Source organism: Bos indicus x Bos taurus, chromosome 29 (assembly GCF_003369695.1).
Source record: "Bos indicus x Bos taurus breed Angus x Brahman F1 hybrid chromosome 29, Bos_hybrid_MaternalHap_v2.0, whole genome shotgun sequence".
Taxonomy (NCBI): Eukaryota; Metazoa; Chordata; class Mammalia; order Artiodactyla; family Bovidae; genus Bos; species Bos indicus x Bos taurus.
The window spans coordinates 992,756-1,114,651 of record NC_040104.1 but is presented as its reverse complement, the minus strand read 5'-3'; the positions used below and the strand labels follow the sequence as shown (position 1 = coordinate 1,114,651).

At 58.8% G+C, this 121,896-nt stretch overlaps 2 protein-coding genes and 1 long non-coding RNA gene across 22 annotated transcripts in view; 2 read left to right on the top strand and 1 right to left on the bottom strand.

Annotated features, from left to right (window-relative positions):
- Nucleotides 1–206: 206 nt before the first annotated feature.
- On the bottom strand, nucleotides 207–49,061 carry BRSK2 (BR serine/threonine kinase 2). Of its 19 annotated transcripts, none has more exons than XR_003509306.1 (23): nucleotides 48,705–49,059; nucleotides 19,604–19,698; nucleotides 19,253–19,338; nucleotides 16,785–16,925; nucleotides 15,816–15,932; nucleotides 15,350–15,383; nucleotides 15,095–15,163; nucleotides 14,843–14,989; nucleotides 14,202–14,233; nucleotides 13,748–13,912; nucleotides 13,566–13,663; nucleotides 13,348–13,498; nucleotides 11,848–11,913; nucleotides 10,820–10,843; nucleotides 10,012–10,072; nucleotides 9,123–9,330; nucleotides 8,770–8,818; nucleotides 5,304–5,427; nucleotides 4,570–4,750; nucleotides 4,382–4,471; nucleotides 4,106–4,200; nucleotides 2,047–2,094; nucleotides 490–533 (listed from the first exon to the last, which is right to left on the bottom strand). XR_003509306.1 is itself a non-coding variant. In XM_027531172.1 (22 exons), exons 1-22 carry the CDS (start codon nucleotides 48,796–48,798, stop codon nucleotides 764–766), a joined length of 2,304 nt encoding a protein of 767 aa, XP_027386973.1. In that variant the 5' UTR covers nucleotides 48,799–49,061; the 3' UTR covers nucleotides 231–763. The 19 variants fall into 19 exon arrangements, 14 of the variants coding, with proteins under 14 accessions (XP_027386983.1, XP_027386985.1, XP_027386987.1 ...); XR_003509307.1 differs by lacking the exon at nucleotides 490–533 and adding an exon at nucleotides 896–939; XR_003509308.1 differs by lacking the exon at nucleotides 490–533 and adding an exon at nucleotides 943–987.
- On the top strand, nucleotides 47,599–65,406 carry LOC113885686. The gene is made up of 4 exons (XR_003509311.1): nucleotides 47,599–47,901; nucleotides 60,613–60,677; nucleotides 60,779–60,831; nucleotides 65,252–65,406. It is a non-coding gene; the product is annotated as an uncharacterized LOC113885686 (long non-coding RNA).
- Nucleotides 65,407–118,860: 53,454 nt separating this feature from the next.
- The window catches only part of TOLLIP (toll interacting protein), a 15,726-nt gene continuing 12,690 nt past the window's right edge, over nucleotides 118,861–121,896 (top strand). The window contains exon 1 of one of the 2 annotated variants that reach the window (XM_027531418.1): nucleotides 118,861–119,001. In XM_027531418.1, the coding sequence (XP_027387219.1) occupies nucleotides 118,969–119,001 (33 nt within the window). In that variant the 5' untranslated portion in view covers nucleotides 118,861–118,968. The remainder of the gene's footprint in view (nucleotides 119,002–121,896) is intronic. The other variant, XM_027531419.1, reaches the window with a different exon arrangement.

Here is a 121,896-nt window from a genome sequence, read left to right as displayed (position 1 = left end):
CAGACGGCAGGACGGCGCTGCTGCTGCCCCTTCCCTGAACAGAGAAGAAACTCAATAAGTTAAAACAGCAAATAAATAATACTGATCTCGGCCAGCCTCGGGGCAGCGGGCACGCTGGGCCCTGGGTCTCTTTCCACCTGCGGCCCCCAGGGAGCTGGGGGTGGGACACGGCGGGTCAGGTGGGCGGCGCTGAGGTGCATGGACGAGGAGCGGCGGGGTGGGGGGGGGGGCGCGCCAGGGAGAGGCCGAGGCGGCAGGGCGAGACGACTGCTTCGCCCCCTCGGGCCCGCCCCGGAGGCCGGCTGGACCCGCCGAGGGCGCTGGTCAGCGCGCGTCCAGTTGGGGGCCTGGGTCCTCCTCCCCATGGCCATGCGGAGCTGAAACTGGGCAGAGCTGCCGCGCGGGCAGGCGGGCGGGCAGGCGGCGGGAGGAGAGGGCGGGTCTGCGGCAGCTGCCTTCGGTCAGCCGGAGTCCGGCGGAGAGCACGGAGGGCGGCCTCGTGGAGGTGACATGTTAACTTTTCGGGATAATTCCTGGTATCAGAGTGGAGACAGTGGCGTTGTCAGAGACAGGCAGAGAGAGAGAGCAAGAGAAAGAGAGAGCGGGCCCGGTCGGCCCGGCCTGGGCTGCGAACCCCGGGGCCCCCTTTCCTTTCCTCCCCGGCTTCACGACAGTCTAGACGGACAGACGGGCGTGGCCCTGGGTCCACCCCGGCGGGTGGGCGGGCAGCGGGCTGCACGAGGGGAGGGGGCTATGTGTCTGTCTAAGGCTGCTCCCGGCGGGCGGCGGGCAGCCCCGTCCTGGCCGTGTCCTTGCCCGCTGGGTACTCGGCGTCCCCTCCAGGGCCGGGGCCAGCGGCCGCGGAGTCCCCGAGTGGGCCGTGGGCACTCCGCTTGGCGGGCGTGCTGGGGGCCTGGGCCGCCTGCCCGTTCTTCTCGTCTGAAAAAAGTTGTTTAATTACGTCAAAGAAGTTACTCAATGGGCTGCCTGGGTGCACAGAACAGAAGACAAAAGAAAAAAAGAAAAGAGAGAAAAGGAGGGAGGGAGGGAAGAGAGAGAACAATAGACGAATGAGCCAGGGGCCCACTAGGGCGTCTGCGCGGGCGCGGGGCCGCGGCAGCAAGCGGGGCTGGCGGCCGGGGGCTCGAGGCCTCCGGGCGGTGGGCTGGGGCCCAGGCCGGCGGGGACCCTCCTCCTCCACCAGGCCTCCCGTCACCCTGAGTCCTCAGCGGCTGGAAGGCCAGGGCTGGGCGGGACCCGGGGACTGGAGGCCGGAGCCAGTGTGCCCGTCACACTCCTCCTGGGAGGCCTGGAGCCCCGCCCCTGGCCAACCCGGGTGGCACAGCGTGGACACAGAGGTCAGCAGCAGACAGACAGACGGATGGATCAGTGGACAGGCATGGAGCTTGGGTGTGGTGAGGGCTGGGGCAGGCAGCCAGAGTGGGGGCCCTGGTCCCGGAGAGACCGTCCCGAGGGAAAAGGAAGGGGCAGCCGTGGGGGCCCAGCCCCACAGGGGCCCTGTGGTCCTGGCCCTGGGGCACCTCAGGCCCTCCTCCTAACCCAGGCCCCCACCTGGGCAAGAACAGGCAGGACCCCCATCTCTGCTCCAAAGATGGAACAGCAGGAGCCCTGTCCCGCCCCGTCCAGTGGCAGAGGGCCTGACCCAAGCCTGCAGCCCAGGGGGCGCCCTGACCTGGGGCCGGAGCCCGCAGCTGGGAGCCTTGCTGGCCTTGGGGCCGAGGCGCCCCTTCCTACCCTAAGTCTTGGAGTCCCTCCCTGGCCTGCCCTGATCTTGGGCCGGGCCTGCGACCGCTGTGGGAGCTGAGTGAGGGAGGCGGCTGGTGGCAGAGCGGGGGGGCTGGGCACAGCCGGGCGCCTTGGGGGCAAGCGCGGCCACGTGTGCGTGTCCAGGCCCCTCAGGTACACAGGGACCCCAGGACAGCCAGGGGTGGGGGCAGCACCCGCCAGGAGCAGGCTGCAGGGGGTGCGGGGGTGAGCAATGGGGTGACAGGCTGGGGGGCCCAGGTGCGCGTGAGGGGTTCTTACCACATTTGGAAAGCCTCCCCGTCATCATTTCCATACAGTTAGTGGTGTCTGGAGCACAGAACGGAGAGAGGAGGGGAGACGTGTGAACACAGCTTCCAGCTCAGACCTCGAGCTGGGGGGCAGCCTCAGGCCGGGCCCTGGGAGGGGGCGGGGCCCCGGGAGGGGCGGGGGCATAGGGCGTGGCCAAGGGTGGGCGGGCTGTGGCCAAGGGGTGGAGCCAACGCAGGCGGGCTAAGAGGGCGGGTGCTCAGAGAGGCGCCAGAACATGGAATCCGGGGCTCAGCGAGGAGATTCCTGCCGGAGCTGCACAGGGCTCGGCAGAGGGCAGCGGAGAGTGGGACCCCTCTCCTGGGCACTGAGGGGTCATGCCTGGCCCTCCGTCCCCTCTGACTCTGGGTCCAGGGCACTCGCTTAGAAGCTGAGAGGTCCAGGCCTCTGGCTAGGGTCTGTGCAGGCCACCTTTGGGTCCTCAGCCTACCACTCACACTCTTTGACGTGGTGGCTACAAGGTGCCCCTTAGCCCCAGACTCAGGGAGGCACCCCGTTCCCGACTCTCTCCACCCTCTGCTGGGCCAGGCCGGGTGCGCTGGGGGTGGGGAAGGCAGCCAGGCCCTCTAAGGGCCCCTCCCTGGGCTGCAGTGGGGCCCTGCTGGAGTGGATACCAGGTCTCAGCCTCGTGCCCCAGAGGGACCCCAGCTTCTGCCCCCTCCCCACATCCAGTGGCTTTAGGAATGAGCTCTCTGGATGAGCGAGTCCAGTATGAGAGGGAGGGACCAGGTAAGGGCCCTGGGGGAGGGGCTGGGGTCCCAGCCTGGGCTCCCCAGGTCCAGGGCTCCCTGAAGGAAGGCAGGGCAGACGGGCTTGGCCCAGAGCTGGCACCCAGCAGTCTCCAGGGAGGCGGTTCAGACCCAGAGCTGGCGCGGGGGTGGGGCCCTGCAAAAAGGGTCGGTCCACCAGGTTTGTTCCTGGGCCGGCGCCTAGCATGGGGGACACTGGCTGGCGGGAGGGGGCCCCCTAGGGCGGGACTCTGCCTGGCCAGGAGCGCAGAGAGCCCGTGTCCCTGTCCTCCAGGCAGTTCGCCAGGCCCCTGCTCGCTTCCCCGGACAAGCTGTCCTGCCTCAGCTTCGGCCTCCCCCTGGGAGCGCTGCCTCCTCTGAGGTAGGGGCATTAAAGGCACAGCCCCCAGGCCAGCCAGCTCCCAGGGCCGGGGGAGTGGGCCCCCTCCGTGGGTCAGAGCCCTCCATCCAGCCCCAGCCCCCCCACCAGAGGGGCACACGTGACAAGGAGGCGAAGGTGGAACACAGACGATGAAATGAGCATGGTGGGGCGGGATGGACGGGGGCCGCTCGGCCTCTAGGACCCCACACACAAGCACAGACAGCTGGCCACGGGGGCCCTGAGAAGGGGGCTCTGGGCTGGACCCTGCGCTCCCCAGGCCCCACACGGCCTCGCGGTCAGCTGGCATCTCCTGCCGCAAACCCGCGCCGCATGCCCTCCCTGACACGCTGCTCACCGATCATGCACGAGCCCCAGGGCTCACCCGCACCCACGCAGCCACAGCCCCCTCCCCACCAGGGCCCAGCCCTGCTGACCCGCAGGCTCCCGGGCCTCCAGCGCTGCAGGCCTGGGCAACGCCAGCCCCTGTGTGCCCCCTCTAGGACCACTGGGCGACCCCTGCTTCGCCTGGACCTCAGGCCCCCATGTCCTGCCCGTCTAGGGGAGGGTGGGTGGCAGACAGCCCCTCACATCAGCCAGAGAGGGTACCAGAGTGGGTACCACCCCCCGCCCTGGAGGATGCTCTCTGGGGGACCCCAAGGGCGCAGGGCCCCGGCAGGACCTCGGTCACTCCAGAGGAGCCCGCTCTCGCTGGCCAGGGGCCGGGCTGCCCCGTGTCCAGCTGCTCAGCTGGGTGCTGGGCCCGCATGGCCTGTCCAGGGCCGGGAGGCAGCTGCTGGATGTATGGGTGGGCGCAGGGCGCCCTCCTCGGGCCGGCCTGGCTCTCGCAGAGGACCTGCCCACAGCCCCCTCCCTGCCCCGGCGGTGAGGCCGGACACCTTACCTGCCAGCGTCAGAGGCTACTCTCGTAGCTGGTGGCCACCTTCTGGCCCTTAAGCCCAGCACCCCAGCTTAGTCCTGGAGCTGGCGGGGGGGGTTCTACAGTGGACAAGAGGCGCCTTTCAGTGTGGCGTGCGGCCCTACCTCCCTGGTGTGCAGAGACGCCGCTATGCGGGAGCGCCCTGCTCCCTGGGGGCGCGTGGCTGCGGGCCAGGCGGCTCGCAGAGGGGCCGCACCCCGTCCCCAGCCCTCGGGCCGCCGAGCCGGGCCCCTCCCTCACCTGACAAGTGCTGGGCAGAGGGTTGCTCGTGTGTGCTCAGCAGCTGGGCCTGAATGGTCTCCACGACCCTCTTGAAGCGGCGGCTTGGGCCTGGGGGAGACAGGGCGGGTGAGGGGCAGGGCCAGCGGGGACCCCCACGCTGCAGCCCCGCGCCCAGGGGGCAGCCCCGGGCCTCCCCAGCGGCTCACCAGACAGGAGCGTGAACGTGACCGAGTAGATGCCGTTCTCCTTCTGCGCGGCCCCGCCCTCTGTGTACGTGATGTCCACCTGGAACTTGACCGGCTTCTGGAACACAGCCGGGCCCCCCGTCGCCTTGTACTCGGCCCGGAAGCTCGTCTGGGAGATGACGCTGTGGCTGAGGCTGGGGATCTGTGGGCGCAGGCCGCGTGAGTGCGACCTCCCCTCGTGGAGCCGCCCGCCCCCCGGCCCCCAGGCCCCAGCAGCGGGGGCTTTCTGCCTCAGGCAGGTGGACCCCGACACAGGGCAGAAAGCAGGGCTCAAGCGGTGGGAGGGGAGAGGCCAGGCCAGAGCTTGGGCCGCGTGTAGGGGACACGACCCCCAGGGTCAAGGCCCGGCTCTGCTGGACGCAGGCCTGTGGCTCTGGTCAGGCTGAGCAGCCTCTGCACGGAGGGGCACGGGGCTGCAGGAGGCAGGCAGCGGGCACACAGGACAGGGTGCCAGGCTCCCGGGGACAGTCTCGAGGCCCCAGGCGAATCCCCCAGACCTGCAGAGCCCCCCGCCCCACGACGAGGCCGCAGGCCCCTCCTCAGAGTGGCTGTGCATCACCCCACCTCAGTGAGGGGTCCCTGGAGGCACCCCCACACCTGGCCTGGGCCCTCCCCAGGGGACACCCGTCTCCCGCCCCCCTGGCCCTGCCCAGGCCGGGGTCCCAGGGTCAGGGACCTCGTGGCGAGAGGCTCACCGACAGGAAGGCGTGGACGATGTCGGCTTTGATGGAGCTCAGCGGCTTGTCCTTGATGACCACGAAAATCTGCTCCTCCTTCTCCAGGCTGATGAAGTTCCCGAACCAGGACTTCTTGGCGAGCCTGGGTGCGGGCAGACGGCTGGTCAGCTCAGGGCATGCCAGCCAAGCTGAGCGCTGGCCTGTCCACCCCCCGGGCTGCAGGCAGCTCGCTGTCATAACTGGACCCCTTCCCTGGCCCCACCATCCTGACCCTCAGCCCACAGCCCTGACCCCCACCATCCTGACCCTCACCCCACAGCCCTGAACCCCACCATCCTCTGACCTCTGACCCCATCATCCTGATCCTCAGCCCACAGCTCCAGCTTTGACCTCATCACGGTGACCGTGACCCCACAGCCCTGACCCCATCCTGACCCTGACCCCTACCCCAGCCGTGACTGTGACCCCACAGTCCTGACCCCCCCATCCTGATCCTGATCTCTGACTCCATTATCGTGACCCTCACCCCACAGCCCGTGCCTTGACCCCATCACAGTGACCATGACCACACAGCTCTGACCCCCCATCCTGACCCTGACCTCTGACCCCATCCTGACCCTCATCCCACAGCCCGTGCCTTGACCCCATCATGATGACTGTGACCCCACAGCTCTGACCCCACCCATCCTGACCCCCATCCCAGCCGTGACCGTGACCCCATCTGGACTCCACTATCCTGAGTGACTCCCCACCCTAACCGTCCCTCCATCCTGACCCTGACCAGCCCCGCCCCGAGGCCCGCAGCCCTCAAGGTGGTCCTGCGGCCACCCCCTCCCGCCTGGGTGTGGGCAGCACCCGCTGACACCCCGTCAGGAGGGGAGGAGGGGAGAGTGGGGGGCGCCCTGCCCTTGAGCACACCTCGACCCTAGCCTTGCGTTACGCTGCTATTTGAGGGTGACTTGTGGAGCGGCCTCCCTGCAGCTCCCAGGGAGAGGTGCCCATCGGGGGCTGTGTGGGTGGGGCAGGCGGGGGACCCTGTGCATATCTGCCTGGGGTGGGGGACAGGGACGGGGGCAGAGATGGGGGCTGGGGCCCGGATGCCACCTGCCCTCCCTCTGTGCCCGGGGGCTGGTGCCTGCCGCCCCACCCAGATCACTCCTGGAACACGGAGCTCGCTCAGACCCCAGGGGGCTGAGCTGCTGCGTGGGGCAGGGCAGGGGCCACCCCAGGGACCCAGGGCGGCAGCACCCTCTCGCACGAGAGCCTGCACCTCACGGGCACCCAGCCTGCCCTGCCCATCGTCCCCTGTCCCTCTGCCGCGTCCGAGGCCCCCCTCTGGGCTGGGCCGCCCCCTCAGTGCACACGTCCTGCCTCCCACATTCAGCCCATGCGGGCCTCTCCCACGGTGGACGAGGCTGGGACTCGCTTCTGAGCAGGAGGGCAGCGGGCCTCTCCCCCGAGATCAGGCTCTGAAAGGCCGGCCTCCCCCTGGCCAGGGGCCTCCACCTTGTGTGGACAAACTGACACGGTTAGACACAGCAGGACAGATGGACGGGATGGGGAGGCCTGTGCAGTCAGGAGCCTGAATCCTGCTGGTGACCAGCTGAGCTTGGAGGTGGACGGAGCCCTGGATGGGCCTTGAGATGACCATCACTGACCAACGCTGTGGAGCGGGGCCTGACCCCGAGGCTGGCGGGTGGACGAGAGCTGGTGGGAGCGCCTGCCCGACGCCAGGAGCTCAGCCGCGGACACAGCCAGGGCTCCACAAGCAGGGGCCCCGCCCAGGCCAGTACTGCTCGGGTGGCGCTGGCAGCGTGAGCAGGTCTGCAGCTCGCAGGGCGTCCTCCTGTGCGTCTCCCCTTTCTCTTGCCCGTTTCCGGAGCTGGCTCTGGGGCCCGTGGCAACGCTGTGGCGGCAGGCAGCCTGCCCACAAAGGCCGTGTCCACTTGTGGGGCCGGAGCCGGCCTCTGGGTGTGGCCTCCGAGGCAGAGACCTGCCCTTCCCGGCCCCAGGCGATCGCCGGCCACTTTCGCCTCCTTTCGCACACCCTGCTGGCTCTGCAGCTGTCGGCACGTCCAGAGTCCCGTGGGCCTCAAGTTCAGACAAGGGCCAGGAGGTGGCTCTGGAGCCCGCGGTGGGGGCCAGCGCCCCGTCTCCCTCGATGACAAGACTGAGTAACGGGAGCGCTCAGCTGTGCACTCAGCGCCGGGTCTGACAGCAGCCTGAGGGGCTGGGAAGGCCTGTGTGGTTCAGTTCGGGCCCGGCTGGGCCTGTTGGTGAAGGCGTGTTGTCTGATAGCAGCTCTTACACGTGCTGACACGGACTCAGCCTCACCCGCTGGGGGAAGGCGCTGAGAGCAAAGGCTGGGCCTCCCGGAGGAGACAGAGCTCCCGGCCCGAGATGAGGTGCCGGCCTGGTTCCCGCCCCTGGAGCTGAGAGCCTGGGCCATCGTGCAGGCCGGGTGTGAATGCTGCGTACACACGACGGACCGAGGCTGCGACCACGTGGAGGCGATGTCTCCCGGCCGGAGACCGCAACCTCATGAGGAGCGGGTGCCGGGGACGCCCCTGACCCCAGGGCCACCCGTCTGCTCCCCCGTCAGCCACACCCACTGGGTGGGGGGCAGGTGCCAGCCAGGGCCCTTGAGGGGGGACCAGGCCTCCAGGTCTTGAGAGTGGGCGCGAGGCTGTGGGCCGCCTGCACGGTGCTGTCTGCTGCTCTGCGTAGACTTTTTTTTAAGCTTTTCTAGAAAACCTAACAAGTTACAAACGTGGTTGCCAGAGCTGCTGATGACGGCAGGAAATCCTGACCGAAGGGACACCAACGGGGGGTCCCAGAGGCCCCGAGGCCCTGCATCTGGGGCTGGTGGCCCTCCGGCTCCACCCCGGCACTGTGTCCACAGGCCCACGTGGGTCTCGATGCTGTGGTGACAAAGCTTCTCCTGCAGTGAGGTCACGGCGACCCTGCCCATGGCCACGCCACAGGTCTCGTTCACACAGTGAAGGGAGAAGAGGCTGGGGCCTCTTGGGGGTCTGGGCCCCAGACACAGGGACTTGTGTCCAGACGTCCAGCGCAGCACTGCCTCCCTGTCGCCTCAAGGCCGCGCTTCCGCCTCTCGTGGGACCGTGGGCGGAGGCCCTTCCTACAGGCACCTCACAGCTGGCCCCCAGGGGCTCGGGGCCCGCCAGCCTCCCCGCGTGGAGCCCGTGGCTCGCAGCAGGAGCGGATGGTCACTCTGAAGCGCGGCTGTGCCGTCCCTGCCACCCACACTCCCTGTCCCCTGAGCTGCGGCTTCGGAGCAGACCTGGGCAAGGCCGTGTCACCGCCCTGGCCCCGCACCTGCCCTGGCACTCAAAGGTGGAGACACAGGCGGCCCCAGCACCCTAGTGACCCTGGCCTGACACCCAGGATGCCCACACACTCCACGTCCAGGCAGCGGGAAGGAGCCAGCAGCGCACACTCGAGCTTGAGCAGGGCCACTTACTCTGGGGACGACTCCGGGGTCAGGTTGGACATCTCCTCGGGCGTCGGAACTGCACACGAGACAGGGAGAGAGCGCGGTGACCGCCCCGCCCCGCCCCCAGCAAGGCCGCGGGCACAGGGAGCTGTCCGGTCTCCTGGTGCTGAAACCAGGCTTTGCCTTCTCTGGCCTCCAAAGGGCCCTGCTGTCTCCAGGAGGTGGCCACGCCCCCCATGCCCTGCCCGTTGACACGGTGCGGCTGGTGTGCTCTGCTGGCCAGGATGGACAGGGCCTCCGCCCCCCCCACTCTCCCGAGCCCCCCCCCCTCCCTCCTGAGCTCCCCCCACCGGCCCCCTGCTGTGTCTGGCCACTCTCACCTTGCAGTTTCCGGCGGTGGAAGCGGGGCGACCCCAGGAAGCTGTTCTTGATGGAGTTGAGCCGCGTCCTCCAGGGCACCCCTCCCACGCTGGGGCTGGACGGCGGCGTGGGGTTGGGCGTGCCCGCCGGGCTCTCCTTGGGCGTGTGCACAGGCGTCCCCTTGGGGGTAGGGAGGGGACTGCCCCTCGGAGAGGGGTGAGGGGTCACCTGTATAGTGGGGACAGATTTGGTGTTCGGTTCAGTCCCGGGGGTTGGGAGCCGGGCAGGCGATGGCAGGGTGGGTGGGCCCGGGGGCAGGGCCGGCTCGGGGCTGAGGCCCCCTGGGACAAGGGGCTGGGCCTGGGTGCCAGCCGGGAGTGGGTTGGACTTGGTGCCCTGCAGCGGCTTGTCGGTCAGCTTGGCCTTGCTCGGCAAGGTCTGGGTCTTGGGGTTGGGCCGCGGGGCGGCCTGTGGAGGGAGGAGGTGTCCGGGCCGGGAGGCGCTCCGGCAAGCTTCAGGCTCCGCGGAGGTGGCCGAGGGGCAGGCCACAAAGGGGAGCTCGGGGGGCGGGGGAGGCAGGACGAACTTTCTAATAGGCTACAGGGCAGGCAGGAGCCACAGGGGAGAGCAGGGGGCCCCCCAGAGCCCAGCGCATGCCCCGCCCCCGCAGGCCCCGCCCCCGCAGGCCCCGCCCCCGGCAAGTACACACAGCAGGAGGAGGACCCCAGGCAGGAGAAGGGGGCAGGCGGGTGGGGGAGCATTCGCCACAAAAGAAACCGACAAACGAGAAAACAAAACAGAAAACGTGCCGTTAGCAGAGCAGCCGGAGCCCCCAGAGCAGCAGGCAGGATGGGGGTCCACCCGACCGCCCCCCGCCCTGGGGGCGCCCTGCTGGGCGGGGTCACTCACCCGGGGGCTGCTGAGCGGGCTGGTGGACAGGCCCGAGGAGGCCCCACTGATGGACCTGGACCTGGGGACACAGGCGCGCAGGCGGCTCAGACGGGGTGCTCCCAGCGCCTCACCCCTCAGGCGGCCCCGGCCCAGCGCAGGCCTGGCAGTGCCCAGGGCGGGCCTGCCGTGCCCCCCGCCTCGCACCAGGCCCAGGAGGGCCCGGGCCCCTGGGGGTCATCAGAGCCCCATGGTGCAGCCGGCGGCCTGGGGGCTCCTCTTCCCCCCACGCAAAAGCTGCCCCACATCCGAGGCCCAAAGCCCCAGGCCCAGAGGGCAGAGAGGGGCCCTCAGCACGGCTCTCGAGCCTGATGAGCAGAGGGATGTGGGAGGCGAGGCTCCCAGGGCCCCCTCTCCACACACCCACTGACCCGAGCCCAGCTGAACCTCCAGGCTGAGCTGTCGCAGACCCAGAGTCCTGCACTCTGCCGAGCGCCTCACCCCCTGGCGCCTGGGCACCAGCCCAGCCCCTCCATGCCCACAGCCCACCCGTGTGGCCAAGAGCCGCCCACCGCCCCCTCCTCGTTTGCACGGCGCCTGTGACAGCCGTCAGCAGGGACGTGGACTCTGTCCACCCCAGCCCCGTGTGGCCTGCAGACTAGGCCTGGGCACGACCACAGAGAGGTCACTGGCCAGCACACCCGGCAGAGACCACTGCGGCCACTGCCCCCTCAGGGCAGGAACTGGACACCTCTCGGGTTAGGGCCGGGCCTGACGGGCCTTGCTCCACCACCCACGTGGCCTTGAGGGAAAGGAGACGCCCGCTCACCCCTGGGCGCCGGCACCGGCCATCCTTAGAGGAAGGAAACCGGAGGGGTCGAGACAGCCACAGGAGAGAAGAGGACAGAACAGAGTGAAGGGCGGCCACACCGCCCGCCCGGCCACACCGCCCTCGCCGCAGCCAGCCCCTGGGCCTCAGGGAAGAGCCGGGCCCCGCTGGCCAGGCCCCCGGCACCCATGGGCTGGAGCCCCACGGCGACGACCCTCCGACCCGACACAGCCACGGAGCCGGCACCTTGCCCTCGGCAGCCCCAACCCAGTCCGCCCATGTCCGCTGGGCAGGGCCCGAAGCCCTCAGACATGAGAATGGAGCGCGCACTGGCGGTCCCAGCGGGGGCCCACCCTGCACCACGGCCGGCAGGGGCAGCAGCTGCGAGCTTGCCGCTCAGCATGAAGGAAGCAGAGAAGCAGCGGCAGAGAGACGGGGCCGCGTCCACGCCCTGCTGTCTAAGCCTGGAAGCTGAGCTGCGGGAAGGACACGCCAGTGCAGAGCAGCCGGGGTGGGAGGGGGCACGGAGGGGGAGCCGGGGGGCCCGGGGCCAAGCGAGGCCCCGCCATGGGCGCTGCCGGGCAGCGGGCCCTGCAGGCGGGGCGCCGGGGGCCTGGATGGCTGGGTGGCGTGCAGGGCCTCCTGGGACCCGCACAGTCCCTGCTCCTTCCTGGGGAGCTTGCAGCGCCCGGGGCCACCACCTCCACTCTGGTCCGTGTGGACAGCCGGGCGGCCCCCGGACACAGGCCAGTGTGGAGTGGGGAAGGGGAGCCAAACAGGCCCAGAGGCCCGCTGACCACAGCCGAGGACAGCCCAGGGCCTGGGGTGGGCAGAGCCCGGGTCTTCTGGCCCTCCTAGGGGGCCGCGTTCCTCCTCCTGGGCGTCAGCCTCAGCTGACCAGCCCTCCCCCCGGCTCACGGGAAGGCTCCCTCGCCAGAGGCGGGTGGCCACCCGAGGCCCAGCCCTGCCCCCAGGCCCGCCGCTGTCTGTGGGGCTGGGGCGGGGGATGGGGGGGGCAGGGTGTATACCTGTCTTCTTTGCTGAATTGGGGGTGGGCTTCAGCGATATCCAGGCTTTTACTGAACATTGCTTTACTACAGCAGGAACAAAGTGAGAAAACAGAGTTACTGCCGCGGCCCCGCCAGGCGGCCCAGGAGGCCGGCCCTCCACACCTCCGAGCTGGGCACAGCCCGCCGGCCGAGGCCAGGCGCACAGGAGGGCCGGCCAGGCAGGCGCAGCACAGCCGGCGGCCTGATGGGCAGGGCGGCCTTAGGGGACACCTGGTGCCGCCCCAGGGGTGCGGCCTGTCACCTCAACAAGGGCCCAAGCCAGGGGGGGCAGCCTCTGAGATGGAGCAGAAAGTGCGGGGGGTGAGGAGGGTCGGCTTTCCAGGGAGTGACCCCTGGGATGGCTGACCCCTGACCCTGCCCCAGCCCCCCGCGCCCCTGAGGCACGCGGGCCTGAAAAGCAGAGTGGAAGCCAGGACGGCCGAAGGTGGGGTGTACAGGGCGGGGGGAGGCTGGCGAGCCCCCAGCCTGCCCGCAGCTGTGGAGCCAGAAGCCAGTGCAAGGCTCAGGAAGGACGGCGCCTCCAGGAGAGGTGCCCCGCCAAGCAGGACCTTCCTCCTGCTCCTCCCCGCCCCCCACCCTGGGGCAGGAGGCCGCGAGCAGTGGACCACGGTGGCTGGCAGACCTGGAGAGGGCCCCAGAGGCTGGGACGCCAGAGGCTGGGGGCTGGGACCGCCGGGGGTGGGGCCGTGGCTGATGGGTCGATGGCCTGTTTAATCCTGACGGCGGCCCGCAGCCTGCAGTTCCTCAGAGGCCCGGCTGGCCCCAGCGCCGAGCACCCAGCTGACCGGTGTGGCCGGGGCTCCAGAGGTGACACCTCCCGCGAAGCCTCCGCCCCGGGGCCTCCCCGAGGGCTGAAGGCCCTACCTGGGCAGGGAGGCTTGGTCTCGCCCAGCATCCCGGGAACAGCAGAGGCTCTGCAGGGCCCTGATGCTCACCCCTCCTCGGGGGGCCCAGACTCCCCACCCCAAGATTCCACATCCCTGACCCCTGCCTGGCCACAGCTGACCCAAACACGGGCTCAGCATCAATCGGGGTTAAGCCTCCTGGGCTGCGGCTCTGAACACAGCTGACCTCCGCCCAGCCCTGCCCGGCCCTGCCCAGTCTAATCCACTCCAGCCCAGCTCTGTCCAGGATGGCCTCACCCAACCCAGCCTGACCCAGGCCAACCAAGCAAAGCCCTGCCCCTCTCAGCCCAACCCAGCCCAGTCTGCCGGGGCGCAGAGTTCAGCCCAGATCACCTTATTCCAGCTCAGCCAGCCCAGTCCAGCTCAGCTCAGCCAGCCAGCCCAGCCCAGTGCAGCCAGTGCAGCCCATGCAGGCCCCCCCTACCCCGACACCTCCCCAGGCACAGCTCAGCGCAGTGCCACGCAGCAGCCTCAGCCCAGCCCCAGGGCGGGGTGCAGAGAGGAGCCAGGCCCGGCCCCGCGCCGCCGGGCCGGGGCGGCAGGAGGCACGCACCTCTGGCCGTGCTGGGCCATCTCCAGGGCCCGCCGTGCAGGGACGGGGGAGCCGCCGTCCGTGACGCTCAGCACCTCCATGGACTTCCGCTCGGGCCGCCGCTTGCCGTGCCGGTTGAGCATCGGGGAGTCCACACGCTTCCGGGGCGGGTCTGCGTGCAGAGCGGGGTCAGGGCCGGCAGTCCGCAGGGGCGGGCGGGCGGCCCCGGGACCCCGTACCTATCTCGTTCCTGGGCGGCAGGTCCTCATCCTCGTGGCTCGGGTACCTCTCTTTCCGGTCCAGGAGGAGGAAGTAGATCATCTTCTCCTGATTCTCCCTGCAGAGGGTGAGAGGCGCCGGGAGGCTGGATGGGGTCCCCGCAGGCTGGCGCCCCCGCCCCCGGGCAGGCCCCCGGACGCACTCCTCGGACAGCAGGTCCTGCAGCAACTTGTTGCGGTCCCGGAAGCAGCCGAGCGAGTGCATGCTGTCCAGCACGTCGGGGTCGATGTCCTCCAGGCTGGGCAGGGAGCGGATCTGCACCTTGCGAGGGACAGGCTGCTCCGGCTCCGGCTCGTTCTTGCCTCCTCTGCGGGGACAGGGCCCGGTCACTCCCTCCGGCAGCACCCGAGGCTCCTCGCCCGCTCCCCGGCCCTGGGCCTGAGTCCTGCTGCTCTCCCTGCGCCCGGCCCCTGCACATCTCCTGCGTCCTGCCTGTGCCCAGCACGGGCTGGCCAGGGTCCCCGAGAGCTGGCCCGGGGGCCCGAGGCTGGAGGCAGGCCTGCGCTGGGCCGGGCCCTCCCCCCGCCGTCCCTAGCGGGCCCTTCGGGCCACAGAGGCAGGCAAAGCGGGCGATGAGGGCAGGAAAAGCTACTTACATATACCATATGTGTTTCTGAATGTGCTCTAGCTACAAGGAAAGAGAAACAGGGAGTTAGTACGAGGAAGGAGCGGAGGCCGCGTTAGGAGGCCAGAGGAGCAGGAGCAGAGGGGCGGGGCTGGAGGCTGAGCGAGCAGTGAGACAGACAGCGGGGAAGGAGCGGGCGGGCGGGGGGCGGGGGGGGGCGGAGACAGGTGTGGAGCCGGGGGCGGGAGGGAGCGCGGGGCCGGCGGGGGCTCCCGGGCTCACGGAAAGGGGCCATCCCAGACGCCTGGCTAGTGCCCTGACCCTACCTACCCACGGGGGAGAGGACAGGCCTCCCGGAGACGGCGGGGAGCTAGGGGCAGCGGGGCTGCAAGCAGGGGTAAGGCGCTGCGGGGTGGGCAGCAGGAGCCCCCCGGGGCTCAGGGAGGGGCGGAGGGAGGGGAGCAGCGGGCAGCGGGGCGCGGGCAGAGCTGGGGGGAGCTGGGCGAAGGGAGAGCAGGAGGCGCTCCGCCCCGACGGGGGCGCGCTGGACCTCTTTCAGAGCGGGGGGGGCCCCCAAACCCTGGTCCCCCCCAGACCCTGACTCCCCGCCCGCCCCCGCCCCGGAGCGGGCCCTGAAGGACCGCGCACGGGGCCCTGCCCGGGCGCACGCACCGTGAGGCGCCGCGCCGCGTCCACCTCGATCATGCCGCGCAGCAGGCTCTGGCAGTCGGGCGGGATGAAGTGCGGCATGTGGAAGACGCCGCGCTTCACCTTCTCCAGCAGCTGCCGCAGGTTGTCGTCGTCGAATGGCAGCGCCCCCTGCAGGCGGTGCGGGGTCAGGGCGGGCGGACCCACGGGGCAGGGTGTCGGGGGTGTGGGGGCAGAGGGGCGGGGGGTGGGCCGACGGGGCGCGGGGAGCCTCACCACCAGCAGCGCGAACAGAATCACGCCGCAGCTCCACACGTCTGCCTTGCGGCCGTCGTATTTCTCCCCCTGCGGACAGTCCTGGGGTTGGTGGGGGCGCAGGGCCGGAATTCTTGCGGGGACAGAGGGTCCGGGAGGCTATGGGCCCGGGGCCGGCGCCTCAGACAGGCAGCCAGGCCCCGACCTGGGGGTCTGCAATCACCGGGGCAGGGAGGCCCCTTGTCTGGACAGGGGCTGGGGTGGGTGGCTACTTACCCGGATCACCTCCGGACAGGCATAGTGGGGCGACCTAAAGGCAAAAGCCGAAGTCAGGGCAGGAGGCTCAGGACGCACCGTACCCTGGCCATCCCACCCCCTGGACTTCTGGGCTGCCCCCCAGAACGGCAGCAGGTGGAGACCGAGGGTGGGGTGACCCCCGCTCCATGCCTCCAGACTCTGCCTGGCATGGATGCCCTACTGGGGAGTTCCAGGGATTTGGTGCCAGTTCTCCCACAACCTCATAGCCTCTGCATGCTCCTGGGAGCCAGGGACCCAAGGAGCCAGCGGGCAGAGGCAGGACCACGGGGCACGCCTTATCCCTGCCCCGGCAGCCCCACGGGGGCGCCGGGCCCCTGCCTCCAGCCCAGGCCGCTGGGCCGCCTGCCGGGGCAGCCATGGGGCCAGGCTGCGGCCACCGTCCTGGCCCGTGTAGGACCGGAGGCCGGCTCGGGGCTCAGCTCACCCGCAGCTGGTCTCCAGCAGGCTGTCGCCAACCTGCAGCGACGCCATGCCGAAGTCTGCGATCCGGATGTTATTCTTCTCGTCCAGCAGAAGGTTTTCTGGTTTCAGATCCCTGTGGCTGGAAAGAAGGCAGGATTGAGGCTGATCGCAGCGGCCCCCCTAAAACCCCGCCTCACAGCAGGAGGCCAATGGCAGCGCAGCCCGCTGATGTCACCAGCGGTCAATCGGAGGTCTCCCTCAGGCCGATGGCTGCAGGGTGGCAGGATGGGCGGACAGGACTGCCAGCGATGGGCACGCTCTGCTTTACTCCTTGGAGTCTCTCCCCTTTCCTGCTTCCCCCACCACACCTCATACCTGCTCTGGGCCAGCACCAACCTGGGGCCCCCAGACCAAGGATACCCTGGCCCCCGGGCCTCTGAAAGCACCAAGGACATTTGGGTGGGCACCTGGCAGAAAGCTTTCTGATGCCCCGAGGGGGTCAGTAGGGATATGCTGCCTGATCCAGTGAGGGGCTGGGGGATGCAAGAGCTGGGGGAGGCACACGTGCAGGGATGGGGGCTGCTTGGTGGGGAATGGGGTGCCTGGGTGCCTGCACAGAGATCCAACCAGTCCATCCTAAAGGAAATCAGTCCTGAAAATTCATTGGAAAGATACATGATGAAGCTGATGCTCCAATACTTTGGCCACCTGATGCAGAGTTGACTCACTGGAAAAGACCCTGATGCTGGGAAAGATTGAAGGCAGGAGGAGAAGGGGGTGACAGAGGATGAGATGGTTGGATGGCATCACTGACTCAATGGATATGAGTTTGAATAAGCTCTGGGGGTTGTGATGGACAGGGAGGCCTGGTGTGCTGTAGTCTATGGGGTCACAAAGAGTCGGACACGACTGAGCGACTGAACTGAACTGGGGTTCCTGGAGGGGCGGGGGGCACGTGGTGGGGCGGGGCACCTGGTGGGCGGGGACACACCATATGGAGTGGCTGTGGCAGAAGTCCAGCGCAGAGATGATCTGGCGGAAGAACTTCCGGGCCTCTTTGGGGGTCAGCCTCCCCTTCTTGACCAGGTAGTCAAAGAGCTCTCCACCAGACACATGTTCTAGCACCAGGTATCTGCAGGGGGCAGGCAGGCGTTGGGTGGGCGCACCCAGCCAGGGCACCGCTGCTCCTCAGCAGGTGGGCGCCCGCCACTCCCCTCCTGGCAGGCCCAGGCAACAGACCCACACTGAGCCTCAAGACCAGGGGGCACTGAGGTAGCTGACCCTCTCCTGAGCCTGAGGTTTGGTCCTTCCAGGCCCTTCCTGGGCTCCTGAATGAGCGAGGACATGTCAGATGCTCAGGCCCTGAGGGAGCCGGGCACCAGCAGGGCGGACCTCAAAAGGGATGGGTTGGGGCAGGGCACAGCTGGTCTGGGAAGAGGCGAGGCAGGGTCCGGGGGAGGACCCGGGTGGGGAAGGGGCCTGGGCGGGAGGAGGGGGCCCGGGGAAGGGGAGGGGCCTAGATGGGAGGAGGGGCCTGGACAGGGGAGGGGCCTGGGCGGGGGAGGGGCCTAGGTGGGAGGAGGGGCCGGGGAGGGGAGGGGCCTAGGTGGGAGGAGGGGCCTGGGCGGGGGAGGGGCCTGGGGGGGGGAGGTCTGGGGGTGTCCAGATAGCAGGTAGTGACTGCCCCCAACTTGGCTCAACACAGCTCGATGGTGTAGGGGGTGAACCCCATGGCCCTCTGAACCGAGAAGGGGGCTGTGTCCGAGCTGAGCCTCCCTGGAGTCGAGCCTGAGGGGCTGGTTTCTGGGGTGAGGTGGGCGGCGGTCCTCAGGGGAGCTGGGACTCAGGCTGAGCACAGACCCTGAGGAATCCCCGGTGGGAGCTGGACAGGGGTGGTTCTGCTGGTCTGAGGGGGCTTGGGGACGGGAGGGGGTGACAGGAGCCATGCGGTGGGACCACGGCAGGCAGGGACGGGAGTGTGGGCCTGGAGCTGGTCTTACAGAAATGGAGGGGCCAGTGGGGGGGCAGCCTGTCTGTGGCGAGGAGCTGGGGGAGGAAGGGGCTGGGACACAGGGTGGGGACACGCTGGGGTGTCAGCGAGGAAAGGGGCGGTTCCCGGGGCCCGCCCTGTTCCTGAGAGGGGGTTCAGGCGGCACCCCAGCTCAGGGGCAGAGGCCCTGCCTGAGCTCCCACATCCAGGCTCCCGGCCCTCCCTGGCACCTTGGGAGGGCGCTGGGCCCAGCAGCAGCCAGGCCGGCCTGTGTCCTCCCAGCATCCTGTCCCATCACCCAGCCTGTCTTGACTGTGTCCTCCACCTAGCCTGCCATCCCCAGTCCCTCCCTGCTTCTAGCCCATCCCGGGGGGGCCCCTAGGAGCCCCACTCTCTGCCCATCAGCCCCATAAGTATCAGAACAGGACAAGTGACTGTCTCCTGTGTGCAGACGTGGGCAAGACCTGCCCAAGACCTGCCCAGCACCCACCCGCACCCCAGGCTCACGGGCCGGCATCGAGACACAAGCAGGTGGGAACCCAGTCAGGCCAACGGGGGTGATGTGGACAGGAGGGGAGACCCATGGGTCGTGCCCCTCATCGTGGTTCTGATGGCAGCTCCAGCTCATCAGTATCGGGGGCCCAGGACCACCCCTGCCTCCCTCAGCCCCCAGGCCTCTAATGCGAGGACCCTGTTTTTCCCGGGGCCCCACGGGGGCGGCTTGTCACACCGTCTGCCACTAAACACTCGGAAGGGGCTGCTGGTGGGGCGCTGGGCCCCCTGCTCCCCAAGAGCTGCCCAGGACAGAGCCACTCAGGCTGGCCGGCCTGTGTGCATCAGGGCGCAGTCAGGGCCGGGCTGGAGGCCCCGAGGAGCCCCTGGAGCAGCGGGCCTGCGGGAGCGGTGCCAGATGGACCTCCTGCCCGCACCCCCTCCCTCCGCCGCTGTCCCAAGAAGGACGTGGGCCCTTGCCTCCAGCCACGCCCGCGGCAGCAGCAGAGCCGACGCCCCCTTTGGGTCCACCCTGGGTGCGGTCGCTGAGGTCACGCGCGGGAGGGGGCACGTGCGCGGACTGCCCACGCGGAAAGATGTCCGCCGGCCTCGGTGGTGACGGAAGGTCAGCCACGCTCAGGCAGCCGGACAGCAGGCCGTGGCCACAGTGCAGCCAGCCAGCCTGGGGTCCCCACGCCCGTGAGGAGCACGTAGGGGCTGCTGGGGCTGCGCGAGGGTCACGGGGCAGGAGAAAGGGCCTGAGTGGCTCCTGCCCCTTGACCCCTGCCCCCGGCCCCGCCCCCGGAGCCCTGCCCCCAGGAGGCCCTGCCCCTGGAGGCCCCGCCCCCGGAGCCCTGCCCCCCAGGAGCCCCGCCCCCGGATGCCCCGCCCCAGAGCACTTCCCCCCGGAGGCCCCGCCCCCTGAGCCCTGCCCCCCAGGAGGCCCCGCCCCGCTCTCCGCACCCAGCAATACCTACAAATATTTTTTGTTTTCATAGACGTCGTGCAGTTTGAGGACGTGGGGGTGCTCGATCAGCTTCAGGATCGCGATCTCCCGCTCCACCTGCAGGGGGCCGCCGTCACTGGGGACTCCCCCGCGGGGGTCTCCCTGCTCCCTGGCTCTGCCCTGTTCCTGCCCCCCAGCTATGCTCTGTCCCTGGCCACACACCCCCCCCCTGCCCCCAGTTGTGCCCCGTCCCTGCCAGCCCACCCCCGGGTCCCCTTCCCTGAGCTCCCAGCTCCCCACCCGGGTATCTTGGAGCATCTTGAACTTCGTGCCCCTGACCCACACAGTCACCAGCGGCAGGGCTCCCGCCCGCCCTCCTCACCTTCATCAGTACAGACTCGCTGAGCTTCTCCCGGTTGACGATCTTGACGGCCACCTTCTGGCACGTGACACAGTGGATCCCCAGCTTCACCAGGCCTGGGGGGACAGCAGGCCTCAGACCCCATCCAGCCGGGCCACGGCTCGCACCCTGCCCTTGGGACCCCTCACTCAGCCCCTGGGGCCCTGGGCTCCTGCCCTGCCTGGCGAGTCCTGAGCCAGACCCCAGGAACTCTCTGCCCCTACTCCTCAGGCACCGGCCAGAGGCTGCCCCCAGCATGGTCCCTGCCCCACGCCACACGGCGGTCTCGGCCTCCTCCAGCCTGGCCTCAGCATGGCCCTCACTCCCTCGCTAGTGACACCTGGAGTCGCCCCCCAGACCTCAGCGGAAACCCAGCCCCTCAGTGGGGAGCCAGGGTGACACCCGTCCCACCCCACCCACCCATGCTGGGCCTCACCGACCCTGCACCACTACCCATCACCCTCCTTCTGGCCTGAGGACCTCTGGACAGAGGGGCCTCGGGCACCCGCTCACCCCAGGACACCGGTGCAGGGCCCCTCCTGGGCAGGACGCCATCAACACACCTCTGCTGTGGCTGCAGGGACCCTCGGTCCTGCTCGCTGCCTCTCGGCCACGTGGGCACAGCTGGGCACCTGCCCCCCTCCCAATCCCGCAGAGATTCACTGACAGAGCCCCTGGCAGCCTCTCTCCCTCCCCAGCCTGGTTCCTGTCCTCCTGTGCCCTCTGTGGCCTCAGACCCAAACACCCTCTGCCCTCCCCGCCCCAGCCTGGGCCCCGCCTGGACATTCCCCGATGGGCACGGAGGTGACCACCACAGTTGGAGCCCCCTCCAGCACGTGGGAGCCCAGCGGCAGCCCCGGGGGAGACGCCGGGCTCCGCAGCTCTGCAGCCTGTGCTTGGCCTGGGCGGACGCCCGTCTCATTCATGCTGTGCTGCTCTAACTGTGACCTCGACGCGGCTCGCAGCTCCGACCAGCGGGGTGTGCACTTGCCCCTTTGGATGCTGCTGCGGGGCAGCTCTCAGAAAACTGCAAAGCCCTTTGCTTGAGAAACAAATCTTGCCACATGCAGCTTCCCCTAAGGGGCATGCGTCTCTTTATCTGACCGTTGGTGTCGTTTCATGAACGCTCACACCTTCCCAGCAGCTCGCGTCCTCCTCCTTGCCCCCTGCCCCGCAGCCTCGCCCATGGGCAGCAAGCTCGCGGGTGGCTGGGAGGTGATCCGTGCTCCCCAGAGGCAGGTGGGCCGGACGAGGGCGGGGGACCTGGCCTGGTGGAAGCCCTGAGCCCTGAGCCTGCCCTTCCTCAGCTCAGGGGAGGACAGAGGCCCCGCAGGGGGGCCCGCTGAGCCCCAGCTCCTGCCGGCGAAGGGCTGCGGCTCCTGGGGCTCACCAGCTGCCTTTGATCTGAGCCTGTGATTCAGGTCAGGAGACAGCAGAGCAAGAGGGCCCCAGGGACCAGGCGCAGCAGCGGTGTCTGCAACTCAGAGCTGAGGCCCAGGGCCTCCACACCTCCAGGACGGCACCCAGGCCTGGCACAGACCCCTCGCCCAGACAAGGTGGACAGGCCTCAAGGAGCCACAGTCACGGTGGCCCGGCTGCTCCCGGGGACATGAGCCCCTCTGAGGCCCAGGGCAGACGCGGGACAAACTGCAAACAGAACAGGCGAGGGTTCCTGGGGAGTCGCCGGCGGCCCTACCGCCGAGCCTCACAGCCTGCACAGGGGCTTGGCACACCAGTGCACACACATACCCCAACACGCGTGTCCTCAGGAGGCAGGACTCAGAGACACGTGGGGAATGAAGGAGCATGAGCTTCACCTCAGTAGCGACCTGGAGGGTGACATAGGCGGCCCCAGAAGTGGGGCGTGAGGTGGCCACCCCGCCTCCCTGATAATCACGGCAGGCAATCTGCTGACGGCGCACGGGGTTTGTGAGACACCAACACGCAGAGAGGCCAGGAGGACCAAGAACCCAGTGGACAAGGTGCCCGGGACACACCCCAGGCAGGTGGGGAGCTGCTCTGGGCCTGGGCACAGCGGGCTGCCCTGGGCTGTGTCCTAGAACTCTGGTGGCTTCCTCCCTGCCTTCATTTCTCCCACTTGTTGCCTCTGTCCACAGAAGTCCACTGTGCACGGATTCCTACACACCCTGCAAAGCCCAGCATAGAGGTGCCCCTGTCAGGTGGAGCTTCTGGGCCCCCCTGGGTGTGCCGGTCTCCTGCAGCCCCAGGGCCCTCTGGGTGGGAGGTTTGGGTTTCAAGCAGCCTCACCACTTCCCTGGAGGCAGGAAGCAGAGTGCACCCCTGGGAGGGCCTGTGAGGGAAGCCCAGGACCGCCCTAATTACCAGCCCTCCAACTGCTCAGGCTCATTTTCCAATTGTGACTTTATCTCTAATTATTGTCTTTACAGCAAATTCGGGCACAGGCAAGAGAAGAAAAGTACACAGTGTCACAGATAATTGTTGGAGAAACTGGCAGTCCTGCTCAGGCGGCGGGTGCCCAGGGCTTCAGGGAGGGCTCCTCAGAGCCAACCTGAGAACCCTGGGCCCAGCCACGGGGTCCCTGCTGCACCCCAGCAGGGACCCGTGTACGTGTGCATGGGCACGGGGGGCAGGCTTCCTGAGCACAGCCTGGGGAGTCCAGGGACCCAGGGGCCGCTGGCTGAGTGCAGACCCCCGCACCTAGGCCCAGGTGCTGACCGCAGGACTCTCCCCCACCCTGACAGCCCAGCCTCCCGAGTAGCTCTGCCCTCCCCTCAGCCATTGGGCCCGCGGGCCTAGAGGCAGGCACAGGCCCGGCTCCCGCCCCCAGCTGCTGGAGGAAGGATGGCAGAGCCTTGGGGACCTGGGAGCGGGGGGAGCCGAGGGGGAGGCGCACGGCTCAGGCTGCAGCCCTGGGGCCTCAGATTGTAGGTAGGGGGCTGGAGGGCCTGAGGGGTCGGAAGCCACGTGGGGTGGTCCCGAGCAGACGCCTCACCCGGGCCCTCTGGTCATCCTTGACCCCCCTTTTCTTCTTGGTCATGGTCCTTTGGAAAAGACCCTGTTGGAGGGCTCAGCAACGCGGGGACTGCCAGCTTGGAGGACAGGACAGAGCACAGGGGCCGCCGTGCCACGGGGAGCCCCGGGGTGGGCCCAGGCCCCACTGCCCAGAGACTGCCTGGGGCTGGACAGAGGTCTGGACGGGCGGTGCAGCCGCGCCTGAGGGGGAGGGGACCTCTGCGCACCGGGCCCAGCCCTGTGGCCCCGCAGGGCAGCTGAAGCCGAGGCGGGGAGGAGGCAGCAGGACTGCGGGACCCCATCCCTACAGACATGGCGGGAGACACTCCCCAGACTGCGCCCCAGCCTCCAGCACTGTTTTCCCCCCTTCCCTGAGCAATAAGCCTCTACAGGCCTGGCTGGACAGGCACCGGGCTCCCCTTGCCAAGTTCTTGAGGTGCCCAGCCGAGGTGGGCTGCCCTCGGCCTGCAGCCCCTGCGGGCGGGCAGCGCAGCGCAGCTCCCCAGGCAATTCCTCCCTCCATCCTGAGCTCAGGGCCACCTGAGGCCCCCTGGCCATCCACCTCTACTCCACCCCGGAGACCCCTCCTGTGGCTTCTGCCACACACCCCCCAGAGAGGGTGAAGGCTCATGAAAGGGTGGGAGTCAGCTTGTCTCCCGGAGGCTCTGGCGGGGGGAGGGCCCCAGCCCCGAGTGGGCACTGCTGATCTAAGTCACTCTGTGCCAGGGAGCATGGAGGCAGGGGCGGGCGCGGGGCAGAGGAGGACTGGAACCCACATCGCTGCAGGGGCCGCTCCGGCCGCTGTCCGTGGCGTCCAGACGCCCAGCTTGGTCTGACAACTCCAGGTCTTTGAGGGACGGGACACACCCGCTTCTGCGGAGCCCCCGTCAGTGTGCCCACACCGGCCTCCCTGTGCTGGGGGCTCAGGCCCGGGTGACCAGGCTGAGCGGGACGCCAGGCACCCGAGGGCCCCTCCCCTCCGCCTTCCGCGGAGCCAGGAGGAGGGAAGGGCAGCCGGGACCCCCCAGAGCCCCTCTTGGTGCCTCAGGAGACACCAGCGTCCTGCCACTGATGCTCACGGGACCACCTAAAGGTCACTGACCCTGGGGCAGGTGGCCGGCCCTCCCCATGACCGTCACTGCGCCACTGGGCCATGTGGCCAGCTCCCCAGGGCCACGAGCACAGCTGAGGGCAACCCAGTTTCCACCGCCTCTGCACACCTCGCCATGGGGGTGTGGGGGACACTGCTTTCCCAGGGTGGACAGAGCAGACAGCCCGCCGCCCCTCCCACAGGGCTCTCCCTGGACGAGGGTGGGGGATGCCACTCCACACTGGCTCGTGGGGAAATGAGTCAGCACAGCTGGCCACCTTGAGCCAGCCCTGCCTCCCAGCCTGGCTTCCCACGCTGGCACCGGGGAGCTTGGAGGGCAGTGGGGGCAGGCACGGCTTGTTACCATAACTGAGAAGGGGCAGGACAGGGCTGAGTCCCCGCTTTGAGAGGGGACACCTCTGGCGTACTGCTGAGAGCCTGCGGGTTGCCCGTGACCATCCCCGGGACCAGAGCTCCCCGGGCCCTGCACCCAAGGCCAGCCCAGTGGCTTCTCTGAGGAGGTCCTGCTGCAGTGGAGATCTCAGCTGCTCCTGCAGCTTCCCAGCTCTGCCCTGGCCACACCCCCACACCCCCCTCCAAGAACTAGCCCAGAGACCCCAGCCCACCCTCACTGGGGCTCACATGTGCCCTCTTGATGGAGAGGATGGGTGGTTGTGGTGGCAGAACTCAGGAAAGGGGCCCGGGTTCTCCATGAGCCCAAGGCCTGGAGAGGAGCCTGCGCCATCAAATGTCCCAGGGCGCAGTCAAAGGTGGGGCACAGGACCAGGGCGGACCTGAGGGGCTCCCCAAGAAACTGCGCCCAAGGAGCAGCCCCTCCCCCAGCTCCCCAGGCAGGAACGATGAGGCAGGAGGCACAGGCTCAGCTCGAGGGGCACGCATGACTGCACCTGCCACCTCGGTATGCTGCTGTCCACTCACCTCAGCAGAATGCAGGGCCCCAGGGCAGTGTGGTCCTCCCCAGGGACCCCCTAGCAACCTCCAGGGCAGTGTGATCCTCCCCAGGGACCCCCGCGCGACCCACCCTGGGCAGTATGGTCCTCTCCAGGGACCCCCAGGCAGTGTGGTCCCCCCCAGGCTTCACCAGGGCTGGTCTGTGTGGCCAGTGGGATGTGGCAGAATGGACGGCCTCCTTTCTCCAAGGTCAGATGCTAACAAGAGCTCAGCTTCCTTTGGGATCCCAGGGGTCACTGCTCCAAGGAGCCTGCTGCCCTGTCTCAAGGCGATGCTCCGCGGAGACACGCTGACCCATCTCTTCCCCTGACATGGCCTCCTCCAGGGTCTGCTTGGGTGGGTGGGGGTCCTGAGGGTGGGCAGGAGGCCACCCTACTACTGTGAGAGTTAACCCCTTGTGCTCACCTGGCTCTTCTCCAACCCCCCACCCGCGGGTGCAGGCTGTGGGCGAGGAGCCCTTCCAGGAAGGGCATCAGCTCCTCGTCCTTCAGGACGAGTGCTCTGGGCGGCAGCTGAGCAGCTCCTGCCTAGGGGCAGGGATCCGCCTGGGGCCCCAAACCCAGGTGCGCAGGGGTCGAACGGCAGCCCATGTCTCAATGCCTGGACCCCACGCGTGAGCCTGTTTGGGAAACCGGCCTTTGCAGAGGCACTTAAGTCACAGATTTCAGAAGGAATCGCCCTCCGTGTAGGACAAGTGGGCCTCACGTCCACCGACAAGTTTCTCATAAAAGAAAAGCAGACGGAGGCTGGACACAGACATGGGAGAAGGCCTCGCGGATGAGGGGGCAGAGGCCGCGGGGCTGCTTCCAGAGGAGCTGCAGGCTGCTGAGAGCTGGGGGAAGGGGTCTGGGGCCACCCTCCCTCAGGCCAGAGAGCCACCTGCAGACTTCCGACCCCCGGAGCTGAGAACAAGACTGTTGTTGTAGCGACCAGGTTCGCAGCAGTGTGTGCGGCCCAGAGGGCTGTGCACGGGGCCTTCAGCTCACACGGCATTCACCCTGTCTCCTCTCATTACAACCTCCTGGTATGTTTCAGAAGGGTTTCCCTTCGTTTCAGGGGATGCTATGCAAGCATGGGCTTCCCTGGTGGCTCAGACAGTAAAGAATCCACCTGCAATGCAGGAGACCTGAGTTCTATCCCTGGGTTGGGAAGTTCCCCTGGAGAAGGGAATGGCTACCCACTCCAGTATCCTTGCCTGGAGGACTCCATGGACGGAGGAGCCCTGAGCAGTGGTCGGGCCTGGATGCAGCCACAGCTCCAGCTACACCACAATCTAGTCAGAACTAAGGCTCCTCCATGTGTTCCACTTGAACGCTGACCCTTGCAACAGCCCCTCCCTTCCTCAGAAGGGGAAACTAGACCAGGCCAGGCCTGCGCAGCTCCAAGACCCACTGATGCCACTGCCCGAGGGATCAGAAGCTGCTCCATGGCCAGCTGGCCCTGAAGGTGGGCCTCCCCATCGCCCCCTCAGAACAGGCTTGGGAAGTCGCAGGTGTGCTGGGCAAAGAGACGGGGGCAGGACAGAGACGATGGAGTGACTACCTGCCCCTTCCCTGGGGCTGCGGAGGGCCACGCAGCAAGCTGGGCACCGAAGTCCCTTTCAGCACCACGGACAGGAGCTGGCGCCGGGCAGTGGGAGGGGCCCGCCCACCCAGGGAGCCCGCGGGAGCCAGAGCCAGGGTGCCCTGGAAGCCAGCTGTCAGCTCCAAGGTGCCCCCCTCTTCTCTGGGCCGAGCAGGCGGCCTCCCACACCACGCCCCCGGTTGTGACCTCAGCTCAAGACACCCCCGACACTAGCCCCAACCTCAGGAGATGCCCCCCACCAGCACAGTCCTGGATGCCGGGCCCCATCCACACCCCCACAGGGCCTTGCACAGCCCGAAGGGCCCGCGGAGTCCAGGAGCACACTCTGCAGGAGCCCCCACCCTCGGGGCGGGGGCAGGGCCAGGACGGGCCGGTGGGGGATGGGACTCCAGGGCCCACGGGGGTCCTGGGGGAGGGACCTTCCCTCACTGGGGGATCCTCTTCACTCTCTCCAAGCCTGAGGGAGCCTGTGCTGGGACAGGGCCCACGGTGCTCTGGGCTGGAGCAGGGGGAGCTGGGGGGTCGCAGGGAAGCCAAGCCTCACCCCCACTTGCCGCTGTTCCGCCCACCTGCCTCCACCTGCCGGCAGCCCTGCAGCCCGCTGCCCAGCACCCTCTCCAAGTGACTTCCCTTCGCACCTGCCCACCCAGGGCCCATGCTCGGCTGGGGAAGTTCTGGGGCTTCGGGCCTCGCCTTCAGTAGGCAGAGACCTGATGAGTAAATGGAGAAAGGTCACAGAGCCCTGTCCTCCGGGGGCCAGCAGAGCGCCGAGTTCCATCCGCGCCCCTGGCCGCGGCCCCAGTGAGTCCCTTGGCCTGGACTTGAGGCCGGGCCCAGGAGGACGTCTCGGGGCGCCCTGAGCAGCCGCCCCCTCTTCTGCTCTCCCTGGCAGAGGCCAGGACCGCCTCCCTGGCGGCTTCAAAGTCTGCTCCTCCAGGCGCAGCGCAGGGAGAGCGGGGAGCTGGACCTGGGGGCACCCCCGCTGCCTCAGGCGCCCCGGGTCCCAGCCCTGGGGGCACCTGCCTGGAGGCCCACTTCAAACAGGCCGCCGCTCTCGCGCACAGCCCGGCGCGGACGCAGACCCGCGCGGGAGGGTCGGCCTCTTTGAAGCTGCCGCCACATCAAAGCTGCCCGCGGCCCCTCCTTTCCCGCCCCCAGGCCGCGCTCTCGTGCGCAGAGCGCACCCCGGTTCCCTCGGGCTCTCCTTCGGGGGCCGAGCTCCCCAGCCTCCCCTCCTCCCCGGGCTGGTGGGGACGCCCTGGTGGGGACGCCCGCATCGCGCGCCATCCACCCTTGGGGCACCCACGCTTCCGGGCCCCCCGCGACACCCTCACCCCCGCCCCGTGCTCCTCTGGGGCTGGGAAGGAGGCCGCAACGGGAGGACTCGAGCCGGGGGCGCGCCGCACCGCGCGGCTCACTCTCAATATAGACTCCGCGGCTTCCTTCGCCCACCAGCGCCAGGCAGGCGGGAGGGGGAGGGGGCGGCGCACGTCTCTTGGGAGACGACTGTTCACGCTCCGAAAGGAACCTCTCAAATTAAATTAATTAAGCCCTGAAATATTTCACACAGCACTGCAGCCGCCTCTGCAGGGCTCCCTGCCCGCTCCCCCCACCCACAGCACCCAAACACGAGAGGGGGCTGCCGGAGGCTCAGTGGGGCAGCCCTCGACCCAAGGGAGGAAGGAGACGGGGATCTGCTCCCCACCCGCCATGAGGAGCCCTGCCCGCCTCCGTGGCCATCCTGCCCTGCCCTTGCATGGCCCCCTTCCTGCTGGGACCTGAAGGCCCTCCAGGGCTGGGCCAGCGGTGGGCACAGAGCTGCGGTCAGGGCCCCCATCCTCTCCTGGTGGAGGGGCTTGCCTGCCCTCCCCCCACCCCCCCAAGCTCCTGCTCAGGCTTTGTGGTCAGGGCCCCCATCCTCTACTAGGGGGGCCTTCCTGCCCTCCGCCCACCCCCTCCTTAGCTCCTGCTCAGCTCCGGGCCCAGTAGGAAGGTGCTGAGGGACGCCACCAACCGGAGCCCTGGGATGAAGGCTCAGTTGCCAGGGCCCAGCGGAGGGTTGAGGGAGGGGCCACAGTGACCCTGGCGACACAGACCCTCCTCCCCAAGAGACACTCAGCCCAGGTTCCCCAGGTCAAAGCTGAGAAGGGGTAGGAAAGGCCGGGCACCTGCCGGGCATGAAGGGGATGCCAAGCACCCAGGCCGCTGGCTCAGCAGCTGGGAGACCCTGCCCCCACCACAGGCTGGCGTGGGCTTTGGAGGCAGCCAGGAATAGGAGCACCCTCCGTGGCCAGGAGGTGCCCGGAGGCGTTTCCCAAGCAGGCCCCACCGAGGCATGCGTGCAAAAGCAGCTCCACTGACAACGATGATGAATCAGCAGAGGAAGCGGGAGGGGGGAACCGGCCCAGAGGACTCTGCTGGCCCAGGTGACAGAGCAGCAGAGCCAGGTGAGGCTCTGGGGTGGAGAGGGGGCAGGATGCTGAGGGGACCTGGGAGGAGGTCGGCTGCGGGTCAGCACCAGGAGAGGCTGCCAGGGTCCTGCCAGCCAGACAGGTCCGGGTGCCTTGTGTTTGCCTCCTGCTGACCCCACCCCACAGATTATAAGAGAGGGAGCCTGGTGGTAGAAAGGAGAGATCTCAAAACCAGGGACCTCTGGAAGGAAAGGCAGGTGATGGGGGCTGGGCAGGGGCCAGGCCTGCCAGCCTCCGGGTGGGGTGCCCAGGAGAGGCTGCGGTGGCCAGTGCCAGCTGGGACGGGGCTGCAGGAGCAGACGGGCACTTACCGAGGGTGCAGCTGTGTGGGCAGCGCAGGTCGGCATCCCCCTCTACCCCGGCCGAGAGTGCAACACGGCCAGGGACACAGCCCAGGACCCCAGGGGCCAGGAGGCGCCTGCTCGTCCTCGTCCTGGCAGGCCGAAAGGCCGGGCCCTGCCCTCAGCATGCCCCCACCAGACACCGCGCACTGAACTCGGGGCAGGAGACGCCCCAGGAGAAGGCCAGGCAACCAGACATTCCTGATTCTCCCATGGGTGGTAAACGGCCAGGCACACGTCAGAGGGCGTCTGAGAAAGAAACAGCACTGGCTTGGTAGAAACAGACAGCTTTAAAGTGTCTTACTGTTTACTGTATTGATTTACCAGGATTTCGTAAGTTGCTACACCTATAAAACAAGAAATCCCCACAAAGGATGAAAAAACAAGGAGGAGCTCTAAAATATAACAGTAAGAGCTAGAGAAAGAAAGTGTGAAATAAAGACTAAAAACATGAGACAATGCCCAACAAGGCAGAGCAAAAAGAAAAAGTGAAGTGGAGAAAGTGTCAGCCCAGGAGAGAGGTGAGCAGCCCAGGGTGAGACCTGAGGGGGTAGCTGAGTGGAGAGAGGTGATCAGCCCAGGAGAGAGGTGAGCAGCCCAGGGTGAGACCTGAGGGGGTAGCTGAGTAGAGAGAGGTGATCAGCCCAGGAAAGAGGTGATCAGCCCAGGGTGAGACCTGAGCAGATAGCTGAGTGGAGAGAGGTGATCAGCCCAGGAGAGAGGTGATCAGCCCAGGAAAGAGGTGATCAGCCCAGGGTGAGACCTGAGGGAGTAGCTGAGTGGAGAGAGGTGATCAGCCCAGGGTGAGACTAGAGGCAGTAGCTGAGTGGAAAGAGGTGATCAGCCTAGGAAAGAGGTGATCAGCCCAGGGTGAGACCTGAGGGGGTAGCTGAGTGGAGAGAGGTGATCAGCCCAGGAGAGAGGTGATCAGCCCAGGGTGAGACCTGAGCAGATAGCTGAGTGGAGAGAGGTGATCAGCCCAGGAGAGAGGTGATCAGCCCAGGAAAGAGGTGATCAGCCCAGGGTGAGACCTGAGGGGGTAGCTGAGTGGAGAGAGGTGATCAGCCCAGGAGAGAGGTGATCAGCCCAGGGTGAGACCTGAGCAGGTAGCTGAGTGGAGAGAGGTGATCAGCCCAGGAAAGAGGTGACCAGCCCAGGGTGAGACCTGAGCGGGTAGCTGAGTGGAAAGAGATGACCAGCCCAGGGTGAGACCTGAAGAGAGTAGCTGAGTGGAAAGAGCTAATGCCCGGAGCAGATGGCCCTGCCAGAGCAGAAGGCCCTTGTCCGCCCGTCCACTGCGCACACGTGGACCCACATCCGGGCACGGTCTCTCAAAGGTGAGGCCACGGAAGCATGCTTCATTCACTCACTCATTCACTCGACAAGTACGCACTGGGCTTCTCCAGCGACAGGCATTTGAACCAACGACAAAAGAAGGCGCCCACACGGTGGGCTTAACACCGTCAAGACACCTGGCTAGGGCTGGACAGAAAGTCACTGCAGTGGCCACTCAGTCCTGACCCAGAGAAAGCCCCCGAGGGGGAAAGGTGAGCCTCCCTGGGGGACCCCACTGGTCTTCTGCATAAGTGACGCCTGGTGCACAATAAAGACGATGGCATACACAGAGAAGCAGGAAAAGCAACCCAGACCTCCAGAGAAAAGCAGCCAACGCGGCGGGCGGCAGCTGGCCCAAGCGGCAGGATTTTCTGAAAAGGACTTTGCAGTAATATTACAAAATATCTTTTTAATTAGAGGAAAAGATGCACAAAAAGAAGTCACTGAAAGGACCACACAGCAGACTGGACACAAGAGAAGAAAGGACTGGTGAAGTCTAAGACAGGCCAACGTAGAGCGTGCGAGCTGAACAGAGCGCAGCAGAATGAGACAGTCTGCCTCACGGGCCCCGCGAGGGCCCCGGCGAGGACGTTGAGGACAAGTGGTCTAGAGCACGTCTAAAGAGATAACAGAGGGGGGGGCGGCGCCAAACACTGAAAGAGGGAAGAAGGGGCGATAACTAAAAACACCTGGTTGGCAGCGAACAAGGCAGCAAAGGAGGAAGCCTGTACGGGAAGCAGAGGAAGCGAAGAGAAGACGGACGGACGGACGGCGGCCGCCAATGTACGGGAAGCAGAGGAAGCAAAGAGAAGATGGAAGGACGGACGGCGGCTGCCAACCGCAGCACGCGCGTGACCACAGCGAAGGCGGACGCCCGAACATGCAGCCCGCAAGAGGCTCAGCGCGGGCAGACGGCACACCCAGCCTGAAAGAGGGGGAGGACGAAGCTGCACCAGGCAGGCCCTGAGCACGCGGGGGCAGAGGCCGCCTGTGGTGACCCTCCGCTGGCAGAGGACGGTCCAGCTCTCAGCCTGGCGGGATTAGAGGGTCCGGAGAAGTGGAATGGGAGGCGGGAACGAGAGGGCAAACGCGGGGTTTCACGAGTGAAGGAGGCTGTCCACCTGCGTCCCACGCAGGGACGGGGCAGGCCTGCCACGGACCACGGACTCGGTGCCGTGAGGGTCGGGCAGTCGGGTCAAGAAGCAGAGGGAAAGGCCTGGCTTCAAGGAGCTCTGATGCAAAGCAAGAGGCAGGAGAGCCGGACGGGCTCCTGGCCCCATCAGCGCTCGAGGCCAGCGCTCACGGGGGCACCTCCCGGGCCACCGCTCCTGGGAAGTCACCTGCCAGGTGGGCGCACCAGACCAGAAGGAAGCCACCATCCCACCCAGAGGGGTCCTGGGAACCCCCCACCCCAAGGAGGAGGCCCCTTAGAGACACACAGCAGTCCAGGGCAGGACAGAGGGCTTCCCCGGGAGGAAGGAGCCTGACAGGCTGGGCGGCCTCCCGGAAACCCGCACACGAGCTGACAGGAAACACTGCCGAAAGGCGACAGGGAGCGAGGAAACCAATGGACTCCCGTCCCTGGCAGCCCAGAGGCTAAGCCACCAGACGGGGCCTAAAGGAGGGACGCTGTCTGCAGGAACCTCCAGCCTGGCCTTGGGGAGTGTGTGGCAGGGGCAGGGGGCACAGGGTGGGCTGAGGGGCCTGATCGCCCCGCAAAGTCGGGCCCCTCCCCAGACACAGCAGGACATGGTGGACCAGAGGGGCCGTGGCCCCAAGACCCACTGGGGCTCGGTCACGCTGGGCTGGCACCCTGGGCCGGGCACCCCTGACGTTGGTGGTGGCATGGGGTGACGCTGCTTCGCTCAGCCAGCCCGTCTCCCACCCCAGGGACGGGGTCACAGCCAGGCTCGCTGCCCAGCCGCAGCCCCCCACCCCACTGCGCCTGCTGACCCAGGCTCCTGGGGTGTCCGGGGGGGCACTGGCCTTGAGAGGAGGGGAGAGGTGGGGCGGGCGGGACATCCACAGGGGCGCTCGTGTCTACAACCTTCCTGGGAACTGGGCTGCGCTGGGGGCCAGAGTCCCCGGCCCCTCCCTGCAGGATCCCAGCTGGTCTCCAAATCCCCAGCCTCCTCACACAAAGCCCTCCCCCTCCTCTCTCCTGCCAAACCACCATCTGTTGCCATGACAACGCCGGGAGCAGACAGACAGGGGCACTGAGACCCCCCCCCCACACTGCTCGCTCCCTTCAGCTGGGCCCTGGGCTCACAGGGCTCACAGGGCTCCCATGGGCCTCAGGGACCCCTGCCCCAGCCCCAGCAGCACCTGCCTCCTGCACAAAAGGCGAGGCAGAGCCCCCTCCTCTGCCCACTCCCCTCGCCCCCGCCACGGTGCCAGCCTGCCCGGCGGGGCCTGTCTTGTGCTGGGGGTGGCTGATGACCTGCCTGGTCCCTGACCCACCTCCCCTGCTGTGCCCCCACCCATGAAGCCCCGGCCTGCGGCCAGCCCCACCCAAAGAGCACCCCCAGGACACCAGCCTGCCCTCAACCCTACCCTGGGGCGGCTCTGGGAGCCCCGGCGTCCCGTGGGCAGGGCCGGGCAGGAGGTGCCCCAGGCCAACTCGAACGGAGCAGGGAGACCCCCAGGCCAACTCGAATGGAGCAGGGAGACCCCCGAGAAGAGCGGCCAGCACACGCGGAGGTCGTGGCTTGTGAGGACACGCGGCCGTCACAGCGACGAGAAGGCACACAGCTGCGGGCGGCTCTCACGCCTCTGCCAGACAGAAGCGATGGCTGCTCTCACCACAGGGCCTGGCTCAGAGGCTCCGTGGCCGGCCCGGAGTAGCCCAGGCTGAGACCGCGCAGAGCGGAGGGTTTTCCTTCTCTCGCGTTTGCTGAGCCCGACTTGCTGCCCTGTCTCAGCAGCTCTGGGGAGGAGTCAGCGACTCGCAGAAAGTGCTGGAGTGTTTCCACCTGGGTGCTGGGACCGGCTGACTGCCTCCCCAAGGCGTCCAGGCCCCGTCACCCCCGCCCCAGTAGCCTGCTCACGGTGCTCGGCCCACCTGCCCCAGGATTTCCCATGAACTGAGTCGCTGGGAGACACACAGCCAGAAGTGACTCAGGCAGGAAGGAGGCCTGGTGAACCCGGCCCTCCTATGTGACGAGGTCTTTTAGAATCAGAATCCGCCAGCGCCGGCTGCTTCCCGGAGCCGAGGAGACCGGCAATTCCCAGAAGAAACACCAGCATCCGACACACCTAGGCAGGAACTGTGGCCGGACCAGAGCCAGACAGAGCCGTGCGCAGACCTGGGGCCCGAGACGCTCCGGGTGTGGCCCCAGCCCCCAGGCTCAGGCCCAGCCCAGGAGCCGGGAGCCAGGCAGGGCTGCAGGCAGAGCTGGGGGCCCTCCCCGTCTGCCAGGCTGCCCTGTGGGTCTGGGAGGCGGGGGCGGGAGGGAGCAGGGACAGCCTGTGGCTGCAGCATGACGCCCCCCACCCCTGTGGTCACCATGTTCCCCCCAGGTCCTTCCAAAGGCCACTGCCCCGGCACCCGTTCACCCGGGCGTGTCCAGGACCCCCGCACAGGGGGGACCCACTCGGGGCTGCGGAAGGATGCGCTCACGGCAGGCAGAGCGGGGTCTGCATGCAGGGTCAGGGCCGGGGAGGCTGAGGTGCCCCCACCCCAGGCTGACGAGAGACGCGAGAGGGCCAGGAGGTTCAGGGCCCAGCCAGCAGGCCACCTTCTCCCCAGAGACGATGCCCCCAGCTCAGCAGCACGCGGTTGCCATGGCGATGACCGGGCGGCGTCCCACTCCGTGGAGCCGGGGCAGAGGGTGGACGCTCCTCCCCAGCTGAGGTCCCCTGGCCGGCACCCAGACCGAGGGCATTACAGCCCCACATCCAGGCTGAGGCTTCCCCGCACGTAGCGGACCCCCGGGACCCCTCAGCCACGCCACCCGAAGCCCACCCGCCCGGCCAGCGTCTCTGCGGGGCATCCACCTACTGTGCGGTCAGCACCCCCCGCTTGGAGGCACCCCTCCTCCTGCTCTGCTGAGCTGCTCGGGGGCCGCGGCCACCGGGCAGGATGCCCCAGAGGGACTGCGGCCCTGTCTGGGGGGCACGCGCTGTGGAGCCATTAACTCTGGGGTGTGCATGACCCAGTGACAGTCCACAGCCGGCTGGGCCCCCTCCCTGTCCAGACCCCGCACCCACTTGCGTGGGGAAACCCTCCCAGGTGGCCAGGGAGCGGACTCCACTCCCAACGGTGGCAGATGACCACGTGAGGTTTTTATTAACTGCTTTATCAACTCAACACTGTAAAATTAGCCCAATGAAACATTCTGATTGAATTCAGCAACTGTTCAGTAATTCAATCTGGTAAATTTTTTTTTCCCCCAAGCTGGTGCCTTAGTTTCAGAAGCCTTAGGACTGGGAGCTGATGCCGGGGTCGCTGGCCAGGCATCTGTAAGAAGGTGGGTGGCTGGCCCGAGGGGACCAGGGAGTGGGCGGCAGAGGGTGCAGCTGCCCTGAGGACAAGCTGCGAGGAGCCTCGCGTCCGAGGAGACGGCCGCCAGGGGCTGGGGTCACACCTGCCGTGGGGACGCTGGGGTGACAGCAGAGGCCCCGCTGGGTGCAGTGCCCTGGCCAGCAGCTGTCCAGGCCCGGGGGATGCCCGGTGGCGGACAGACAGAGTGGGGCTGATGGGCAGGAGCGAAGCAGGGTCAGTGACCCGGGGCCTGGTGCGCGAGGGGAGGGGAGGGGTCCCCAGCAGAGGTAGGCTGCCTGCAGGCCCTGGGCGCGCTTCAGCAGCAAACCTGGCCCCCCAACACCCCAGGCCCCAGGGAACTGACAGGGTTGCCTCGGTGACGGCGACTCGGCTGGGGACGTCTGCCCCGGGAGACCCACGGGAGCGCCGCCTGCCACGGCGCACACAGACAGATGCACCCACAGCCTCCCTGGCGGCAGATGTGGCCCACGCGACGGGCTGGGCACGCGGGGCCCTCCAGCTTGGAGCCGGCCCAGAGCTGCTCGGAGCCAAGCCAAGGGCGGAAAGGAACCCGGGGCCTCCCCCCAGCCCCCACCCTGTGGGGCTGGAGCTACGGGTGATCCCCCAGCCCTGCCTGCGCCCAGCTCTCAACATAGGACACAGGGAAGCTTCGTGCGTGGCAGGCTCCTCCCGTCTGCTGGCTGGCCTGTGCTCAAGCAGAGGAAGGCTCAGCGTGCTCACTTATGGCCGCACCCCCACCCAGCACGCCTAGGAGGGCCGCTGGATCGGCCTGGGAAGCCACACGAGCACCCGCGGCCCAGTAGGTGGGGCAGGGTCACAGCTGCAGGGCAGACAAGCCCTCCAGTCAGTGGCCAGGAACTCCTGCCCCTCCGAGGGCATGGAGCCAGGGCCACAGGACCATTCTGCCGTGTCAAACGTGGACTCTGCTTTTAAAAAACCCTAATCCACATTTAAAAAAGCTATTTGCTGACTTGGTTTCTCCAACCACAAAACAGGTCTTGTGCCCTACCCTCCCCAGGGCCAAGAAGCCTCTGTCCCCACCCCGCCTGTGGGTCGGAGGGCTGGGAACCCCATCCTAGACTCATCCCAGGAGATCAGCTGTCCGAGCCCTGCTTTGGGGGTCCCGGGTGGGACAGGGAGGCGGCTGCAGGCAGGCCCGGGGCCTGGTTTCCTCCTCTGCACCCGCCCTTTCTGTGGAGCCTTGAGACCACATGTGGGGGGCACACAATCTGGGGGAGTCAGGGGCTGAGGCGGCTGCCGGCCGGTGCTGGGCATGAGACAAACAGCAAGGTGCTGGACAAGCTCCCTGCCACACCCCTCAGACAGACAGACAGACCCACACACTGCCTGCGGTACCAGCAGGAAGTCAGAAATGCCTGTGGCCCGAGCCCCAGCCCTGCTCAGCCGGGGTCAGGCGTCAGGAGGGCGCCTGTCCCCGGAAGGGCGCCTGCGGGCGTGAGTGCCAGCACGGGGTAAGAACAGAAGCTGCTCAGCGGTCAGCAGGCAGCTCCCCTGAAGGACGGAGGGAAGGAGAGAGGCAGGGAGCGCCCGCCCACACGGGCCCCCAGCGCGTCCAGGGGGTCCAGGTGGCCCCTGCCTGGAGCTGCCCAGGCCATGGAGCCCGGTGGGACGCCCACCCCTCCACCTCCTGCCCGTGGGGCTGGCACTTGGGGAGCAAATGGAACGGCTGGGCGACAGGACCTGCCCGCTGACGGCACAATGGGCACAGAGCCTCAGGACGGGAGCCCAGCCCTGGGGGACGCTGCAGAGGCCCCGCCGGACATGCCGGCCCCAGGACCTGCTCAGCGTCTCCTGGACCTCTGCCCTGACCCCTGACCCCCGGCCCAGGCAGCAGAGCCTGTCCCGCGTGCCGCCCCCAGCACATCCCAAGGATGGGCAGGCGAGGCACTGGATTTGCGCACAGCGCCCTGCGGGCCTGCGGGCTGCAGGCCTGGCTCCTGGGGGCCTGGACTCAACACCTCAGGAGCCGAAGGCACATGCTGTCCTGCCAGCATGGGGTCCCCGGGCTCTCGCCCTGCCGGCCCGCACCTGCCCGGGCCCCCAAGCCGGAGAAGAGGAGGGGCACAGGCACCCCAATGTCTCCATCAACACCCACCCCGAGCCTGCCCAGGGCTGACAGCCCCCCACAAACCCACGCTGTTTCCAGGGCCGCCCCGCACCATGGGCCGCTTGGCAGCCCAGAGCAGAGGCGCCCCGTGGGGATAGGAGCCGGTCCACGGCACCCCGGGCTCGGCAGGACTCACCCAGGTGGGGAACCCGAGGCCCAGCAAGGAACCGCAGAGCCCCCAAGACAGCACCTGTGCCATGCGCTGATGCCCACCCACCCAGAGTCTTCCCAGGGCTCGACAGGCATGGCAGAGGTGGGAGGACAGCCAGGGCCCCAGGCCCAGCCGGAACAGACGGGCCCAGGAGCCGCCCTCCCTGAACCGTGGCTGCCCGTCTGGTCCTGTCCTGGTCAGGACTGCCCCCAGCAGAGCCTGGCCTGCTTCACCCAGATGCCCCGACATGTTCAGCGGCCGGAGACCACCGCCTCCTGCAGCAGCACCAAGAGGGCTGCCAACCAGGCCTTGGTCACTACAGGACCCCTCGCTCAGCACCTGGCACCACAGGACTGCCACCTGCCAGGCATGACTCAGGACCCTCAGCCCCTGGACAGACAGGAGGTGAGCCTGCGAGGTCGGGGCCCTGGTCACCTCTGGAGGCCCACAGCCCTGACTGGCCCCAGGCTCATACCCTGGCCCTCGCCCTGACGCGGCCAGCGGCCCAACTGCGCTGTCCCACCAGCCTGGATCCTGACGGGGCATCACCAGCATCACCCCGACAGGGAGGGGGCCCCACACCCCTTGCTGCAGACACCAGGGCAGCACACAGATGCCCAGAGGAGGGCATGCAGAGCCAGGGGCAGGAAGCAGGGCCCCTGAGCCGAGGCCCTACAGCCAGCCGACCCCAAAGGCGGGCTGCAGGACAGGGGTCTGAGTGCCTCTCCGGCAGAGGGACGGATGGGCGTGGGCGGCACCAGGGCAGCAGCCGGCTCTCACAGATGCTGAGACATCACATGCCCAGCAGGGCCAGCAGCGAAGCCGACCGTGCATCTAGGAACACGGCCCACAGACACTGGGCCCCTGGGCATCAGGCGGAGGGGTCCCTGCAGCCCCCGGGAAGCTCCCGGCAGCCACCTCCCAGGTGGCACAGCCCACACCCGCCCACAGGTGCCCTCAGCTGCCCCACGGCATCTGCTGGAGAAGGTCCTATCTGTGCCACTTTATAATTAGTCACAAATCCCCTGGGATTGGGGCTTAGAGCCAGCAAACCTCCAATCTGAAAGGAGCTTCGCCTGGAGAGATAAGCCAGCGTCTGACCCTTCCCGTGCACCCAGCCCAGCCCCCACCCCACACACGTGGATACTGCCTCCACCCCAAGGCCTCGGTCCATCCCAAACACTGCCTATCCCCGGCCTCCCCACCGGCCTCACACAGGATGTTTAGTGGGGGTTGGAGCTGGGGACCCTCGCTTCCTGAGTCCAGACCCCAGGCCTGGGGAGGGGCCTGCCGGCACAGCCTCTGAGGCCGAGGACCCTCCCTGTACGTGCAGGGAGCTTGGCAGATCCCCCCGAGGCTGAGCCAGTGGAGGGTAACACCTGCCCTTCACACCCACCACACCCCTGTCCCCTCAGGTAGGGGCTCAGGCAGGCAGACCCCACACTCAGAGGGTTGGCACAGAACCCAGCCCACAGCTGGTACCCCCCTGACCCCTTCCAAGGCCACCCCGATGTCCCAGCGTTCTGAAGCAAAGCCTGCATTTCGTGCACTCTTGGGTCACAAGACCCTCGAGATAAGGGGATCCAGGAGGGAGCCAGAGCCTCTCACGGCCTGCCCGCCCCTCCCTGGGGGACCCAGGTGGTTTGGGGCACCCGCAGCCTTCAGAGCCCAGGGACAGGCGGGTGAGGGCTCCCAGGGAAGCACCGTGAGTTAACGCGAGACCAGAGAAGGTGCTGCAGCCCTGGAAGGCGAACAGCACTCGCGCGCAGGGACCCTGCCCTCCCCTCGCCTGGCCGGTCAGCAGCAGCCCCAGGAGAACTGGCCACCAGCTCCTTCTGCCCGGAGAGGGGAATGGGGGCCGGGGTCTCCCCCAGGAGCACGCCTGGCGGCTGCCACCTACTCCTCAACACAGGACCAGTCCCACACCGGGAAGCCAGGTGTGGGAACTCTCCGAAGACCCCTGGGCCTGTCCACAGGCCTGCTCACAGCTGCAGGGGATGTGGGAGGACAAACCGCTAATGGCAGCCTCTCTCCTGCGGCACCAGGAAGCTGCGGACTTCAGCACTACCGCGCTGGACAGCTCCGCCTGCAGGCCGCCCGGGGCGAGGGCCTGGCGCCAGGTACCTGGCGACCGCCTAGCCTCATCCCTGCAAGCCCGGAGGAGGCTGCGGCAGAGACGGCACCGCCCAGGGCCTGCACTGCCCTCCCTGAAGACAGAAGGGCGAGTGCAGGGGGTGGGGGTCCCACAGGCAGCTGGCCCTGGGGCTATCCTTGACCATCCTGCGCCTGAAGAGCAGTTCTCCCAGGTCACTGGGCCCCCAGCTCTGTGCGGAAGCAGGCGCCCCCGGCGTGAGCCCCACTTTAGCAGGAGCATGCGCCCTGGCCTCGAGCAGCCCCGACGCCAGGCAGGAAACCCCAGACCCAGACAACGCGAGGGGTCCAGGCTCGGGGGCTCCCAAGTGAGGTCACAGGCCAGACGTGGTGGCAGAGGCGACCCAGGAGGAGGAGCTGGAGGCGAGGGCTGGGGGTGGGCAAGCCCGAGGCTGCCCCGTGGATGCACGGCCGGCCTCACACAACATCTGTCCGCCCCCCAGTGACAGGGCCACCGCAGCCTGTGGGCAGAGCCAGGACCCAGCACGACGGAAGGACGCAGGGCACCCGCCCTCCCGAAGCTGTCCAAGCTCTCCAGGACGGCCTCCCTCAGCCCCCTGCCCCCCACGTGAGGCCCCCGCTCCGTGCCTGTTCCTCACTTACACCCCCAAGGGCTGCAGCGGCTTGGGCTGCGGGACCAGGAGTGACCGGCCACCATCTTCCACTGTCTCAGGCTCACTCGCTGCAGGACAGAGCTGACCCTGGGAGCTCCTCACGGAGCAGCCCCCCTGGGCCCACACCCGCGTGCATGGTGAGCAGGGCAGCCTGGGTGGGCCTGCTGCCCCTAGGCAGGGCCAGGCCGGCATCTCGCGGGGCACTGCCCGCCGACACCAACAGCCACCACAGCAGGGCTGGGGCGGGAATGAGGGTGGCCAGACCTCCAGGGGCCGTGCCCGGGGGCCAGAGGGACTCAGCCTCCAGGAAGCAGTCCTTACCCACCAAACCAGCGTCTGACGGGGCTTCTGCCAGCTTTGGAAATCAGTGCTGACTTCTCAGGATGCTAAGCATACAGTACTTTATAAAGAGTATCTTTTAGACCCAGCCCTGAAACATTCGCAATTCGACAACAACGTCTGGGGAGTGGGCTGAGGCAAACTGTCCCTGTGACTGCGGTGCCGAGGCTGGGTGGGCTCTTGGGGCCCAGGGGGGCTACTTTCTCTACTGCTGTCTCTGGAAATGCCCGTATGTGGTGGGTTTCCACAGCAGCCCAGGAATGTTGGGGCCCTGGAACAAAGGTGTCTGCCGGCCACGTGGCAGGAGGCTGGGCACGAGAGGTCAGCGGGGGTGGGGGCACAGGGGGACAGGCTGCCCAGAGCGCCGTGTGCCACGGGAAGGCACAAGCAGCCCCCCAGCCCAGGCTGCACGTCCCCCGGGGGCCCTCAGCCCGGCACAGCTGGCCAGTCCGCCACAATCCCCACACACTCTGCTCAGTCGCTGCCCCCAAAACCGGCGCTGCATGGAAATCCGGCTGCCGAGGGGAGAAGCAGACACGACGCCCACCCGTCCCATCCCAGTGCTGCCTCCCCCGGCCCCCAGCCCAGGCCGCGCATTCGGCCCCAGAATGACCGCTGTTGCCAGCCCCCTGCCTGGTCCCAAGCAGGTGCGTCCCCTAGGGGCACACCACCCCCTCACCCCGGGGCCGGGCTGGGAAACAGAGGCCTGGAGATGCGTGACTTTCCCACGGCACAGCCTGGGCTGGGGGCCCTGCCCCACGGGCTCTGCACCCAGGCTGACCGCAGAGACCCCGGACAAGAGACCCAAGATGCTCTCTGGGCCCGGGACGGGGCGCCCTGTCCAGCTCCTTCCCGGCTCCACAGGGCTGGCCAAGGGACTCCTTCTGAACAGCTGTGTAAGACTCAGCCCCTCAAACACACCAAGGCCCACCCTGAAGGGCAGGGGCTGGGGAGCTCCACACGCAGTCCTCTCCAGGGGCCTTGGACATCCCCGGGTCCCCGCAGCTGCCCACCCAACGCCTGCCCCACTCCCTGCAGGGAGGAAACAGGCTCACGAGGCTGCCCAGCTCCGTCGCAGGCCCTCCCGGATGACGGGTCGGGGGGAGTCTGCTGGGGGCGGCGGAGCCTGTGCCCCCATGTAAGCAGGGCTCCTCACAGCCTCTGCCAACCCGGGTTCCCACGGCCCTGCCCGCCCACGCCCCAGCCTCCAGCTGGCGCCAGAGTCAACGCCTGAGGAAGCTGGACATACGGTCCCAATGCACCGCTGGACCCGGCTCAGGGGCAACTGGGAGCAGGAAGCAGCAGCCTCAGGGCTGCTGCCCCGGGGCTACTCTGGCCTCATGGCCTGTGGTCCAGACCAAAACTGGCCATCAGGAGGGACCACCGGGAGAGACCCACTGGGTTCCCGTGGCCACCCTCCACCACCAGGCACCGCCTCAGCCCCCACCCTCCAGCTCCTCCGCCGGGCCGGCAGCTGCCAGCAGCTCTGGAGTCACCCAGGGGCACCGCGGCCAAGCCTCCCCAGGAAAGGCCAAATTCCTGGCCGAGCAGCCTCCCGCCGCCCCCGAGAACCGCCCACAGCCTGACGTGTCCCCAGTGCCAGCCACGTCACGCAGGCCAGGCGGGTCTCCCAGCTCTGCCCCGGGGTGAGGAGGGCCAGACGCGGGGCTTGGCTGAGCCCAGGGGGCAGCCGTGGCCTAGGCCCCATGTGGATGAGGACAGGCCAGCCCCCGGGGAGCGCCCCTGTCCGTGCAGGCCAGCACCCCAGCCGGGGGTGTCCCAGGATGCCATGTTGGCGCTGGACACACACTGACTTCAGAGGCCCCGATCCAGCCCAGGGCACAGGGAAGAAACAAGAGGCCCAGCGGCCTCCCGGGGCCCTGAGGGACAAAAGCCAAGTGGCCGGGAAGAAAACCCAGAAGAGGAGGGCCGTTTCCTTGGCCCGCGGGGGGCTCCCAGCTGCCCCGCTCCGAAACACTGGCCCCTCAGAGGCTGCAGAACAAGGCCGGGGCCGCCTCTCAGGGCCCAGCCCGGACAATCCTTGCTTTGTCCCCGCGGCCTCACACCCAGCCCAGCCTCCGCCTTGTCCCGAGTCCGAGGCAGCTGGCCTGGCAGCCCGACTCGGTGGCCGGCAGCCCCGCCTGGGGCGGCGCCTCAGGCAGGCCATGGGCAGCTCCAACAACCCCAGCCAGGACCTGGGCGCTGGGCTCACAGAGGCCCACCCTGGGCTCACCACCCAGCGCGGGCTGACCTGGCCGCATCGGCCGGCCTGTGGGGGCCACGCGGCTGGCCAGGCCTGTCACCGGGGAGGGCTCTCCTGCAGGGCTTGTCCGGAGGCGCCTGCCCACTCTGTGTCCAAGGACTTCTTGCAGAGTCCAGGGCAAACCAGGGACCACCACGGGGGGGGCCCTTACCCTCCCCCAAGACCCTCGATGGCCCTGGCCGGTGCTGGCCACGTGCGCCCGGCACTGCAACTGGCCCTCGAGGCCTCACAAAGGCCGTGGGGGGCCTGGGGCTCAGAGCCCCTCGAGCGCCAGAGCCAGGGGTCGTCCCCGGCTGTGACTCCAGATCGTGAACACAGAACCGCCCTGCAAGGAACAAGGCGCCCACGAGGTCCTGGGGGCCTGCTGCAGGGCGGGGTAGGCCAGGCCCACAGCGGCGCCCCGGGGGCCACAGGCAGGCCTTGTGATCCGTGCGGCCGCAGGCCCCGAGGGGCCCCACTCTGAGCAGCCAGGCGGTGCGGGTGGACTGGGCAGGAAGGCACACTGTGACAGGGCCGGAGGGCAGCCGCCTCTGTGGGCACTGCCCGACTCTCTGGTGCCCACTGGCCTCCACCTCTGCGGGCACTGCCCGACCCTCCGGGTGCCACTGGCCTCCACCTCTGCGGGCACTGCCCGACCCTCCGGGTGCCACTGGCCTCCACCTCTGCGGGCACTGCCCGACCCTCCGGGTGCCACTGGCCTCCACCTCTGCGGGCACTGCCTGACCCTCCGGGTGCCACTGGCCTCCACCTCTGCGGGCACTGCCCGACCCTCCGGGTGCCACTGGCCTCCACCTCTGCGGGCACTGCCCGACCCTCCGGGTGCCACTGGCCTCCACCTCTGCGGGCTCTGCCCGACCCTCCGGGTGCCACTTGCCTCCACCTCTGCGGGCACTGCCCGACCCTCCGGGTGCCACTGGCCTCCACCTCTGCGGGCACTGCCCGACCCTCCGGGTGCCACTGGCCTCCACCTCTGCAGGTACCGCCCGACCCTCTGGGTGCCACTGGCCTCGAAGGTGCTCTCCAAATCAGAGCACGAGGTGGCACCAGGTCCCCCGGACACTCCTGGTGCAAGGCAGCCACACACCTTCCCTGGGCCCATGAACACGGCAGCACGGCCCATGTAAGCTGTCCGTGAGCAGGCTCTGACCCTGGAGGGCCTGCCCGCTCCAGGCACATGGAAGGTGCCAGCAGTGAGCAGGGCACGTGGGCAGGCAGAGGAGACGTGGCCGGGGCTGCTGCCCAGCCTCTCAAGACACCAGACTGCCCCCTGTCCCTGACACCTGCAGGCCCGGAGACCTCCCCACAGACAAGTGCCTGGAGTGAAAACCGGGAAAAAGCGGCCAGAGCAAAGTGGGGGTGGACAGCCACAACCTGCAGTCTCCCGGTCGCGCCCTCGCCACCCACCCACAGCGGTCGGGGTTAGCTGGGACGGGCCAGGGCAGGGCAGCCAGCCCGGGGGCCCAGTGCACACATGCCCCCAACACAGCCTAGCCTGCCAGTCACCAGCGAGGCTCGGGGATGCCCTGGCCACCGTCCAGCAGTCCGGGGCTGAGTCTGAGACCCTCCACTCCCCTGCCCAGAGCACAGTCAGACGGCTGTCTGTCCTGCAGGGGTTCCCCCTGGAGCCCCGAGTGAGGATCTGCCTCAGGGCTGTGGCCAGTGTTGGCCTGGCTGCTTCCAGAAGAGCCAGACCTGGCCCTGTCCACAAGCCACTCCTAGACAGACGGCTCCAGAGACGATGCCTGGCACACGTGGGCAGAGGCAGGCCCCCACACCATGCTGGGGGCCGCCACTGGTCCCCCTGCCCCCTGGAAACCCGGCCAGAGCGGCACTGGGCAGCACCCAGCTCTGCCAGAGCAGGTCAGGCCTCTGCCCCCCACCCCGTCTCTGCAGAGCCTGGCACCACAGCCAGTGGTGAGGCAAGGGGGTGGGGCGGGTGCACGAAGACCCAGAGGTGTTCAGAGCCACAGGGGACCATGGTGGGCCGGGGACGCTCTGGGACCGGGGTCCTTGGGCTCGGTCCACCCAGACCCTCCCATCCCTTCAGGAAAAGGCCCGCCCTCTGAGGGGAAACCCCCCGTCACCCTAGGGACCCCGTGCAGAGCTGCCCTCTGTGCACAAGCACAGCCCCCCCAGGGCTGGCTCCAAGCCTAGGCAGGGGGCTTCCTGGGGGAGGGTCTGTGCCTTGGGAGACGGCTGAGCGGCATCTGTCCCAGCATCACTGATGGGGCGCCAAGCCTTTCCACCCCCCATCCCGCCAAGGAGGCAAGGGCATAGGTGTGGGCTCTCCACTGCCCTCCAGCTCTGCCCACAGCTCCTCAGTGACAGGGTGCTAACGTCTAACCAGGGTGCCGTGAGCATCGCGGGCTTTCCCACGGCTGCTGGGAGCCACTGTCCTGGACCAAGTTCGGTTCTGGCCTGCTCCCTGCTTATAAAGTGGGTTAGATGGACTGGGTCTGGCCTAAGGCACAAAGTGGGAGGCTCCGGACCCACAGCAAAGGGCGGCGTGGCCTGCCGGCCGCACTGACCATCCAACAGGACAAGCGGCCCACGTGCGGCCAGTGGAGGCCCACCCTGCCCAGCCTGCTCTGTCCACCCACACAGGGACGCCCACTCCTCCGGGCCTCAGCCCCCCATGGCACCCCAGGCTGGTTCCTGGGCCAGCCCCTCCCTGACCACCCCTGGGGCCGACGGGTTGTGGCCACTGGCTGGCTACACAGCTGCCTCCCTCTGCTCAGCCTCCTGAAATGGACACAGCCCTGCACACCACCCCGCCCGTCTCCACCTCTGCCTGCCCCCGCTCCTGGTCCTGAGCCATGGGTCATCCCAGGGTGCAAACCCTCCCTCCAGCTCACCTGTCTCTCCTGCTCACATCTGCCCCTTCCCAGCTCACCTGTTTCCCTCCAGCTCACACCTGTCTCTCTTCCCAGCTCACTTGAGTCTCCCTCGCTCACCTGCCCCATCCCATCCCAGGAGTCCTCTCCAGCCTGCCTTCCACCAGCACCCACGTTAATTCTCCCAGGAGTCCCTCGAGAGCCTGGAGGGGCTCTCCCTACCGGCGAGCCCATCACCCTGCAAACCTGCCCAGGGGCAGCAGGGCAGCCCCTCGATCCCCTCTTCTCTCTTTAGCTGGATGGACCCCTTGCCAGACAGCCCCGTCTCGGCCCCCATCTCCTCCCCGCTGGACGAGGGGTTTCCAAGGGAGGACTCCACCTCCTCCCGTGGACCCCAGCGCCCACCTCCCTCCTGTCCTCCCTGGGGTCCTCCTGGCCGACGGGTGCCGAACCCCCCACCCCAGGTCTGCTGCGCCCTGGGGGGTGTGCTGCACGCTTCCTGATGGGGCTGGGGGAGTGAAGATGGCACAGCCCCTCCTGGCCTCCTCGGTCCCTGCTGGACCCTCTGGGGGTGCCTCCCCGCCCCCGCCCCCAGCTGAAGAAGCCTCTCCTGGACGAGCAAGTGGACTCCACCCTGCAGAGCGACACCCGCCCCAGCGGGCCTGGAAGGCCCTGTCCCCCAACCGACCAGAAACCCCGGTGCAGCCAGGGTGAAGACCCTCGCCAGCCCGTTAAGGACAGCTGTGCGGAGATGACGTCCTGACCCCCTCGCCAGCCCTGACGGGGAGGCCCACCACGGCAGGAGTGACAGACCCCCGCCCTGAGCCCAACGCCGACCGAGCAAAACAGAACCACTCGTGGCTAGAGACACAACAGAAATGCGAACTGGACTGTGCCAGCCACCAGAGGGACGTCCAGCCAGACGGAGGAGTGGCTCTGTCCACACCTGCCCTCCATGCCTGCAGTGTCCCCCACCCCACATCTGATTCCCCAAAGGCAGTGTCTCGAGGGAGGGGGCGGGCCCGCCTCCCAACAGGACCCGCGCTCCCCCACCCCTCCCCAGGACACGGGGCCAGGTGGCTGGATCAGCCATCGCACACGGCCCACCGCCACTGACGTCTACCGTCAGCTCCCTTTACAGAACCTTGGCAGAGGACAGGCCATGCGTGGGGAGGTCGGAGGTGTCCATGAGACGAGGGGGGCCGGGCTGGACCCCCCACACCCCGGGTCTGGGGGGACCGCATGGCTCAGGGGCAGCTGCTCCCCCGCAGCACACTGTTCCCTGAGGGCTCCTGGCAGGAAGCCTAGCCCCCAGATAAGGTCAGGCAGTTATCTTGGGAGTGAAGGAACAGGTCTGGGAAGTTACAGCTTTCTGGGCATTTGCTGCCAAAGAGCAGCCTACAGGCCAAGTGAGCAGGCCTGGTGGACACAGGCCACGAGGCTCCGTGTCCACCAAACTCTAGGTGACCCTGCCACAGAAGGGACAGAGACACGGGCCAACAGGAAGCTGGCGCTCCAGCCATCAGGGTCTCGGGGGGCAGCTCTGAGCACTCAGGCCAGGAGGAGCAGGGGACAGACAGATCCCCAGAGGGGCCTCAACCAGAGAGCAGATCCCACTCCGAGACAGGGGCCCGAGGAGCTGCTTCTAAACATCACGGGGCCTGTTGTTCACACACTACACACATCCTTTTGTGTTCATTACTGTTAATTACAGTGGGAACCTCCTGTAATTAACTGTACGACAGAATCACTCAATGAAGAGTATGGAGGCCAGCCCTACCCACGGAGACACGCTGCCGTATAATTCACTGCTGTCATCACTTACAGGCTGATGTTTCCTTATAATAACATTTTATTGGTACAATAATTAGATTATTTCACTGCCTCCTGCATTCTGCTGCCCCAACGCCCCTCCCCCATTGAGGATTTCACCAACGACGGTTGTTTCTCCCAGGAAACATGCGTATTTTGAACTCAGTTGAACACGGGCTGTCTGCCACCTCCTCCTTGAACCCGGCCCGCCGCCCCCACTTCCAAAGCTGCTGCTCTGGAGCCCAGGGCCCCCAGTGCCTCGGCAGTTGGCACCAGCGAGGGCTACCCACCCAGGAGGAGAGGGAGAGCACCCCCTCCGCCGCCCAGGCACCCTCTCTCGGCCTCAGTTACATCGCAGCCCCCCCACCCCCACCCAGCCCCCAGCTTGGCCCACTTTCCTGCCACCTCCAGGCTCCGCCTCTGGGCCACCCTGGGGGGCTTGGGGAGGGCCGGCAGGTCCCTGGCTGGAGCGGCTCCCTCCTGGACCCGGAGCCTGCCGCACCCTCCTGAGGTCCCAGGAACTTCCCAGGGAGACAGGGATGGGGGCAGTGCCAATCGGACCTCTGGGCCGCGAGAGAGGCCCAACCAGCGGCAAGAAGAAAATGGCTGAGCGCAGCCTCTCACAAAGCATATGGGGAACTGGCCGCCGGCTGGGTCTAACCCAACTGCCAGAAAGACCGCCGGCCAGGAGCAGCCGGTGAGCCCCCTCCTCCCCCGGGCCGCGGGTCTGCTCCGCTGCCTGTGTGGGATCCCGGGCCGGGCTCTGCGCTCGGCCCGTCAGCAGCCTCCCTCTCCCTCTCCCTCCCCCGGGGGAGCGCAGTGTCGCAGACATTCCGAGCCGAGGCGGGGAGGAGAGAGAGGCGCTGTCCAGCCCCGTGAGTGGCCCAGGCGCTCTCCCACTCCCACCAAGAGGGAGGGCCCGGCTTGGCCGGAGCGGCCGGTCCCCGCAGGACGCGCGCGGCGACCTCCCCGCGCGCCGGCCGCCGGAGTTGGGGTCGCGGCCGGGGGCGCGCGGCCCGGGACGCAGCTGCTCGGGCAGCACGCCGATTAGCGCGGCCGCGGCAGACGGCAGATGGGCGCCCGCCTGGCCCCCTCCTCCCGCGGCACAATGGGCCGGGCCGCTCGGGCTCACAATGCGGCCGGGCCCGCGCACCTGCAGCCTGGCCGAGGGGCGCTGGCCGGGCCCGGGCCCCGCCGCTCGCGCCGCGTGTCCTTGGGCCGCGCCCGGCCGACCGCAACCGCGCGGCCTGCGGGGCTTCGCGGCGGGCCTGGGCGCCCGGCCTCCTATTGTTCGCGGCTCCGGGCCGGAGCCGCGGGCCCGGCCTGCGGCGCCCAGCTCGGGGCGGCCTCCTTTCCCCGGCCCCGCGCGGCGCTCCCGGGCGGCGGGCCTGCGCGCCCCCGGCCCTCGCGGTCCCCTGGCTCCCCCGGCGCCCATCGGCGCCCCTGGCCCTCCGGCCCCGCCGCGGGCCGGCCTCCCGGCCCCGGCCGGCGCGCACGCACCTGTCTGCCCCTTGCCCAGCGTCTTCTCCAGCCGGTAGGGCCCCACATACTGCGCGTGCTGCGCCCCGCCGCCGTCCTTCCCCGTCGATGTCATCGCTCCCGGGCCCGGCGCCGGCGAGGTGGGCGCCCCGGGCGGGCGCGCGGGCGGGCGGCGGCAGGGAGGGGCCGCGTCCGCGCGAGTCCGTCAGTCAGTCGGCTGGGCCGGGTCGGAGGCGCCCGGCGGGCCGCGCTCGCTCCGAGACCCCGCGCCTCCCCCGCGCCGCCGCCCCCCGCGCCTGCGCCCGCTCAGCTACGGCAGGCGCGCGCTGCCTCCGGCTCTGCGAGAGGACCGGGCGGGCGGGGGCACAAGGCTTCCGCCGCCGCCGCCGCCGTCGCCGCCGCCGAGGCCCGCGCCCCGCGCCCCGCGCCCCCCGCGCACGCCCGTCCGTCCGTCCGCGGCCGCGCAGCCGAGCCGAGCCGAGCCGAGCCCGCACGAGCGCGGCCCGACGCAGCGGGGGCCGTGAGTGGCTCCTGCGCCGGCCAATCAGCGGCGCCGGCCAATCAGCGGCCTCCTCTGCCGGCCCCGCCTCCGCCCCGTCCGTCAGGCCGAGGCCGGAGCTCCCGGGAGCTGGTCTCCCGGAGGCGAGGCCGGGGCGGTGTCCGGGAGGGGCCGGGGCGAGGCTGGGGCGGGGGCGGGGCCTGCGAGTCTCGGGTCCCCTGCCCACCGCCCACCGCCCCCAAGCCCGCGGCCCCGCCCAGGGGGCGAGCTGCGGAGGCCCGGCGGCCCGCCTTTAAAGCGCATCCCCCGACCGGGCAGGCGGTAGGCCCTGGGGTGGACGGTCTGCGACCCCGGCTCCCGGCGCCGTCCGTGGTGGGCGCGACCACCAGAGTGCAAAGGCGTTGCTAGCCCCTCCGCACCCCCCTCGCGGGGGCTGCGGCGCTGCATGACGCGTGGCCCAGCCGTGACGTGACCTTGCGCGCCCGGAGGCAGTGCCCGGGACACTGCGCTCCTCCACTCCGTTTTCTCGGGTACACGACGATGACCAGCACAGCGGAGTCAAGAACTCATCCAAGGCCACACAGCAGGCCTTTGTGCTGGCCCACCCCTTAGAGGGAAGCCTGACCTGGGGGAGCCTCCTGTTTCTTGCGGAAAACACACGTGCTTCCTGAGCCAGGGCCGCAGAGGCAGGGGGTGGAGGTGGGGAGAAGAGAGGTGAGGGCCGGGAGCAGGGAGCGCCAACCGTGCAGGCGCGGCCCCACACCCTCTGAGCCTCTGGGCGCCCTGATGTGGCTCCGATCTGCCGCCAAGTCCTGAGTGGCCAAGTTTCTCCGGCAGGTTTTCTGCGGGCTCTGGGGCCGCAGCCCCAGCCCGCACTCCTGTCAGGGTAATGCCCTGCTCCGGCCCAGCCTGTGGGGAGGGCTGCGTCAGCTCAGGGAACCCGCAGATCGTCCCAGCACCCGCCCTGGGAGGGCCGGCTTACGTTTTTTTCCCCTCTCTCCGCTCAGCAAAGGGAGGCAGCCCTCCAAACCCCAGCCCTCCGCCCTTGCAGGCGCCCCCTTGCTTCCTGCTTGTTTCTTAAAACGTTGCAGACTGAGTCTTCAGGTGGCAGGTGCTGGGTTCTCCAAAGGTGTGCAGAGCCTCACCCCACAAAACAGACTGCTGCAGACAGCTCCAGGCTTGGGCAGTGGGCACAGGTTTAACTGGATATACGGAGAGTTTGGGACTTTGGAGGGGAGACTCCAGGGGCTGAAGGCGCAACAGGAGTCATCAGGTCAGGATGATGAATCAGGGCAGGATTCGGGCTAGGGCTATCGGCAGACGGAGGAGGGCGGCATGCCCAGGCATCTGGAGGAGGGGCAGCTGCCAGGGAAGGGACATACCCTGTGGCCTGCCTGTCTTGCTCTGCTGGAGCTGTGCCTCCGCGGTCCCCTGGTTTCCCCAGCCTGCAGGACTTACCAGACACATCCTTCTCGTGCCCTCAGTAGCCTGGCCAGCTAACCATTCTTATCTGGATACTCTTGGGCTAAAGCACCTGGCTTTCAAGATTCCCACCCCCCACCCACACTGCACCCTGTGCTCCTGGGGTCTTCCCTCTCTGGCCACTTCTCAGTATTCTGTGTCTGTGCAGCCCACACCCATCATCCTTTCTCAGGGCTCCATGGAGGACCCCTCTGCTTGCCTCTCCGTGTTCCCTCCTCCTCTGTGTTCTGAAAGCACACTGCAGTGACCATGTTATTTCTCCATGTCCATTTCTCCATGTCCACTTCTAGTGCACTTCTAGTGCATTTCTGAATCACCCTTGCCAGCTCCAGGGCCACAGGGCAACCTCCCTCCTGCACAAACCCTCAAACTTAACACAGCACAGAACCATCTTTGTGCCTGGCCCCTCCTGGCCGGGCTTCCATCCGCCTGGCCCAGCACTGGCCTTGATGCAGAGAAAGTCCAGGTGTGAGCCTCACTGGAGGATCTCAGCAAACCTTTAAAGGAGAAATAACATGGTCACTGCAGAGTGCTTTCAGAACACAGAGGAGGAGGGAACTCTTTTGTGAGACCATCTTAACCCTGGTACCAAGTCCAGACAGGACACGACACGAAAAGGAAATTTAAGTCCAGTACACTTCATGAGGCCACACAAAAGTACTTAACAGAGTATTAAAACAAGAATACAAGGGCTTCTCTGGTGGCTCAGTGGTAAAGAATCCACCTGCCAATGCAGGAGACATAGGTTTGATCCCTGATCCTGGAAGATCCGACAAGCCTCGGAGCAACTAAATCCTTGTGCCACAACTTCCGAGCCTGTGCTCTCGAGACCGGGAGCTGTGACTACTGAGCCCCTGTGATGCAGCTACTAGAGCCTGAGCGCTCTGGAGCCTGTGCTTCACAGCAAGAGGAGCCATTGCAGTGCAAACCCTGCAAACCACAACTAGAGAAAGCCCAGCAACGAAGACCCAGCACAACCAAAAATAATTTTTTATTTTTTTTTTTACAAAAGGACAACACATGTGACCAGGCAGGGCTAATTCCGAGAATGTAAGTTACTATAACATTTCAGGATCAACAGTTCACAATGTGAGTGGTCTGAAGCAGAAAACCACAATCATTTCCATAAATGCAAAACAATTAAGGCATTTGGCAAAATTCAACACCCATTGATGGTTTAAACACATACACACACGTCAGTAAACTAGGACTAAAAGGAGCTCCTTCATGGTTCAGCCGGTAAAGAATCCGCCTGCAAAGCAGGAGACCCCAGTTTGATCCCTGGGTTGGGAAGATCCACTGGAGAAGGGATAGGCTACCAGTCCAGTATTCTGGCCTGGAGAATTCCATAGACTGTACAGTCCATGGGGTCACAAAGAGTCGGACACGACTAAGCGACTTTCACTTCAACTGATAAAGGGGATCTAGAAAAACCCAATGACGTTACCCCGGATGGTGAAAGACGAATGGGAATGAGGCAGAAACATCCACTGCCACCAGGTGGCGCTAGTGGTAAAGAGCCCGCCTGCCAATGCCGCAGACTGACGAGATGTGGGTTCCATCCCTGAGTCCGGAACAGCGCCCGGAGGAGGGCATGGCAACCCACTCCACTCTCCTTGCCTGGAGAATCCCATGGACAGAGAAGCCTGGTGGGCTACAGTCCATAGTGTTGCAAAGAGTCAGACACGACGGAAGAGACTTAGCACACAGGCATCGCCACTTTACTAGAGGACCCAGCCAATGTGATAAGGCAAGGAAAATAATATTTTTATATAGCTGGAAAGGGAAAATTGAAACAATCTTGATCCACAGATGACATTTTTTTGTCTGTAGACTAAACTACATGATACTCCTAGAACTAACAAGTGAGTTTGGCAAAGTCACAGGATAAAAAGCCAAAATGTAAAAATCCTGTCTCTGTGTCCTAACAGTGGACAATTAGAAGTTGAACTTGTAAGAACAATATAACTTATAAACAGAATAAAAAACCATGAATTATTTAGAGAAAGTGTAAGAACAATACAATTTATAAATAGAATTTTAAAAATCATGAATTATTTAGAGGTAAATTTAACAGAATGTGTGTGAGACATGTACCCAAAAAACTATAAAATATCGTTGAGAGATCTGAAAAGACCTAAATGCATGCAGAGTCATGCCGTGTTTGTTACCAAGCCAGTCCTGGATCCACTCACCCAACGTGCAGCAAAGCCACTCTTCTGACCCCGGGTTGTGATGACGTGCATTTTATTGCAAGCTCAACCAAGGAGAATGGGCAGCTCAGCTCATGCTCAAAAGGCACAAACTCCCCACAGCTTTCAGGGAAGGGACTTTACAGACAGTGTGGGGAGAGGGGTCACAGGGTGTGCACAATTCTCTGATGGGTTGCTGGTGAAGTATCGGGAATCTCAATCATCAACCATTCAGTTCCAGAGAGTCTGGTGTCTCCATGCTGGTGGTCAGCTTGCATTAGCTTCTTCCACCTGCGTATCAACTTGAGGCCACAGCTCAGAGTATTTCCCGCGGCCCTTGAGGGGGAGGCTTGACTCTGACTCTCATTATTTTTTCTTGCTTGACTCCCACAGCTCAGAGTGTTTCCCGTGGCCCTTGGGGGGGGGGGGGCTTGACTCTGACTCTCAGTATTTTTTCTTGCTTGACTCCCACAGCTCAGAGTGTTTCCCACGGCCCTTGAGGGGAGGCTTGACTTTGACTCTCATTATTTTTTCTTGCTTGACTCCTTGCCTTTGTTTCTGCATTTTCTCACTTCTCTGATTAAATTTGCTCTTCAGAACTCAGGGAAGGCCTAGGAGGCTGAAGCTTGCCTATGTACAAGAGGTGTGGGATCCGGAGGGAATCTGTGCCTGAAGCCCCCACAGGGTCCCGCTCAGTCTCATGGTCATGGGTTCCAAGAATATATTGTTAAGGTGCTGATGTTTCCCCATATTGATCTGTAGGTTTGATGCAATTTCCAGCAAAACCACCCAATTTTTAAAAAGACTTTGACAAGATGATTCTAAAATTTATAAAGAGATACAAGGGACGAAGGAAATTCCAAACAATAATAAAGAAGAAGGAAGTTGAGAGACTTATACTACCTGATTCCAAGTCTTATAAAGCTATAGCAGATAAGACAGAACAGTGCTGGCTTAAAGATAGATAAATCAAAGGACAAGACTAGAGTTTAGAACTCAGTCCCTGCATTTATGACAAGAGGGTTTCAACAAAGGTGCAGAGGCCATCTAACAGAGAAAGACTCGTTCCAGCAGAAGGCGGTGAAGTAAGCAGACAGCAGCTGTTAATAAAGGAAACTGGGCTTCCCTGGTTGTCCAGCAGTTAAGAATCTGCCCTGCAATGCGAGGGACACCAGTTCAATCCCTGGTCCGGGAAGATCCCACGTGTCTTGGGGCAACTAAGCCCATGTGCTATGACTACTGAGCCCAGGCTCTAGAGCCCACGAGCTGCCAGGGCAGCCAAAAATAAACAAAGAAATAAAATTTTACAAAAGAATCTCAAAGCTCACTCACTATCTTTGATGCAAATATCAACCAGACTAATGCTTATTCATACTGACTGGCAACTGTGCAGATATAAACGTAAGAATTATCAGCGTAAAACTGCTAGAAGAAAGCACAGGAAAACAGTGTTTCTGTCCTTGAGTTTATGCGAAGATTTTTCTAGATAAAATGCGAAAGGCACAAACCATACAATTTTTTAAATAATAAATTGGACCTCATAAAAATTAAAAATATTTGTGCTCCAAAAAACACGGTAAAGAAAATGAAAAGCCACAGATTGGGAGAAAATATTTGCAAAACATCCCCAGTAACAGAGTCGCGTTGTGAGTACACAAAGAACACTCGCAACTCAGTAAGAGACAGCTTGACTTAAACGTTGAGCAAAACAGGGCTTCCCCGTGGCACAGTGGATAAGAAGCCGACTGTCAATGCAGGGGACACGGCTTTTGGTCCCTGGCCTGGAAAAATTCCACGTGCCACGGAGCAGGTAAGCCCACGTGCCGCAATGACTGAGCCCGCCTGCAGCAACTGCTGAGGCCCGCGCGCCGTGGGGCCCGCGAGCCGCCATCAACGAGCCCCCAGGTTGCAACTGCTGAAGCCCGAGCACCTGCAGCCCGCGAGCCGCGACTGCTGTAACGACGCCCATGTGCCTGGAGCCTGCGCTCCGCAGCCAGAGAAACCACTGCAGTAAGAATGCAATGCAGAGGAGTCCCCGCTCGCCGTAACCAGAGAAAAGCCCACACAGCAACGGAGGCCCAGCCTACACAAATAATGTAAAAGTTCAAGACTGGGCAAGACATTTCAACCAAGAAGAGAAAGGGATGGCAAATAAGCACGTGGGGGGAATGGCCAAAGTGGTTGGTCACGTGATCCAGGAAAGGTCCAGCCATGGCTACAGGCCTGCTGGAACGACTGAACCCCCAGGGCTGACGGCGAACACTCCTACTGGAGCTCCTGTGTGTGTCGCTGACGGGGGTGCAGACGCCCGGCCACTTTGGAAATCAGTTTGGTAATCTCTTATAAAGTTCAACACACACTTACCACACAATCCAACAATCCCACTCAGAGGTATTTTCCCAAGTAAGCGAAAACTCAGTCCACTGGAACCAGCATGCCAATGTTCATAGCAGCTTTGTTTTTTGTTTTAATTTGTTTTATTTCAGTCTGTGTGGAACCAGAAGCGTTGCTACTTGAACACGTCATGGTTTAGAGTATTACACGTGACAGTCATACTGAAAATAGGGCCATCTCCAAGTTGCAGACTATCTGAAACTGCTCTCTGTTTTTGAGTTAATTTTCACTGGCATTTATCGCTTTACAGGGCTGTCAGTTGCTGCCGCACAGCAAAGTGAGCCAGCTGTGGGTACACACGTCACTGGCTGCTGCTGCTGTTCAGGTTGCTCAGCCACGTCCGACTCTTTGCGACCCCCTGCACTGTAGCCCGCCAGGCTCCTCTATTCATGGATATCTCAGGCAAGAATACTGGAGTGGGTTGTCATTTTCTCCTGCAGTCCAAGGATTGAAACCAAGTCTCCCGCATTGGCCGGCAGATTCTTTACCACTGAGCCACTTGGGAAGCCCACATATCACATATATATGTATGTGTGTGTGTGTGAATAGATATATATTCCCTCTTTTTTTGGATTTCCTTCCCATTAGGTGCCCACAGAGTGCTGAGCAGTTTCCCTGAGCTATTTATACAGTAGGTCACAGCAGCTTTATTTATAATGGCCCAAAATTGGAAGCAACCCGAATGCCCTCCACTGAGTGGCAGGATGGGTAGGCCGGGGTCCCCCAGGGTGGGCACCTGCCCCACCGTAAACAGGACTGTGGCGATGCCCGCCGTGACGCAGATGAACAGCAAGCACGTCACGCCGAGAATCTGGGCTCAAGAGGCGTGGGGTGATGTCACGTATGACATTGGAGAAGAGGCAAGACTGTAGCTTAGGAAGGCGGACTGGGGCTGCCGGGTGTGGGGCGGGGGGGATGGCAAGTCGCCGGCAGAGGGACACGCTGGGGGTGATGGGCGTGCTCTAGGGCCCCGCTGTGGTGGTGATGCGACTGTGGCTTTTGTCAAACTCATCGAGTTGTACACGTAACACAGTTTTACCGCATGTGAATTTTACTTGGCTAAAGCTGACTGGATGGAGAAGGCAGTGGTACCCCATTCCAGTACTCTTGCCTGGAAAATCCCATGGACAGAGGAGCCTGGTGTGCTGCAGTCCATGGGGTCGCAAAGAGTCGGACACGACTGAGCGACTTCACTTCACTCACTTCTTTCTTTATCGTTGGAGAAGGAAATGGCAACCCACTCCAGTATTCTTGCCTGGAGAATCCCAGGAACAGAGGGGCCTGGCAGGCCATGGTCCATGGGGTCACAAAGGGCTGGACACGACTGAAGTGACTAAGCAAAGCTGACTGGCACAAATGGGATCTACCCAAGGAGCCGAGGGCCAGGTGGGGAGAGAGCCTATGTCCTCTGCCCATTTTCAGCATTCCCTGGCTGCGGGCAGGTGAGTGGCAGAATGGGATCTACCCAAGGAGCTGAGGGCCAGGTGGGGAGAGAAAGCATATGTCCTCTGCCCATTTTCAGCATTCCCTGGCTGCGGGCAGGTGGGTGGCAGAAGGCTTCGTGGAGGAGTTGGGCTTGAGCTGCCTGAGGACCTGAGCGCAGAGCAGAAGACAAGGATACCCGGCTGTCGCTGGGCCTTCCCACGTCTACTGCACAGGGTCAGCGCAGATACTGTGGGTGCACAGTGCCCACAGCCCACGCACAGGCCCTCAGGAGGATGATCTGGAATGAGCAGGCTTGGTCACTCAGCTCTATGAGAGGCAGAGGGCCGTGGACCAGCCGCGGCAGGAGGGCAGGGTGTGGGGCTCAGGCCGCAGCAGCTCCCTCAGGAGGGGGTCTGGGGGCCACACGGGGCGTCTGGCTGGCCGTGACTGCTGCAGAGGGTCTCTCTCGCCTGCCCACCGTCCTGCCCCCTTGCGTCCCCAGGGACAGAGGCCCCAGCTCCACAGCACCAGAACTTGCTTTTGAGGCCAAGTGCAGATGGACTCATCGTTCACTCATTCCACGTGGCCTGAGGCTCATGGCCGCAGGGATTAAAGACGGGGTGGCAGCCCCTGGACAGAGAATCACACGAGTAGATAAGACAAGGCCTGGTGGCACAAGTGAGCTGGGGAGACGCTCACAGCCCTGAGTCACCAAGTCACCCCACGGAGAAATGTGATGCTGGGTGTGAGCAATCCCCCCAGGGAGGGTGTGCAGCTCTGAAGACAGGCCAGAGGCACGCGGAGAGATGGGACCGGGTGGGCCTGCGAGGACAGAGGAGGGGGAGCAGTGGGCCCAGGACGGGAGGAGGGGGTGCAGGGCAGGCGGGACCATGTGTCCTCAGGCTCTGTGGGGAAGGTGATGCTCACGGGAGCCTTAATTACCAAGCAGCGTGTGCTCATGGAGAGCATTACGACACAAGTGTCGTGCTTCTTTTGTTAAATGTAATAAGTATTTTATTCTTGATGATGTTATATATGTGAGTGTTTTCATAATTTCATTTTCAGATCGCTCTTGCTAATATATAGAGAGGCACACGGTTCTTGCACTGCCTTTTGTAAACCTGCCGACCTCACTAGTTCTGGCAGCTTTTAGAAGATCCCTTACGTTCCTATATTCCAGCTCAGGCTGTCTGCATACAGAGACGGCTTTACTCCTCTCTTCCGACCCGGATGCCTGTATTTCTTTCTCTTGCCTTATTACCCTGTCCCAACCCCCCTGGAGAGAGTTGAATACAAGTGGAGGCGAGCAGACATCCGTGTCTTGTTCCTGATGTCAGGAGGAAAGCTAGTCTTCTATTGTTAATATGGTGTGAGCTGTGGGGTTTCCTAAATACCCTTTGTCAGGTGGAGGAAGTTCACTTCAATTCCTAATTTGTTAAATGTTTTTATCACGCAAGGGTGTTACATTTGGTCAAATGCGTTTTCTAGGTCCGTTGAGGTGGTGTGGCTTTCTAAAATCCAATTGATGTCGTGTATGACATGAATTGATTTTCAAACACCAAACTGGCTTTGCATCCCTGTGATCAATACCACCTGGTCATGGAGCACAGTGTCGATGGATCCAGTCTGCTAACATTTTGCTGAGGATTTTTGTGTCTATATTTGGAGGGTATGCTGGTCGGAAGCTTTCTTTTCTTGTGGTGTCTATATCTGGCTTTGCTATCAGGGTGGTTCTGGCCTCGTAGAATGAGTCGGGAAGTGTTCTGCCCTCTTCTTGGAAGGGTTTGTGAAGAATTAGAATTAATTCTTCATTAGTGTTTGGTGAGATTCACCAGAGAAGCCATCTGGGTGAGGGTTTGTCCTTGTGCGAATCTGAATTATTAATTCGATCTCTTTACTCGTGACAAGTACGTTTGGATTTCCCATTTCTTTTGGCGTGAGTTTTGGTTGGTCGTTTCTCTCCAGGAACGCGCCTGTCTCCCTACGTTGCTTGGAGCACGTGTATATTCACCTGAGTCCTTTGCTGTCTGGGCCTCCCCTTGGCCTCTGAGGGGCTGAGACTGGAAAGTCAGGTCCTGTCCCCTCTCTGCTCGTCCCTTCCATGGCTCCCCCCACCCTAGGGCTCCTCTCCCACCAGCCGACCCACCTCACCCCGGCTCCTCGCTGGGTACCTGCGTGCCAGGCGCACTTGTCCTCACAGCCTGGAAGGGCCTGCACGTTCTTCATCAAGTGTCAGAGGGTCTGTCTGCAGGATGGCTGTAGCAAGTCCCGCAGACAGGCTGGCTCAAACAGCAAACGCTCACTGTCTCCAGCCCTGGAGCTGGAATCCCAGACCCAGGCGTGGGCGGGGCTGGGCCTCCTGAGGCCTCTCCCCGACGCGTGCAGACGGCGGGTCGTCTCCTCCTGCGTCCTCACAGGGTCGTCCCTCTGAGTGTATGCGTGTCCTGACCTCTTCCTGTAAGGACCCCGGTCCTGGGGGGTTAGGGCTCACTCTCGTGGTCTCACTTTACCTTGTTGCTCAGTTGTAACTCATGTCAGCTCTAGTGATCCCATGGCCCATAGCTCATTTTGCCCTGGTCACCTCTTTAAAGGCCCAACTCCAGACAGCTGCACTCTGAGGCTCCGGGGCTTAAACATGGGAATCTGGGGCACAGGATTCAGCCCATAACCTTCAATTCTCCCTGAGGCCAACATGGCCTCGCCTCTAGAAACAGACATTTCCTTCCAAAGATACCACATCCCTCTCCCCTGCTCACCCCTCCCCTGCTCACCTCTCCCCTCATCACCCTTCTCCCCTGCTCACCTCTCCCCTGCTCACCCCTCCCCTGCTCACCCCTCCCCTGCTCACCCCTCCCCTGCTCACCTCTCCCCTCATCACCCTTCTCCCCTGCTCACCTCTCCCCTGATCACCCCTCCTCTGCTCACCCCTCCCTGCTCACCCTCCCCTGCTCACCCCTCCTCTGCTCACCCCTCCCCTGCTCACCCCTCCCCTGCTCACCTCTCCCTCTCACCCCTCCCCTGCTCACCCCTCCCCTGCTCACCCTCCTCTGCTCACCCCTCCCTGCTCACCCCCTCCCCTCATCACCCTTCTCCCCTGCTCCCCTCTTCCCCTGATCACCCCTCCTCTGCTCACCCCTCCCCTGCTCACCCCTCCCCTGCTCACCCCTCCTCTGCTCACCCCTCCCCTGCTCACCCCTCCCCTGCTCACCTCTCCCCTCATCACACCTTCTCCCCTGCTCACCTCTCTCCCCTGCTCACCCCTCCTCTGCTCACCCCTCCCCTGCTCACCCCTCCCCTCATCACCCTTCTCCCCTGCTTACCTCTCCCCTCATCACCCATCCTCTGCTCACCCCTCCTCTGCTCACCCCTCCCTGCTCACCCCTCCCCTGCTCAACCTCTCCCCTCATCACCCTTCTCCCCTGCTCACCTCTCCCCTGCTCACCCCTCCCCTGCTCACCCCTCCCCTGCTCACCCCTCCTCTGCTCACCCCTCCCCTGCTCACCCCTCCCCTCATCACCCTTCTCCCCTGCTCACCTCTCCCCTCATCACCCTTCTCCCCTGCTCACCTCTCCCCTGATCACCCCTCCTCTGCTCACCCCTCCCCTGCTCACCCCTCCCCTGCTCACCTCTCCCATGCTCACCCCTCCCCTGCTCACCCCTCCCCTGCTCACCCCTCCTCTGCTCACCCCTCCTCTGCTCACCCCTCCCCTGCTCACCCCTCCCCTGCTCACCTCTCCCCTCATCACCCTTCTCCCCTGCTCACCTCTCCCCTGATCACCCCTCCTCTGCTCACCTCTCCCCTCATCACCCTTCTCCCCTGCTCACCTCTCCCCTGCTCACCCCTCCTCTGCTCACCCCTCCTCTGCTCACCCCTCCCCTGATCACCTGTGTCCCCTGCTCACCCCTCCCCTGCTCATCATTTCCTTTTCCACTGCAGGTATCATCTTCTGAGGTCCATTCTACATTACCTTTGGCCCATCTCCCACTGTGGAACTCAGCCCTGTGAGTTTTGTTTTGTTTTGTTTCTGGATGAATCTTGGGAGCCAGAGCCCTGCCTGGCACAAGGTTGGTGCTCAGCCAACGAGCCGCTTCCCTCCCTACAGGTCCCTTTGTTCCATGAGCTTCAGGGGCTGCAGCAGGTGCAGGCATCGTAACGGTGAGTGTTAGCTAGGGTCTCCCCGGGGACAGAAGCCACAGATCTGCGCATCCTCTGTCTCTCTAATCTCCTTCCCGTCTCTCTCCCTGTAATGCCAGGGAGAGAGCTGGAGACCCCCAGAGCAGGCGGTGTGGTTCCAGTCTGAAGGCAGGAGCAGACTGAAGTCCCGGGTGGGAGGGATTCGCTCTTACCTGGGGAGGCTCAGCCTGCTGGGCTATTCAGGCCTCCAACTGATCGGATGAGGCCCACCCACCATTGGAAGAATCATCTGCTTTACAGAGTCCACCAATTCAGATGTTCCTCTTATCCAGACACACCAAGACTCTTTAGACATATATATATTTAAATTTGTTAATTGGGTGGTAATTACAATGTTGTGTTGGTTTCTGCCATACATCGACAAGAATGAGCCACAGGCATACATCTGTCCCCTCCCTCTTGAGCCTCCCTCCCACCCACCCCTCTAGGTTGTCACAGAACCCTGGGCTTGAACTCCCCGCATCACACAGCAGATGCCCACCGGCTACGCTTTTTCCATATGGTGCCGCACCGTGCGCGGCTGCTCGCTCGGCGCACCCCACCCTCTGCTCCCCTCGCTGTGACCGCAGGTGTGTCCTCTGTGTCTGAGACTCCTCTGCTGCCTGGCAAATAGATCCATCAGTACCATCTTGCTAGACTCCACAAGTATGTCTTAATGCGCGATATTTGCTTTTCTCTTTCTGAATAGTAGGCTCGAGGTTCATCCACCTCATCAGCACTGACTCAAACACCCAGACTCTTATTTGACCAAATGTCTGGGCCCCCAGTAGTCCAAACGAGTCAACATGTAAAATCCACGCTCACACTGAGTCTTCACTTACAAACAAGGATGCTGGACTGGCCCATCTGCACTCGTGTGCTTGACCTGCCTCTCTGATCACTTTCCTGCAGTGAATTTCCCAGCAGAGGCGGTCAGGGCACCGGGTGCTGCATTTTATACACTTCTCTCCGCCCCTCCCGCACACGGACCTCGCTCTAGAACAGGTGTGGGGATTTCCCAGGCTCTCCTGCTCACCCCCCATTATTCGAACGCTCGTGAACCACCTTCGTCTGTCTGCCCCCCACGGAACGGGGTCATGTGTTGACACCTGGAGGCTCTGATCCTCTGATAGCCGCCCACTTCACTCGCAGGACGGTTCCGGTCGGTGGCGAGGCTAGAGGTTTCCTCCCCTGCCTTTGGGCACCATTTGCATTTTTCTTTTGTGAATGAGTTCTTCATGTGTTTGCCTGCTTTTCTTTCGAGGTGTTCGGCTTCGCCTCACTGATTTGCAAGAGCCCTTTCAGTGTTGAAGACGTTAGCGTTCCCTGGCACGCTTGCTGCAGATATTTTTTCCAGGCTCGTTCTCTGACTCTCAGTCGTGGTTACCGTGTTCTGTGGGCTAAACGCATTGTCAGCGTCTGTGTCCTCAGGTCTTGTAATCCCTCTACAGTTCCAGCAAGGTAGAGAACTCTGTTAGGGCCCTCCTGCTTTCAGTGGCCTTAACCTCTGAGCCGTATCCGTTGGTGCCTGCGATAGCAGCCTCGGGGCAGGAGGCCTGTCTGCCCACGTGGGGCCAACTGGGGTCTCCCTCCTCATCATTTGGGACTGGGTTCCAGAGGTGCCCACCGGGCACTGCTGCCCATTCCTCCCGAGGACACAGAAGCCTGGGAGCTGTGAGCATGGGGTGGCCCCTAGGGGCCCTGAGATGCAGGAACAGTCAGATTACCGACAAGGGGGTGGGAGAGAGGGTGGCAAAGGTGAGCAGGCTGGGGCTGGGGGGAGGGACACAAGCTGTTGGGATGGAGAGAGCATCCCGGGCCTGGAAGGTTCCCCAGGCCTAGGAGGCCAGTCTGGGTCCCTGGGCATCTCTAGCTTGTTAGCTGGGTGGGTCATTTGCCCCCACAGAGCCTTGGTCAAGCCCCGCAGGGACGAGACGCCAGCACTCGAGTGTGTCTGGCAGCCTTACCATCTGCTGTCCTCCAGGAAATAAAGACTTTTGCGAGCAGGCAAGCCTCCCTAACTTATGTCCCCCCGCCTGCTTGTCCTAGGGGAACCCCAAGGGGCAGTTTTACTCTCTTCTGGCTGGGCTGGGCACTAGTTCCTGAGGTCACCACTCTACCCCTCCACCCCACCCCTCCAGCTCAGGGTGGGGAAGGAGAGATGACAAGGCAGGGGGCTTGGAGCAGGTGACCCAGTGACCCCCAGGGCCAGTCTCAGAGGCCTCCCTGCCTGCACCATGCTGGGATACATCCAGGTTCCCAGTGTTTGGCCCTTGGAGTGGGTTGGCCCTGGCGGGGTCTTAGAGGCAATCCTTCCATGCAGCCCCAGCCCCCTTCCTTCTGTCTGCAGGGGGAGGGACCAAGCCCTGCAGCCCAAGCTGCTCCAGGCTCCCGGCCCCCAGCCTCCTGCTGCACACAAGCTCCTTCCCCTTCTTTGGACACCTGAAGAGGGAGTGGGGGGCCCTCAGTTTGTGGGTACTTCAGACCATCAAGGGCTGACCAGGAAAAATGGGGATCCCTGCTCCTGAGGGACCCCAAGGCCAAGAGGCACAGGTTCCAGGGATCAGGATCTGGCCTGAGGACAGAAACTTTCCAGTAATTCAGAGATGAGTGGGCTGCCATGGGTCCCAGGAGGCTCTGAGCCACACCCCCAGCTTGGTGGGGGGGGGGGACACCGGCTGGTGGGATGGGGTGGAGGAGCCTCCAGAGTGTAGAGACGTCTTTCGCTGCAGGGTCAAGATCCAGGGCCCCCTGGCTTTTCTCTATCTCTGGGGTAGCTATGTATTTCCATCAGCATTTGAATAAGAAATGGGGAATTAAAAAAACAGGCTGTTGTAGCTGGTTGCGGAACCAGGTGAAGGTACTTAATACCGCTGAACTGCACACTTAAAAATGTCTAAGAGGGTAAGTTTTCTATTTTCAACCACAATTTAAAATGTGCAAAGCAGGCTGGACAAAAGATGGGAGTCACAATCTTCAAGGTGGGGCTTTGTTCCTTTCCCCTCCCTTCCCTGGGACTTGGTGGGGGAACAGGGAGCCTGTGACCACTGGGAGCTAGTGTGGCTGGATGGCTCAGGGAGCCCGGCCCCTTGGCCCTGGTCTGCGTGCTGGCCGTGGGAGGAGGGAGTGGGGTGGAGGGCCTTGTTTCCAAGCCGGCTCTCCCGGCGCTGGCCGCCTATTTTTGGAGCATTAATCCCATTCCTCGAGAGACTGCCCAGCCGTCGGCCCCTCCTCCCTCGCTGGCGGAGCTGCCAGGAGCCGGTGCATGGGGGTCGGTGCCACTGCCCGCCCCAGGCTGGAAATGATGCTTGTTAGACCAACAGTGAACGTGGGTGCTGGGTGTGGAAGTGTGTGTGTGTGCGTGTGTGTCTGTGAGAGTGTGTGCGCACGCGCGCGTGTGTGCACATGTGTGAGTGTGAGTACACATGTGTGTGCAAGCGCGCCTGTGTGTGTCTGTGTGTGTGCACGTGTGTGTCTGTGAGTGTGCGCGTGCGTGCATGTGTGTGCACACGCGTGTCTGTGAGAATGTGTGCGCACACGTGTGTCTGAGAGTTGTGTGCACGCATGTGTGAGTGTGTGCACGTGTGCGTGTGTGCACACACGTGTGGGTCTGTGAGTGTGTGCACGCGCGCCTGTGTGTGTGCTTGGACATGTCTGTGAGAATGTGTGTGTGCACGCATGTGTGTCTGTGAGTGTGTGTGGACATGTGTGTGTGCGTGCGCGTCTGTGAGAGTGTGTGCGCGTCTGTGAGAGTGTGTGCATGCACCTGTGTGTCTGTGTGCGTGTGCGTCTGTGAGTGTGTGTGCGTCTGTGAGTGTGTGTGCATGCACCTGTGTGTCTGTATGTGTGCGCGTGTGTGCATGGGTGTCTGTGTGTGTGTGCATGTGTGTGCGCGTGTGCATGTGTGTCTGTGAGAGTGTGTGCATGTGTGCACGTGCGCACGTGTCTGTGTGTGTGTCTGTGAGTGTGTGCGTGTGTGTGTGTGCGTGTGTGTCTGTGAGAGAGAGAGAGAGAGTGTGTGTGTGTGTGTGTGTGTGTGTGTGGAGGGGCCTGTGCATTTCTCCGCCCTCGTTCCCCCTGGAGCTGACCACCAAGAGTTGATGTAAAAGAAACGTGCCCAGGCAGTCCCCACCTGACTGGTACCGGCAAATCCAGACTTAATGACGCTCACACTGGGCGAGCTGCAGCTTAATATTCCATGCGTTTTCAGTGAGACTGTCTTTGTATTTACTTGCTTAACGACATGGGGCCCCAGACACCCTGGAGAGGTCCCGGCCCTGGAAGTGCTGCAGGGGACGGGGAAGTGCCTCAGCCTGCCTTCCCGTTCTGTCTGCTCCTGGCTTGCAGTGAGACCATTTATTTATGTTTTCAATTTGTTTTTTATTATTATTTGTTTTTTCAGATTTAGGAGAAGTACATCAAACATCCTCACACCCCCAGAAGCCAGTCAGATAGATGTCTCCGAAGTGCAAGCAAAGTGTCTCCCTCAGATGGGAGCTGAAGAAAAATATCTAATAATTATGTTGAATGTTAATAATTAAAGTTAATATAACTCAGTGGATTGAGTCCATATTTCTTGGAGTGTGCATGTCTCATCGCTAGGCAAGCCTGTGCATCAATTCTTTGCACGCAAATAGCTGGCAGATTTGCATTTCTGCAGTGTTAGTGTTTCCCACAAAATTGGCCTTTAATACGGGATTTTTCTCTTGTTTTCTCAGGACCCCTTTGACACGATCGGCCACTTGGTCTGGACCTGACCTGATTCCTGAGTCCCGTGTGAGGCAACCTGTGGTTGACCTTGGTCATCCGTGGGCTCCACTATGTCGGGCACTCATGGGAGAATCTCCAGGGGCCATCACCAGCAATCTGGGAAGCAGCCCACTGCAGTGACAGCCCGCGGGGGAAGCACAGGCCTGGGTGAGGACTTGGAAGCCTCTTTGGTCGCTGGAAGGTAGAGCCTTTCAGGACTGGGTGCAGCTGCTGGAGACCTGTGTAGATTCCCCAAGACCATGTTCTCAGGCCTGCGCCTCTGCCCCAGCTGGGCCCCAGGAGCACAGTAGCTGGGACAGGAGCCGGTCAGGGCTGCCCCTCTCGGGAGGGGCCTCGGCCCATTGCGGAGGGAGGCGGGGTCCAGCCCAGGGGCTGCAGGCCCCGCGATGGGGCAACGCCTTGCAGCCCTGGGGTCATGTCCTTTGCTCCCTTCCCACGGCCGTGTGCTCCCAGGCTCTAGTCAGCACTGGCCATGTGTGGTGGCCACCTTCAGGCAGCTGAGCATCCCTGAGCCCCCAGAGCATCCAGCCCCTCCAGCCCGACCTCCAGGGCAGGCCCCAGGGAGCTGCCTGCTGCCGAGGTCATCAGCCCCTCCTCTGCTGCCCGCCGCTGCTGAAGCTCGGGGCAGCCTCGTCCCCTACAGCACGCCCTGTGCTCAGAGCCCCGTGGGCCCTGTGGCTCCACCCAGCCCCGTCATGGGCCCGTCCCCTGCTCCCCTCTGCCTCCCGCTCTGGGTCTGTCTCAGCCTCCTGACTGTGCCCTTCGGCCACCTGCCCCACCCCCTCACGGGGTGTCGGGGGGCCTCTGGGCCCCAGTCTCCTGGCCCCTCCAGTACCAGTCCGCGGCCCACAGCACCCCCTCCCTCCCGTGAAGAGTGCAGCCTGACCCGATTCCGAGCCCCCTGATGGGCTGGTCCCTTATCACACTGCACCCGGGCCCTACCGGGCGGCTCTGGCTCCTCCTCCCATCACTGGCCCCTGACAGTGACCCTGGCCCTTCCAGCCCCCGCCCTGGCGCCTCTGTGAAGGGACGAGCAGCTGGGTTAGAGGGCACGGGAGGGAACGACCATCCGGGTGAGCAGCGTGTCTCAGGTCTGGCCCGAGAAGGCCCTCGCCCTGGAGCAGGGGGCTGGTCTGAGCAAGGCTGGGGACCCAGCCCGGACAGGGCTGCTGGCCCTGCTGAGGCCTCGGCCACGTCCTGGGATGTTCCCACCTCAGGAACAGGAAGGGGTCCGGTTGTGCCGCTGACTGCCTCCCTGCGGTGGTCTGGCATGTGTCCCCCAGCGTCCCGGCTTGAAACCCAAACTTCAGCGCCTCCGGTGTGGCTGTATTTGGAGACACAACCCCTTAAAGAGGCGATGTAAGACAACTGAGGTACACCAGGGTGGGTCCTGATCCACAGGACCGGGGTCCTTATGAGAAGAAGCCATTAGGACACGGGCACACGCAGAGGGCTGGCCCTGTGAGGACATGGGGAGGAGACGGCCATCTGCACTCCCGGCGGGGGGCCTCAGGAGGACCACCCTGCCCACACCAGGACGGGGATTCCAGCTTCCGGTCAGGAAACAGTGAGTGACTTCAGAGCCCGCGTTTGGACGTTGTTAGGGCAGCCCCGGAGGGCCCACAGTCATGCCCACCACCGTTTCTCCCGCTGCTCCCTGACCTGAGCGGGCTTTCGAGGACGGCAGAGCCGGGCCTCCCAGGCGGGCTGTGTTCAGCGGCACTGCCGGCTGGGCCAAGCCTGTGCGGGACAGAACCTGATCCAGGCCCTCGCTCCCGCCACCACCAAACACAGGGCGTCCCTCCACAGGAGATTCCCCAGGGCAATGCGGCCGTGAGATTTGGTTTGGCCGACGGGACGCAGGCACCAGTCGCAGCTTGCTGTCCGGCCAGGCCCCGAGGGCCCTGTGAGCTCCTGCCGTCACTGAGAGCAGGGTCTCAGGGGCCTCTCCAGAGGGGACACAGCGCGTGGACCCCAAGCACAGCCGCGAGCCACAGCCCTGACCCCAGCCACGCCCTCCTCGGCTCTGTGGCGGGTCTCAGGCTGCTTGCGAAAACTCCCAGCTCGGGGTTGGTTCTCAGGAGGACTTTGCAGCAATGAGTGAACGGACAGGGAGTGGTCCCAGGGTGGTATGAGTGGGGTGCACCCCCCTGTGTGTACCCCAAACCTGAACATGAACCCAGCCTGCATCAGCACCCTCCCCCTCGCAGTCATTGCCCTCCAGGGCTGCTAGCCCGGCTGCCCCCGTGTGAGCAGACCTGCAGATGCCCCCTGGGGCCTCAGGTCCCGGAGTCAGCCCCGAGGCACTTCTCCCTGGACAAAGCTCCCCAGCCAATGGCTACAAGAGCAAAGAGGATCTGACCTGTGCACAGCAGACATCAATGGGAGCAGAAAGGAAGTTGAGACCTTCCATTTCAGTAGAATCCCTCAAATGCAGGACAGACAACCGTTTCCTAATGGCCAGTACCTACTCCTGAGGCTGAGGCGGCGTGTCCACAGATAAGTGACCTGCTGGTGTGAGGGGGGCAGGTGAACGGAGGGCCCTGAAGGGCCAGGAGCTTCCGTGTGGTGGCGCGCGCTCCCGGCTCCTCACCTTCCCGCTGTCAGAACCGTGGCAGGGGGCGCCTGTGAGGGGCCTCTCTCCACCGCCTGCTCCAGATGAAGCATCTGTGGCCGTGACTTTTCCTTACTTCGTGACACATGGCCCCTCGGCGGGCTGCCCTCTCTGCAGATCCCAGGGGCCCCTCCACTGCCCACCCGTTGCCCTCCTCCAGCCAAGATGGGCCGATGGCTGTGGGGTCAGACACCCTCCCCACCTCAGCCCTACACCCGGCACTCAGCACTGAGATGCGGTGTCTGTGGCCACCAGGTCACATCCTGGGGACACCGTGCGTGCACAAGAGCACGTGGGTGCCCACCTCCCAGCCTTGGGAATGGCTGCCCGTGGCCCCTTCTCCGGAAGCTGGTGGAGCTGCCCGGGTGCAGCGTCTGTCTGAACAGAGGCCGAGGGTGCGCCCTGAAGCAAGTGAACAACGGCAGGAGAGGGGGCCTGGGGGAGGAGCCAGAGGGTTCCCCCTCACAGGCAGGATCCCAGGAGAAAGGTGTTGCTGGTCTTGACACTGGTCTCTCCCCAAGGTGTGTCCCGCCCCGCCCAGGCCACGCCCCAGCCCCGCCCCAGGCCCCGCCCCGCCCCCAGCTCACGCCACGCCCGGGCCCCGCCCCGGCCCCGCCCACACCAGCCTCTGACCCCACCCCACGCCTTGGTCCCGCCTCTGCCCCGCCCCACGCCCCGCCCAGCCCCCAGCTCCGACCCCGCCCCGCCCCGCCCCCCACCGGCCGCCGGCCCCGCTCCCAGCCCAGCATCACCTGTTGGTTGCATCCCTTGGCCCTAAGGCCTCCTGGGACTTGGTTTCCATAAAACGGGTTAATTCTCAACAGGGCTAAACACTGAGCCGGCAGGGTATGACGTGTGCGGTGGTCAGCCGCCAGGCAGCTGAAATTATGATCACGGGTCAAACACTCAGTCTTCGGACTAATTAAACATTCTTATTCACCAAACTGCTAGGACTGCTAAGTCGCTTCAGTCGTGTCCAACTCTGTGCGACGCCATAGACGGCAGCCCACCAGGCTCTGCCGTCCCTGGGATTCTCCAGGCAAGAACACTGGAGTGGGTTGCCATTTCCTTCTCCAGTGCATGAAAACGAAAACTGAAAGTGAAGTTGCTCAGTCGTGTCCGACTCTTAGAGACCCCATGGACTGCAGCCCACCAGGCTCCTCCGTCCATGGGATTTTCCAGGCAAGAGTACTGGAGTGGGGTGCCATTGCCTTCTCTGTATTCACCAAAGGTCACCGAGAAAAAGAAAATGAAACTGTTTCCCAAAGAGTGATGGAAAACACTTTCCCTAAAGTCGGGTTTCCTGCCTGGCGAGAAGGGCCAGGGGCCAGGATGGACCGTTTGGGGGTTTTTGCTTGTTTTTTTTTAATTACTTATTTATTCATTTTTGGCAGTGCTGGGTCTTCACTGCTGCACAATCTTTTCTCCAGTGGCAACGAGCAGGGACTACTAGCAGCAGTGCACGCGGGCTTCTCAGTGCAGTGGCTTCTCTTGCTGCAGAGCGCGGGCTCTAGGAACAGGCTTCGGCAGCTGTGGCTCCCGGGGCGTGGTTGCTCTGAGGCATGCGGGATCTTCGTAGATCAGGGATCGAACCTGTGTCTCCTGCACTGGCAGGTGGATTCTTTACCACTGAGGCACCAGGAAAGCCCTCCTCTATTAGTTCCTAATTGGTCTATTTATTTATTTTGGCTGTGCTGGGTCTTCACTGCCATGCACAGGCTTCTCTCCTTGTGGAGAGTGGGCCCGGCAGTTGCAGCACTCAGGCTTAGTTGCCCCACAGCACGTGGTATCTCTGTTCTCTGACCAGAGATCAAGACCCACCACCCCTGCCTTGCAAGGCAGATTCCTAACCACTGGGCACCCAGGGAAGTCCTTAATTGATCAGTTTTAGATATTACTCACTAATTTCCATTATGCTAGATGAGAAGGCTGTGTATCACTGACTGGATGTATAAGAGTTTGAGCAAGCTCCGGGAGTTGCTGATGGACAGGGGAGCCTGGCGAGCTGCAGTCCAGGGGGTCACAGAGTCGGACACGACTGAGACTGAACTGACTGAGATGAGGATTAGCTCTAACTCCTTACCTGTCCCTCACCTGCCCCCTGTGTGCTCAACACAGAGAGTGCCTCTAAATTTGAATCACGGTCAATATGCACACCATTGTAGCTAAATATCACCCACCCCAGCAGACAAATAGCGTAATTTCATGTCCTTCCCTTTGCAGCCTATTGTCTCTCCTGGAGTTTGTTATTGCCACACAGTCCACTTGCATCAATAACTGTGTTTTCATCTTTGATGCTTTCCAATTTCTCTGCCCTACCTTAGAGCCGTCTACTGCTGCTGTACCAAACTGCCACAAACTTAGTGGGGAATGCCTTGAAGTGTTCACTTCGTGACGAGTGAAGGTTCTAGAAGCATCCCTGTGCGTCCAATTGGACCAGGTCCTGCCAGAGTGGACAGAGGCCTTCCCAAGACCACAGTGCTGGGCCAAGGGCTGAGCACAAGCAGGGAGGAGTGTCCAGGGTGGGAGACCATGCCCACCCAGGAGGAGGTGTGGCAGCAGCAGGTGGCACCTGGCAGATAGGTGACATTAAGGGCAAAGGCAGAGAGCCAGGACCTGCTCCACCCAAGATCCGCCTCCTCGGCCACAGCTTCCACAGAGGGCAGGACCTCCTGTCTCTGCTCTCCACCCTGCCCCAGCACCCAGCAGGCCCTCAGACCAGGGACTGCCCCAAGACTGACTAAGTTCTGGATGTAATGCCTGCCTTCGTGGGGCCAGACGTGTCCAGAGAAGGCCGGATTTTGGGGAGAACCTGGGAAGAGAGGGGGATGTGCATTCCGGGGGTGGGGTGGGGAGGGGTCCCCGGAGGTGGAGGGAAGAGGATACAGGGCTGGACATCAGGGGTAGCCAGCACCAGAGGTGTGGCCAAGAGGACCCCTGCGGGCACTGATGGGTGGAAGAAAATCTTATGGGCGGAGGCCCCCAGGATGGCACGTGGGTAGGAGGAGGCTGGCTGTCAGGAGGGAAGGGTCAGCTGAGACAGCCTAGGGTGAAGTGGGAGATGGCGGGGAAAGGGGCTATCAGAAGGTTCTAGAAGCCAGTGGGGCACCAGTCCATGTTTGGGTCAGAGCTGGGCTGTCTGTCCACAGGGCCTCCAGGCAGGCGATTCTCTATCTAAATGGCTGTCCAGCCCAGCGCTGGGTCAGTTCCCACGATCACTGCCGGCTCTGGCTGCCCCACAGGCCTGCGGGGTGGGCGCCTACGGCCAGGGTCTCTGAGGAGGGAGGAGGGAAAAGACAACAAAGGCAGAAGAAGCCTGTCCCTGTCAGTCAGGCCAGATGGAGCAGGTGGGCCTCGGGGCCTGGGCCTTTGTGCTCCGGGGCCAGTGACAGCCACAAATCATCCATCAGATTGAAGGCCCCATTGAAATTCTAATGGGAAGGGGGCTAGGAGGCAGGGACTTCCCAGGGCTGCCCTCCTGGCTGAGAGCTGTCCACCACAGGGTCGCAAGGCCCCACGAGGACCACGCAGAAGTGCGGTCACTCCCCGAGGAGCGCGGGCTTTGGGTGGCCTTCCCGGGGACCCAGCAAACTCCTCCGCCAGGGCCGAGGAGCCGCCCTCCCCCGACACCCGCGGGACCGCTAGCGGAGGGCTGTGTGGTGGACAGACAAGGGAGGCTGGGTTTCAAAGGGACTCCAGTGCAGCTGGCCTTTTGTGTGCATGAATTATAGATGCTCCCCTCCCCAAGTGGCAGGACACGGCTCACCCTCCGGTGCCCCCCACTGGGGTGAGTCCAGCGGCCTCTCTGCCCCGGTGTCCACTTGGGAACTCCCCACCCCCTCACCCCCGCCTGGCCTCATGTGCCCAGGACTCCGTCTTGGTTTTCATTCAGCTCAGAACGAGGGTGGGGGGAGGGGTGCCAGGGACAGAACCCTCATACCCCAGCATGTGTCTGCTGAGCAGGAGGGACCCCGAGGCTGGCAGCCTGGGACAGGTGGGCGACCGGAGGGGAGGGGTTGGGGGAGGAGTCCAGAGGGCGTGAGGACTTGGAAGCGTGTTCCAAAGGCGTGTCCAACTAACCGCTCACCAGAGATCCACAGTTCAGACGGCGTCCCCTGCCGGAGCACCTCCTCCAGCCCTCTGACTGACTTACTTACCCTTCTGAGGGTCCTACCACCCCCAGATGCACCAAGAAATTACCCCGTCCAGCTGCTGCGAGGCAGGGTGTCCACGCCCCACCCACCAGCACCGATCCACGGCCAGAAAGCTCAGTGCAGGACCCTTGGGCCGCTGCTGGTGTCTTCACCACGGCTGGAGATGGAGGAGGACTTGCAGGCATGGGGCAACCAGAGCCCACGCGAACCTGCCAGATGCCAACTGTTTGCGGCTGTGATGCTGAATTTTACCTAGTGTGTTTATCACCATGACCTCAAAATAAGTGTCTCTTATTTTAAAAGAGAGCGTGGTGGCTGCTGGTCTCTGTTCCTCTCGCAGTACTGGGGTGCGCAGCCCTTCCCTTCTCCAGGGGACCTTCTCAACGCAGGGATCGAACCCAGGTCTCCCACACTGCAAGCAGATTCTTTACCAGCTGAGCCACCCGGGAAGCCCCAAAATAAATGTCTCTTATTTTATTTTATTTTTGTGTGTGTGTGTTTATACACTTTTATTTGCTTTTTTGGAAAGGTGAGTTATGAGAATATTTATATTGAAAAGTCTCACTTCCATCCTTCTCTTCCCCATTCATCCTGTTACCCCCATGGCCTGCTACTCATGACTATTTTTATTACTTTCTCCTATATCCTTTCAATGTTTCCTTATAAATATATCTATATGTTTCTTTCCTTTTTTTCTTTTCCCTTTTTCTTTTCTTTTATTGAAGGATAATTGCTTTACAGAATTTTGTTGTTTTCTGTCAAACCTCAACATGAATCAGCCATAAGTACACATATACCCCCTCCCTTTTGAACTTCCCTCCCATCTCACCCCTCTCGGTTGATACAGACCTCTAGGTCAAACCCTGTTTGAGTTTCCCGAGCCATACGGCAAATTCCCACTGCTTTCTGTTTTACACATGGTAATGTAAGTTTCCGTGTTACTCTCTCCGCACATCTCACCCTCTCCTCCCCTCAGTCCGTGGCCATAAGTCTGTTCTCTGTCTGTTTCTCTATTGCTGCCCTGTAAGTAAATTCTTCAGTACCATTTTTCTAGATTCTGTATACATGTGTTAGAATACAATATTTCTCTTTCTCTTTCTGACTTACTTCTGTATAGTAGGTTCTAGGTCCATCCACCTCATTAGAACTGACTCAAAGGCGTTCATTTTTATGGCTGAGTAATATTCCGTTCTGTATATTTACCACAATTTCTTTATCCATTCATGTCGATGGACATCTAGGTTGCTTGCATGTTCTAGCTGTTGTAAATAGTGTTGCAGTGAACAGTGGGATGCGTGTGTATTTTTCAGTTTTGGTTTCCTCGGGGTATATGCCTAGGAGTGGGACTGCTGGGTCATAGGGTGGTTCTATTCCTAGTTTTTTAAGGAATCTCCATACCGTCTTCCATAGTGGCTGCATCAATTTACATTCCCACCAACAGTGCAGGAGTTCCCTTTTCCCCACACCCTCTCCAGCGTTTATTGTTTGTAGACTTTTTGGTGATGGCCATTCTGACTGCTGTGAGGTGATGTCTCATGGTGGTTTTGATTTGTGTTTCTCTAATAATGAGCGATGTTGAGCATCTCTTCATGTGTCTGTTAGCCATCTGCATGTTTCTTTGGAGAAATGTCTGTTTAGGTCTTTTTCCGCTTTTTGATTGGGTTGTTTGTTTTTCTGGTGTTGAGCTGTATGAGCTGCTTGTATATTTTGGAAACAAATCAGTTGTTTCATTTGCTATTATTTTCTCCCATTCTGAGGACGGTCTTTTCACCTCGCTTACAGCTTCCTTTGCTGTGCAAAAGCTTTTGAGTTTAATCAGATCTCACTTGCTGGCTTTTGCTTTCATTTCTGTTACTCTAGGGGGTGAGTCACAGAGGATCTTGCTTTGATTTACGTCATCGAGCGTTCTACCTGTTTTCCCCTAAAAGTTTTCTAGTTTCTGGTCTTACATTTAGGTCTTTAATGCTTTTTTAGTTTATCTTCTTGTATGGTGTTAGGAAGTGTTCTAAGTTCATTCTTTTACATGGAGCTGTCCATTTTCCCAGTACCATTTATTGAAGAGGCTGTCTTTGCCCCATTATATATTCTTGCCTCCTTGGTCAAAAATAAGGTACCTATAGGTGCATGGGTTTATTTCTGGGCTTTCTACTTGCTCCATTGGTCTATATTTCTGTTTTTGTGCCAGTACCATGCTGTCTTGATGACCATATCTTTGTAGTATAATCTGAAGTCAGGAAGGTTGATTCTTCCAGCTCCATTTTTCTTTCTTGGGACTGCTTTGGCTATTCAGGGTCTTTTGTGTTTCCATATGAATTGTGAATTTTTTTGCTCTAGTTCTGTGAAAAATGCCATTGGTAATTTGATAGGGATCTCATTGAATTGGTAGATTGTATTTGGTAGGTATAGTCATTTTCACAATATTGATTCTTCCTACCCAGGAACATGGAATATCTCTCCATCTGTTTATGTCATCTTTGATTTCTTTCTTTAGTGTTTTATAATTTTCTGTGTACAGTTCTTTTGTCTCTCAGATAAATGTATTCCTAGATATTTAATTCTTTTTGTTGCAATGGTGAATGGGAATGATTTCTTAATTTCTCTTTCTGACTTTTCATTATTACTATATAGAGATGCAAGTTATTTCTGTGTATTGATTTTGCATCCTGAAACTTTGCTGAATTCACTGACTAGCTCTAGTAATTTTCTGATACTATCTTCAGGGTTTTCTATGTACAGTATCGTGTCATCTGCAAACAGAGCTTTACTTCTTCTTTTTCGATCTGGATTCCTTTTATTTCTTTTTCTTCTCTGATTGCTGTAGCTAGGACTTCCAGAACTATGTTGAGTAATCTTGGTGAAAGTGGACACCCTTGTCTTGTTCCTGATCTTAGGGGGGGATGCTTTCCATTTTTCACCATTGAGAGTAATGTTTGCTGTAGACTTATCATATATGGCCTTTACTATGTTGAGGAAGGTTCCTTCTATGCCCATTTTTTTGAAGAGTTTTAATCATAAATGGGTGCTGAATTTTGTCAAAGGCTTTATCTGCATCTATCAAGATTATCATATGGTTTTTATCTTTCAATTTGTTAATGTGGTTTATCACATTGATTGATTTGTATATATTGAAGAATCTTTGCATCCCTGGGATAAACCCAACTTGATCATGGTGTGTGAGCTTTTTGATGTGTTGCTGAGTCCTGTTTGCTAAAATTTTGCTGAGAATTTTTGCATCTGTGTTCATCAGGGATACTGGCCTGTGGTTTCCTTTTTTTGTGTTGTCTTTGGTTGTGGTATCAGAATGAATTTGGAAGTGTTCCTTCCTCTGAAATTTCTTGAAAGAGTTTTAGAAGGATAGACATTAGCTCTTCTCTAAATGTTTGATAGAATTCTCCTGTGAAGCCATCTGGCCCTGGGCTTCTGTTTTTTGGAAGATTTTTGATCACAGCTTCAATTTCAGTGCTTGTAACTGGGCTGTTCATAATTTCTATTTCTTCCTGGTTCAGTCTTGGAAGATTGAGCTTCTCTAAGACTCTGTCCATTTCTTCCAGGTTATCCATTTATTGCCATATAGCTGTCATAATATTCATAATAGTCTCTTATGATCCTTTGTATTTCTGCATTGTCTGTTGTAACCTCTCCTTTTTCAATTCTAATTCTCTTGATTTGATTCTTCTCTCTTTTTTCTTGATTAAATTGATAATAATTATTGGCTAAAGGGTTGTCAATTTTGTTTATCTTCTCAAAGAACCAGTTTTTAGTTTATTAATCTTTACTATTGCTTCTTTCATTTCTTTTTCATTTATTTCTGCTGAGGTTTTTGTGATTTCTTTCCTTCTACTAATTTTGGGGTTTTTTTTGTTGTTCTTCTTCTTTTTCTAGTTGTTTTAGGTGTAAAATTAGGTTGTCTATTCAATGTTTTTCTTGTTTCTTGAGGTCGGGTTGTATTCCTATGAACTTCCCTCTTAGAACTGCTTTTGCTGCCTCCCATAGGTTTGAGTTGTTGTGTTTTCATTGTCATTTGTTTCTAGAAATTTTTTAACTTCCCTTTTGATTTCCTCAGTAACCTGTTGGCTATTTAGAAACATATTGTTTAATCTCCATGTGTTTGTGTTCCTTACAGTTTTTTGCTTGCAACTGATATCTAGTCTCATAGTGTGGTTGGAGAAGATGCTTGATACGATTTCAATTTTCTTAAATTTACTAAGGTTTGATTTGTGACCCAAGACGTGGTCAATCCTGGAGAATGTTCCATGTGCATGTGAGAAGAAGGTATATTCTTCTGCATTTGGATGGAATGTCCTGAAGATACCAGTGAGATCCATCTCATCTAATGTATCATTTAAGACTTGTGTTTCCTTATTAATTTTCTAGAGCCAGACATCCTGGAATGTGAAGTCAAGTGGGCCTTAGAAAGCATCACTACGAACAAAGCTAGTGGAGGTGATGGAATTCCAGTTGAGCTAGTCCAAATCCTGAAAGATGATGCTGTGAAAGTGCTGCACTCAATATGCCAGCACATTTGGAAAACTCAGCAGTGGCCACAGGACTGGAAAAGGTCAGTTTTCATTCCAATCCCAAAGAAAGGCAATGTCAAAGAATGCTCAAACTACCGCACAATTGCACTCATCTCACACGCTAGTAAAGTAATGCTCAAAATTCTCCAAGCCAGGCTTCAGCAATATGTGAACTGTGAACTTCCTGATGTGCAAGCTGGTTTTAGAAAAGGCAGAGGAACCAGAGATCAAATTGCCAACATCCGCTGGATCATGGAAAAAGCAAGAGAGTTCCAGAAAAATATCTATTTCTGCTTTATTGACTATGCCAAAGCCTTTGACTGTGTGGATCACAATAAACTGTGGAAAATTCTGAAAGAGATGGGAATACGAGACCACCTGATCTGCCTCTTGAGAAATTTGTATGCAGGTCAGGAAGCAACAGTTAGAACTGGACATGGAACAACAGACTGGTTCCAAATAGGAAAAAGAGTTCGTCAAGGTTGTATATTGTCACCCTGCTTATTTAACTTATATGCAGAGTACATCATGAGAAACGCTGGACTGGAAGAAACACAAGCTGGAATCAAGATTGGCGGGAGAAATATCAATAACCTCAGATATGCAGATGACACCACCCTTATGGCAGAAAGTGAAGAGGAACTCAAAAGCCTCTTGATGAAAGTGAAAGTGGAGAATGAAAAAGTTGGCTTAAAGCTCAACATTCAGAAAACAAAGATCATGGCATCCGGTCCCATCACTTCATGGGAAATAGATGGGGAAACAGTGGAAACGGTGTCAGACTTTATTTTTCTGGGCTCCAAAATCACTGCAGATGGTGACTGCAGCCATGAAATTAAAAGACGCTTACTCCTTGGTAGGAAAGTTATGACCAACCTAGATAGCATATTCAAAAGCAGAGACATTACTTTGCCAACAAAGGTCCGTCTAGTCAAGGCTATGGTTTTTCCTGTGGTCATGTATGGATGTGAGAGTTGAACTGTGAAGAAGGCTGAGCACCAAAGAATTGATGCTTTTGAACTGTGGTGTTGGAGAAGACTCTTGAGAGTCCCTTGGACTGCAAGGAGATCCAAGCAGTCCATTCTGAAGGAGATCAGCCCTGGGATTTCTTTGGAAGAAATGATGCTAAAGCTGAAACTCCAATACTTTGGCTACCTGATGTGAAAAACTGACTCATTGGAAAAGACCCTGATGTTGGGAAAGATTGAGGGCAGGAGGAGAAGGGGACAACAGAGGATGAGATGGTTGGATGGCATCACTGACTCAATGGACAGGAGTTTGAGTAAATTCTGGGAGTTGGTGATGGACAGGAGGCCTGGCGTGCTGCAGTCCATGGGTCAAAAAGAACTGGACATGACTGAGCGACTGAAATGAACTTCCACCTCTGCATGTGGATCGTCCATTGGGGTTTGCTCCTGAGGCTGCCCTGGAGGGCTTGGGTTTGCCCCTGTGAGGGCCAGGTGTGGAGGGGCTGCAGCTGCTTGGGTCTCAGGGGTTCCACCAGCACCGGGTACTCAGGGGAGTTGGTGGCTAGGGCAGCAGGAAATAGTGCTCTAGAAGGGTATGGCAGCCAGTATTGGCCAATACACTCCAGCATTCTTGCCTGGAGAGCCCTCTGACAGAGAAGCCTAGCAGACCTCAGTCTACAGGGTCGCAAAGAGTTGGACACGACCTAAGCAACCCTGTGTGCATAGACGCAAGACATTTTTGCCTTGGCAGCTCAGCCCCAGTGAGAGTTGAGTGTGAAGATGGTGCAGCTGCTTGGCTTGCAGGGACCCTGGTGGTGCCCAGTGTGCAGGGACATGGAGTGCCTCCACCGCAGGAGGTATGGCCCAGTCAGTCTTTTTTCAGGCCTTTTGTAGCTGGCTATCGGAAGGCCTCTTTGGCCAGTCTTTCTCCGTAGCTCCACCCATTCAGGCACTTAGAGGGCTCCCTTGCCTGGAGTCCTTCTCTGTTGTTCTGCTTGTCAGGCACATAGAGGGGCCCCTCTGGCTGGGGTCCTACTCTGTAGATCGGTGCATCGGTCACTTAAAGGGGCACCCTGGGTGGGGTTCTACTCTGTAGTTCAGACGTCAGGCATTTGATGGGCCAGCCTCTCTGTTGTTCAGCTGCCGATGCTGGCCTGTCGGGGGAGAGAGGCTATGGTGATGGCGCCATAGTGTGACTCAGCAGTATAGCCCTGCTTCCATAGTGTGACTCAGCAGTGTAGCCCTGCTTCCATGGCTGCCTGGCTTTCCTCCACCCACATTTCCCACCACGGTCTCCTCCTCACATCCCCTCGATCTGTCTCTCCGCAGTCAACAGCAGCCCTCACGCTGGGATTGCTCCACAATCCCTAAACTCCAGCTCCCAGCTGCTGCGCCTTCCAGGGGACCTGCGCCCCTGTCTGGGGTGTGCACAGCTGTGGCAAGGACTGTGATTCTCATTCCATTTAGGCTGCCACAGATCAGTGTTTCACTCTCAGCCTTAAAAGTTTCTCCTCTGACTCAGACAGTTGCCCTGCTCTGGGGATGGGACCCCTGCTTCAGTTCCCGCACGCGACGAGCGCAGGTCCTGTCCTTCTAACACTCCTGTTTTTCCCTCTAGTTCCTTCGTCCTACCGAGTTTTGCCTAGGTCTATATATTCTTTTCCGCCGATCAGGTCCTCCTGTGCACTCTCAGCTGGCGTTCTGCAGGCAACCCTGTGTCTGAAGGTGTATTTCTGAAGTATCCGTGGAGAGAGAAGTACTCCACGCCCACCGACTCCTCCGCCATCTTGTCCTCTCTGTCTCTCATTTTAAAAGAGAATGTGAGGCTGCTGGTCTCTGTTCCTCTCCCAAGTCCCCAGCTCCTCTCTGGCCAGCTGTGTCCTGAAGATGCTGGTGGCCCCAGTCCAGCTGAGTTGACAAGACCACCGCCTGGGGCCTGACATTCCCCCAGATGGGCCACTGCAGATGGCTGTCTGGAGTTTGGGGCATCTCTGGAGGGCTGGCTACTGGGAGAAGCCATCGCCACAGAGTTAAGAGTCCAGGCTCTGGGCCCCATTGCTGGGTCACCAGGCCAGCCTGGCCTCTCCCTGCCTTCGAGGCTCTGGACAGCATCTAGGACAGGAACCTGCTGTCCTCTCCTCCCACATAAACCAGGGTCACAGCAAGTCAGCCTCGCGAGGCCCTCGAGAGAACGGAGTCAGCTCATGTGAAAGCCCTTCCAAGGACTCATTTTCATTAGACGATAGGGAAGTGTTAGCTCTTATTACTGCATGGATGAAGCATAACTGGGCCCAAGTTTGGGAGTATCTTCATGATGTCATCACAGAACCTCTGACAGCCTGTTCCAGACACCCTGGCCAGACACAGTAAGCCTGGCGACCAGGAGAGAGATGCACCAACACCTGGGGTGGGGTATGAGCCTGCTCAGGCTGCTGTACAAGCATCACAGGTGGGGGCTTACACAGCAGACGTCCACTGTCTCCAGTCCTGGAGGCTGGACCCCAGACCCAGGTGTGGGCAGGGCTGGTCCTCCTGAGGCCCCCTCCTGGGTGTGCAGACGGCCGTCCCCTCCCCGTGTCCTCACAGGGTCGTCCCTCTGAGTGTGTCTGTGTCCTGACCTCCCCTTCTTATAAGGACCCCAGTCCTGTGGGTCTTGGGTCCGCGTCTTAATGAGCTCATTCACCTTAGGGAGCTCTTTGGAGACCCTGCCTCCAAACACAGTCACACTCTGACGTCCGGGGTTGAGGTCTGCAGCGCAGGGGTTTTGAGGGAACACGACTCGGCCAGTCGTGGATGGAGAACAGCACTGGGTCCAGTGTGCCTTTAACCAGTCAGAGCCTCCTGGAGGAAACAGCCGCACTGCCCTGCAGAGGCCCCAGAGAGCAGTGGGCAGCCCAGAGAGGGGGCTCTTTAATCCCCCACCGGCTTTGTGTTAAGATCAAGAGGTGGGGACATGCCCCTTGCCACCCCTGCCCTAATGGGTCTTCTTGTAGACTGAGGAGGGGGCCTTGCTTACTGGACAGTTAAGCGGAAGGGCAGGACAGGGACTCCCCACGCCTCCCTGGGACCCGACCTGCCCAAGCACCTTCTCTGCTGCTCCAGCCTCAGCTTTGCACGGTCAGCCTCTACCCTTGGGGAAGGACCGGGGACACTTGGGCCTGGAGGGTAAGTCTGTACCTTCTGAGGGGCATTATGAAAAAGACCCTGGAATCAAGATTGTTGGGAGAAATACCAATAACCTCAGGTACGCAGATGACACCACCCTTATGGCTGAAAGTGAAGAACTAAAGAGCCTCTTGAAGAAAGTGAAAGAGGAAAGTGAAAAACTTGGCTTAAAACTCAACATTCAGAAAACTAAGATCATGATACCTGGTCCCATCACTTCATGGCAAATAGATGTGGAAGCAATGGAAACTGTGACAGATTTTATTTTCTTGGGCTCCAAAATCACTGCAGATGGTGACTGCAGCCATGAAATGAAAAGACTCTTGCTCCTTGGAAGAAAAGCTATGACCAACCTAGACAGCATACTAAGAAGCAGAGACATTACTTTGCCTACAAAGGCCCATCGAGTCAAAGCTATGGGTTTTCCAGTAGTCACTTATGGATTTGAGAGTTGGACTATAAAGAAAGTTGACTGTTGAAGAACTGATGCTTTTAAACTGTGGTGTTGGAGAAGACTCTTGAGAGTCCCTTGGACTTCAAGGAGATCCAACCAGTCCATCCTAAAGGAAATCAGTCCTGAATATTCATTGAAGGGACTGATGCTGAAGCTGAAACTCCAATACTTTGGCCACTTGATGCGAAGAACTGACTCACTGAAAAAGATCCTCATCCTGGGAAAGATTGAAAGCAGGAGGAGAAGGGGACAACAGAGGATGAGATGGTTAGATGGCATCACCAACTGGATGAACAGGAATTTGAGTAAGCTCCGGGAGTTGGTGATGGACAGGGAAGCCTGGCATGCTGCAGTCCCTGGGGTCACAAAGAGTTGGACACAACTGAGTGACTGAACTGAACTGATGAAAAAGACTACTTCCCTCATATTCTCCAACAGCAGTTTGATCAGTAATGAACAGAACATAGGCCCCCAAAGTGAGTCGCTCAGTCATGTCTGACTCTTTGTGACCCCATGAACTGTAGCCCGCCAGGCTCCCCTGTCCATAGAATTCTCCAGGCAAGAATACTGGAGTGTGTTGCCATGCCCTCCTCCAAGGGATCTTCCCGACCCAGGGATTGAACCCAAGTCTCCTGAATTGCGGGCAGATTCTTTACCAGCTGAGCCACCAGGGAAGCCAAACCTCATCCTTATTTCTCAGCTGGCACAGAACTCCACAGGGAGAAGTGTTGTTTACTGGGCCTACTCAAACCCCATCAGAACAAGTCCAGAGTTCCTGGAGTCTGAGGGACCAGATGAGAACTTTATGGGCATTCTGTGATTCTCCTGACCCTGGGTGAAAACAAAACTCACTTACAAGGAAGATTGCCAGGTTCATTCCTGAATTTTCCACGGCAACATGCAGTGCCAGGAGCAGCCTCTATAAGGATTTCAGAGAAAGTGTAATTTAGTAATTCTATAACCAGCTATGTTTTTGTGCAAGGAATGGCCATAGGCTTTCAAAATGTGAAATTTTTGAAACTTTGAAATTTGAAGCTTTGCTGTGGTGTAATTGATACAGAATAAACCATCCAGTTCAATGAGTTGTAAAAAGAGAAATGCACACACCTTCGAAGCTGGCTCCCCAGGGGAGATCTGCAGCAGTTCAAGCTGCCTGGAAAGTTTCTTTTTGCTCCTTTGCAGTGAATCCCTCAACATTAAAAAAACTTAACATTCATAAAACTAAGATCATGGCATCTGGTCCCATCACTTCATGGCAAATAGATGGGGAAACAGTGGAAACAGTGAGAGACTTTATTTTCTTGGACTCCAGAATCACTGAAGATGATGACTGCAGCCATGAAATTAAAAGACGCTTGATCCTTGGAAGAAAAGCTATGATAAACCTAGACAGAGCATTAAAAATCAAAAACATCATTTTGCTGACAAAGGTCCATATAGTCAAAGCTGTGGTTTTTCCAGTAGTCATGTATGGATGTGAAAGTTGGACCATAAAGAAAGCTGAGCACTGAAGAATTGATGCTTTTGAACTGTGGTGTTAGAGAAGACCCTTGGACTGCAAGGAGATCCAACCAGTCAATCCTAAAGGAAATCAGTCTTGAATATTCATTGGAAGGACTGATGCTGAAGCTCCAATCATTTAGCCACCTGATGCGAAGAACTGACTCCTTAGAAAAGACCCTGATGCTGGGAAAGATTGAAGGCAGGAGGGGAAGGGGATGACAGAGGATGAGATGGTTGGATGGCATCACCGACTCGATGGACATGGGTTTGAGCAAGCTCCGGGAGATGGTGATGGACAGGGAGGCCTGAGGTGCTGCAGTCCACGGGGCCACAGAGTCTGCGACAGACTCACGAGGTCACAGACGCGACTGAGGGACGGAACTGTACTGAGTGAGTCCCTGATGCCCCATCTCAGACCACCAGCGACCAGGTTTCCATCAACAGATCAATGTTGCCCATGCTGTGTGTTCAGTTGCTCCATCATAGCCAACTCTTTGAGGCCCTTTTGAACTGTAGCCTGCCAGGCTCCTCTGTCCAATGGATTTTTCAGGCAAAAATCCAGGAGTGGGTTGCCATTTCCTTTTCCAGAGGATCTTCCCAACCCTGATATCAAAGCCGGGTCTCCTGCATTGCAGGCAGGTTCTTTACCCCTGAGCCCCTCTAGGACTTGGTGACAATGAAATCAGATGGCACATTCTCTCCGTGTCCGTTTTCACTCATTATCATGTCTGTGAGATATGACCCTCCTGCAGTGCCGCAGACAAGATTTTCAAATGCCTCAAAAACCGGAGCCTCTCGGAGACCCTAGCGGTGCTTCCTCCACTTTCTGAGTGCCCGAGGGCCGGGCAGGACCTGCCGTGTGCAGCGCTTTATATCCAGCACCTCAGGCGGGCCTCCAGCGCCTGCCACAGAAGCAAGTGAAGAAACAGAAGGAGATGCTGCTGTAAGTGGGTGAGGTCGACCCTGAGCCAGCTTAAATGTGGAGTAACTAAACAAAAAGGAACACAGGCAGGTCAACCGTGACGACGCAGACGTAATAATACAGCCGACAGGGATCGGGGACTTGGAGGGTGAAACAGTGATGGGCCGCTGCCTGGATAACCAAGTGAGGAGCTTGGCAGGTCCTCCCCTCACACATGCAGTCATCAGTTCAGTTCAGTCGCTCAGTCGTGTCTGACTCTGCAACCCTATGGACTGCAGCACGCCAGGCCTCCCTGTCCCTCACCAACCCCCAGAGCTCGCTCAGACTCACGTCCATTGAGTCGGTGATGCCATCCAGCCATTGCATCCTCTGTCATCCCCTTCTCCTCCTGCCTGCAATCTTTCCCAGCATTAGGGGCTTTTCCAGTGAGTCAGCTCTTCACATCAAGTGGCCAAAGTATCGGAGTTTCAGCTTCAGCATCCGTCCTTCCCATGAATGTTCAGGACTGATCTCCTTTAGGATGGACTGGTTGGGAGTTTCAGCTTCAGCAACCGTCCTTCCCATGAACGTTCAGGACTGATCTCCTTTAGGATGGACTGGCTGGATCTCCTTGCAGTCCAAGGCACTCTCAAGAGTTTGTGGCACTTTAGCCAGAAGCTCCTCCCATCCCTCCCCACCCGCCAGGCCCCAGAGGGCAGGAGGACCAAGGCAGAGGAGACCGGCTTTCTCTGGAGCTTAGTGTGGAAAGTTCCATGTTCAGATCACCGCCCCAAACAATAAACTCTGTGGCCACTGACAGAGAAGGCCAGAACCCCAGCAACCCTGAGGCCTCCGTAGTGGTTGGGGCAAGCAGTAGACCAACCAGACAGACAGACATTTCGGGTGGACATTGGGGATGAAAAACCAGAGAGGACCTTGAAAGATGCCACGTGTCCCCGCCGGCCTGGAAGACGGCACCGGTGCTCAGTGGAGAGCAGAGGCGCTCCAGGGGCCACTCACGACCTGACGGCCGTGAGTCTCCTTTCTGAAGGGCTGCCTGGTTCTCCCAACACCATCACTGAAGGGTCTGTGTTTACCCGTGACCTGTGACCCACCTCTGTCATAGATGAACTTTCCACCCGGCTCACCTGTCTCCCTGTCCATGTCCACTCCAGGACCAGCACCACAGGGCCCTGAACGGTTACAGAGACCTCGGGGTGTTGTCACGTCTGCTGAGAAGTGAAAAAGTGAAGGTGAAAGTTGCTCAGTTGTGTCCGACTCTGTGACCCCATGGACTGTACAGTCCACGGCACTCTCCAGGCCAGAATACTGGAGTGGCCTTTCCCTTCCCCAGGGGATCTTCCCAACCCAGGGATCGAACTGGAGTGTGCTGCACTGCAGGTGGATCTTTACCAGCTGAGCCGCCAGGGAAGCCCAAGAATACTGGAGTGAGTAGTCTATCCCTTCTCCAGCAGATCTTCCTGACCCAGGAGTTGAACCGGTGTCTCCTGCATTGCAGGCAGATTCTTTACCAAATGAGCCACCAGGGAAGCCCATCTACTGGGTCCTCAGTTTCTCCATTTTCAGGGTGTTCCTGGTTCTTCCTACATAAGATCTGTGTCCCCTGGAGGAGGAAATGGCAACCCACTCCAGTGTTCTTGCCCGGAGAATCCCTCGGACAGAGGAGCCTGGCGGGCTACTGAGCCGGATACAAGTAAGCGACTAGGCACACAAGATCTGTATCACCGACTATTTAAGTCCGTAAATGTGTCTTGGTATCTCAGTTGGGGTTGCACTGAATTTAAAAATTAACTGGGAAGAAGTGACATTTTATATGTTAGGTCCAAGGTGGTGGGATGTCATTCCACTTCTTCACACTGACTTGCGCCCCTTGCCAGAGTGTTTTTTTATATTATTATTTTTATATTTAATTTCTATTGGAATATAATTTGCTTTACAACATTGTGTTCCAGAGCGTATTAAAGTTTCCCCCATGTGGGTTTCAGCCTAGTGTTTCCAAAATAGTGGTCCACTGTCTCTCCCTCCTAGGCAGCTCATGCCAATTCTGTAAGTTCTGACATTAAAAAAAAAAAAAACCTTACTGGAAGGTGTTAGGCAGGATTTCAGACAAAAGAGAGAACTCAGATTCTTTCTCCAGATGGTCCTTACAGGGCTTCTTGGGTGACAGCTGTGGAGGGCTGGTCATTGTCCAGCCAGACCCACGGGGGAAGGTCAAGGTTTCCTGTGTGCAGGGGCGGGGTGGTGACCAAATGTCCACATGTCACAGCCGCCATCAGGGGGGCAGTGATTACCAGACAGTGTCCACTGCCACTCACCGATCTAGAGAACTAGCTAGGTGTCACCAGTGGGGAGGTGGCAGGGGACGGGAAAAGGCAGCGTAGGGTTGCGGGTTAAGAGGGCGAACTCTTCGGTACAGTTATATACCTACCTAGTTATGTAGCTGTAGATGATACATACAAGGATGTATCGTACAACACAGGGAAATAGCTTATATTGCATAACAGTCAGAAATGGAGTGTAGCCCCTAAAAATTGTGAATCATTGATTTCTGTATATGCACTCAGTTGCGTCTGACTCTCTGCAACCCCACGGACTGTAGTAGCCCACCGAGCTCCTCTGTCCATGGAATTTTCCAGGCAAGAGCACTGGAATGGGTTTCTATTTCCTACTCCAGGGAATCTTCCTGACCCAGGGATCGAAGCAGTGTCTCTCGTGTCTCTTGCGTTGGCAGGCAGATTCTTGACCACTAGCACCGCCTGGGAAGGCCATCGTTACATCATACACCTGTGATTTACATTATATGATCCATCACATATACTGTGACAATAATGAGAAAAGACAACATTCAGTGCAACAGGTGCACCTGACTTCAGAGATATTAAATGGTGAGAGAAAAGGTGCCTGGGAATTTACAGAATACAGTGCATCCCGGCAAAGGCCCTGTGGATACATTGGCATGGCTCCAAATTAAAGAAGGAAACCCTGAGATCATCTCAACAGACGCTAAGGACGCTAATGCAGCCTGGCTGCATTAGATTTAAACAATAACTAGCTGGACTTCCCTGGAGGCGCAGAGGACAAGACTCCGCCTGTGAAGGCGGGCACATGGATGCCCTCCCTGGTCCAGGAAGATGTCACATGCTTCAGGGCAACTAGCTCGTGTGCCACAGCTGCTGAAGCCCGAGCTCTAGAGCCCGAAAGCCGCGACAGGAGAAGCCACTGCAACGAGAGGCCCATGCACAGCAGCGCCCCGCTCACTGCTAGAGGAAGCCTGAGTGCAGCCACGCAGACGCAAAGTAAAACTAAAAAGATCATCAAAAGAAACAGTGACCCGTGCAGGAAGGCGTCACAGAAGACGGTCCCTCTGAGGCTGGGGCCTGCGCTCAGTGCTGGGGCCCCAACCACTGCTGCAAGAAAGAGACGTCAAAGGGAAAAATCACGCTACCTTCTCGCACGTGACATAGTTGGATACACAGAAAACCCCAAAGAGCTAACGCTACGGGCTAAAATGTGTCCGCAGAGTCTCGTGTTGGAGTCTTCAGACTTCAGAACGCAGCTGTGTTTGGAGCTGGGCCCTTTAGAAAGTGGCTGAGTGGGCATGCGGTCACTAGGGTGGGTCCAGTCCAGGGTGACCGGTGTCCTTATAAGAAGAGGAGGTCAGGACACAGAAGATGACCCTGTGAGGATGCAGGGAGCAGACGGCCGTCTGCACACCCAGGAGAGAGGCCTCAGGAGGACCAGCCCTGCCCTCACCTGGGTCTGGGGTTCCAGCCTCCAGGACTGGAGATGACGTCTGTTATTTAAGCTGCCCGGTGTGAGGGATGTTGTTACGGTGGCCCTAGCAAACTGATACAGTCTTGATTGACTGAGGCAAAATCTGCACACAGGTATGCAGTGTCTATTCGGGGTGGCGAGAAAGCTCTGGAGACGGATGGCGGTGACGGCAGGACAACACAGATGTGCTCAGTGACCCTGAGCTGCGCCCTTGAAAACAGTTACAGGGGTGACTTTTATGGCATATATATTTTACCACAGTACAAAACATCAGCACACAGAAATCAGTTATTTAGGTGCCTCCGACGGTTGACAATAGAATTTGGAAAGTGATATTTATAATAACATCGACAAATATCAGATAACTATGAATCTAACAGAAGATGTATAAGACCACTATGGTGAGAATCAGGACATTCCGAGGGAATTTAAAGATTATCACTAAAAATGCAGACAGACGCCATGTTTATGGGCCTTGAGACTCGATGCCGTCAGGGTGTCAGTTCTCCCCAGACTTGCTGTCAATGTTTTTTACCAGATTTTAACGAGATGCTGCTAAGGTCTAAGAGACAGGACAGTTGCTTAGGTTTGCAGTTTCATGAAGTGAAGGAGGAGCCCCTGATTCGCTGAGAAGTTCCACCTTTGAGCTCTTCACGTCGGACGGAGCTGCTCCGATGCGCTGAAGCCCCCGCAGGCCGAGACGAGGCCTCCTTCCCACGGGGACCAGCTACGCTCGATGCCTCGCTGGGTTGCTTGCTGGTGCTTTATGTAGGCAAGTTCGGAACACCACCTGCTTTCACGCAGACATGCCTGAGAAGTTCCAGGTGGCCGGGCGCTTACCTCCGGGAGGGAGGGCCTGGCGCCCCCGGCGCCGTCTGCCTTGCGCGTGGCGCTGTGTGCGGCTCCGGACGCTGAAGCGGGTAGCGGCGGGCCCGCCACCTCAGTCTCCTGTGACGCCGCCTGGGGTTCTCCTCCACGTCCTTTCCTTTGTGTGTGTCTGTGTGCACTCCCGGTGTGCATGTATGTGCGTGACTGTGAGCGAGCCCACGCGGGCGGGCGGGCGCGGGCGGGCAACTGCCGGCGAGGGCCGGGCCCCGTCCACCTTTCGGCCACGTCTCCACGAGGAGGGGCTGCCCGCAGCTCGCCCGGCTCTGTGGGTCTCCTCACCGCCTCACGTCCCCCTGGCCACGGTCTGGTCTCCTTACAGTCAGTGCCCCGAGGACTGGGGTCCCCATCGGTCTGTCTGTCCCCAGCTCAGGGCACATACCCCCAAATACCTGGAGATAAATGAGCGAGTCCGTCTCATACCCTAGTTCCTCAGTCGCACTTCAGGTTCCTGGGCAGAGACTTGTGCGTGAGGTTCTCTGTTAACTTTGTGTGTCCCTTTGGTTTCTGTCCTTATTTTACTTATCTTTGTCTTTGTTGCTGCTCGGTTGCTAAGCTGTGTCTGACTCTTTGTGATCCCATGGACGGCAGCACACCAGGCTTCCCTGTCCATCAGCAGTCCCTGAAGCTTGCTCAAACTCATGTCCATTGAGCTGGTGATGCCATCCAACCATCTCATCCTCTGTCACTCCCTTCTCCTCCTGCCTTCAACCTTTCCAAGCATCAGGGTCTTTTCCAATGAGTTGCCTCTTCGCATCAGGTGGCCAAAGTATTGGAGCTTCAGCTTCAGCATCAGTCCTTCCAATGAATATTCAGGGTTGATTTCCTTTAGGATTGACTGGTTGGATCTCCTTGCAGTCCAAGGGACCTTCAAGAGTCTTCTCCTACACCACAGTTCAAAAGCATCAATTCTTTGGCGCTCAGCCTTCTTTATGGTCTAACTCTCACATCCATGCATGACCACTGGAAAAACCATAGCCTTGACTAGACGGACCTTTGGTTTCTGTCCTCATGTTACTTTTTATCCATCTCTTTAATAAAATTCATTCCCCCCGCCCACCGCCCCAACGTCCAGCTGTGGTTTTCCTGGGTGCGTCTGCTTGGCGGTTTCCTGTTTTCTCCGCTTCCTTTGCCCTCTGTGAGCCCTCCCCTCCCACTGGGCGCATCTGCCGTCCTCTCCGGCTGCAGCAGCCTCCCCTCCACGCCCACCCCCTGCTGCTGCGCAGCTCAGACGGGTCACTTCCGGGTGGCTTTAACCAGGAGATTGTTTACAAAAGTCTTTTTAAAGGGTCCTTTGGCAAAACTAATACAATTATGTAAAGTTTAAAAATAAAATAAAATTTAAAAATAAATAAATAAATAAATAAAAGCTGAAAAAAAAAAAGGGTCCTGGGGAGCAGGGCCACTCGTTGTTGGGCACCAAGGGAGCTCGTGGGCATTCCCACCCCTTGCCCAAGTCTCCTCTGCTTTCACTGGCCACACGTTCAGCCTGCCCTCCAACCAGGTAGCTCCATCCCTGGGGACCTACTCACCTTCTACTCCACTGGCGTCTGTGAGAGTGTCTGGTTTCTCACCATGAGGGTGGATCTCACCTGAAAAGTTGAGTGTTTAGCTGCACAGCTCAGACCTGTTCCGTCCTTCTGGAGGACTGTACCTTTAGTCAATATAACATCTTCCTCTTTTTCTGGTTGAAGCCTTCCGACCCTCATTCTACGTGAACTGACACCTGTTCGGGCGCAGTCCCACAGCACAGCCGCACTCTCTGCACGGCTGCTTTCGCCTCTCTCCCTCGCTTTGTGTTCACAGGTCCTTCTCATGTAGCTTCTGACTGTGTCTCTTATAATCGGCATACAGAATAGTCCACTAATCCCTCTCCAACCCCGTCAGATCTGGACGATTCTTCGCAGGGACCTAAGCTCTTGCCACTTTTCTGTGGTCAGCGGTGGCTCTGCACTGGTCTGGCCGTCTTGTCTTCCATTTCTTATTAGCTGTGGTTCTTACCGGTACCCCGCCCCCACAGCCTTTTCGTCATATTGGTTGGATTTTCTTTGTTCCGTTGTCTTGATTGTAGTTTGGAAGCTCTTCATCCTATTTCTGTTCTCCTGGTGGCTGCCTTTAAAGCCTTTTTAAATTTTATTTTGTATTAGAGTTGATTTACACTGTTGTGTTAGCTTCACGCGTTCGGCCTTGTGTACACATACCCACGCATGTGCGTGCTCAGCTCAGTCTTTGGGTCCCCACGGACTGTTGCCCGCCAGGTTCCTCTGCCCATGAGATTTTCCAGGCAAGGATACTGGAGTGGGTTGCCATTTCCTCCTCCAGGACAGACACCTATATCTGTTCTTTTTCAAATTCTTTCCCTGTGTAGGTTATTGCAGGATATTGAGTGAAGTTCCCCGCGTTACACAGCAGGTCCTTGCTGATTATCTACTAAATCTCAACATATATGTTACTATATAAGATATTTTTCTGCTGATGCCTGGAATCAGTCTCCTGCTGATCTCAGAGGAGTTGGGCCTCTGGGGAGACATTTTATCAACATGACCTAGGAGATCAGAGTGCGGTGACGACAGGCACAGACGCTCGCCTGTTGGTCGTGGTGTTTGGACTCCGTTGTGCAGCTGGGCTGGGGCGTCCATCACCCTCTTCGGGCACGGTCAGCCAGCATCCCTGCCCTTCTTGGAAACAAGAGGAGAAGCTGCTGAGTTTGCAACACCCACATAAAACCCACGGGTGCACACGTGTGTGCACAAGCGTACGCACACACGTGTGCACAGATACACCACAAATTCATAGGCATGACCACACACATGCACACCTACATGCACATGCACCATCACGTTGGCCCCACGGCTGCAGGGCCCAGCCCCTTCTGCTGCTCTGCGCCCCGGACACCAGGAGCCGGGGGCGCCCGATGCTGCCCTGGGACTGCTCCGGGAGGCAGGACCCATGAGCTGGCGGGAGCAGAGGAGAACCCACGGTTCTGTCCGTTCGGGGATGTTGCGTGAGTTTCCATAGATGCTTGGAAGAGAAAACAATTTCCTGTTGGTGGCTGAGCAGCTGGCAAGAGTTTAGCCTTCCAGATGGCTGGCCGCTGCCAGCCCAGATGCCTCGAGGGTTGCAGAGGGTTGTCAGCCAGGGGCCACTGAGGGGCCCCAGTGCTGGGAGGGTTCCAGCCACGAGAACGAGCGGCAGCCTGGGGCACACTGTGGGGACGGGGCCCAGGGGGTTGAGAGGGGGGTGCAGGGGCAGAGCAGGACAGGGACCTGGGTGGCGGAGGGCTGGACCCCGCAGCCTCGGGTGAGCGAGCTCCAGGGAGGGGCACATCGATACCATCAGACTGGGGGCCACAGGAGGACCAAGTCCAGGAAAGGGGGAAAGCCAGGAGGGAGAACCCTGAGGAGAGAGACAGAGAGACAGAGATGGAGGGGGAGACAGGGAGACAGAGATGGAGGGGGAGACAGAGAGACGGGGAGACAGAGACGGGGAGATACAGAGAGACAGAGATGGAGGGGGAGACAGGGAGACAGAGATGGGGAGATACAGAGAGATGGGGAGAGACAGAGAGACAGGGAGACAGAGATGGAGGGGGAGACAGAGAGATGGGGAGAGACAGAGAGACAGGGAGACAGAGATGGAGGGGGAGACAGAGACAGGGAGACAGAGACGGGGAGAGACAGAGAGACGGGGAGAGACAGAGACAGGGAGACAGAGACGGGGAGAGACAGAGAGACGGGGAGAGACAGAGACAGGGAGACAGAGATGGGGAGAGACAGAGAGACGGGGAGAGACAGAGAGATGGGGAGACAGAGATGGAGGGAGAGACAGAGATGGGGAGAGACAGAGAGACAGGGAGACAGAGATGGAGGGAGAGACAGAGACAGGGAGACAGAGATGGGGAGATACAGAGAGATGGGGAGAGACAGAGAGACAGGGAGACAGAGATGGAGGGGGAGACAGAGACAGGGAGACAGAGATGGAGGGAGAGACAGGGAGACGGGGAGAGACAGAGACGGGGAGAGACAGAGAGATGGGGAGAGACAGAGAGACAGGGAGACAGAGATGGAGGGAGAGACAGAGACAGGGAGACAGAGATGGGGAGATACAGAGAGATGGGGAGAGACACAGAGACAGGGAGACAGAGATGGAGGGAGAGACAGAGCCAGGGAGACAGAGATGGGGAGACAGAGAGACAGGGAGAGACAGAGAGACAGGGAGACAGAGATGGAGGGGGAGACAGGGAGACAGAGACGGGGAGATACAGAGAGATGGGGAGAGACAGAGAGACAGGGAGACAGAGATGGAGGGGGAGACAGAGACAGGGAGACAGAGATGGAGGGGGAGACAGAGACAGGGAGACAGAGATGGGGAGACAGAGAGACGGGGAGAGACAGAGAGACAGGGAGACAGAGATGGAGGGAGAGACAGAGACAGGGAGACAGAGATGGGGAGACAGAGAGATGGGGAGAGACAGAGAGACAGGGAGACAGAGATGGAGGGGGAGACAGGGAGACAGAGACGGGGAGATACAGAGAGATGGGGAGAGACAGAGAGACAGGGAGACAGAGATGGAGGGGGAGACAGAGACAGGGAGACAGAGATGGAGGGGGAGACAGAGAGACAGAGATAGGGAGATACAGAGAGATGGGGAGAGACAGAGAGATGGGGAGAGACAGAGAGACGGGGAGACAGAGAGACGGGAAGACACAGAGATGGGGAAAGACAGAGAGACAGGGAGACAGAGATGGGGAGATACAGAGAGATGGGGAGAGACAGAGAGACAGGGAGACAGAGAGACGGGGAGAGACAGAGAAACGGGGAGAGACAGAGATGGGGAAACACAGAGAGATGGGGAAACACAGAGAGACAGGGAGACAGAGATGGAGGGGGAGACAGAGACAGGGCGACAGAGACGGGGAGATACAGAGAGATGGGGAGAGACAGAGAGACAGGGAGACAGAGATGGAGGGGGAGACAGAGAGACAGAGATGGAGGGAGAGACATAGAGACAGAGATGGGGAGATACAGAGAGACGGGGAGACAGAGAGACGGGAAGACACAGAGATGGGGAAAGACAGAGAGACAGGGAGACAGAGATGGGGAGATACAGAGAGATGGGGAGAGACAGAGAGACAGGGAGACAGAGAGACGGGGAGAGACAGAGAAACGGGGAGAGACAGAGATGGGGAAACACAGAGAGATGGGGAAACACAGAGAGACAGGGAGACAGAGATGGAGGGGGAGACAGAGAGACAGAGATGGGGAAACACAGAGAGATGGGGAAAGACAGAGAGACAGGGAGACAGAGATGGAGGGAGAGACAGAGACAAGGCGACAGAGACGGGGAGATACAGAGAGATGGGGAGAGACAGAGAGACAGGGAGACAGAGATGGAGGGGGAGACAGAGAGACAGAGATGGAGGGAGAGACATAGAGACAGAGATGGGGAGATACAGAGAGACGGGGAGAGACAGAGAGACAGGGAGACAGAGATGGAGGGGGAGACAGAGAGACGGGGAGACAGAGATGGAGGGGGAGTCAGAGAGCCGGGGAGAGACAGAGATGGGGCAAGACAGAGACAGAGACGGGGAGAGACAGGGAAACGGGAAGGCACAGAAATGGGGAAACACAGAGAGACGGGGAGACACAGAGACAGGGAGACACAGAGACGGGGAGACAGAGATGGAGGGAGAGACAGAGAGACAGAGATGGAGGGAGAGACAGAGACAGGGCGACAGAGACGGGGAGATACAGAGAGATGGGGAGAGACAGAGAGACAGGGAGACAGAGAGACGGGGAGAGACAGAGAGACAGGGAGACAGAGATGGAGGGGGGAGACAGAGAGACGAGGAGAGACAGACAGGGAGACACAGAGATGGGGAGAGACAGACAGGGAGACATAGAGACGGGGAGAGACAGAGAGACAGGGAGACAGAGATGGAGGGAGAGACAGAGACGGGGAGAGACAGAGATCGGGAGACAGAGAGATGGGGAGACACAGAGACAGGGAGAGATGGAGATGGGGAGACACAGGGACGCGGAGACACAGAGACGGGGAGGGACTGAGACGGAGGGAGAGACAGCAGGAGGAAGGGGGCTGGCGTGGGGGGCACGGAGGCGGGCGTCCAGACCAGACAGGGGAGAGCAGGGGCCGGGGCGGGGGGCCAGCCCTGTGCTGCTCCTCATACCCACTTCTCTCCCCACTGACCTGCCGTCTGTCCTGCGGCCTCCCCACCCCCGGCAGGCGCCGCCTCCGAGGAGGCCGCCAGGGGGCGGCGCGGCCCCGGCCCCGGGAGCAGAGAACGCAGGATTTCAGAAGGGCTCCCCAGAACTCTAACCAGTGACAATTAAGTGGGATAAAAACCACGCCTGTGGGGAAGGGGAGCCTGCCGACGGGACAGAAGGAAGCCCCTCCAGGAAGAGAGAACAGCAGAGGATGACAGCTGGAGAAGTCAGGGCCCTGGGGCCCCGAAGTCGGGGCTCGGTCAGCACAGGCTCCCGTGCAGGGGGCACAGACGAGGATCAAAACTGGGGTGACAGGGAGCCAGGGAGGCGCTCACACCACACCACAGAGGGACAGAGCCACCCGCTCACAGCGCCTGCATCCCCATCATCGCTGTCATCAATAAGGGGACCACCGTCCCCCAGGCTGGCGGGCTGGGCCTGGCCTGCAGGGGTGCCTGCCCGGAGCTGGCCGGGTGAGCCTAAGACAGAGGGTCCTACTGGACCGCCTGCCTTGGAGCCTGCACTGGGCACAGGCCGTCCAGCAGCGCTCACCCAGAGGAGCAGGTGTCACTGAGCCGAACCCTGACCTGCCTTGCCGGCCTCCACGCGGCCAGCCTCTGCTGGAGGAACTTACGTTCTGGAAGAATACTCAGTGTGAGGACTACTCACAGCACATGTTTCGGTTTGATCTGCATTATAAACGCTCTACTGCCTCTGGAAGAAAAGCTGTGATAAACCCAGATCAGATCAGTAGTTCAGTCACGTCCAACTCTTTGCGACCCCATGAATCACAGCACGCCAGGCCTCCCTGTCCATCACCAACTCCTGGAGTTCACTGAGACTCATGTCCATCGAGTCGTGATGCCATCCAGCCATCTCATCCTCTGTCGTCCCCTTCTCCTCCTGTCCCCAGTCCCTCCCAGCATCAGAGTCTTTTCCAATGATTCAGTTCTTCGTATGAGGTGGCCAAAGTACTGGAGTTTCAGCTTTAGCATCATTCCTTCCAAAGAACACCCAGGGCTGATCTCCTTCAGAATGGACTGGTTGGATCTCCTTGCAGTCCAAGGGACTCTCAAGAGTCTTCTCCAACACCACAGTTCAAAAGCATCAATTCTTCGGTGCTCAGCTTTCTTCACAGTCCAACTCTCACATCCATACATGACCACTGGAAAAACCATAGCCTTGACTAGACGGACCTGTGTTGGCAAAGTAATGTCTCTGCTTTTCAATATGCTATCTAGGTTGGTCATAACTTTTCTTCCAAGGAGTAAGCATCTTTTAATTTCATGGCTGCAGTCACCATCTGCAGTGATTTTGGAGCCCAGAAAAATAAAGTCTGACACTGTTTCCACTGTTTCCCCATCTACTTCCCATGCAGTGATGGGACCGGATGCCATGATCTTCGTTTTCTGAATGTTGAGTTTTAAGCCAACTTCTTCACTCTCCTCTTTCACTTTCATCAAGAGGCTTTGTAGTTCTTCATTTTCTGCCATAAGGATGGTGTCATCTGCATATCTGAGGTTGATATTTCTCCCGGCAATCTTGATTCCAGTTTGTGTTTCTTCCAGTCCAGCGTTTCTCATGATGTACTCTGCATATAAGTTAAATAAGCAGGGTGACAATATACAGCCTTGACGCACTCCTTTTTCCATTTGGAACCAGTTTGTTCCATGTCCAGTTCTAACTGCTGCTTCCTGACCTGCATAGAGGTTTCTCAGGAGGCAGGTCAGGTGGTCTGGGATTCCCATCTCTTTCAGAATTTTCCCGTTTATTGTGACCACACATCTGATCACGGAACTGATTCCTCAGCGATTGAAAAGAGTGAGATGACGCCGTAAGCAGCATGGATGGGCCTAGAGACGGTCACGCTGAGCGGGGAGAGTCAGGGAGGAGGAGACGTGCTGTCTGACGCCCTCATCAGATAGAGAAGGAGAGATGCCATCTGACGCCCTCATGTGTGGGATCTGGAAAGAAACGCTACGGGTGAGCTTATTCACAAAACAGATGGACTCACAGGCTCAGAGACAAGCTCACAGTCTCCAGGGGGAAGGACGGGGAGGGAAGGACGGGAGAATGGACAGTTAGGAAGTTTGGGATGGACATGTACACCGGCTATAGTTAGAATGTATAACCAACAAGGACCTACTGCAGCACACCACAGAAGCCTGCTCAGTGTTATGTGGCAGCCTGGGTGGGAGGGGAGGTGGGGGAGAATGGGTGTGTGTGTGTGGCTGAGCCCCTTAACTGTTCACCTGAAACCACCACAGTGTTGCTAATCAGCTTTCTTATACAGAATTATACGTTTTTTAAAAAAAATGATCAGAGGAGAGAAGGGAGGGGCAGAGGCAGGATCAGATCAGATCAGATCAGTCGCTCAGTCGTGTCTGACTCTTTGCGACCCCATGAATCGCAGCACGCCAGGCCTCCCTGTCCATCACCAACTCCCGGAGTTCACTCAGACTCACGTCCATCGAGTCAGTGATGCCATCCAGGCATCTCCTCCTCTGTCGTCCCCTTCTCCTCCTGCCCCCAATCCCTCCCAGCATCAGGGTCTTTTCCAGTGAGTCAACTCTTCGCATGAGGTGGCCAAAGTGCTGGAGTTTCAGCTAAAGGTAGGGATTAAGAGGTGTAAACTGCTGTGTATAAAATAAATCAGCTACCAGCTCTACAAGGCTGAACTGTGCAGCTCAGAGAAATGCAGCCATTGTTTTATAGTGAGTTTAAATGAAATATGATCTGTAAACATTTTGAACCACTTTATTGTTTACCTGAAACTCGTATAATACTGTAAATCAACTATACTTCAGTTTAAAACTATAAAATAAAAATTAAAAGTAAAAAACATCAAACTGTAAAGAAAAAAATTAGATGAGCCAGAATTTCAAATTCATTTCTATTCTATTTTTTTTATTTGTGAGATTGAATATCTTTATGCCCTATAATGAAAAATATATGCTTTAGTTGTAATTTTTAAAAAAAGAATTCATTCCATGGAACGGAATGGACTAATTAGGAGGATTATCATTTTTATGACTTTTTGCTCTAAACATTACAGGTTCTTTTGTGTTTTGCTTTTCCAGATTTGAGAAAACCTTTCCTCTCAAGCTATCCATAGCTTACAACAATTAGATAAAGTAAACCTTTGGAGACAAAGATTAAATAGCTCTTTTCTCCCTACTTGATCCTTCCAGAAGCTGGAAACTCTGAGTGAATATCTTCAGTATAGTTTCAATACAACTCTGCTCTCATTATAACAGTACACAGTTAAAAACATCTGTTCTTTTACCAAGGCTTTAACTGGAATGTCGTATTTGAGAGGGATGTGCATAGCCTCAGACCAGAGAGCTTTAAGGAATAAGTGTTAGTTGCTCACTTGTGTCTGACTCTTTGTGACCCCACAGAGTGTAGCCTGTCAGGCTCCCCTGTCCATGGGATTCTCCAGGCAAGAAGACTGGAGTGGGTAGTCATTCTCTTCTCCAGGGGATCTTCCTGACCCAGGGATTGAATCTGAGGCTCTTGCATTACAGGCAGATTCTTTGCCATCTGAGCCACCAAGGAATCTCCTTAAGGAACTAAGATGAAGTTTATGGAGCCAATAAGCCACTTGAGATCTTGCTTACAGGGCTCCAAGCAGCCTAAATATGTGTGTAAGGAAAGCCACTTCCCGGTAGGTACAGAAACCTCAAGATATTTGGGGGACCTGAAGAAGAGAGGAATTTAGCCAGATCTGAAGGTATTGCCGGAGAAGGCAATGGCACCCCACTCCAGTACTCTTGCCTAGAAAATCCCATGGACGGAGGAGCCTGGTAGGCTGCAGTCCATGGGATCGCTAGGAGTCAGACACAACTGAGCGACTTCACTTCCACTTTTCCTTTTCATGCATTGGGGAAGGAAATGGCAACCCACTCCAGTGTTCTTGCCTGGAAAACCCCAGGGACGGGGGAGCCTGGTGGCCTGCCGTCTATGGGGTCGCACAGAGTCGGACACGACTGACGCAACTTAGCAGCAGCAACAGCAGCAGAAGGTATTGCAGGCGAAATCTGATGCCAAGTTCTTGCTTGGCTTTCCTGGCCTCAAGAGTCCTTTAAAAGTTCATTCTGAGATTCTTTATGAAAAATTCCAGCAAAACTATTTAAAAGATAATAAAAATGTGGTCGATTGCTATTCTTGTTCCACTTATGTAAATAAATACGTTAATTGAAACCTGACTTATTTTGCAAACAAATTAATCTTAATTTGGCTATCTTTGGTGGAAATGAAGGTGATTTTAGAAAAGTTACGTTTCAGTAATATATTTTCTGGATATCAGGTTCTAGTGTTGTTAAAAGAATCTTTGAGATTTTGGTATTTACCTGTAATCTAGACTAGATCCTGAATTCTAGTTTTGGCTAATATCTGGCTATGACTCTCCAAACTGATAGTTCCAGTTTTCCTTGCATCTTTTTGACTTGGAATCAAGGGGAACTAAAAACGTCCTTTTCCCAAAGTTATGTAGGCTAACATTGGACAACTTGCTATAAACGGCAGAGAAACCAGCATAACAACTCACGTATAGACGATCATTACATTTGTTGTTGTATGAGCTACTCAGAAAGTTTACCTAAACCCTGGATGACATAATCAGAGACATTTCACACTGCAAAAGATGCTCGAACCCTGACACTGGGAAATCTTCAGCTGACTCCCTCTGGACTTAATGCCTTATTGTGACTTGGAATGTGACTGCTGTACCATGATGCCCTCCAGAGGAGTGATGAATGTTTGATGTCGGGATGACTGACCACTCTTGCAAAATTCCTCCTGATGAAGATCCACAGACTTCTCCTATACCGAACACTGCCTGAGACTCACTTTTCAGATGACTTCTTGCTCACATGTGGCCAAAATCTCTCTGAAAGCAAAGCTGGCTCTCAACCGTCTCTTTCTCTCCTCTGTGGATGGGACTCTCTGGGAATGAGCCTTCGAAGAACCAAATGAGTTGGTACCAATGCCAAATAAGCAAAGAGCTGATCATCAATGCTTTCTAAGTCTTCCTACGTGGTGCTAGTGGTAAAGAACCCACCTGCCGATGAAGGAGACATAAGAAATGTGGATTCGATCCCTGGGTCAGGAAGATCCCCTGGAGAAGGAAATGGCAATCCACTCCAGTATTCTTGCCTGGAGAATCCCATGGATAGAGGAGCCTGGCGGGCTACAGTCCACAGGGTTGCAAAGAGCTAGACACAACTGAAGTGCCTTAGCACATTTTGGTGGGAAGGCAAACTAGTACAGCCACTATGGAGAACAGTGTGGAGATTCCTTAAAAAACTGGAAATAGAACTGCCTTATGATCCAGCAATCCCACTGCTGGGCATACACACTGAGGAAACCAGAAGGGAAAGAGACACGTGTACCCCAATGTTCATCGCAGCACTGTTTATAATAGCCAGGACATGGAAGCAACCTAGATGTCCATCAGCAGATGAATGGATAAGAAAGCTGTGGTACATATATACGATGGAGTATTACTCAGCCATTAAAAAGAATACATTTGAATCAGTTCTAATGAGGTGGATGAAACTGGAACCTATTATACAGAGTGAAGTAAGCCAGAAAGAAAAACACCAATACAGTATACTAACGCATATATATGGAATTTAGAAAGATGGTAACAATAACCCTGTATATGAGACAGCAAAAGAGACACTGATGTATATAACAGTCTTATGGACTCTGTTGCAGAGGGAGAGGGTGGGAAGATTTGGGAGAATGGCATTGAAACATGTATAATATCATGTATGAAACGAGTTGCCAGTCCAGGTTTGATGCACGATACTGGATGCTTGGGGCTAGTGCACTGGGACGACCCAGAGGGATGGTATGGGGAGGGAGGAGGGAGGAGGGTTCAGGATGGGGAACACATGTGTACCTGTGGTGGATTCATTTTGATATTTGGCAAAACTAATACAATTTGTAAAGTTTAAAAATAAAATTAATTTAAAAAAAAAGAAAAATTTAGGTCAAAAGGGGGAAATATGAAAGAAAATCAAGCTAGAGTCAGAATTGCTGAGAGAGCTCTCTAAACTGGAGCCTGAGAACTGGGGATGCATTGAAGAAGTACGACTTATGTGCATGGCAACCTGGGTGGAATCTGACATTGTGACCTGTTGACGTCATCCAGAATATCTGCCAAAACTCCAAGATACTTATCAGATCCCTACCCGAAAATAACTTGTGATTGCTTGAGAACAAAACTTCTCTAACTTACATCAGAGTCAATCCAGTTCTCACCAGACAACTTTTACAGTCTCATGGTTTTCGTCTTTACAAGCCCCCGATTTTCTCTTACATGTTGTTGCTGTTCAGTTGTGAAGTCATGTCCACTCTTTGTGACCCCATGAACTGCAGCACGCCGGGCTTCTCTTGTCTAGAGTTTGCTCAAACTTATATCCATTGAGCCGGTGATGCCATCCAACCATCCCATCCTCTGTCGCCCCCTCTCCTCCTGCCCTCAATCTTTCCCGGCATTAAGGTCTTTTCCAAAGAGTTGGCTCTTCACATTAGGTGGTCAAAGTATTGGAACTTCAGCATCAGTCTTTCCAATAAATATTCAGAGTGATTTCCTTTAGGATTGACTGGCTTGATCACCTTGCTTTCCAAGGGACTCTCGAGTCTTCTCTAGCACCACAATTTGAAAGCATCAATTCTTTGGCTCTTACTTGGAACATGTCTTGAGGTTACTAGAATCTGTGCCTCCCAGATCCTTAAAACCCCAAATGAAGTCTATTTTCTTATTGGCAGCCTCCTGGATTTTTTTTGTCTGACAGTGGTGCCCCTGTTTACCACTTTGAACAGCTGCAGCACTGATTCCCAAGATGAACGACTGTACACCTGCATACACAGCACAAGAGGGCTCCGGTGGCTCCACGTCCTCACCAACGTCGTTATTCTCCATTTGAAAGTGCGGCTGTCCTCGTGGTACAAGGTCCCTCACTGTAGCTTGATTTGCATTTCCCTGATGACTGCTGGTGTTGGCATCTTCCCACGGGCTTACTGGCCGTTGTATATCGTCTCTGGAGAAATGTCTCTTCAGATCCTCTGCCAGTTTTGTTACTGTTTTAGTCGCTAAGTCGTGTCTACTGTTTTGGGGACCCCATGGACTGCAGCCTGCCACGCTCCTCTGTTCATAGGATTTCCCAGGCAAGAACACTGGAATGGGTTGCCATTTCCTTCTACAAGGGATCTTCCTGATCCAGGGATTGAGTCCAAGTCTCCTGCATTGGCAAGCAGATTCTTTTTTCGTTTTTTTTTTTTTTTCAGTCTTCAAATATTTTTTATTGGAAAGCCATGCATTGCCTTCATTTATTGTATTTCAAATCACTGTACATTTACTTTTATGAAAACACTGCTTTCATTTTCTAGCACAAGAAAACTGTTTCAGGAATGTAGAGAAATATCCAACTTAAATAGTGAAAAAGTGCACCATAATTACTACTGCATTGCAGTCGTTTCTGCATTTTCCGTGTTTCTTAAATAACTATCTTGTCTGATAACACACAATATAAAGAGCATTTATGAAAAACAGACACTTACATGTACGTCTAAAGTCTTACTGAGAATATCCTGTGGGCATCAGATAACCAGTCACAGGCGCAGCTGCAGTAACAGGATATGCACACGCCTATTGGTTCATAACATCAGCAAGTGGACTCGCTGCCACTGAGCCACCCACTAAACTGGGCTATTTGTGTCTTCACTGTTGAGTTGTAAAAGTTCTTTATATATTCCTCCTCTGCTGCTGCTGCTAAGTCTGACTCTGTGTGACCCCATGGATGGCAGCCCACCAGGCTCTGCCATCCCTGGGATTCTCCAGGCAAGAACACTGGAGTGGGTTGCCATTTCCTTCTCCAGTGCATGAAAGTGAAAAGTAAAAGTGAAGTCGCTCAGTCGTGTCCGACTCTTAGCGACCCCATGGACTGCAGCCCACCAGGCTCCTCCGTCCATGGGATTTGCCAGGCAAGAGTACTGGAGTGGGGTGCCACTGCCTTCTCTGTCTATATACTCTAGATATGAGTATATAAAGAGAAATGATTTGCAACTCTTTTCTCCAACTCAGTGGGTTGTCTCTTTACTTCTTGACGGTGTCCTTTTCGTGTTTTAAATTTTTTTTTTAATTTGGCTGCAGCACGGATCTTAGCCGCGTCATGCAGGATCTTTAGTTGTGACACGTGGGTTTTAGTTCCCTGGCTAGGGATTGAACTCAGTCCTCCTGCACTGGGAGTGAGGAGTCTAGTCACTGGACTGCCAGGGAAGTCTCACATTTTAATCATGGTGAAGTCTAACTGACGTGGTTTTCCTTTCGCTTGTGCTTCTGGTGTCATACATAAGACACCATTGCCTAGTCCAGTTTTATGATGATTTACTTCCATGTTTTCTTCCAAGAGTTTTATAGTTTAAGCTCCTGTGTCAAGGTCTTTGATCCGCTTCGAGCTCATTTTTCTGTGTGCTGTGAGTTATCTGTCCTGATTCCTGATTCCTGCTTACAAGTCCCTCCCCACCACCTGTGACCTGGAAAACTCCTGTGTTTACATCAAGACCCTGCTGTGCGTCGCCTCTTGTGTTAAGGCAAGGCTCTTTGCACACGCCTGGGCAGCTTGTACTGCTCCCTGGGATGTGGGCTCACAGCCAGTCCTGCTCTGAGGCTGGTCATCTCTGAGTCAACCCTTGGGTGCACAGGAGCTGTTGCTGAAGGGGTGCCGATCAAGCAGCCAGCACCGACGGCAGCGCCCACCAGCCAGAGTCTACGGCGGGGACTTTGCAAACCTCGCCCCCACTCTGCCCAAGGGCCACACAGAGGGGCTCACACGACATAAATGGGGAGAGGGGCTCAGGGGGCAGGAGCACTTCCCCGAGGTCACACAAGCAGTGAGTGACGGATGGACGACCAGATGAACAAGGTTGCAAAGAGATGGTTCCACCTGAAGAGACTGAACTAGAACCAAATCTCTCTCTTCAAGCCCCCGAGAGTATCTTACAGGTGTGCCCTAAGAAACACAAAGATCAGATTCCCAGTGTAGGGAATGTCAACAGATATAACAGCTACACTGGAAAGCGACCTCCGGATCCCTATAACTAGAAGCTCTTGCAAGACACTGTTAATTTTCCAAGTGTTTAATTCAGAGATGTTTGGAGGGGAAGTTTCAAGCAACACCGTGTCTGGGAACGAACTCCTTTGTTGCAAAGCCGGGTCTTTGTTTTTCACACGTGTCCTGATACACCAAGATGGAGCCAGCCTTCCGGCCAGTTTTCTCCAGGGGGCCCTCCCCTGCCTGGCTGTAGGTGAACAGTTCCAATGGGCGGGGGGCGGGGGGCAGTCTCATGGGTGCTGGCCTCCCTCCCTCCTGCGCGCTCCCTGTGCCCCCCGGCTTTAGCCCTGCAAGACTGCTGGGGGCCAGTGCTGTGTCAAAACCTCTGCACCATCCCACCACCCCCAATCTCCCGCCCAGCTCACCCCAGCGCCTCCAGCCCCCACTGCGCTCCCCATTCAGCCCCACCCCCAACCCCACTCCACCCCAGTTCCAGGCATCTCACCTCACCTCTGCCCACCCAAACCTAGCTCATCCCACCCCCACCCCACCCCACCCCCTCTCCACTCCACCCTGGCCCCAGCCCCACCTCCCTTCCCCTCTCCCTATCCACACCGGCACCCGCCCCCTCCCTGCTGCCCCATCCCATTCCTTCCCCTTTGGCCCACTCTGGACCCAGCTCAGAAACACGCCCTTCTGTGACTCCGTGCCGCCCACATGAGGAGTGCGGCAGGGCTTCTGCAGCAGCCGGTCCGCAGGCGAGGAGCGACCGCTGATGGGCAGGAGCTCAGAAGGTGCTGTCACCATGGCGCTCCTTAAACGTGACTGTATATAAACTTACAGTCAAATAACCTGCAGCAAAGCCAGAACCCACCACTTCCTAGCGACCTGCCTGCCTGTGCTCCTCCCCTGCACGCCACGAGGGGCTGACCCGTGTGGGGCACAGGGGTGGCCGCACCTCCTCCGGCTGGCACTGGGACCCCACGTGGAGGACTTAGCTCGGAAATTGGCAAGGGCCACCTCAGGCCTAAACTCAGTTTCTACTGGTGACACCCCGTCAGAGGAGATTTTATTGTTCAGTTGCTCAGTCGTGTCTGACTCTTTGTGACCTCATGGACTGGAGCACACCAGGCTTCCCTGTCCTTCACCATCTCCTGGAGTTTGCTCAAACTCATGTCCATTGAGTTGGTGATGTCAGCCAGCCAGCTCATCCTCTGTCGCCCCCTTCTCCTCAGTGTCCTTAATCTTTCCCAGCATCAGGGTCTTTTCCAGTGAGTCAGTTCTTCTCATCAGGTGGCCAAAGTATTGGAGTTTTAGCTTCAGCATTAGTCCTCCCAATGAAATATTCAGGACTAATTTCCTTTAGGATTGAGTGGTTGGATCTCCTTGCAGTTGAAGGGACGGACTCTCAAGAGTCTTCTCCAACACCACAGTTCAAAAGCATCAGTTCTTCAGCACTCAGCTTTCTTTATAGTCCAACTCTCACATCCGTACATGACTACTGGGAAAACCATAGCTTTGACTAGATGGACCTTTGTTAGGAAAGGGATGTCTCTGCTTTTTACTATCCTGTCTGGGTTTAACCCATCACTTCATGGGAAATAGATGGGGAAACAGTGGAAACAGTGTCAGACTTTATTTTTCTGGGCTCCAAAATCACTGCAGATGGTGACTGCAGCCATGAAATTAAAAGATGCTTACTCCTTGGAAGGAAAGTTATGACCAACCTAGATAGCATATTAAAAAGCAGAGATATTACTTTGCCAACACAGGTCCGTCTAGTCAAGGCTATGGTTTTTCCAGTGGTCATGTATGGATGTGAGAGTTGGACTGTGAAGAAGGCTGAGCACCAAAGAATTGATGCTTTTGAACTGTGGTGTTGGAGAAGACTCTTGAGAGTCCCTTGGACTGCAAGGAGATCCAACCAGTCCATCCTAAAGGAGATCAGTCCTGGGTGTTCTTTGGAATAACTGATACTGAAGCTGAAACTCCAATACTTTGGCCACCTGATGCAAAGAGTTGACTCATTGGAAAAGACCCTAATGCTGGGAGGGATTGGGGGCAGAAGGAGAAGGGGAGGACAGAGGATGAGATGGCTGGATGGCGTCACCGACTCGATGGACATGAGCTTGAGTGAACTCTGGGAGTTGGTGATAGACAGGGAGGCCTGGCGTGCTGCAATTCATGGGGTTGCAAAGAGTCTGACACGACTGAGCGACTGAACTGAACTGAACTGAATCAGTTCTGTGGAATTAGTTCTTTTTTTAAAATCTTTATTGAATTTGTTACAATATTACTTCTGTTTTATGCTTTGGTTTTCATTTTTGGCCGCCTGGCGTGTGGGATCCTAGTTCTGTGACCAGAGGCTGAACCTGCACTCCCTGCATTGGAAGGCAAAGTCCCAACCACTGGCCAACAATGGAAGTCCCCAGGGAATTAACTATTGATCTTGATCTTCTGTTAGTAGTTTTATGGAGCCATCAGTTTCTTCTGTAAATTTTCACCCAATTGAATGGTATGATGTAGAAATTTATCAGAACCGTGTCCTCTAGAGAAGTGTCAGAGCCCTTTCCATGAACTTCTCTGAAGAGGAAATGTATCTCTAAAGATCAGAGTAAAACCACATGTACAAATGACCAAAGACTTGAAATCACTGGTTAAAGATTAACCATTGTGATCTAAGCACAATGCACTTGACAAGGAAATCAGTTTATTTCTGGGACATTACAACATTTTAAGATAATTAACTGGAATTATGACTAATGACAGTATACCAGGATGTATCAGATTTCCAGAAATTTCAGTTTCAGAAACCACATTTTATACCTATACAGACACAGCATAAAGAAGGCTTTAGTATTATTTCTTACTTGACAATGCTTCTCATGTAATTTAGTATATCAGTTAAGCCTTCTTAGTTAAACATCTTTTTTGTTAGAAGAGAGAACAAATCTTTGAGATATTTTGGGAGCCCTAAGAAACATCTTGGGGTTTCCCTGGTGGCTCAGAGAGTAAAGAATCTATCTGTAGTGTGGGAGACCCTGGGTTCGATCCCTGGGTTGGGTAGATCCAGGTTGGGTATGGCAGCCCCCTCCAGTATTCTTGCCTGGAGAATCCCATAGACAGATGAGCCTGGCAGCTACAGTCCATGGGGTCGCAGAGAGTTGAACACGACTAGGCAATGGCACCCCACTCCAGTACTCTTGCCTGGAAAATCCCATGGACGGAGGAGCCTGGTAGTCTCCAGTCCATGGGGTTGCTAAGAGTCGGGAACGACTAAGTGACTTCACTTTGACTTTTCACTTTCATGCATTGGAGAAGGAAATGGCAACCTGCTCCCGTGTTCTTGCCTGGAGAATCCCAGGGACGGTGGAGCCTGATGGGCTGCCGTCTATGGGGTCGCACAGAGTCGGACATGACTGAAGCGACTTAGCAGCAAGCAACTAACACATCCACTCCAGTGTTCTTGCCTAGAGAATACCCTGGACAGAGGAGTGAGGTGGACTACAGTCCTTGGGATCGCCAAGAGTCAGACAGGACTGAGCGACTTTCATGAAACATCTCATAACTCAAAGTTAGTTCTAAATCAAAAAACATCATTTAGAATTTGAGTTTGCAAAAAAAAAAAAAAAAAATACCAGAAGTATTTTTTTTTTAAATAACACTTGGTCAAATAGGATCATAGGTCACTGTGAAGCAATGCTTAGTTATTCATTTAACCAAAGTAACAAAGACTTCATAGCCAAATAAGAAAAAGGTTATATATGTTGTAAAAATCCTTAGTTACACAATATAAAATCTTTGTTTTTTTAAACATAGTACATTAGAAAGAAGGTAAAGAAAAACTTTACATTATAAAGTTTATAAAGAAAAATTATAAAATTATAAAGAAAATCCCTGTTGACAATTTCTCATTAAGATCAGCCCAATAATCTGCCGCATGTACTGAAGCCTGCACGCCCGAGACACCGCTCAGCCACGAGAGAGGCCCCCACGAAGAGAAACCCACACACCGCAGCGAGGGGCAGCCCCTACTCAGCGCAGCCAGAGAGAAGCCCCGGGGAGAGAGGACCCAGTGCGGCCAGAAGAAATAAACAGTTTAGAAAGCTTCCATTAAAAAAAAAAAGGATCAGACCAATAATCTAGGGAAACTTTTCCTTTCAACAGAGAAAGTTTGTTTTTATGATATTAAAGATGACTGACTTAGAAGTGTTGAATTCATTCTGATCTTAGCCAGTCCTGACCACACATAAAGTTCCTCTCTAAAGATTCCTTTTTGGTTTTGTTTTGCTTACAAACCTTCTACAACTTCCTGGGTCCGTACTGTTTGTCCCTTGTTTTATTTCCCATTTAGAGATATTTTCCTTATTAATCTCAGTAGTTTTAATTATATATATTAATTAGAATTTTAACCCTTAAAAACTTTTGTTTCTAGTAAGGAGTAAGAAATTATGGGCTGTCTTTTGCATTAGCATTCTGTAGACTGCCAGACCGAACACTTTTATAATTTCTAGGAACATGCACTTTCTCACAGATAATTACGCAGGGTAGTATCACATTTATTTACTAATAGTAGTCCTGAATATTTTCAGTTTCTCTGTAAAAGGAAGTCTACATACAGTAATTGTACTTCTCCCGTAATTGGGCTTCCCTGGCGGCTCAGCTGGTAAAGAACCCACCTGCAATGCAGGAGACCTGGGTTCGATCCTTGGGCTGGGAAGATCCCCTGGAGAAGGGAAAGGCTGTCCACTCCAGGATTCTGGCCTGGAGGATTCCAGGGACGGTCCACGGGGCCGCAAAGAGTCGGGCGCGACTGAGCGACTTCACTTTCATTTTCATATGCAGTCGTTAAAGTTTCAGCATCTTATTCCCATCTTATATAAGATGGGAATGATCTAGATACTTAATAAACTTCCATCATTTAACAAAACTCCGAAGTTTCCAGTTACCAAAAAGTTTGGAGAAGCTATTTTTAAGTATCATAAAATATAATTATTCTTAAATAATTCACCTAACAACTCTTATTTACATTTAATTCACTTATGAAAATATCATCATGTCAACTATTTTTTGACAAATTTTATAACAAAGATAACATGAATTTTTTGATTTTAGTAAACTTAGGTACAGTAAAAGTAATCATACTTACTGTTGATGACTCTGAAGAAATGTCTGTATTAATTAAACCAACAAACTCGTTTTAATATCAGATATTAATTTAATGTTGAAAATTCCCAGGTCACATGAACTTGAGATTCATATGGGTTTGTTCTTATTCTATTTCTGAAAACCTATATAAGCACTTAGTTTTCTTTAAGCCAGTTACATAGAGCTCTCTTACAAGTTAATTTTGGCAGTACCGTCCAGAGGTAGAAACATGCCGTATCGATGAGAACACTGATAGAGAAACACACAGTCACCCAGACAGATGGAGACACAGGCCTCAGTTTCCATTTCCACACTTGCCTCGTGAACCATGCGCACTACAAAACTCACTAGGCTGTAAGTAACAGTTGGAATAAGTTAAGCCTGGCACTCAGAGAGCTAAAGTCTTTTTTTTTTTTTTAATATTCCTGCATTCCTAATCTTTGACTCCTTTTTTTTTATTTTAAAAATATTATTTATTTGGCTGTGCTGGGCCCTGGTCTCGGCGTGTGGGATCTAGTTCTCTGACCAGGGATCCAGCCTGGAACCCTGCATTGGAAGAGCAGAGTCTTAGCCACTGGTTCACCAGGGAAGCCCCAGCTAAGCCTTTTATTATTTGTAGAGAAGAGTGTTCAGATTTGTATCTGCCCTGGACAAAATGCTGGCCACTAGGGAACGGTCACACAGTTAGAGGGTCGTCTCTCCCATCCCCCCAGACAGTCCAGGTCAATCACCGGTGGCCAGTGATCTGATCGCTCAGGTCACGAAGCCTCCGGAACAGGGTAGGGACTGGCGCTGTCAGCTGTGCCCCTGGAGCCGCCAGGAGCGCCCCCGTCTCCACACCCTGCCCCGAGTGTCCTCCACCCGAATTACTCCTTTTGTGATAAACTGGTCATCTAGTGAGTAAGACGTTTCTCTGAGTTCTGAGCGCCACTCTGGGAAATTAATCAAACCCAACGAGGAAGGAAGTCTTAGGAACTGCAACCTACACCCAGTCGGTCAGAGGCACAGGCAACGACCTGGACCTGTGACTGGCATCTTAAGGTGCAGGCAGGGACAGTCCTGGGGTCTGAGCCTGTTACCTGTGGGGCTGACGCTGTCCAGGAAGACAGTGCTGGAACCAGATCAAATGTGTGGGACGCCCAGCTGGTGTCAGAGAACCACTGCGGGGCGTGGGAAAAAACCACACAAGCGAATACCCAAGAGTAATGAAACGCATCCACGTAAAGCTCGCAGCGGTCACAGCAATGTCACAGCAGCAACAAAAGGAAACAGCCCAAAGGCCCAGCCAGTGACGGATCCACAGCAAGATGCTGTATCCACACAACAGACTGCGGTTTGGCCAAAAGGAGGAACGAAGCAGAGATGGAAGCACGGTCTCAGAGAGGAGCCTGCACGCCAGTGCTCACAGAAGCTTCGTTCACCACAGCCACGAGTGGAGACCAGCCAGGTATCCGCCACTAGACGGACAGACAGCAAACGGTGCTCTGTATGTAATACTGCGCTGTGCTTAGCCACGTCAGTTGCGTCTGACTCTTTGCGACCTCATGGACTTCAGCCCATCAGGCTCCTCTGTCCACGGGATTCTCTAGACAAAATACTGGAGCGGGTTGCCATGCCCTCCTCCAGGGGCTCTTCCTGACCCAGCGGTCAAACCCTCATCTCCTGCATCTCTGGCATTGCAGGCGGATTCTTTACTGCTGAGTCACTGAGGAAAGTGACTCATCCTATGTACTATTATTAATCCTTAATGTAACATTATTCATCCTTAAAAAGGAAGGACATTCTGACACAGGCTATCGTGTGGAGGAACCTTGAGGACATGATGCTCAGTGAAGACAAAGACAAAAGATCACAAACCACATGGTTCCGTTTATGTGAAATATCCAGAATAGACAAATGCACGAGAGGGGCTGGTGGCGGGGGTGGGGGTGGTAACTGCCGAGGGTGCAAGGCTTCTCTGGGGGGAGGGGTGTGCTCTGAAATTGATAGTGGCGGGGACTTCCCTGGCGGTGCAGTGATTGAGACTCCACACCTGCAGTGCAGGAGGCACGGGGTCCATCCCTGATCCGGGAACCAAGGTCCCACACGCTGCACAGCCAAAAGGAAATCAATAGCTCTCAAGCACCTCATGCCGGCTCTGAGGCTCTTTAAAAACAAAAGATTTAAAAAAAATAAAATTGATCGTGGTGATGGATGCACCGCTTTGCGGTGAAAGCCACTGAATAGGTGAATTACATCTCACCAAAGCTGGGGGAGGGAAGGGAAGCAGGGGTCAGAGGGCCTGGGGGGCTGGGGTGGCCCAGTGCAGGTAAGGTGGGAGGAGGCAGGGCACGTGGTGGGGGGCGGGCTGGGGTCCTGAAGAAGGATTGCTACCTGCCTGCCAGAATCTCTCCTTCCCTCTTCCTTTAATTCACTGACCAGGAAAGACCTTCCCCAGGAGCTCTGTTCTCTGGATAAAGACAGTGGTGATACCTACATACTTATCTCTATATTTTAGTGCAAAAACATTTTATAAACTTTAAAATACAACCTATTTTTATTTTCCTTAAAAATGAAATTCCCTTGTAATGATATGTTCCTAACATAACTCAATGATGTGTAATATTTGTGTATATTGAATTAAAATTCTCGTCATGCTCAAAAGAAAAAAAAAACCAGAGTGTGTGGTGAGCCAATGAACGAGTAGCTTCCAGCCTGGATAGGATAAGTGTCTGGTGGCTTCTTTTTCCTCCCCAGCCTGGCAGGACTGACCTGGGGGTGAGCAGCCACCCCCCCACACACACACTGCTCCACCCTGCGGGGCCCGCACCCTGGGTTGGCAGGGCCACGGGAAGACCCCCAAGTCTGCAGAGACACACAGGCTCCCTGGGTTTGGCGGCGGTTACAGCAGAAAATCTGGATTGTGCGCATCTTAAAGGTCATGTTTGTAATTTCTTACCCTGGCCTGAATTTAGGTGACTAATGCCTGAGGCATGCCCTCGAGGAGGCTACAAGCAGGTGTGTGCAAGTGGCTTCTTTTGTGAAACCTCAGCCTGCAGATGCTGCGAGCTGGGTGGCTAGGCCCCCTGGGCATCCATTCAGGACGCGGCCCTCCAGGCGCAGCCAGGGGCCCGAGGGCTTCCCGAGGACAGCCGCCCTGTGTCCTGTTCCTGACATGGCCGGGCTCACTCCTTTTCCGTATAGAAGACGCAGGTGCTGGCACACAGTAGGGACACAGAGACAAGCCTCGGACCATGAGGGAGGTGAGGGACCCTCTCTGTGCATCTGGACCCTGGGGAGGTCCCGACATTGGGAGCAGGATGAGACCCTGAAGAGCAGGGTCGTCCTCCCCACAGACCCCGCCCCAGGCAGCCTCGGCTGGGCTGCCAGACAGAGTTTGCGTTGAATTCCACAGGGCCGGAGCGAGGGGGCGAAGTGGGTGATTAAATGGTAAATTCCACTAGAGGACTGTAGAGACAATATAGGAGCCCCTCCAAGTTAATGATCAGTCAAGAAAACAGGTTTGCTTAGCCACAAAACCGTGCGACAGAACCGCCCCCCGCCGCCCTGAAACAAGGAAACAGTGGCGGCATGACGCTCACAGCTTGCTTAGCGAGCTCGCCAAGTTAACGATCCTGAGGACATACTCTTGGCACACACACACACACAAAACAGTCATTGTGGGTCTAGCTGGACCATATGTTGTTGTTGTCGTTCAGTCGCTAAGACACGCTGGACTCTTTGCGACCCCATAGACTGCACCAGACCACACCTCCCTGTCCTTCACCATCTCCCGGAGCTTGCCCAAACTCATGTCCATCGAGTTGGTGATGCCATCCAACCATCTCATCCTCTGTCCTCCCCTTCTCCTTCCGCCTTCAGTCTTTCCCAGCATCAGGGTCTTTTCCAATGAGTTGGCTCTTCCCACCAGGTGGCCAAAGTATTGGAGCTTCAGCTTCAGCATCAGTCCCTCCAGTGGCTATTCAGGGTTGATTTCCTTCAGGACTGACTGGTTTCTTAAGTAGGTGTTCTTTTATTTTCCCCAGGTGATGCTGCCAGTGATGCGGAGCCCAGGTCAGAACCTACCTGTCTCTCCCTTTTAGTGAAATGGCAGCCCTGGTGACCAGGGCCAACACCCACTGTAGATCTTTGTATGTCTCGGTCAGAGAATACACTTTGCATGATCTGAGTCATTTCAGACTGTTTTCTGGCCCAGAATGTGGTCTATCTTCGAAACTGTTCAGTGTGAAAGTGAAAGTGTTAGTCACTCAGTCGTGTCCAGCTCTCTGCGACCCCATGGACTGTAGTCCGCCAGGCTCCTCTGTCCATGGGATTCTCCAGGCAAGAGTACTGGAGTGGGCTGCCATGCCCTCATCCAGGGGATCCTCCTGCCCCAGGGGTGGAACCCTGCAGGGGCCGCCAGGGAAGCCCCGTTCAGTGCACACTTATTGATAAAGATTTGTGTTCCGCTGTTCTTGGATGGAGTTTTCTAGAGATGTCGGTCAGATCCAGCTGTCTGGAGCATCCAGCTGTCTGGATTCTGTCTCATCACTCATCCCTTTACCAGGCTTCCCTCTGTCCCACCGGATGTGGAGCAGAGAGTGTTGAAATCCCCTTAGGCGGTTGTGGGTTTGTCTCTGTCCCCACAGGTCTCTCTGGATTTGCTTCAAGCATTCTGAAGCTCTACAACTAGGTATATAAACGTCCAGGATTTCTATGTCCTCTTGATAAGTGCATCCCTTTACCTGCTGAAAACAACCCAGATTGTCCCTGGCGATCTCAAGGCAGAACCTTTCGCGTACTCTGCTCAGTGTTCCGTAGGTTATGTGACTTCTTACTCTGACTTGTGGCAACAGGAACCGTGCCTGGCCCTGCGCGGTGAACGGTGCAATTTCTGTAGTTCTTTCAGGCAATGCCCTTTTCCTCCTTGGCAGTTCGTCCCGTGCCTGCTCTGGTCTGAACTCAGTTGAAGGCTCCGGGGGAGCCTCTGAAGACAGCAGTCCCTTCTCTGCAGGATCTCCGCTCTGCAAATGCCAGCCTGCCCCACTTCCTCGGACCCTGGCCAAGTCCCCTCAACCCAGGGAGACCCTGCCCTGCCCCCTGGTCACCCTCCTGGTGTGGCAGCCTGCGTTGTCTCTCCCGGCAGTGAGCAGAGCCATCCTAGGGTCCTCATCCCACACAGACCACTGACCTAGGTTGCCTGATGTCCTGTATCTTGAAAACTGCTGCTTAATTATTTTGTGTGGATTTTAAACATTCGTACGAGCTGTTCTACAGACATCTACCTTATCGTTTATCCCTGTTGTGCTGCACCCAGAGCGTGCAAGCATCAGATTCCCCCAACGACGGGCAATTAGGCTGCCACCTCCGCTGCACAAACAACTACACAGCAAAGAGCCTTGAGTGTGTCCCTTGTGGGTTAGCGTGAGAAGGTTCCAGAACACAAGCTCAGGTGAGCACTCCTGGGCGTGACTAGTTTGTGAAGCCCCAGAGTGCCTCTGCCAGGCTGACTCCTACCTGAGGCCCCGGCTCAGTTTTCAGCAGCCCTTGGTCTCCCTCCCCACTAAAGGCTACTCTTCTGATGGATATAAGGTGGCGTCTCATTACTGGTTTATTTCTCTTACTCGCTGTGAGTCTGAGAGCCCTTTCCCATACCTGTCAAGCCTTTGGGCTTCCCCTCTTTGAATTCACAACATCTGTCTGTTTATCATCTTGTTGTTGTCCAGTCGCTCAGTCGTGTCCAGCTCTTTGCAACCCCATGGACTACAGAGTCCCAGGCTTCTCTGTCCTTCACTATCTCCCAGAGTTTGCTCACACTCACATTCACTGAGTCAGGGATGTCATCCAACCATCTCGTCCTCTGTCACCTTTCTCCTCCTGCCCTCAATCGTTCTCAGCATCAGGGTGTTTTCGAATGAATCAGCTCTTTGCATCAGGTGGCCAAAGTACTGGAGCCTGGGCATCATCATCAGTCCTTCTAATGACTATTCAGGGTTGATTTCCTTTAGGATGGACTGGTTGGATCTCCTTGCAGTCCAAGGGACTCTCAAGAGTCTTCTCTGGCACCAGAGTTTGCAGGCATCATTTCCTTGGTGCCATTGGCACCCCACTCCAGTACTCTTGCCTGGAAAATCCCATGGACGGAGGAGCCTGGTAGGCTGCAGTCCATGGGGTCGCTAAGAGTCGGACACGACTGAGCGACTGCACTTTGACTTTTCACTTTCACGCATTGGAGAAGGAAATGGCAACCCACTCTAGTATTCTTGCCTAGAGAATTGAGAATTGCAGGGATGGGGCAGCCTGGTAGCCTGCCATCTATGGGGTCGCACAGAGTTGGACACAACTGAAGCGACTTAGCAGCAGCAGCCTTCTTCACGGTCCAACTCTCACATCCATGACTACTGGAAAAATCATAGCTCTGACTATAGGGACCTTTGTTGGCAAAGTGATGTCTCTTACTTTTTAATACGCTGTCTAGGTTTGTCATCTAGTCTCTTTGCCATTTATGGGAGGTGTTTCTATATTGTGGATATTAATTATTTGTTGGTGTTAGACAACGGTAAACATTTTCATCCTTCACTTGCCTGTTATCCTTTGTCAGACAGATAATAAATGCATGTGCCCCATGGGACTGTATTGTAGACTCAATAGATAAAAGATGCTGAGCACTTAGATCAATACCTGGCGCCTATGAAGCATGCAAAGGTGCCATTTACCTTCAGTCTTACTCAAGAATCCACCCAAAGGTGTACGAAGCACCATGTGGGGCTCTTGGTGCATCGGGACGCCCCATGAATACTGGGCCCGTGGGTGCCATTATGACGTGAAACTGGACACAGAAGCCACGGAGGGCTTGCCTGCCGTGACAAGTGGATGGACTGGGCACAGCGGGGACTCCACAGGCTGATGTCATCACTCGGGTGACAGACAGCGTCTCGGCCCTGGACGTTAAGTGCTGGGTTTCTGAGCAAATGTAGGCAGTTAGGCGGAACAGCTGGTGTTTAGAATTCCCTTCACAGTCGACACTTTCTACAGAAATACACTTGGCAGGACCCTGCCCTCCAGCTCTGCCCCCTCTTCAGTTCTCCTGCCAGAGACGTCTTCTCTGCCCAGCTCTACAGCCCGCAACTTCACTCTGTAAAGCTCCATGATGACAACTTACTATTAATAATACCCTGCTTTGGTTCTTATGCCCACTCTAGGGTTGAAACCCCCTTTTCTGGCCCACCTCTCATTTTTTCTGCCCATTAGCTCCCTCTGCCTTTCTCAGGCATATGAGGTCAGTGCCCTGGTGGCCAGGTGGTGCTGGTCTGATGCACACCTCCTCTCCATGTTTGTCTTACCGAGTGTCCCTCCTTTCATCCTGTGCATTCTCTCCCAATACCCAAATCCTGTTCAAACCTTCCCACGTCTATCAGAGGCAAAGTGGCAGCCTTTTCTGATTTTATCCTTTACAAACATAGCATAGATACTTGAATTCACCCAATATTCACTGAATCAATTTCATTAGAAATTGCTTTTTTGTTCAGCATAAGGTAGGGGTCAAATGTCAAGTTTTTTCCCCAAGCACAGCCAACTGTTTTAGTACATGTACTACAAGATACTGCTCAGCAGGACCAACACCCTCATAAATCAAGTTTTTGTATTTTATCCCATTGGTGAACTTGTCTATCCCCATATCTATGTCATAGGCTCAATTACTATAGTTTTAGAATACATTTGACATCTCCTGGAACAGTCTCCTCCTGTCTCCGGCTTCTCTTCCTTCTCCTAGAACGTTTTGGCTAACATCCAGCCTTTGTTCTTCTATACAGATTCTAGAATCAGCTTGCTAAATAGTCTTTAAAAAAGAAACAAAACCCTTTACGGATTTTAACGACAATTTCTTTCATAGGGCAACTTGGGGGACGATCGACATATTTCTGACATTAAGCCTTTCTATCCATGGATATGGTATATAGCTTCCCAACTTATTCCCGTCTTAATGTGCTTTAATAAAATTTTATTATTTTTCCTTAACACTCATAAAAGTTGTAGTTTCGTCTCATCCATTCTGTTGTTGCTCTTTTCAATGATGTTTTACAAAACTGTGTCCCCTGATTATTGACAATATTTATTTTTAATTGAAGGGTAATTGCAATATTGTGTTGGTATACCTATTTTCCCTCCTTGAGCCTCCCTCCCACCTCCCACCCCTCTAGGTGATCACATATTCCCAGGTGGAGTTCCTCAATTTGAGTCATACATCAAATTCCCACTGGCTGTCTATTTTGCATATGTTAGTCTCTCCATTCCTCCCACTTCCTCCTTCCCACCCACCATTTAGGATATTTAGACACACGTGTACATTAGTCTCTGTCTGGCCTCCCGAGATCCTCTCCACCTTTCTCTAACTCTCTTCGTGTCTTTGTCTACAGAATGGATCTCCTGGTTAGCTTGATGGCAGACACTGCACAGATCAGAGATGCGAGGGCAGAGGTCAGGGGTTCACATCCCCAGGCCCCTCCCACAGCCCTGTGGTTGGCAGTGACTTCACCGTCCGCTGAGGAAGCCTCTTTCCCTGACCTCTGCTCCCTCCCTCTCTTCCAGGCCAGGAGTGGTGGTAGCTCCATGAGACTAAAAGTCCCTCACGCTTTGCTTTTTCACTTCGCTCTGCCCTTTCTTGGTAAACAGGACATTTGCTGAAGTCTCTCCAGTGTTCTTCCTGAGAACACTGACTGTTTCTTGCTGGGACCCTGACTGATAATGATAATTGCCAGCAGAAGTGACCACACAAAACAGGCTCTAAATGGGATGCTGGCCTTGGTGCACGTCTGTTTGATGGGTGTGTGGATAAAATCCTTGCCCAGGGAAATCCAGTACCAGGAGCCTGTGTCATCCAGGGACATCCCAATTCCTAAAATTATCACCAGCGGTGGCATGGGACGCTGTGCGAGTGGGTATCTAGTCGCTTGGGCAAATGCGGGATTGCAAAGACCGTGCAGTGGGCTGGCTACTTCTGAAGGTTCGGGAAGCTACACACCAGGGAAAGGACGGTTCAAGCCTCGGGTGTGACAGTGCCCTCAAGGCAAGCCACCGGGAACCCCTGCAACTCGACAAGCTGGGATTCGTACTGGTTTGGAGACCAGTAAGACCACACACCCTGGGGACACACAGAGGGACCCCATGTAGGACTGGGGCTTTTGTAGGTGATTCGGGGTAAGGTGTAAGGACGCGGGGTCTCGCTGTGGATTGGGTGCCATCTGGAAGCTTCTTAATACTTCCCATCTGGAAGGAGAGGCGACTGGCGGGCGGCTGAGGCTGTGACGCGAGGGGGGAAGCGACGTTCCAGCTCGGGTGGGAGAGGGTGGCCACTGGCGGGGGCAGTCCACGCGAATGACTGGAGTGGCCAGCGGCTGTCTCCTGCTGCTGCCTGGAAACCGCCTGTGTCGACAGCAGAACACCAGGCCCGGGGAAGCCGCCTCGGATGGAAAAGCGCAAAGCTGCGTGGAGACTCCAGAGACTGCCCGTCCAGCAGCGTCGGGCAGACGGTGCCGAGGGGCCGGCGGGCAGCAGGGGCATCGCGCGGCCTCACTGCCGGAACACTCGGAAGGCTGCGGCCGAACCGGGTCACGCCGGCCACTCGCTGGGGGCAGCCGGGCCACGAGACCGCCGCATCCGCGGCGGCTCCTATCACAAACCGCACGGGCCAGCCGCGCCCAACTGCCAGCCGCGCCCCAGCGCGCATGCGCACACTGCCGGCTCGGGAGCCATTTCGCGGGGCCGCGGCGCAGGGGGTGCAACTGCGCAGGCGCCCAGCGGGAGCGCGCGCGCCTGCGCGAGAAGCCGGAAGCGGCGGGGCGCACTGCGCCTGCGTCGGGGCCGGGCGGGGGCGGGGCCGCCGTCAGCTGACTGAGGCGGCTGCGGCCTCGCGGGACCGCCGTCTGGTCGCGTCTCTGTCAGCTGTCGGTGGGCTAGGCGCGGGGCCGGCCGGACCATGGCGACCACCGTCAGCACGCAGCGCGGGCCGGTAGGCTCCGGCGGGGGCGAGCTCCGCGGCCTTCGGGCACAGGGAGGGCCCGACGCCGGGCTCCGTGCGAGCGGAAGGGAGTCCCCGGGAGGGAGAGGCCGCGCACTGTGCGGGTCCCGGGGAGGAGGAGGCCTCACGCTCGCTGGTCCCCGAGGCGGGGGGTGGTCGGCGCCCGGGGGTTCCCCGGGAGGAGGAGGGTCGGCGCCCGGGTGGGGGAAGGTCGGCACCCGCTGGGTCCCCGGGAGGAGGAGGTCGGCGCCCGTTGCGTCCCCAGGATGGGGGAGGGTCGGCGCCCGTTGGTTCCCCGGGAAGAGGAGGTCCCGTCCCCACCGGCGAGCCCCCGGGATGGGAGCGGGTCGGCACCCGCTGGGTCCCCGGGGCGGGGGAGCGTCGGCGCCCGTTGCGTCCTCGGGAGGAGGCGGCCCCGCCCCCACCGGCGGGCCCCCCAGGTGGGGGAGGGTCGGCCACCGCTGGGTCCCCGGAAGGAGGCGGCACCCTGTGCCTCGAGTGTTCCTCCGTAGAGGAGCACCGGACAGCGCTTGAATGAAGGAGGGTCCAGGCCCCGCTGTGTCCGTCGGTTTCTTCGGTAACGCATGAGGGGTCCTGAGCTGGGAGTCCTCTTCCGCCCCCGGCCCTGGAGCCCTGTCTCCTGCGCCGCTACTGTGTCCTGGTCCGAGAGCGAGGCTCGGGCTCCTGGGGAGTCGCCTCCAGCCCCCATTCAGACTGGGTTGGGGTGCCTGACCATGAGCAGTGACGTTTGTTTATTTAAATCACAGTCAGAGTCTTGAGTTGGGACAAGGTTGTGGTTGATGCTTTGATGTGGGTTCAGCAGGGAAGTCCCCGCAGCCCTGGGCTCTTCACCCTCCCGTCAGGGTGGACAGATCTTGTCTGTGTCTCTCCCAGCCGAGACGAATCTATCTACACGACATCTTTCTGAGTTTGAGGAAAGCAGGTCTTGTTGGAAGCCTTTTGGGCACAGGTGCTCTTTCTGAGCGTTTGAATGGACTTCGTGACAGACATGGGTGTGGAAAGGTCCCGGAGTCCATCGGGTGGATTCTGGCCCCTGACTCCACGTCTCCATCTTCACTGCACACGGGGGCTTGGAGCAGGCTGAGCGTCGGCGCTTCCTCCATTCTACGTGGCGGCTCCTCAGAGAAGCTCGGGGCGCAGATGATCCGCTCCCCTGGGGCAGGGCTGGTGTCCGTTCTGTCCCGGCTCAGACCTGCTGGGAGCTCAGGGCCTTCATCAGGCAGGATCCACAGGCAGACATACGCAGGCCTGCTGGGACCCAGGGGAGGGGAGCGCGTGGTGAAGGCGGGCCTCCTCTCGTCCAGAGGGATGTTGGCCCTGCGCTGACGTAGGGCTGTGACGGGGCCCAGGCGGCAGGGGGTGTCCGGATATGAGGCCTGTGCTGTTGAGGTCCCAGTGACCCAGACGACCTGCACGTTCTCTTGTCAGGGTCGTGGGCCCCACACGTGGACTGGCAGGTGTTTGAGGGGTGCTCCTCAGGAGCCGAGCTCATGCCGTGAGGTTCGGTCTGGGCCAGAGCAGCTGGGGGCTCCGGCCCTTGGGCGCGCTGGCCTCGGTGCAGGGGCTCTCGTGTCTTGTGCAGCATGGCTCACTGATGCCGCTGCCAGGCTCACAGAGGAGCCAGGCCTGGGCCTGGAGGTCTGACCTGGAATCGTGGTGAGCAGTGGCCTCCCTGGGCCAGGGCGTGGGGTGAGTAGGGTTGTGGAGGAAGCACGTCTGACCGAGACTTGAGGGAGGGGGAGCGTGGAAAGCAGAGCCTGAGAGGGCGGGGAGAGCCGCTGCTTCGAGGCTGGGGGGTCCTGGGCGGGGTGCCTGTGCTGGGGGCGGGGGGGGTCACTAGAGTGTGCTTCCTGTTTTTTCTGGAGCTTTTGCCTGGTACCTTCCCTCTGGTTCACGTGTCCCCGCCAGCCTACCCCCCGTGGGTGAACTGCACTTGTAGAGGCTTCCTTTGCTGTCGGCGTTGGGGGCCCTTCCTTGTGCGGTTACTAGAGTCTGGCGGAGACCTCCTCCCTTGCCAGGATATGTGGACTCGGCGTTGCCTGCCCCCCGCCTACTGTCCATACAGACTGTATTTAAGGACAAGTAGACCACACTCATCTATACCAACAGGCCCCCCAAAACCAAGCAATAAAACTCAAACACAACTCTCTGCCACCCCTGGTGAGTCACAGGTTCAGCAACAGTGATCACTTCGTGCAAGGCTGACGAGGACCCGGCCATCACAGGCCAAGTGGCGTCACCCGACAGCTCGCCCTCAGGCCTCACGAGGCAAATGACAGAAAGGGGCTGTACTGACCAGCCCGCATCTCCAAAAGCTGGACAAGTGGCCCTCATTGCTCCCGTCGGCCTAGAGTCTGTCCTGTGCGTGCCTGGCGCAGTGGGGCCCGCGGACGGCGCGGCGTGTGGCAGAGCTGCGAGACCAGCCGGGGCCTGCAGCAGGGGCTTCCTGTGCCGGGTCCCGGCCGGGTGGCACGCCCAAGGGCCAGCCCTCTGCTGGGGATCCCAGCCCGGCCCACACAGGACAGGCAGCGTTCAGCCTCAGCCCAGGGTCACTGACCAGGGGACCCGGGCCGACTCTGAAGCCTGATGTCTCCTCCTGTGCCTGGGGAAGGACGGATGGGCAGGGCCCCCGGGCACGAGAAGGCAGAAGTGGCCCGCCCACTTGGAGATTCTCTCTGTCCCCGAGTAGGGCGCCTGAGGGGCTGGGGACTGACTGAAACTCCAGAAGACGTGGAATTTGTGTCTTCGGAATAGTTTTCCCTGAGTGGCCACTGAGGGTTGCCCGCCCTGTGCTGTCTGCCCACTTTCAGTGGTGCTGGCATTTCCCTTCTGACTACCTTCTCCACCCTGTGCTTCTGTCTGGTC

Bases quoted from the DNA above. Each gene is read 5' to 3' on its own strand.
- BRSK2 (XM_027531172.1), bottom strand. From the start codon at position 48,798: ATGACATCGACGGGGAAGGACGGCGGCGGGGCGCAGCACGCGCAGTAT. The intron at 16,926-19,252 runs GTAGGTATTGCT...TGCCCCCTGCAG, and splicing joins TATGAAAACAAAAAATATTT to ATACCTGGTGCTAGAACATG. The intron at 11,914-13,347 runs GTGCGTGCCTCC...TTCCTGCTGTAG, and splicing joins ATGGCCCAGCACGGCCAGAG to TAAAGCAATGTTCAGTAAAA.